Raw genomic sequence first — 125,363 nt, 5'->3', positions numbered from 1 at the left:
TAACGTGATTACGAATTACTGTAATCACATTACATTTTTCAGTGATGCAGTAATGTGTAATGTTACTAAAGAAGTTTCACCCAACACTGCCCATGACCCGGACCATGATAAGCCACAGAAGATGGGTGGATTCATAAAGTTCTGAGGAAAAACCTCAAATGACCAAAAAAGCAGAACAAAATGAAGCAACAGTTTCACATTTTAGGAAACACTTTTTAGCTTCAGCGGAAAACAGGAAGACACTTCATGAAATATTTGATGTGATAGAACTGAAAAACAAAACCTTTTAGTGGAGACTTGACTGCATTTCAGTCAGCGTCAGTAGCATTCACGGATCATCAAGTTACAGACACATGGGCACAGCTGTTTGGTGGAGCCAACTTGTTTTGCTGATGAGGCTTTTTATTCTTTTCGTCACACAGGAACATGTACATACATGTAGATGGAATAGTTTGAAATGGAGAGCAAGATGAAAGTAAACATCACAATACAATTTCATTAAAAGCTCTAAAGTACCTTATATTGAAAATGAGGCAGCCAGAGCTTTTTCATGTAATGATAATACTATACTGTAAGTTTTCACACACACACACACACACACACCTGTTGTCCTCTTCTTCCTCTCTCCTTGATAATCTCCTCCTCTTTTTAATCCTCTCAGTGCCTCATGCCAGCACCACAGTCCTGCTTCCAAATGAAAGTTGAAACAAAAGTAGAGCTCAGGGAGATTTTCTCTCAGGAAAACACTTTTAGGATTTGCCCACAGAAGAGAAAACCTTTTTGTCCTCTTGTTGACAATAATAATGTTAAAACAGAAGTATTGACTGCAATTTATCCTGAATTGGTTGAATAAATATGACAATTTTCAGAACGACAGGGCATCCATCCATTTTATTGATTTTTTTTCTACTAGTTAGCTGACTACTAACCTCATCAGTGTAGAGGAATCAGGAATCATTGAAAACTGTATTCTACAAGTGATATCATTTTATTATTATACATGTGTGCATCTTATATAAAAAATACAATTCTCTTGGATACAATTTAAAAAAAACCAACCATCTCTTAGACTGTATTTGACTCCCTGGGTACGTGGTCCATTATATAAGCCTGGGTCAACAGACGCTAGTAGATAAGCTAATTGTCTTCCATGGGTATCTTAAATAGTTTTTTTCACTTTTCTTTTTTTTTTCTTCCACTATCAGAATCTTAGTGGAATTACCCAGATACTATGTTTAGTTTCTTTTTCCTTTCCCATAGAGGCACCGGAATATAATAGACTTAGCTTGCCCCCCCCCTGCAGGCCATTAAAAAGAATACAGGTTTAAGGTCCTTCCATTCATTTTTCAGACTTTGAAGCTTAAACCATCTTTTAACTACAGTTTATGCATGGGAGTTGTCTCCTATGCCCCTTGAAGGCAGTAAATAGTCCTATTTTCCAGACTTTACTCAGCGCCTCGGGTCACAGGCTTATCAACAAAAGAAATACTAAGTCACAAGCAATGTTCCCTCTAAGCCCCGCGCGTGCGTAATTGGGTCTCTGCACACAAAAAAGATCTAACCTGAATTGAAATTAAAATTAAAACTTTAACAATTCTGTTTTGCAATGTTAGTAAGTGACTGGCTGCTCCCATATGGGATTAGAACGATGCCACCTTATCCCATAGCCCAATGGTATACGCAGCTAATCAACGTTGTTGACAGGCTATGACAGCGTCCTTATGTGCCGACACCAGTGTTTTAGCTAGCAAAGCGGCGTGGCTGATGTGGAGTGAAGCCACGTTAATGACAACGTGTACAACCATTGGAGATGTGAGCAGGACAGACAAACAATTGACGGAAAAAGTGTGGACTTTATACCAGTTTTTAAATTGTGTTGATCGGCCACGTAAAACCAGAGTTATGATAAAAATATATGCAATGTTTGGAAAACGCTGGAAAGCACTCTCCACCTGTGAGCAAAACCAAAAAACCCCACACCTTTTCCTATTGGTCGAAAAATTTAACATGTCGACCAATCAAAAATTATATGGCAACATGGCATTTAGATGTTTATGAAGGGGGGAAGTTTTAGGAGTGACGGCGGTGTTTCGAGATGTGAGAGATTTGAGACGTTTAGCGCAAATCTTGTGTAGTTAGTGTGTAGTGTAGTCAATAGTTTTGTTGTGTGTGTCAGAACAATGAGGCGACTGCTGAGTGTTACATCTCCTGCTGTCAGGCCTGCAGGTATCAGACTTGTGATGTTCTCCTTTATCTCATAGTGGACAGAAATTATGTTTTGCAGTGGCACAAATAATTTGTGTGGCATCAAATTTGATGCAGAAACACCTGATTGTTCTGTAAATAGTTTGAAATGTTTATTTAAAAAGACGCCTTGGCTGCATTTTTAGGTAAACAGCTGCAAAAACTTTGTTTAACTCAGTTACTTTGAAGATGTAACTATATAATTAATTGCCCAACACTGGTCATTATATACTGTATTTTGCAGACAGAGTTACAGGACTCTCTCCCAGACCACAGACTCATAATACAAGTCAGAGCTTTATTTAAAAAAAGAAAGTTGTGTTTTCAAAATTGGAATTAGTTATTTTTTACTTCCAATAGTGTTAACATGCTACACAGATCATGAACAAGATTTTTTATTTTTTTTAAATTGTAAGTGGGCTAAAGCACTTAATTAAAAGTAGTCTAACATAAATGTAAATGCTGTAATTTGATTATTTTAATAAACCAAGTAACTTGGATGGATTCGATGCCAGCGTGACCACAGTGCACACGTCTGCTGTTGCTCACAGTGGGTGTGAGTTTGTGTTCGCTCAGACACATGAAAAATTGGAGGGAACATTGGTCACAAGTGGTAGTTTATTTATAAACCATGTTATCTGAAGTGGTTACATAGTTGTGAGATCATGGAGGCGTAACAAATTAATCAGAAGAGCAGATTTAAACCTTACTCCATCATAAAAATAAAATTTAATAGAGGGATCACATGTTAGTGATTGGGCAGAATCATTCAAGCCCGTCTGGTTATAGACCAGCCCAAGGTCAACCCTATTGATCCAGATTAGGTTTCCAGGAGGTTCGACCCTCCTCCGGCCTCCCCAAACCCACCCCCTCCACTAACATGAATTAGTAATGGAATGGACTGAAAATCCATAGTCAGTGCGGGCGCTGTAAATGATACAATAGCTGGTGAACATATTTGATAGTTATTCTTGCATAGTGTATTCTTTCTGCCTTCCCAGAAGCACAGTCTCGCTTTGGATCCCTAAGGATGATTTTGGGGGGCATTTTAGGAACATCCTTAAGTCTTAAGAAGATGCTCCTGAGCCAGAGTCTTTGTTTTAAAGGAAGGAAATCGTGGGTGGGATGGGATTCAAACTTCCTCCTTTGTCTTTTGTCTCTTCGGAGCAGAAGGAGTCCAAGCGATTGTACTATACATCTGCGATCTGAATTTACGGGAGTGTTTGTGAATGTGGTGGAGGGGGACTGTGGCGGAGAGATACAGAATAATCTGTCAGGGGTTTTGCTCTGCAGTCGTGTTAAATAGGTCTTCAGAGACATTTATAGAGGAGGGGGTTTGGTGGTGGAACAGTGCTTTACAGCTCACACCCTAACATTAAGGTGTCAAAACATCCAACAGCATCTTGTAATTGTACCTGTAATAAATGTCTTTAACAGTGATCACAGCAATACTCAGACTCCATTCTGAAATTCCACAAAGGTTAACCAGTGCGTAGCCTGTGGCTCCATGTTCAATATGTGGGGCCGTTTTACAGGCTTTCAGGCCAATCCGGGACTTAAAGCCAAGATATTGCCATATGTTCTGCTGGGCTCAGCATTTCAAAGGAAAATTGAAAAGCTATAACTGCTAAGAGGATATGGAGTGCTCTTGCCAATAATGGTGCAAAAGCCTGATGAAGTATCATGGCTGCCGGGACTCTGACACTGAGCCAAACCCAGGGGGCCGAAGCTCCCCGGGGAAATTTAGAGAAAAGCCGGGAGGAGGAGGCAGAGGAAAGAAAAACCGGCGCTCAGGAAATAGCAGTCACTTAAATATCATGTTCATTTACTCAACCACTAAATAGCAGAATGTATACAAAAGTGTGTGTGTGTGTGTGTGTGTGTGTGTGTGTGTGTGTGTGTGTGTGTGTGTGTAAGAGAGCAGGCTAATATGCCACTTCATTTGACAAATTGCTGTTTCAGAGCTCTAGTTTAAAACAGCGGTCAGCAGAAGCTCATACATAACTGAAACCTGCGCATCAAACTACATTATATAACCATGGCCTTTACAGGCTCATAAACATACCAAACAAACAATTATGACATTACTTCTTTTTTTTACTTATTTAGCAAAGCTACGTTAGCTATACTGCGCTAACAAGGTAGCAATCATATCCCGGGACAAACATGAAACTTTATGTGCAACAGGACTTCTTGAAGTATTGATCTGTTTAACTCCTAAACCATGAAGGTAGAAGGAAACAGTCACACTTCAGTCATGAACAGAAGCTCAAATCAAACAGTCAATCCCGGCTGTCGAGCACAGGCCACAAGAGAAACATCACAGGCTTCTGCAAGCCTTCAAACTTTAATAACAGAGCAGTCATTTCCAAAATGACTAAACAAAACTCTTCCCAGAGAGCAATTTAACAGCCTTAATCACTTGTTCACAGACACGAGTGACCATTTCGAGAGATCCTGATATTAACGTCACAGACGTCCAGCTGCTGTTAAATTAACAAAACAAAGGCTGATTTAAGCTAGCATTAAACTAACATTAGCTATAATATATATTCATCCATATATTGTTTTTTGCTAGTTCAACTGAGGGTTGCAGCAGGCCACATGCTTTCATTTTTTCCATGTCCTTCTATCAACACTGCCAACACAGCCATACACAAACATGTTTTAGCCCACTGTAGTGATTCCTGCAGGGTTTTTTGTGGGTTCTGTTTAAGCTAAAGTTTTGGCGAGGCCAGCCAAAGTATGAATGGCCTAGATTTTTCCTTTTTTGGGGGGGGGGGGGGGTGCTAACAGAGAGGGACAGGGGGACAGAGAGCTCAGTTTTTTTTGGTTTTGTTCTTTTTTGTCGTTGTTGTTGCATATACCCCATACACTGTGATTACAGGAACACTGACTAGGACCCCAAACTGTCCTCCACTTGTAGATAAGCCATGTTTTTGTGAACTGTTAAACAGCTGCACCCTCAGAAAAGCTGTTACCAGCCTCGAGTCCTACAATGCTGCTTCTAAACTCCTGGGACAGATGTGATCAAGGCACCTCTTACCACCAATCTCATAGCCTCATAACCTAAACCACAGGTTTCAAGTATAGTCTATTGTTTCCTTACTTTTCCCAAAGTCCACTCTGTTTCATTACTTGATAGGTTAGAAATAACACATCAGCTTATTTGTGACTAGCTGAGGCCACATTTTTATGGGAAAGCAATGCAGAAATCCTGGTAATTCCCCCGGTACTTCCACAAAGTTTTCTTTTTCAGCTGCACTTGTGGTTCCTAGTTCTGTTTTATAAAAAGAAACTGTAAGTGTTCTCCGCTCGTCCACATTTATGAGAAACTGTTGCACTGCTGTCTGTATGTCCTAGCAGGACAGGGTTTATCATGAACATAGGAAAGCACATGTCCCGCCCACTGATTTACCATAATAGCTGTATGATAATGTAAGCACATTTTTATAACATAATTATATTGCTGTTATGCATACCAAAAGGTTGTCATATTACATTATTACATAATATAATTCAATTCAGTTTCAATTCAATTTTATTTATACTGCACCAAATCACAACAAGTCGCCTCAAGGCGCTTTATATTGTAAGGTAGACCCTACAATAATACATATAGAGAAAAACCCAACAATCATATGAGCTCCTATGAGCAAGCACTTGGGCGACACTGGAAAGGAAAACCCCCTTTTAACAGGAAGAAACCTCCGGAAGAACCAGGCTCAGGGAGGGGCGGGGTCTTCTGCTGCAACCGGTTGGGGTGAGAGAAGGAAGACAGGATGAAAACCTGCTTGAAAGACTATTTATCAGAAGAAAATTGTAAGTAACACATAAGCTTCATCAGCAATCCATGCTGACACAATGTGTCAAGACAGGAAATACTGTGACATTTGAATACTAATTAAAAAAATGTGCTTAGCTTTACAGTTACAGTCCGGGGGGGGGGGCTTCTGGAGTAAGTAAATGGATATAGAATTGGTTGTTCAATTTCAGCAGTTATGTTTTATTATTATTTTATTTTATTTAAAACAAACAAAAACATCTGACTCAAAATACAGGTGTGTGTGTGTGTGTGTCTCGTCCCTTTGCATTGGTCAAAGGATTGCAGGGTGACGTGTGTGTGTGTGTGTGTGTGTGTGTGTGTGTGTGTGTGTGTGTGTGTGTGTGTGTGTGTGTCAGTCAAATGGTTGATTGGATTGTTCTGTATTTGGCTCAGACTTCGAACATCTCCCTGGTGAATTACCCTTCAGCTACAGTAATATGAAACCAGTCATTAACCATGTTGAGATCCACTGAGGTTTTCGGTGTCCTTGTTTAGGGTGCAGTCGTTATCCTGAAGCCTGGTCACCTTTTACCCATCACCTTAATCACAAATAAAAGCTTTACCCCTCCTTGCCCACCCTACCGACACACACGCACACAGTTTTGCTCCTCTTGCCTTCGAGCTGAATCCTATTACAGTGTTTCTCAGAGATAAGCCCTGGTGAAATCTATCTATAAATGAAATTTATGCATCATCGTTTAAGCTTGTAATTGCTTAGAGGCTCTATTTATTTTATTAGGCAGCATATCTTTTCTATTGGGGAGCTGAAAGCGTGTTAGTAGCTGAGATTTCACTTTCTTTTTGGGTTGCTTTGTATTAAGGACAATGAGATGAAAGCTTCGCATGTCAAATCTCTCTCTCCCTTCCACACGTACATATATTTAGAGTATTAAGGCTCTGGCAGTTTCGTGCTTTCTTTTCAGGGTGAGGTTCAGGGCTGAGTTTCACCACTTCCCCTCCTCGTTACCACATTGGGACTAGAGTTGCGCTAGAAAAACACCAGCGCAACCACAATCACCTCGCAACCTCTGCCTCTACACACACACACACACACACACAGCAGAGCAACCGATATTTGCAGGTAAGGCCGGCCCTCCCACACTGCTGGGACAACATGGAGCAGTTCTCAGTCATGACTAGAATAACAAGGAGCTGCACAGAATTCAATTAAATGGTCTGCTCTTTGAAAAGCTACCACCCACCTGCCTGCATACACACACTCACACTAAGCTCTGTGCTGTAAGTAACGCACCTCCACCCATCTACCCACTCTTGTATGCTTTGGTCTTCCCACACATGCAGGAAAGCATGCATGAACACACACATACACAAGCTAATATCCATTTCTCCTTTCTCAGTCTCTCTGCTGTGTGTGTGTAATCCCATTGTCCCGTCCTCCTCAGAGGAGCACGGACCTTCAAGTGTCGTCTCTAAAGCTGCCACCTAATTGGTTGCTGGTTGCTGGATAAGCCCATAAAAAAGGCGTGACATCTCTTTACAATGCCTTAAAGGTTCACCTTTTTGTCCTTACAGGGGCAAATGCTTCAAGGACTACAGAGCATCTCCCCACATTTCAGCTCTTCAGTTAGTGATGTTTCCTTCCTAGATATCATCTCACAGGAGAGCTTCTTCGGGTACCACGAAAATAAGATTTCACCTGTGTCCTTGTGACCCAAGACGCTAAGAGAGAGAAATAAAATGGAAAGCTCCACATGTTGATTTCCACTGTCACAGACTCCCTTAGATGATGCTTTTACTGTAGATGTCCACTCCTCACCATGAAGCTTTGGTGTAGAAACATCCCGTACGTGCACAGAATGGAAAACTTTTGTTTTATAATTATAACCATGAACATATAAGACATTATATTTACACTGTAAAAAAAAAAAAGATGTTATCTCATTTAAATAGGCGGTTTTTATTTCATTGATACCAGTTTTTAAAGTGTTTTTGATTATTATATTTAGTCTTCTAATTTCTAAGTGGATATTGTATAGATGGTGTATAATTGTGCCTCTTAACCATTTTTTAAAATCTAAATATACATCTAACTGTTAATGTTGAACTAAAATGCCAATTTTAGTAGAGTTGCGATTGTGATTGAAATGACGTTGTGTTTTGACTTTTGATTCGTCTGAATGTTTGATGTGGTTTGTGGTTAAGAGTTAAGAGCAGAAGGTTTCTAGTAAGTGAATAAAGACTCCTAGTTAGTGTTCCTGTAATCACACAGTGTATGGGGTATATGCGACAAAAAAAAAAAAGAACAACAACAACAAAAAACTGAGATCTCTTTATTTATACAGCACCAAATCACAACAACAGTTGCCTCAAGGTGCTTTATATTGTAAGGTAGACCCTACAATAATACATACAGAGAAAAACCCAACCCTATGGGGTGTCACATGCCCCTATGGTGACAGTGGGAAGAAACCTCGGGCAGAACCAGGGCAGCCATTTGCTCCGCCACGTAGCACATCATTATATAGCAGCTAGCCCAACTTCATTAACCCTACAAACGTCACTGCTGTTCAGTTTTCTGTCTTCATTTATGTGATAGCAGTGATAGCAGTTTGAAATCCCTCAGCCACAACATGGTATCATCTTTAGATGGAAATTAGTGAACTAACGCCCTGCTAACTTCAAATGGCCTGTATTTGTATAGCGCTTTACTAGTCCCTAAGGACCCCAAAGCGCTTTACACAACCAGTCATCCACCCATTCACACACACATTCACACACTGGTGATGGCAGCAACATTGTAGCCACAGCCACCCTGGGTCGCACTGACAGAGGCGAGGCTGCCGGACACTGGCGCCACCGGGCCCTCTGACCACCACCAGTAGGCAACGGGTGAAGTGTCTTGCCCAAGGACACAACGACCGAGACTGTCCAAGCCAGGGCTCGAACCGGCAACCTTCTGATTACAAGACGAACTCCCAACTCTTGAGCCACGATCGCCAACTTCAAACTCCGTTAAACTTCATAAATGCTGTTTTCATGGATGCCTGGATGTTAAACTTTAATAAAATGGTCAGCGTGGCTGCTCTCCCAGGTGTAACAATAAAGACAAGTTTGTAGCTCACAGTGATGCCGCAGTGTTCGTTTGACTTTGGGACCTGAAGCAGAGTTTGGACCCGGAAACAGCTAACGACGTCAGACTTAAAGACTGACATTGGCAAAGTGTTAGCAGTGTGCAAGTATGCATATCCAAAGTTTACAATAAATACATTTTTTCACACATTATAGCTTAATAAAAAAAGGGTAATAATTACTTTTATTATTGTAAGAGTATTTATGGACAATAATAATACTGTGTAACACATCACATGTAAACATGCTAGTTACAACACTGCTTTAATATTTAATATTTAAATGAGCATGAGCATAAACTCTCGCTGGAAGTTTTAAACACTGTGGTGGTCTCTGTCATGGTAATGTGTACATCATTTCATTTCATTAGAGACCTTGCAGTAGCATTATGGAATATTAGTTTAAGAGCAGTTAGCGTCTTGTCTAAAGCGTCTTTCTAAAGAACAGAGAGTAAACATCCAGATGTGTTACTGAGCTGTGAGTCACTCAGCAGCCAACAGCTGAGCTCAGATAAACCGACTCTCAGCTCTCTCACGTTTGGGTCACCTCACCAGTGAGGTCTCTTTTGTTAATCCGCTCGTTTCTCCCTCATCTATCGCACTCGTTAAGAATGTGTCCACCATCACCATCCCGCTGCGCTCGACCTTTGGCTGCTCCCAAGGTGTACATGCCTCGGTAGAGATGACCTTTAACCTACACCGTTCTCTTACTCTACTGGGAGATGGCGGTGTGTATGTGCATGTTTCATGGGAGTAGGAACAGAGGTTAACAGAGGGGGATTTCCTGCGCTTTAGCAAGCTTGTTCATCACTACTCCTTTCACCGATACCTGCGCTCCAAAGCACCTTCCAAATCACTCCCTCACAGTCTTCCTCGCCTCCTCCTCAACATACTTTTCACCCCCGGAGCTGTGGTTTTCTTGCTTCTCCTCTGGCTGATCGGGCCCAGAGACTTTGACGGCACCTGTTGTTTTGAATCCAGCGATTATCAACAGTTTTGGTCTTCCTCCCTTGCGCTAACAGCAGAGTCTATCAGCTCCGGCTGAGCCGCTGTTGTGTCTGAAGCCCAGGCTCCAAAGGCTCCACGGCTTTTTGCATAACAGTGTAAAAAGTGCAAGTAATGAAAGGAGCCCGTTTTCTAATTACAGACAAACTAGAACAGAGAGTCTTGTTGGGGATAATTTCATATCATCACCTTTGGATGAATACTTTGTAATAGTAACGTGGGCTTTTAGATTCAATACGAAGCTTTTTTTTTTAATGTGGCTTGCAAAAAGAAGCTCGAATGTGCCTACACAATAGTGAAACCACAGAGAAAAGTGGTGATTTGAGCCCTCATAAACAACACAATTCATTAACCGTGTTTTCTTCACCGTTGGCACGTGACAGCGGTGCAGGAGAACACAGTGTATGAATATGCAGGGTGTGATTTGTGTCTGTTTTTGAAACATGTTTATTCAGGGAGCACAGCGGGTACACGATGAAAGTTTATTTGCTGCCGCTGTCGATGTGAATTTATTATTGTTTTAGAAGCGTTCAACTAAACATGTTTGAAACTTAAACAGAACTACTGCATTATCAAGAGTATTTTTATGTCTTTTAAAAGGACTCATTTGAGGAATATTCTCAGTGTCACCTTTTGTCCTTATTAAGATTTATTAAGCAAACAGGTTAACCTTTGGAGCTGAAAAAATAGGCCAAAACCTGCAGTTCCTCTAGCTGCCACACGAGGCTGACCTCCATCTATACACTACCATATCCAACTTTAACAGAAAGTTACATTAAATAATTTTGTTCACTGTGGATAATTTTGCCCCTCATAACAAATCCAAGTCTGGTTATTTTCTTTTCTATAAATTATCCACCTGGATAAATGAGTTAGTGATGTCCCTGCTTTGACTGACGAGTGTCCCACCACAGGCAGCTTGATGTTGGTGAGTGCTGTGCTGTGCAGGGTCTGTGTAGTTGGTGCTCAGTTTTAATACAACATCTGACTGCTTTGAAATTCTATCATCAGTCCGTTACTTAACACTAATTAGCCAGTATGTCATACAGTTTATGAATGCAGCTCGGCAACCGAGTTACATAGAGTTAGCGGATATAGTTACCATATAGGTAACTTTTAGCTTTAAAAAAAACAAACAAACAAACAAACAAACAAACAAACAAACAACAACAACAACAACAACAACAACAACAACAACAACAACAACAACAACAACAACAACACAGCGTCGGACAAAATGCTAAGTACAAATTTTCAAAAGATTCAAAAAGCAGAGCACAAAACAACAGGTGACGAGCACAGGCAGTGTTAAAGATGGATGTAGCTACCGTAAAATCATCCATTAGTTTTTGAAGTCCTGTTCTGAAGGTTTGAGATGAACGTTTCCATCATATCATATTGGTTGCAAAAAGATTTTACGCTGTGTACAGTGACAAGATGAAGAGAAACAGCAAGCTAATGGGATACACTATAATTAACATCATGAACACATTGCTAGCTAAAAAAAAAAAGTGCTTAGCATGGGCGTTAGGTCTAGTGAGCTTGTAGTATACCATAAAAACATGGCTAACTGTAGGACCTATGCACATGACATTTGGGCTTGTTGATTTGGGCCTGATGATGTAAGGCCCAAGTAAATGATCTGGGTCTTTAGCTGCTCAATATTCCATTAAACTAAATGGCAGCAAAACTTTTTGGCAGACTTTTGAGTTTATGATAGTGGTGAAAGAACCAAAACAATCAGTTCATGGGCCATAGATAACCAAACCAGCAAGCTAATAGGTGCTAAAACTTGCTGTAATACTCTGATCCAGACAAAGTGCTTCACATTTCTTCATTAATATCAAATATTATAGAAGCAACAATTACAGAAAAACAAACATATTCTTTTTCCAAACAACAGTAAATCAGAGTTCATCTACATCTCTGCTCAGACTGCTGGCCCGTGACCTGAACCCAGGTAAGAAGCAGAAAATGGATGGATAGTTTGTGTGAAAGTGTATATTTCCAATAAACATGAAGGTGAACTGTTGCTACGCATTGTTGTGTAGACATTTCAAATCAATTTGTGCTTCAGCTACACTTCCCCCTCATCTTGGGCAACTTGAAAGCGTTTATTCTAGAAATAACCTGGAAATTTCCGAATGTTCCCATCTTTCTTGGAGACACCATTACCTCGCCCCGGGGATGCCAATGTGGCTCCTGTCACCTACGTTCCTTAAACTGAGGTAAAAAAGTGCCCAAATGTGAACGATGGAGTTTCCGCCTGGCAGCATTAGCAGTAGCTTGTGTGTTTTAAAGTCTCTAAAATGACTGAGGCTAATTCACATCATTACTCAAAGCCTCAGCCGTACACTCGCACTTTCATTTGTTCTTCTTATCACAACCTTTAAAAATGACAATAGAAATGAGGCTCCCAGTCAGAGGGTGACAGAGGGAAATGAAGAGGAAAAAGGGGTGGGGGTGTGAGGGGTGGAGTGAGATGATGAGGAGGGATACTAATCAGTGCAGGCAGCATCCATTCTCTCCTTCTGTCTCTGTCTGTCCCCATTTCCTCAAGCTCTTTTCATTAAGACGCTGGTGGCCTCATTTCTGTGCCAGCGTCCAGCAGACCCTCTGACCTTTTGATGCCCTCTGTGCCCCCCCCCCCACCTGGTGCAATTGTTAAGAAATGTTTGGGTGTCCCTTTTTCACCAGCGGCTGACTGCTGCAAGCCCTGCCGTGCCTTCTTTTCTATGCCATTTACTGGGTGTGGCAAGAACGACAGAAGCAATCTTGCTTTGGGTGTAGCTGACCCACAATAACAACACGTTGTCCCCAAACGTTAAAGAAAAAGAAGACAAAGAGATATCATAAAATCCCACAGAGTACATGCAGCATGTGCGTGTAATCCAACCCGCCTCCCCTCTCAGGAAGGAGAACAGGTTGGAGGCCCATCTTTCTGTGCCAGATGGCTCCACATTGACAAATCAATTAAGCTCCACCTCATCACCAGGGGGAACGGCCCCTACCTCCAACACCCTGGGGTTCTCGCTCGACCACTCCTCCGTCTCCCCTCACCTTAATCACCCCCTTGATCCCCAGGAAAGCCTTGGCTGGGTAAAGGGGGCGAGGGAGGCGAGGAAAAAAAAGATAAAACAAAGAGGCTGGCAGCACATGAATCACCTAGCATCAATATGGATGACTTCCATGCTAATGCAGAGGGGACCTGGAGAGGAACAGTAGCAAAAGCTTGATTTTGTCTGAGTGTGTGTGTGTGTGTGTGTGTGTGTGTGTGTGTGTGTGTGTGTGTGTGTGTGTGTGTGTGTGTGTGTGTGTGTGTGTGTGTGTGTGTGTGTGTGTGTGTGTGTGTGTTTTTACAAGCTCAGTCGGAGCAGATTTGCCATGTGCCAAAGATCCAAATGTCTCTAGTTGTTTTTCCTCCTCTATGTGGAGGTGGGAGAAGAGGTGGAAGATGAGGGGAGGGTGGACGTTTGGGGAAGTTAATCCAAGGAGAATAACAGCGCAGCCTGGAGCAGGTATGCATCTGGGTCGCCGGAGCGGAGGGTGAATCCATGTTCTTCACTACAACCTAGTGGGAGAGAAAAGGCACTGCAGAGAGCGAGAAAGAGTCATGTAGACTCGCGGCTCATCGGCAGGAAACTGTGGACTAAAATAACGTGTTGATGATGTATAGAAATCCAGGCAGAGCTGAAGGTCAAAGAGCATTCTTACCCACTGATACCTGAACATGTGCACTGTCTGTGAAATGTGATCCTATTAAACACCACGAAAAAGCTTTGACAGTGAAATTACTGTAATAACAGACAATAATCCCATCCCAACAAGAGTAAAACTCACCACAGCAGGCTTCCAAAAAAGAAGAGTCATCAATTTATGGAAAATATTTTTAAAAAATGACAAAGAGCAAGCCTCGCTATAAAGTTAAAAAGGTATTTACAGACTGAGGAAGTAAAAAAATCCAACTAGTGTCCCAAAATAGGTGCTGGAGTCTACCCCTGCTGACATTAGGCCTGAGGCAGGGTAGACCCCGGCCATGTTGATAGTGTGCCACAGTGCAAACGCAAGCAGAGAGACTACCATCCACACCTACGACAGATTTAGAATCTCCAATTAGCCTAACACGGATGTGTGTGTCCTAATTTTGCCAAGATTGTGATTTTGCCTCAGCTAATCATTGTTTTTGATGTCAGAACAGAGCTCAGCTCGCCAGTCACTATAAAGATAAATAAAAAGGCTACAGGGAAAAGTCACAGAATGAAAGCCTTCAAATGTATCAGTTAGTTACTATTTACTTTTATTAGTTTACAGTCTGCTGCTAAAACTTTCCTTTTTGATTACATTAAAATGCATTTTAATATCATATTTGCTTCTTCGCTTAACATTTTTTCACAATGGAAATAAGGGAATATTTGCTTGCATGGGTTAATTGCTAATAATAGAGGTATAGATTAAGTACGGAGCCCCCCAGGGGACATGGGAGAAAAAAAATTAGGGAGGAAAAAAAAAAAATTAGGGAGGAAAAAAAAATTAAGACGGACTTTTGCGAGCGCTCGCAAAAGTATTGCGAGCGCTCGCAAAAGTATTGCGAGATCTCGCAAAAGTTTTAGCCGCATTCTTCGGAGGCCGCCAGCTCGAAGCCGACCGGGAGGTCGAGGCACGATGTGCCGGGAAAGTGGTGTTCCTCCCGGCTGTAGTAGGTCTCGACTTCCCGTTAGCTTCGAGCTAGTGGCCGCCAGCTCGAAGCCGACCGGGAGGTCGAGGCACGATGTGCCAGGAAAGCGGTGTTCCTCCCGGCTGTAGTAGGTCTCGACCTCCCATTAGCTTCGAGCTAGTGGGTGTCAGATCTCCAAAAACGTCGGAGCTCTTTTGCAAATATGTGATGTCTTGTAAACCGAGCAGGTATCTGACGTTTACACAACTACATTCACGCCTCAAAATATCTTAAAAGTGTATTTTGTGACCCAGAAAGAGTAATATTACAACTAAGTAGCTGCCGCCATTGTTGGAGTTTTGCGAGATCTCGCAATACTTTTGCGAGCGCTCGCAAAAGTATTGCGAGCGCTCGCAATACTTTTGCGAGATCTCGCAAAAGTCCGTCTTAATTTTTTTTTCTCCCTAATTTTTTTTTTCCTCCCTAATTTTTTTTTTTCCTCCCTAATTTTTTTTTCTCCCATGTCCCCTGGGGGGCTCCGTAATTAAGCCCTAATATAAAAGATAATGCTAAGCTAAAAGTTAACCAGTGAAGAGAAGCATGCTAGGACACTGCTAAGTCAATGCGAATGCCCTGAATAGATTGGCAATCAGAGAGACACTCACATTCACACTTAACCTAACATGCTTCAGTCTAAGCTGAAAGACAACAAAATGTTGAGCTGAGGGGAGCTGCACAGTCATTACGAGTACCACCTTTCACACCACCGATTAGTCTGGCTGTAAAGTTTGTTAACTCGTGGCAATGGTGACGACGAAAGTGAGGAGTGTGGGAAGGTATCAAAGCAAAAAAAGGGGGAGAGGCAGATCAAATGTGTCATCTTCATCACAAACACCCCGAGTCGAGGCCTGAGCGGGGAAGGTAGGAGGCAGGTTTGCGCATTAGGAGGGGCGGTGGGGTGATGAGAGATGTGTGGGTGCCCTCCTGGCTTGGCTCAATCCCCCACGTCCCTTTACTCATCCGATCTGGGGGCAGCGACGGGAAAGAAAGAGAGAGCTGATGCTGAGACCCCTGGGGAGAGATTAGCGCTGACAGCACAACAAAGAAGAATTATGCCAGGGGGTCCTCAGCTCTTCGACAAATTCAAATGTAATGTATGGCTTTAACCACGCCAAAGGAGGATCAACATAATATATGATCGACCCACTTTGCGGTGCGCTCCGTTGGCAGTGATGTAAAAGCGATTTATGCCCGTAAAGATGTGCAGGCTAATTAAGTAAGACATTGGCACAGGAGCAAATCCAATGAGCTTATGAGAGAGCTGGCAAACTAGCGCAGCCCTCCCTCTGAAAGGTCTACCTGCGGTGAGAGAAAGAAAACTTCCCCGAGCTCAGACCAGAAGCAGGAACTGTCAAAAGTGGCTTGTCGAACGCGGACGTCCACGTGTGAGGCTGTTGATCTGCTAATTGAATTCTTGTTTGTGATTTGTTTAGGGTCCCTCCTCTCCTCGCCCGACAGCATTGGAGGCCCAGGGCCTCTGTAATTACGCTGGGCCTTTTCCACCAATCAGACAGCTGCGTTGAAAAGGCTGTGGATGAAATGTCCTAATTACAGCCTCGGCGGAGACTGGCCCCACCAGGGGAATACATGCGCTGTTAGCTAACATATTCCAGAGCCAACAGTGTTAATGAGAGAGAGAAAGGAAAAACAGAACCACCCCACCTCCCCCCCAATCCAGCTCCTTTCACATTAATCAGAGCACCTAGTTCTTCCTTTGTCTCACTGTCAGTACTTATCACGGCCAACCTCCACCTCACATCTCCATCCAGGCTTGGAAGATCACTTCACAGCTGCCCTCATTTCCAAACGAGGAGCCTCTCCCTTTGCTGCCGATTGCTTCTGATTCCTGCATCAATTAAAAGCAACACACCGAGTGTAATCATCACTTGATGGCCCCCAAAAGCCATACATGCCACTGGCACATAATCGAAAGGTCTCCGGGGGGGAAGAAAAAAAAAAAGGGAGGGAGAGTGTTGGTGCAGATGAAGGGAGGGGCAGCCAGCTCAGCCCATTTCTCTAATGAGCTGCTGAACAGGCTGTGTCACAGACCTACAGAGGCCAACAAGTACCTACGCCACGTGTTCCTCGTCGTCACAGGAAAGCAGACGCTGTACTTGATATTAATATTGAAGCCTGGAGCATGAGGTTTTAACCACCAGTTGACAAAGCCAGGAAAGAAAGTATTTTTTATGTGTTTTTTTTTAAAGCTTCGAGTTGATTGAAGTCCCGTTCCACCTCTGCATATATACAGCATGCCACTGTTGTCTTTGTGTTCTCGCTCTATCTACAGTTAATTTCCCCAGACCCCCATTGCAGCTGCCGCAGGTAGACCTCAGAGAGGTGTAAGGAGGAGGCCCCGTCTCTCCTATTCACCCTCTTTTCCTAAGAGCTGCCTCATTTCAATTCTCACTGACAACAAGAGAAAATACTGGAGCAGAAGAGGCGGGTTTAGACTACCCGTGTGTGTCTGCTACAACAGCAGCTGTAACTGTCCAAGGGTAAATAAATAGATATTCTGGAGAGAGCCCATTATCTGTCATGGAATGCTGATACAGTCTTGCCTTGTATTTATTGCCTACTTAATGGACTTGATTGTATTACTGAAGGTAAGGAGGAGGGGGGGAAAAAGTCCATTGCCAGCTAGAAGGTGCTTTCAGCATCCTGCAATTACCTTATGTAAATCCTGGCCTGGAATGTTGATCCACCGCTATTTAAAATGCATTGAATTTCCATGGAAAATGATCCACTCCTGCCACCCGAAGCTCATTAATAACAACGACGAGTCGGGCTGACGTTTGGAATACTTACACGCTTACTTAGCATCACCATGCATGCGAGAACACAGCCCAGTCAGCCACGCGCTGCATCTATGACAGCACATTTGGATAAAGGATGGCTTTGAGTTCAAGCGCGCTGGCAAAATGAGTTATTTCTGCAACAGGAACTGGTTCTTCTTCTTGCACATGATGTTAAACTTGTATGCGCTCACACCATCTTTGGTTAGACAGTGTAGGAACGTGCAGACTTCAATGCACCCCCCTTTTTTTGTTGTCTTAAATTTTACCCTCACATTAAAAATGTTACAGTGTGTGGGCCGTGTTAAAGGCCAGCTCTCTCAAATAACTGAAGAAATGCTTTCTCATCTACATTTTTGCTTTTATGTCTCCAGGTTATGTGATCTCTCTCTGAAAAGTGTTTGTCCAAACCCCAGTGCACTTATAGAACCTTGGACATGTTGTGCTCACAGCTCAAATGCGTTTAAAAATCCCTCCAGTTGAGCTCAGAAATAGCAGTTTGTCTGGTTTTTGTCATATGGAAGTGAAACAGCTGCATTTAGGAAGTCTAGAGGAGCTGCCGAAGGTCTGAGGTTGTCGGTAGAGTCACAGGTTAAAAAAAAAAGAAAGAATATAAAACAGCATCATTTTACAAAATGACTGATAGGACACGAGGGGAAAAAGTCCTGCTATAGGTACTTGTAAAGAACTGCGGTGTTATACTAGTGTAAAACAACAGAGTCCAGCATATATGCTGTATACCTGAGAATAGCTACAATAGTGACAACAAACTTGATAATACTGCCTTCTGTCACTCGTTTTATTCAATGTAACCAGAAATGGGTGAGTGCAAATACACCCACTCGGAAAGTGCTTACAGAAGTCAGGGCCACAGGACGTTTTCCCCTGGACAGGAAGTGTTTTTGTAACCACAGGTTTAGTTTAAAGGTCATTACATCTCAAATGAGCAAATTTATTTTTGAATAATTTCACCTCTGATTTAAATAAAACCTTCATGGTCAAAGGTTTGAATATATATGAAATTTTAACTTAATATATGAAATAATTTGTGTTTTCTGAAAATGGTGTGTTGACTATTTCGGGGCTGTTATTCGCTCACTGAAATCTGCAGCAGTGTTTAGCCCTGAATATCTCAACAACAGGATCAAAGTCTGAAAACTTCCCTGCTTTTACTTACTATGAACTATGAGTATTAGCTAGCTGAATACACATGGAATGAAAAAGAATAAAAGCCTGGTCTTTTTTATCATCAGAGAAAAAAAAGACATGAGTTTATTTGCAACGGATACATTAAAAACTGTTTGAGTATTAGCCTGTAAAATCCAATATTTGAGTACATACCAATTAAAAAAATGTGACACTGCAAACATAAACCAGTGATATAGCAGCATATAGTTGACAATCATGCAGACTAAAACCTGTAGAACACTTTATAACTTTGAAATTCTTACACAACCTGATTCACTGTGATGGATTCATTCACACAGTGAATCAGGTCGCCGATGAGCACAGATGCCGGTCCCTTTGTTTGCCCTGACAAATGCTGCTGCCTGAAAGCTTCAATCACTGATAAAACATTCAGTATTTTTAACTATATCATCATAAATATCATTATTGCAAATTTCGATGAAATATCGTGATATAATTTTGAGGCTATACCGCCCACCCCTACATAGGTGACATTATATTAGGTGCATTCATCCTGTATTAACAGCTTCAAAAACATATCGAGTTCATATCAGTGTCAGCAGACGTCTTAAGTTTGTGTTATCAGACATGAAACTGCAGCGCTGAGTGATGTCGCCCTGCTGCTGCCACAGAAATCATTAATGGTGGCGTAGCAGGCTGGTGGATGGATGCAGAGGAGGTGGAGGAACATTAGTTCATCTGTCAAAGAGATGTTTGGACTGGATTGTCAAATGAAACGTCACTTCTAATGCACATTAGGATCTTCAACAAACCCGTTTCACCAGAAACAAAAAAGAAAGAAAGAAAACCTGTGTAGTAAAAAAAATTAAATTAACTGTCAGTCAGAAAACACAACGTTTAAAAGCTCCAACGCTCTAACTGCTGCACAGCTCAACAACCAATCAGCATCATGGAATCTAAAAGTCTCCTCTTGGATGTCTTCATCTTGCAGCACTGAGCTAACAGCACCTCACGCTTGCTCTCTGAGCTATTGGTAAAAGCAGTTGGTAAAAATGTCTTTACCACAGAGTAGAAAAAGAAAAACCTCCCAAACCATTTTGTTCCTCATTCAGCCACTTTGCTGACAGCCCACCTGCAAATGAAGCGGGGGGGGGGGGTAAGATCCATAAATCTTTTATGCTCCATAATGGCTTGTTCACATTACCTGCCCACACCTCGGCCTCCACGGAGCAGATCAGGCCTGAAAACCACTGCAAGCATACGGAGCATTTCAAACACTCAAAGCCTCTCCAGGCCTGCGCTGTGGTCACATCCATGAATTATAGAAATGATCTAATTGTTTTCTCATTTGGAAATACTGAGGGCCCTCCTCCTTGCATCTCAGTTTTAACGGCCTGCGGTTTTCAGCGGGGTGCACGACTCAGTGCTGCCTACCTTTGACACGTTTGTTGAATCCAGGGTGGTCCGTCCTGTCAAAACAGAGCCAGAGCTGAGGTATGAGTTAAACCTGTTGCAATAAATTAACACATAGGCAAAGAGAGCGGAGGTGGTTCAGAGTAGTGGCTTCAATCAGAGGAGGGCATGTGGTGGAAAGAAAAGAGCCTGTAGGCTGGATGAAAAGTTCTGTTTAACTCCCTTAGAGAAAGTACAGAAGATAAATACTGCCAAGAAAGAGGGAAAAGTCACACGAGGTATTCTGCTTACAGTATTAAAAATCTAACATACATGTGACTCACACATGATGTCACACATCGCACAGCTTTTGTCATCTGTGAGATACGGTCAGTCATAGATTCTAAACCCTCACATTAATGTCTGCGGGCTAATGTACAGGCTGAAATGTTAAATCAAACCAGGGAATCCACCAACAGCAAGCATTTGGGAGATCCTGAAAACCAGGTAAGAGTGAGATCGTCTGCTAGGCTGCTGTCTTCAGGTGTTTGACCTGCCCATTGAAGAACTCCTTTCTTTGCTTTGAGGAACTCTTGGGTCGATTTTGCGGTTTGCTTTGGCTTATCCATCTGCAGTGTGAAGCGCCGTCTCATCAGTTTTGCTGCATTCGGCTGAATCTGAGCAGCGGTCCTGTACACTTTAGTTCATCCTGCTACTTTTGTTAGTAGTCACATTATCGGCAAACACAATTTACAGGTTTCTGCTGACAGCCAGGCCTGTGCCATAACATCGCCTTCAGCGTGTTTCACAGATTCTGTGGAAAGCTTTGGATCATTTCTCTTCTCATCATTCTGACAGAAGTTAATCTTTGTTTCATCTGTGAAGACTTTTTCTGTCACATCTGCAGCTGATTGTCACCATGTTGTGTGAGGACACAACATGGGTTCTGTTGTGCTTCTTTATGTGTGTGTGAGCTTTTGCATTCTTTTCTATTCGCTGGTGCTTTTGACCTCTCCAGGCCACCGTACTTTCACGTTTTCTGTCAGTCCAATCTACCCTTGCTGTTTTTAGTATAGGCAAAGGTTTACACCGTGTTGTAAACGCTGTTTACATTCACGACATTAACACTGATTATGATACACCTACCTCCCCAAGAGTTTAGTTGCCTGCTGTGGTCTTTCAGGCCTTTTGGTTTTCTTTGTAGCTAATTTGGCTACTCTTAAAGTTTCTGCTCTGTCCTTCACTCCATTAACATTTCTTTGGACCTCATACTGAGTTTCAGTGAAAAGATACCAAATGTATTGACTTAATTTGTCATTAAATAGCCTCATCGGGCCAAGAAACTACTACTATTATATATATATATATATATATATATATATATGCACAAAAAAATGATATGAAAAAGAGGTTAAAGTTAACAAGGTGAAAACAAGGATATTCTGAAACTATAACAACGGGAGGTGTCTTTAGTTGACGTCTTTGATGTGGCATTCCCCCGACAAATGCCACATTCCAAAAATCAAGGAAAATTAAACACTGGCGCTAATAAAAACTAAATTAGATTAAAGCAAACCCACTCTGGAAACTTCCAGATATGGAGACAACTACAGAAAATATACACACAGGCTCTGTGTGGCTTTCAGCAAAGCAGAGTTTGCTCCACTTCGTGCTTCTTAATCAGAACTGACACTGTGGCAATTACCTAATTAGACATCAATTAATCCACACCCTTCAGGTCTGCAGCCACGTTTGACCTGAGACGTAACGACAAAAACGGCGTTTGAAGAACGGAGAAATCAGATTAATGGAAGTGGAGCGGCAGAGGTTGGGCCGCGTTCAAGAAATCTCCAGAAATACACCAACGTTTCATTTCATAATTAACAGGTAGGAAAATAATTGATTGAGACATGAAAGCTTAATCACTCAATTCAATAAGCAGGATATCAGTGCTGAGTAGATTAATTCAATTATGTAATTAAAGACGAGGGAAAGGGGGGAAGCTTTAGAGCTGATTGAAGGTTAAACAGCCTGCTAACCTTTTCTTCACTTCACATCCACCACAGCACACACCGACGTGGGTTTGTCTTGTTTTTTATTAGACATAGCAATTTCACAAACAGCAGTTAGCCTGAAAAGTACATTCAAATGTATGCCTGACCATGCGCAAACACTCCAGATACACCTGCAAACAAAAGTAACAGTCGGTCACGGGTTTTTTTTTCTTTTTCACAATCTGTCTATTTTTCACGTTTTTGATTCAAACTTCAACAAAGTCAGACTCTTTCACTGGTTCGCCATCAAAAGCACACATACCTCAGTCACTACGACAGTTTAACAGCTACTTTCTTTCCCTGTACATACGCTCCGAAAGGGTTTAAAGGCTCTTCTTTGCGTTCGAACAGCCGGGCGCCATGTTCCCCTGTCTGAACACTTTGTAATATTAGCTTACGTGAGGAGAAGGGTCAGCAAATTCACGTGAAATGGTAACACTGAAGTTCCCAGAAGTCCGCTTTGTTGGTTTCCAGTAACACCAGGACTGAGGTTGGCGACCTTTCTCGCCACTGAAGTTTTAATGAAGTTCACGAAGGACCGCGGCCGGCTTAACGCAAATGTTACCAAAGCACGTTAGACTACACGACACACAGTTTGTTACAAAGTGGCAACACAGGGATGCTTCTGCTCCGATTTGATGCCATTTACCTCACTCGGCACACTCGTGTGTCAAAGGGTTAATGGCCAACACTGGTTGAAAGTGGGGGCGGGGGTGTCACTAATAAGTGGGATAAGTGTAATTCCAGTTCATCCAAGAGCCAAAAGACAGTCTGTTAGCTTAACACTGATTCTTTTTCCACCTCATCCAAATACTCAAAGGGCTCACACGTCACAAACGAAGCTTCACGACACAGAAACCAGAACCACTGCTGGTCGGATTCCACCAAGAGGTGCGAGCAGCTCCACTTTCATTTACTGGCCACAGGGAATCCAGTGTATGTGAAAAACACCTGAATACTCAAATCCACCACATCGTCCACACGTCATCGCAGCACCACTCTGAAAAAAACTCATCTGGCCCCACTACTCGCAGCAGGAATGGCAACTGAACAAGTGGGTGAGATTTATACACTTTGTTTTTTTCTTTTAAATCATCTCCAAAACTTCTTCAAGTGCAACACTTTAGGAATTTTTTTTCTGCTTGGTCCACAGCAATGTTCAGTTCAGTCCAGAAACAAAAGAGAGGAGGGGAAATGGAAAACAAGTCCGTGTTTGAAAAGTGTGGCATCCTCTTCCTAAGTAGGCACCTCTACCTACCAAAAATACTTTCGTACTCGAGCAGTATAAGCTCTACTATCTGGTTCTGGTAGACCATGTGGACCGCGATGTTGCCCGTCTCGGTCTCGGGCCTCAGCAGCGTGGGTCCGAACACGATGGCCACGCTCTGCGTAGTCATGCGGTTGGCCTCTCCGTGGTCCACCACCCTGGAGAGAAGAGGAGAATGGGGAGAAGAGGAGATTTAAAGATTGCACGTTTTATAAACAGCTTCAGATGTTCGCCGGCGTTCCGGTTTCATCTGGAGAAAAGTGCATTACATACATCTTTAAGGCTCGAGCCGGAGCGCAGAAGCAAACTCGGTAACACGACAGAACGCTCCAGGCAAGAGCATAATAGCTTTTTTAAATAGAATCTACATCCTTGCATGCAGATGCACAAAACAATAACATATTCATGGAGCGAAGGAAAAAAGAAGGCAGATTAAATCCCCCTGCTGATATATGTAGACCTCCATATACAGAATGTCACGCTATAAATTTCCTCATGAAACACCACTTCACAGGTACTGAATTACAGCAAACACGGCACCATATAAATGCAAATTGGAAAGCTAGGCAAATGTCATTGTGAACATATGATATTGCCACTGGCTGCAGTGAGCCAAGAATACACAGCTGGCTCAAGTTTGTGTTTGCATGTAGGCTGATCGGAACGAGGGAGAGTAAACAGCTGAACGGGTCCGTTTGAGCCACGCGTGTGAAACTCGTTCAAGTAAAACGTGACCCAATAAATCAAAGAGGACGGGCATTAGAGAATACACACTTGAAGGCGTTTACTTTCTCCGTGTCGGATGTTCCTCATAAACGTTTATCACCAGTTATATTTTTCAAAGTGACTGCTGATGAGTTGGCCAACTAGTTATGATCCTGGGCTTCACACTGGGATGGGCTGGTTACAGTTGTCAGGCTGTACTTTTCCCATGTGTTGATACAGACACAGGTCCGAATATTTGTTTTTATTTGATGGATCTTCAGGGTAAAATGATTTATATCTGGGCTGAAACAATGTTTTGTCATTATACCTTAGTGTATAACAAAATACACAGTAATAAATAACTAACATACAACACAGTGGCTTTAATTCAGAGAATATCCGACTTCAATTGGGAAACCTAGAAGTGAACAAGTCTGACTGATGACTCTCTCACTTCTGAAGACAGTGATGAAATTTCACAGGTTTCAGGATCTGAAGAAGTTATTTATTAAATGGATGAATGGAAAGTGTCCCAGCGCACTGCTTACCTCCTCAGGTGTTTGAAGAGGATTTGCATTGTGTCATGGTTGGGCTTTGGCAACTTCTTGATTAAATCTTTGATTGAATTCACTCGCTGCTTGTAGTCGGAGCACTCTGAAGAGGAGAAGCAGAATCAGCGAAAACACATGGATGCAGTGCCACCTTGTGGTCACACCAGGCAAAGGATTTAACCTAAAGATTGAGAGCGGCACTATTTTAACCGTATAACTCACTGATGGCATTCACAAAGTCATTGAAGGATCCGTATGAGAAAAGAGGCTCTGGAAGCTCCCTGAAAAACATCTTGAGAGCTCCGGTGGTGACGTGGATGTCCTCCCACTTGCTATCATTGAGATCCACCTTCTCATCTGACAGATGACGAGGAGGTAAGGCAGAACACAACTATTACCAGAAAGCTGACCCTTTACATCACATCACATATAGAGATACAGTGTAACTAGATCTTACCATGATTCACAGCAAAGCGAAGCTTCTGGATCACTGCCAGGTTCCCGCTCACTCGATATAAGCCGTCAATATTAAGACCTGTGGGTGTAGTTGAGAGGAAGGGAACACAGACAGGAGCAGGGAGTGTAAACGACAAGGCCGCGTTTATGTTTCCTGACTTTAAAGCAGCAGCACCAACAAAGAGAGACTGATCAAATGCTTTTGTCTTCACTGCCTCGCTTTGTGTTGCTCTGGAACAAACTGCAGGTAGTCTGAATGAAAACAGTTGAGTTGATGCTTGAAAGAGACTAAAATTACGCCTGATACAGAAAGTCGCAGCATCAGAAGCAAAAACAATTTAAAAACAATTGAAATTCCACACAGATGTTTAATATTCTGAACTGGCTGAAGTGGCAGAAAACCTGAGTTTACTTCTGAAAGACTCTGCCTCTCTCCGCCATGACCTGGACACAGGTCATGTTACTGGCCTGTGTCTATGTAACCTCATCGGCTGGAAGATCTATTTATTTTTGTATTTACTGATTTTCAAACATTTTTTCCATTTAAATACTTTTACACAGCCTCTTCCAGTTTACGACTCGGGTAATTGGCTCGTGTACTTTTAACCTCTGGAACTCTGTTGTTTAATGTGTGTGAAAAAATAATGCAACTGTAACAAACGACTGGCTGAACATGAAATAAAACTGAGCCGAAACCATCGCCATGGTGATGCATGATTTATAGCAACATATTCTGGAGTCTTTAGATTAGAATGGGGGAGCTTAATGTCTGCATTTGTGAAGTTGTATATAAAAATCGATAAAAATAATAAGCAGTGTGACATATGCGTATGTATGGGGGGCTCGTACCTGTGTTCTCCACATGGTCGATGCACATTGTGACAAAGTTGGGCACTGATGTGTTCTCCCGCTGACACAGACTGGTCAGACTGCAGCCGAACACCTGATCTGTGAGCACGCACAAACATTTATTTCCATCTTTCACCCGTCTGGTGGAACATCACAGAGCACTCTCGCTGGAGTCACGTGCATAGAGCTGCTGTCCGCTTACCTTTAATGTATCCTTTGTCTCGGACAGCCTGGTATGTGGGTCGACGAGTCAGGAACTTCTTGAGCTTCATCCTGGTTTTCTTCTGGTCTGATGAATCCATGCTCACAGAGTTCTTCATTGCTGTAGGAAGACAGGCTCCATGTGAGTGCATCTCTTTTGCAAACACACTGAATGTCCATTCTGTAGCGCAGGGACACTCGCAGACTTACCTCGGCTCTTCTTAGAGTCCCGGTGCTCCTTCTCCTTGTCCTGTTTCTCAGCTCCCGGAGACTCTGGCATGTCCTCCTCAATGGCTTCATCCGACTCCCACGCCTGGACGGGGAAGACACATACATGCTGTTAGCTTAAGCTGGCTCAGAATGAATTTGCTCTCAGTTTCTATTTATTCTGTCCACTCCTGAATATTTAACCTTTCACTGCAGTTTGTTTAAACAGGTGTAAACTGGGATTTCAGCTCTGGCTGGACTTGCACTGAATTGTGGGAAAAGTATCTAAATTAAAGGTAAAGCTTATGTGTCCTCCACTCACATGTGTGTTGATGGTCTCTGTAAGGGCGCGGTACCAGTCACTGATGACACTGTCGATCTCAGACTGTATCAGGAGCTCTGTTCCCTGACGGGTCTTCAGCTAGAGGAGGAAAGGATAAAAAGCCAAAACAGCTCAGCTTGTTCTGACATGTTTGAACCGAAAATGACTGAAAAAACAAGAGCTGAGAGTTGGGAGCAGGTCCAGTGGGTCCAGCACCTCGATGACGTGCTTCTTGCTTGATTTGTCCTTGGAGGCCCACTCCACTGTCCCCCCGCGCAGATCCACAGTGAACTCAGGCTTAGACTGATTGCTGCCAAACTTCTGGAACAGAGAGACACAGTATGAGAGACAACATCTGACGCACACATAATATAACAGGGATGTCATGCTGTGTCTGTACAAGGATGAAACCAGATATGCAACAAAGGGGTAAAGACTTAACACTGGACTCAGTAAATAACACAACAGTTAATAAAATAGTCGTTAAATCATCTAAGAACCTCAGTTATGTTCATTAATATTGCATTGATGTCAGAGGAATCACTGGTGGAGCAGGAGGTACATATTGGATCTCTTCACACACAAAGATCTTTAGTTTTGTGTTACGAAAAAGCAAAAAGGCTATTAGTTATTTATATTAATGTCATGCATATTAATAAACACGATGTTTGGAGGTTTTAAATCTAACAGCGTTGTAATTCAGTCAGAGCTATTCCTGGAAATATCACCGGAAAGTGATGAACACCGTGAGCCTCCTAAATCTCTCTTCTTGTCAGACATGCGGTCCATATGGCAAATGCCTGAAACTGTGCGAACAGATTCCTGACATCAACGCCTGGTCAGACACCCCAGCAGAAAGCTGCACGTTGGAGCAGTTGATCAACTCCAGCACTGTCCCCAAAGTCTGGCTCTTCATGTGTGGGTAACTTTCTGGAAGGGGATGCCAGGACACGACCCAGCACTGTTATTAATCACTGGAGCTGTGGTGTGACCCGTCATAAAACAAGGTCAATTATAAGTATCTCCACTTGTTGTAAATGACCAAGACAAGATTTTAAATTTGGCACTGGATTGTAGAGTGACTTGCTTTATTTTATTGTGCCTCACTCTGGACAATGTAATATATTTTTGGAATAAGACCAGGGAACCCCTCTGACTCCTTGGGTCCTGGACCTATGCTTGGTAAGCCCTGTTAGCATTCTGTATTTCCTCCCTGTGTCTTTATATGCTGCCATAATATCAACTCTTGCCTCCTCTCTCTCCCAGTATGCACTTTGTGCTTGTCTCTCCGTGCTCTCCTTCTTTTCTCTTACTCTCCACACACAACTACCAGCCAGAGGTTTCTTCCAGCTAAATGAAATATCAGTACTGCTTAAAAAAAAAAAAATCTTTCAGTGACATCACAGAGAAACTGTATGAAACACACTGATGCAGCTGTTGGGTGTGAACCTTTCATGAAGGTTTGATCACACTTTGTTCTTCCTCTCTTTAAATCACTTTTCTATAGTTACTGGAATGCTGATTTTCTTTAAACTCTTTGCATTTTTTCTTTCTTTTCTGCATATTTTTACTCACTTAATATTTAAAGAGCATTCCATTTATCAATAAAGTATTAAACACACTTGCCCCAAGTAAAATATAAGTGGATGTCCTCCTGAGGAGAGACACACTGCATACACTTTTATCCAACAGAATAATTTAAGTCCTCTTTATTAACTATTTTCTGTTTGTCTGTCTGTTTGGGCTCCACTGCTGCTCATTAGTGTATCTATGGCTACGTCCACACTAGCCCGGATAGATTTGAAAACGGTGTTTTCGTCTGAAAACACTCCGCATCCACACACTATCGTCTTCAGTCATTTTCACAGAGTTGTGCGTCCACATTGAAACGGGCGAAGACGCTTACGTTCCAGTACTGCGCATTCATGAAACACAAGACGATTCGACCTGCCTCATTTCTGCCTGCCGTTTATTTACTTTCTGACTCTTTGAAACGTCGCAGCAAAATGTCGAGAAAAAGCACCGAGTTTTTTTTAAAGTGGACTAACAATGAGGTGGAGTTGTTGGAATTTGAAGAAAAGCTATCTGAGGGATGTACAAACTGATATCAAAATTGAGAGCAAACAAAACAACTGCTGTATAATGCCCACCGCTGTTTAATTAGACACTTGATTGCATCACATGACTAAAATGTATCATTGTTTTCAAAAAGTCTCAGTTTTTGCTGTCCACACTGCGACACAAAAGCACCATTTTCAAGTGTATGCGTTTTCCTTCACAGAAAATGCTGTCTGAGTGTGGATGGGAGGCCAAAATGGAGAGAAAACTATGCGTTTTCCAACGAAAACGCATTAGTGTGGACGTAGCCTAAATCCTGGCTGCTCTCCAAGCACCAGGTAAAATGTGCAAGTTTAATGCCACAAAGTGCAACAAAGATCAAAAACGTACGGTAGCTGCTTTCTTGTAAATTTAAGATAAAAGTATAAATATCACACAACCTTTAAACCTGCACTCAATCTACAGCAGGCGGTGCTGGACCAAGGCCAGGAAGATCGTGAAGGACCTCAGCCATCCCAACAACAGACTGTTCTCTCTGTTGAGGTCAGGAAAGCGATTCCGCTCCCTGAAGACCAACACAGAGAGACTGAGGAGGAGCTTCTTCCCGCAGGCGATACGGTCTCTCAATCACACCACCACACAGTACTGACCCACACATATGGTTCTTACACACACTGGACTTTGGTTTTGCACAACACTGGTCACTATATTCTTCATTTCCGGTTAATACTTGTACAGCTGCTGTTATTGTGTATATATTTATTTATATTTAGATTTCTTCATACATTCTTATATAGTTCTATATTGTGTATTGTGTATTTTGTTGTACAGTTATTTTATTTTCAACTTTAATTTATATATTTATCTTATTCTTCCCAGTTAAATTTACCTTTCATTCTAATTTGTGTTGTACAGTTATTTCATTTTTAACCATAATTTATATTTTATTCCTTCCTAGTTAAATTTACCCTTTTTAATTTTTCATATTTATTTCCTATCTTATTCATAGCCTTTTCCTTTTTTGTTCTCTTTAGGTCACGAGCAGTTGTCCAAGCATTTCACTACATATCGTACTGTGTATGACTGTGTACGTGACAAATAAAATTTGAATTTGAATTTGATTTGAAAAGAATCCTTTGATCTCTCTCTAAACCGCTGTTTCTCTAAAGTGAAGTTAAGGTGAGTCAAGCTTGACAAACACACGTCAGTCAGTCTCCTGGTCAGTCACAGCAGGGGTGAATGAACAAATGGGAGAGAGGTGGGAGCGCATGCAGAGAGAGAGGGAACATACAGCGGCAGCCTGACCGGGCCTACAGTTCACATAGGAGACAGCGGGACGGGGCTTGACTGAGTGCTTCCAGCTGCTAAGAAGAGTGAGGAGCAGCTCTGGGATAGAGTCGCTGCGGTAGTAAGACTTCAGAGAGAAGAGGAGAAAACTAATGAACAGAAGTTGACAAACGTCACAACACAGATGGCATGAAGGCCGGTGAATACGCAGGAATATGGAAAAGGAAAATATCAGAGAAACAAATGGAATGATAAAAAAAAAAAAAAAAAAAGCAAAAGAAGAAGTCCGAGGTCACAGGATACATACCCAGCTGGTGCTGCCCCCCTGACCCTTTGCAAAGAGCAGGGATGAGCCCTGCAGCACAGTCCATGAGGAGGTCCAGTTCTTCCTGTTAGTCAGAACAAATGTGTTAATGAGATTCTGTGGATGCAGAGAACACTTTTAGAGAGTAATCACATCTTACCTGACTTTCTTTCCATTCTCTGTGATTTTGGTGACATTGAGAACTCCACACTTCTCTGAAGGCTGAAGAGAGAGACACACAGTGGCAGATAAAAACCTGCTGGAACACATGAATGAAAATACACACACACACACACACACACACACACACACACACACACACACACACACACACACCCTCAACAAGCAAATGGAGCGGAGCAAACAGTCTTAAAGCTGCTGTGTTGCCTTGTGTCATAGCTAAACACCACCAGCAGATGGCACCCTAATGCTGCAGTGTTGAAATAGTAGTTTAGTAGGTAGGTGATAGGTTTGATGCAGGTAAATATGGCATGCAGCAGACGATAGTAAACCAACTGGGTTGTTGAGAAGATTAAAGATGAGAAGTGTTGTCTTTACATGCAGAGACAGCAGGATGATAATATGCAGTGTGCAGTGCAAGCTGGGATACTAACGGTCAAGGGGTGCTTAGGAGATGAGGGGCAGGAGTCAGAGTCTGGAGAGCTCTGCTTGGGCACCGAAGCACACTCCTACCAACAAGAGGCACAGTGTGATAAGTCACTAATAACTATACATGACTACACATGAAGACAGTAGGTCTGAGGTTAGAGAGTGATGGAGAAGAAACCTGGGATGGAATCACAAGAATGAGTTATTGTTAATAGAAGTCATTAAAAGAGAAAGATAAAAAAGACAAGTTAGGGTTTAAACTGCAAACATCTTGGATTTCGGCTTCAGAGATGTTCAATATTTAGTCCAATAAGCTTCTTCTTTTCCTGATCTGCATCAACAACAATGTACACTGAAGAAACTAACAAAACACCAACATATAGGGTGTTGTTTTTAAATCTAGCCACTCTTTAGCCAGTTCTTTTAACTCATGCATATTGTTAGATCCCATATTAGAACCATTTCTTTAATGTGACTTGCTAAACTCTGCATCAGGGAGGGTTAAAAAAAGAAAAGAAAAAAATACGTGCCTAGTTGCATAATAAAAAGTGCAGGGACTAGTTTTTGGAGCTTTGCCCAAACTGAAGGGTAAGGTTGAGGATGTCTAAATCTCTGCAGCGTCTCCTTTCTTTTATCAGTTTGTATTCTGTGAGCTTTCTTTTCAGAAGCCCTGAGCGGAAAGTGAGAAAAGCTTGTGGTGATTCATTTTCTAATCTCTAACACGTTTATTTTCCTCCTGACTTAAAAGGTAAAAATCAATTTCAGACCGTTTTACAATGTTTTACTTTTTCTACCTGTGAAATGGGAAGAAAAAAGTTCTCCAGTTGAAACAGGTGAAAAGAAAATTAGCCAAGTTTGTAAAAAAGTTTCTTAGGTAAAAAAAAAACAAAACAAAACAAAAATGTATTTTCAACCTGTGAAAAAAGTTCCTCGGAGAAGCTTTGACAGGGGGGAAAAGCCCCCCACCCAAAAAACCGTTACAGAAGCAAAAATTTTTGTTCTCACAAGAGACAAAAACAAAAAAGCACTCTCACAAACAAAGACACAAGCGAGACTGATAACTGACCCAGATGGTAACAGATGTTGCATTGTTAAAAGGAATTCAGGGACATTCAAGTGTCAGCGTGTGGGTTTGTGAGCTGTACTTTGTGGCTCTGGCCCGTTTTACATGTCACAAGATTGAATCACACACAACATGACGAGCAGGTGCCCACTGTCCTCACAGAGATATGCTGGCTACACACACCATGAAGTCGTCCCCAGAAAAAGCAAACTTGTTAATCCATTTTTTTGGCCATCATTAATTTTCACAACAACCTGCTCTCTTCTTTTCACACACACAGAATTATTCACCACCTTTCCATATGCTGAACTCAAAGTGCACACAAAACACAGCATGAACAACACAGCAGAGCCTTTTTCCATCAGCCTAACACTGTTTAACTCCACATTAGTGGTGGTCTCTGTCCTACCTTGTCATTGAGGTCTAAGACATAAGTGCTGTGCCTCCACTTAGTGAGGACAATGGGCTCCGGCTGCTTTCTCTCCAGGCTGCGACTCTTAGGAACCTCGCCAGGCTGAGGGGAGATGTTGTACTGCAACGACAGAGACAAGTGGTGATGTTTACAGTCCAGATGTTTTTCTAACAGACCTCACATCCCCTTTCCCTACCTCTCCTTTTACTGTCCACAGGATCATTGGACAGAGGAACTTTCCTTACACAGCAGGCATTGTTTACAGTAAAGTCCACTGACTGTACCTGCGTGTGCACTGGACCACTGTTTACTCACTCTGCAAACGAAGCGGTCTATTCTGATCGCCTCTAAAGCCTCCAGATTAGGTGGTAAAGTGCCACTAATAGCCAGTCACTTAGAGTTCAACGTAAACTTGGCTCTTCCGTGAGCTCTCAGAACTTCATCCACTTACAACAACAGGACTGGTCTCAACACTGCTAGGATGAGGCAAAGTGTGTTACAGTGCAGTGGTGCCAGGTGATGTAATACGACAAGACTTGTCATTGTCACAGGAAGGAACCTGCATTAGGTGGTGGATGTCTGATGTAAAGAGCGAAGACAAAGCACACGGACAACCAAGTTCATCATGTAATCTTACCTTAGGCAATTCCCACTCTGACCTGGAGCCATCAGCGCTGTAGTAGTAGGGTCGGCCTTGTTCGTCCACATGTTTTATCCACTGTAAACATAAACACTGGTCAGCTGCAAATAAAGAAAAAGCATCTGATGGAAGTGCAGTCGCTAAGGGTGACAGGTGAGGTCACCCGAACTCTTTTAAGCACAATCAAAATCAGATTCCACCTTCTCCTGTGTGTATTCAGACACATAGAGGGTGTGTCCATGTTCATCCAGCTCTTCAGACCAGCCTCTAGGGGGTGACCCATACTGGCTGTCAGACTGACTGGAGTGGGTGCTGTGGCAGTTTTCCTCTGAGGACAGTGGCTGTGGAGAAAGAAGGACAGCAAAGAAGACCTTAAAGCAAAGAACTGGCTGAACCAAGGGTCACACGTATGACCACACGTATGACCACATGGCAAGTTTGTTCTAACAGGACACAAAGTTATAGTCAACCAAAGTAAAAACTGGCTGCTGAGTATAAAACTCCAACATGTGAGTTACAGTGGATGTTATGCACTTCAGCAGCATCTCCATGGCTTCATGTTGATATCACTGTAAGGTACAACACCAACATTTAAAAGGTTCTCAAGTAGTTTTCAGCATCAATCATCTTGCCCAACTGTAGGCAAGAATGTAAAACTGTAAACATCATGTAAACATTTTAATGCAAAATGCTGCAGCTACACTACTTATGAGGACCACAAAGAAAGAGCATATTTCGCCAGTATCAGCTTCTCTTCATTAGGTTCCTGTTGAATCCCCCTCCTCACATATAAGGTCTTAAAAAAATCAGGCCCCATCTTACCTTAAAGACCTCATAGTACTGTATGACCCCGATACAACCACTTTGCCTGCAGGCTTACTTTTGGTTTCTAAAATATTTAAAAGTAGAATGGGCGGCAGAGCCATCAGTTTTCAGGCCCCTCTTCTTTGGAACCAGCTTCCAGTTTGGATTCAAGAGACAGACACCATCTCTGCTTTTAAGATTAGAAGTAAAACTTTCCTTTTTGATAAAGCATATAGACAGGGCTGGATCAGGTGACCCTGATCCCTCGCTTAGCTTCCCACAATGCACTGACTGTCTCTTTTTCACTCACCTTTTTTTCCCCACTCTTTGTGTTTAATTCAATTCAATTTTATTTATACATCGCCAAATCACAACAACAGTCTCCTTAAGGCGCTTTATATTGTAAGGTAGACCCTACAATAATACATACAGAGAAAAACACAACCATCATATGATCCCCTATTAGCAACCACTTTGGCGACAGTGGGAAGGAAAAACTCCCTTTTTAAACAGGAAGAAACCTGCAGCAGAACCAGGCTCAGGGAGGGGTGGGGCCATCTGCTGTGACGGTTGGGGAGAGAGAAGGAAGATATTTAATCATTAGTTATTAATCTCTGTCTTTTGTCCTGTCTTCCTCTCCTCACCCCCAACCGGTCGCAGCAGATGGCAGCCCCTCCCTGAGCCTGGTTCTGCTGCAGGTTTCTTCCTGTTTAAAAAGGGAGTTTTTTGTTCCCACTGTCACCAAAGTGGTTGCTCATACAGGGGCCGGGGTCATCTGATTGCTGGGTTCTCTCTGTATGTATTTACCTTAAAATATAAAAGGCCTTGAGGCTGCTGGTGCCAGAAGAGAAAAAGAGTAGAGAAGCGTTCAACCAACTATATTTAGTGAATATAAAAGCTGAACAACCCAAGCATCAAATAACATTTGACGTGTTTCTTTTACTTTATTTATTTATTGTTCTTACTTTATAGCTGACTAATGCTTTTATTTGTGTAAAAATGGTTAACAGTCACAGCTGGAAAATAACATATTGAACAACTTCACACTAGTAGCTGATGGTATTTGCAAATGTCAGTGGCAGATTTATCTGTCGTGTATCGCCACGTTTTTCCTCAGGCTGGTTGGAATTTCATGTTTTAAGTCTTTCAGCCAAGCAGCACAATCAACAACAATAAAACAAAGGTCCTGTGACAAGCTGGAATCAACACGTTTGTTTTTTAGGCTATAATAAGCCACTCCAGTGCTCTATCAGTTATACATCAGTACATTAATGCTTCACAAGGGGGCAGTGTTGGATAGTTAGGATGAAATGACAACCTACTAAGAAACCGAAAACATGGTTTCTCTATATCAAAGGCGCACTTGTCTTCCCACCTTCGTCTAACCACAACATCTTTTAAAAGTGAGGTTGACCACAACTTCAACAGAGCCTGTTTATTTAACGTGAACTGCCAGAGACGCCATTTACAGACCATCATGATCTGATTCCTGTTTCCACATCCACTCACACCTACTAAACCCTTTGGCCCAAACAAAGGATTATTTGTTTGAATGCTTGTTCATGTTTGACATTTATGACTACTTACAGAAACAGATCATTTTTAGTATCTCTCTTCAAATACTCCAGGCACCCCTCACCTCACTCTCCGCTGTGCACTGACTGTCTCCTCGGGCACTGCTGGTGCTGCTGCTAGTATCCCTGGTGCGTGGTGGCTTCCAGGTCCGCTCCCCAGTGGCCCGGTTGTAGTAGAAGTGCCTGCCACTCAGATCTTTGTGGGTCTCCCAGTCACCCAGGATGTGGATTGGGGAGCCTGAGGGCACAGGAGGCAGGCTGGACTGAGAGATCTTCAGCTCCTGGAGGTTGGTATAGACAGGTGAGTCGGACCGGCCCTGACTTGTCGGTGATGTTGTCTGGACGAGACAGATGGAGGAAAAGAGGGGGAAAGATCAGGATTTGTGGTGCATTCATTCACGGGTGGCTGATCATCTTTTTTTCATTTATATTCACTGAGTTGTCCTGGGAATTTACGACTGTCCTCACTTTATTCTGAAAATTCAATGACATTCCAGGAATTCCATGACCACAAGACGCCAGTGTCTGCTGACATCCAAGCTACAAACAGCAGCAGCTGTCACAGCGTGGACCCAACGGTAGAACGTGATCAGCTGAGCTGTTTGCTGCAGCACAGTTAGCATTACAAACATAAACATGGAATTTAGCTGCAAAGAAATATAACTGTTGCACAATAATCTAATTTCTCCATTTAGAAGAAGGAAAGTGAGTGAGTGAGGAGGCAGACAAAGGCTTTGAGCAAGTCTGGCAGTCTGCACGGCAGGATGGAGGCGGCACATGTGGCTTGCAGTCACAGAGGTTGAAATCGCACCATATCAGTGAGACTTGAACCACATGCACTCAACAGAGTTATGTAATCATTTATCTGTCAAATCAGAGGCAAATGCTCTGAGGACAAATGTCTGCTGGTATTTTAATGCAAGAAATACCCATGTGGGATAAAAGATATGAAATGCAAAAGAAATGAAATGGTGAATTTCAGAGATTTTACTTCACGGTTCATGCATGAGGCTGTTTAATAGTTATATTAAACAATATGTAGATTGTTTTGGTATGAGCTGCCCAGTTTTTCAGACAACTTCTGCAGCAAGGCTCCTTGAATGTATTGGAACTGTTTCTACTCCTGTTCACACAGTTATTTATTATCATACAAGCCTAAATCTTAACCTAAAGCTAATGATACCATGCTGTCACACTGGCATTAGCACTGCCAGAGGTACAGGTGTAGTTTCAACTGTTCACTAAAAGGACTGCAGATTTTTCTGAGTAACTGGGTCTTAATTCCTGGAAAGAAATATGGATTTTTGGTGCTTTGAGCACAATTTACTTCATCAAGAGAAGGCAGACATACAGCAAATTTCCCCCTAGCACACAAAAAGAGCTCTACAGGTCAGAGGAAAATACAGAATTTTAAACAGAAAGTTTTCACAAGACTCTGTGCAGGCTTGTGAAGAGCTGTCACTTTAAATGTGGCTTTTTGCCATAACAGACAGCACTGTCACGGCACGGCGACCTAACAGCTAAACATCTCCTTAGCAACCATAAATATTGCTTCAAATTGTGCAACAGCAGGTTAGAAAGATTGAAAAATTTGGGGAAACAAGCATTAGAGAAAAAAAAAAAAAGCACGTTGCACAGCAAAGGCAAGAGGAAGTAGAAGAGATAAGTTACGTGTGTCTTTTGTGCAAATGGCTGGTATAAAGTGCCGATGCGGTATAGAGATAAAAAGGTTTCTATTAACTAAACAGTTTGTCTTCCATTTAGATCTTTACTTACACAATCTAAGAGATGCCGTCTGAATATATTTTCCTGGATTTGGACCTGGCCCTGCAGTGTCAGAGCAGATAAACATCAAAGACAGTTTTTGAGATGGTCTTTTAAAACTTGGCAGCATCCGAAGGTCACTCCACAAAAGGGAAAAAGCTAAGTTACCATGGCTACGGCTCAGAGCGTTTAACGTTCTGTATGCTCTGAAAAAAAAAAATTGGGGGCTTTTGGAGCTGAGCTGAGTCTGACCGGTGCCAGCTTTGGGTGTCTCTAGCGAGCAGGAAAGCATTAGATACAGAACGCTGTGCCAGCACTGCCTCTGTTTGTTACAGGTGAGGAATGTAGGGGTGGAAACACACTTCAGTTACAAGCTTTTGGGCATCTTTCAGGATGCAGATGGAACTTCCTGCCGGTTTTGGAATAACAGGAATATTTTTCACATGAATTATTATTTAATATCCTGCACACGTGCTGGACCGGAGCAAAGGCCTCGTGGCACCCTGCTGGCTTCAGTTAGTTTTACCCGCTGCTTCTCAGTTTCAAGTCCAACACAGAGCGAGCAGCTGAACGAGGCAAAGCGAAGAGACATGACAGTTTGGCTGAACTCGAGTTCAGACTCGTTCGTCGCCACCAGAATGGATCCAGTGTGCTGCAACTTTAACTGCTCTTTTTTTTTTAAAGGAAGTAATACAGCAATGATGGAGTCTCGCGGCTGTGGAGAGCACGGCTGGGGTCAAATCCATTTAGATTCCACTCAGCCCAAACAAACCTGAATGCATCTGGTGGAGAAGTAATTTATATGCTTTAATGTCTGTTTTGACAGAAGGGAAACCAAAACATTTTTTTTGGTTTCTGCATTCAGAGTCATTTCAAAATGATTGTAGTCTGAGTGGAGTGTGCACACACTTTATTACTGGGTAAAGGAACACAGTTCAACTGCTGACCACACATGCTACAATCATTTTATATCATATTCTGCTGCCTGCATAGAGTGTTTGTCTTCTTTAGCTGCACTGGTCATTTTGCACCACCCTAACATGTAACGTTTAAAAGGACGCTCAGCTCTTCGTTGTTGTTATTAGTGTTATTACCAAAGACTGGACGAAGCTCCCTTTGTGTTTCCACAGGCTGAGTAGTGCTCCCCTCAGTGCTGTTAATGTGGAACATAATGAGTAACAAGAAGAGCACAACCAACAGAGTTTATTACCAAACACCCGACTAATGACTACTGTACACTCAAACTTAAGGCAGTGAGCAAATGCAGATCACAGTCACTGCGTGTTAGCATGACAACGTAACCACAAAGCTATAGTGATAAACTCACTATAACCTTCACCAAATTCTGTGTCGTAATTCCCAATGACATGTAGATGTTTTGTCACATGAACGCTCACTTTCTGTGTGAAATCAAGCGCACACCTTAAGGTTTCCAGTACATCAAACTTTATATATTATTTGCTTCCAGAGAAGGTACCATGATGGTGCACACACACGCACAGACTAAATCACAGGATGAAAACAAAACTAGCTTTGCTGGTTAAAAACAAAACAGGAAAAACAAAAAATACAGCCTCTAACACCATGATTCACAGCTCTTTCATCCTCATCAAGCCATTCAGTGAAAGCTCATTACAAATGATGATCCACTGCTTTCCAGGAAGAGACCACTACCATCAAGATAGATATGTTTCATCGCAGCATACAGGTGACGACTCAGGACCATTTCTAGTGTACACACAGAACTGAGATATCACCAGCAGATTCCCTCCTTACTACAAATGGTAAATGGACTGGACACTTAAAGCACTTTAGCACTTTGCCTCATTTAACAGCTGCACTGCAAGCTGGATGCATCAGAAAGCATGGGGTTAGCATCTTGCCCAAGGATATTTGGCTGCAGACTGGAGCAGCCAGGGTTCAAACTACCAACCTTTTGATTAGTGCTCTGACTTCTGACTTGCTCTACCTCCTGAGCTACAGCGACCCCATGCAGGGGTTCAAAGTCTAGCTTTTCCTTTTTTGTTGCTAATCTGTATGACATCTAAACTCGAAAGAGGGAAAAAAGTGGCAACTCCCTCGAAACTAGACAGAAATGAAAATAGCAACATGAAGAGAGGCTGTTCTGTATGAGAAAGAAAAGCTTCATGCAATGTACACCATAGACTAAAACACAACACATATCTGGTATTGCAGGAGACAACAGAGGAACTTTTTTTTTTTACTTCAAAATTAAACTTGACATGAAGAGAAACATCACTGGCAGTCACCATCTGTTCCCTAAATTCAGACTGGCAAACTTTCACTATGCTGTTATTAATAATACCTGGAATCCAATGCAACAGTTTCAGGAGAACAAAGCTGCTGCTTGCTGCCAGTGCTGATGGAAAGGTCTCAAACTATAAATGAACAGTCTGAGGAAGAGCACAGAGGAACTAATTGTTATGGGACATCAAAATCCATCTGTGCTGGCAACGCAGAGGCACTGTGCTATATTAATGCAGAGGGCAGAGATCTAAGCAAGCTGACATGGTGAAAATATCTAGCAGTCTCATTTGTGTCACCTTGTGTCCAGAGCTGCACACAAAGACGTCGTCGTCATCCTCCCCGGCTCTCCTGTAGCCTCTGAACACACTGAATGCACGTCGCATGGTGATGCACGGCGGCCATCAAGTGCAACGGGGCACGCGCTGTGGTTTCAAAGCACCCCTCACCAACACAGACGCAAAGAAATACACCGCTTTCACTCAGTCCTTCTGACTTGTAATGTTCCAGCTGAAGGTAACAGGAAATCTGAGACCTCACTTTGTGTGTGTGTGTGAGGTGGAAGGATTCTGTTCCCCTTTGCACTTGTCAAACACACACACACAGAGCGCGGCAGTGTACACAAACGCAACTGACACAACAGGAAACTGCTGAAATAGTGTGAGCTTCCCCTACGAAGAATGACTTTCTGTGGGTTTCGCTCAGACCAGCCGCTAACAAAACTGCTTCACCAAAGGCCAGACTCTATTTTTACCACAGTGTAGAGACCTGAGTGTGCTGATGAGAGATAACACCCCCGATCACTACTCCTGTGGACTCTTCTTTCACCGGGACAAATGAGTGCCATATGACAGATTAGGCAAAGTATATTTAAAGGAGGTTTGACAGGCAATAAAAGTGATTAGGAGAAGAGGAAGGTGTTATTTAAGTTTTAACACCAACGGCAACAATTCTCTAAAGATTTTTGCAATTCCATGTGGCAACATGCTGAAGCTCTTTCACCATTACAACACTTAGTTTTGATCACCGATTTCACTTTGTATTGTTTCTAGATGATACCTGGCACACGACAGAGTGTTAAAAATTACACTGGTAATCTTTTAACATGTTTTAGGTGCCGTATTTAATGTACTTGAGAAACAGTTGAAAAATACATCTGAGAATGTTACACTACAGCAGGAAAAGCCATAGTTAATCTTCAGGTATGACAAGCTGCAGCCGACTAAATTTAAAGCACACACACATGGCATCAGTTATCTATGTGTATTATGTGAAAGGGGTCACATGTCATGATGCATGTGCAGAAAATTATTCCCAGTATTGTCATATCTCATAAGAGCTGCAGGGACCAAATCACAATAAGAGAGATACCAGGGTCAAATAAGGAGTGGATGTAATGACTGCACCTCCTCTGATAGCAATTACCCAAGGTAGGCTATTAATGCTATATTAAATATGACTTGAAACTATCAATGAACACCAAAAAGTAATCAGTAAAATGGTAAATTAGGTCATAAATCAAGTGAGAAGTGGGGCAATTTCCTCATTAACTTAAAAAGTGCAAGCTTTAGTTGACAGTCACCTCTTTTTGCAAACACTTTATTTCAACTAATTATATTTATTTAATGCTAAATCACAACAGTCGCTGCGTTATATTGTAAGGTAAAGACCTAATCGGACGAACCTCTGTGTACAAGCACTTGGTGACAGTAGGAAGGAAAAACTATCTTTGATTAAGGAGAAAACTTCAGCAGAACCAGTTCAGGGACGGGCGTCCATCTGGGGGTGAGGGGAGGGAAACTTGACAAAACACAACGATCAATAACAACCGGGAGGCTTCCCCTGCTGGTCAACAGGAAGACTGCAAGTATAAGGCACTTCCTTACCTGTAAGGTAAGTAAGATACGATTGTGCTTATGATGATGATGATTATTTTGATGATAATGTGCCAATTTTAAAAATAATAAGCATTATTTAACCAAAACGTATGACACATTAATTTAAATAATTCACTCAATTAAATAACACACTTTTTAAAACACTCTTTTTCAACAGTACCAGAAAATACAGGCACACCTGCTAAAATCTTCCCTGTGGTATTACACAGTAAAATACAGCAGGCAACTTCAGCATGACGTCCTCCCACAGTATACTCCCAGTACCCTCACTGTAAATCGCTGTATTCTCAACAGGCAGATTCCTGGCTCAAGTGAATGAGATGTGGCAGAGAGCGGGGAAGGAGGGATCAGGACCCAGGGTCTCTGACAGGTAATTAAAAATAGAGAGGATCTAGGGGATGGGTGGAGGGAGCGAGAGAAAGAGAGCAGGTGATGAGGAGAGAGGGAGAGAGGTGCTGTTGAATACAGAACAGTCTTCTTCACAGCAGAGCAGCCTGTCTGTTGGCAGAGCCGTGATAAATGAGTTTCAGACTACAGGCCAGTACAGTATAGGATCTCCACAAACTGCATTAAGAATGCATTACGCAGGCTGAGTGTGTAGGCCCGTGTGGTTTCATGTCGTTAATTCAACTCAGAGGTCTAATGGAGAAATTGAAGGAAGCTGGGAACGGACGTGCACAGCAGAAAACAAAACAACTGATTAGAGAGAGGTTTACTAATAGATCCCGATGAGCTTAGGCTCTGTTGCAGTTTGCTATCGCCCTTGTATTTATCGCCATATTGAGAAAAGCACACTATAAATCGCCTCCCTTCAGTCAGCCTCCTGTCCCACAGAGCTTGTACAATCGCTGGAGAAGGACTGCACCCAGCAGTGCGCTGTAAATTAAACCATAAATAATTCTCTGTGTAAAGAAGTACAGGTCAGGGTGAGGGCAGCAGGGAAGCACAGGCTGCAGTTAAACTGCAGGTCCAGTAGGTGTCTCCCTTGGGTTACGACAGTAGGCACAGGGGTGGGAGGGGGGAGAGTTTCCATCACAAATATCTGGCCATGAGGAGAGTACCGTGAGGGGGAGGGGTTTCTAGCACATGGCAACCCACTCTGCAGCATCTCCATCAATGGTAGCTGTGCAGCAGTTTGCAGTCCAAACAGCACACAAAGGCAGATCAAACACTGCATTTTCTCATTTCAATCACCGATTCAGGATGCTGCTACTGCTGTCAGGATCCTGACAGACTAAAAAAGCCGAACACATTACATAATGTTTACAGATCTCACTTCCCTCCTTTGTAACACAGAATCTACGTTTCTGAATAGACACAGATATTTAAAAATGAACAGAAACAAAACGTCTTTTATGTCTTTTAAATGTCTTTAAATTGTGGGTCTGAAATGACACAGCCCCTTAAGACATCCATGCTGTTGCACTTGGTTTTGCAAATGAAAAGAAAGGGAAGTAGTTCCGCAAAGATGAAAGCACACAGCATGAAACAGAAGTTCAAACTTCCTTAACACGGCTCCACCTGTACTGCAGGCCAGAGCCTGGATAATACAGACCTACTGTGCAGTGTTTTGGGTCTGATCACTAATAGTGAACACCAGCACATAACTCCTTACTGGTAAATGTGATGTTATTTATTTGCTGGTAGGCAAATATTCTTTCCCACAAAGTCAATCTTAGGAGGTCTGCATTGAAAATTAAAGGCAGCAGAGAGATTCAACAACAAGCTCCACTCTCTGTAATAACTGTTGTTAAAATAATAATTCTGTATTCCTCCCTCTCATCACCGACAGCACACGGGTCAATCTCACCTCTGAGCGTGGCTCTATTCCCCCGGTAACCACCTTACATAATGCGACTGAGTAATTGAATTAGATGAAAGCAGGTTAAAGGAAGTACGGTGTGGTGGTGAGAATAGACGGCATGGTGACTGAGACCACGGAGACATCCAGCCAATAAGGTGGTCACCACGAGAACCGTTTGAAGCTAGGTCATGAGGGTTGGAGAGAGGGAGGGCAGGGGAGAGCATGCAGCATCGCTGAAACGCTGCCTCAATCTGCTCCCATTCCCTCTGTTCTTTTGTCCTCAGCTCTCTCATCTTTCTCTGCTGACCTCTTCCCATCGCCGCCTTCCTCTCTCGCTTCTGTTTCCCCTCTCAAGCCACGTTTCTCTGCAGACACACACACACACCAAACAACCCTTTCATCTGCTGCATCTTTTGATAATCATGCACCAAAACCTCTTTGGCCATTCTTTCCCTCTTTATCCTGTGCCACCTTTCAGTCAGCCAACGCCCTACTGCTACCCCTCCTTCTCACATTCATCATACTTTCTCTCCCTCTGCTCCAGGAGATATGATGCCGATGACGATGGCCACATCCATATGATCAGATTAACCTACATTTCCGCGTTGCTAGTCATCGCTCCGAACACATTCGCCCACTCTCTCATCATAATATTTCTGGCAAAGCCCTCCCTGTCTATTTTCCATGAACATGAGAAAAGACGCATGCACACACGCGCACCACTCCTCACCTCCCTTAGCAACCAGTTTAAGAAAAAGAAAAAAAAGAAAAAAACGTCTAAATAGTTTGTGCAGGGAAAAAAATGTTAATGAAACATATATATGCAACCTGCACAGGTAGACAGGTCAGCACTTGACAACCAGGGTTAGGCACAAAAAAACAAACAAAAAGAAAAAAAAAAAAGAAAAAACCAAGAGATTAAAATCGAGTCAGCATCTTTTCAGCGGTCGGCATGACGACAGCTCCTTTCATTTCACGGATCAGAAGGTTTGGTGAGGCTCATGCGCTGATAGAGATGCGAACAATTAACCTTTCGGTGTGGAGCTGATAAGGCTCAGCTAAAATGTCAGTTTGTTGTGATAAACCTCCAGATAGCTTGTTGGAGAATAACAAGTCTAATAGACACAAACTGTTGCTGCCTGGATACAGCAGACAAAAGAAGGCTCCAAGTGCTAAAACAAGCTGCAGTGGACAAATGAATTTTTGAGTTTTTGTTCCAAAATCATCTGTTTTACATGATTTAAGGCTTCTTCTTTTTTTTTTTGTTCAAACAACATCTCTGCAAAGAACAGAGGGAGTTTCACTGCCACACACTGCCTCTCCAATCAGGTTTCCTTCTTGAAATATTAATTGAGTGAGGGGTGGATTTTGAGGACAGGGGAAGCCTGCAGCCATGTTCAGTCTCCTGTGCATAAAGGGGAGACTGTCGTAGAGCCAAGAATGAGTGTGCGGCACTGTGCTCTGCCTATCTGCAACAACGCAACTGAGAATAACTAGAATGAGCCAATCAAAAGCTTCAGTTGTAAAGGACCCAAGGACCTGGTTACTTTACAGGTAAACATCAGATCACAGGGGTCGGATTCTATTTGGGCCTCAACACGAATCAAAGTGTGAATGCGAACACAGACGCAGAGAGAAACTTTTTTTAGTTTTGATCTTTTCTTTAAAGCACATGGAGACATTCCCAGACTATTTAAGAATGTGTGTGTATGTGTATGTCAAATATCACCAGGTCAGTGCATGCAGCTGCTCACACTAGCAGGAGAGACGGATCAGAAACATGTTTGTTGCATGTGCTGCTACTGTCAGTGTATGATGTGATTTGTGTAACAAGCCGTTTCAGGTGGGTACCACATGTACCTTTGCTTCACCTGGCTGTGCTCAGTCTCAGTGGTCAGTGCCTCACTGCAAACGGTGTGGTTCTTCTAGAACAGGGGTGTCAAACTCCAGGCCTCGAGGGCGGGTGTCCTGCAGGTTTTAGATCTCACCCTGGGTCAACACACCTGTTTCAAATGATTAGTTCATTACCAGCCCTCTGGAGAACTTCAAGACATGTTGAGGGGGCAGTTTAGCCATTGGAATCAGTTGTGTTGGATCAAGGACACATCTAAAACCTGCAGGACACCCGCCCTCGAGGCCTGGAGTTCGACACCCCTTTTCTAGAAGCTCCGTGCAGTCTCTATACTCACAAGCGTAAATGATTAAGTGCATACTTGACAGATCTGTGGACCTATTACACTCCAGTCTTACGTCTTGACTCCAACAGACTTCCATTGAATAGATTATTCATATTTCATTAACCAGTTACGACAGAGAAACATATCTGCCTGTAGCAATCAATTCCACAGCAGTGCATGCAACATAATGAATTTTGCTGGAATTTTTTCTAGAGTGGAGCAAAGTTGCTACTGTTATCATGCACAGTGCTATACAAATGAGCTGATGCAACAAAGTGGATGAATTCGAAGATCTGGACCTAGGCATATTAACTGCTCCTGTAGCTGAAAGACAACCATAATGTTATTAGCAGGTTGGACTAGTCACAGCATACATCAGCACTTCAGTTTTCGCTCCACTCCATCTTTATGCATCAGCATGTATGTAACCACCTAACATGTTCTCACTGGTTCTTTTGGATGCCCAGAGGTTAGTTTATGGTGGTTATGGACACCCCTGGCGCTCCATTGGCTAATAAAGTTAGAGTCATTTAATATTGTTTTAAATTAACAAACTTCTGTGGGTTTAATTCACTGCAAAGTTTCACTGTTTAAAGTGCTGGTATAACTATGCCTTTTCTCTAAGAAATACTCAGTGCAAAGGATTGTCTAACAGAGTAACAGATTGCAACAAAGAATCTGACTGCGCCTGCTGGGGGAAGTTAAAGGCCACCGATCTGCACAGGAGGACAGACTCCCAGACCCCCCAGGAATGTGTCCAGTCTGGGTCATACCCCCCCTACTGTTCAACTCCTTTTGCTTTTCATTTTCTGCCAAACTTGGAGTCAAACTTTCACTAAAAGCTGCGAGCCAGCGTGTGTGCTCTCCGATCAAAGTGTGAGACACGCAGCCAGACTTGTGGGAAAGGACGACAGAGCCGTGCTGCAATCTGTTACCCACACAGCCGTCCAATAAAAAAGGAAGAACAGGATGTGATGGATTTTGCGTACGCTCCTGAGAGAGAACTGGAAGGGGTCTGATAAATGAATTCAGGCTGCACCAGTCAAACGACCTGCCAGCACCCTGACAGCATCAATTTGTTCTGTTTAGTTGCAGTGGGGTTATGGGGGTTGGGGGTTAGGGTATCGATGACGCGCTGAAGGAAAATTCAATTTCTTTAATGGAACTGGCGTTGGCAAATCTCACTCTTATTTCTCATTTCAAGTGGCCCTCATAGTACAAAGAGTCTCTGTGTTCAAACTCGCTGCCATCAGGTTTTCTCTGACTGCAGAGCCAAAGCTAACAGAGGGTCTGTTCTGTGGTGACACCACTAAACATTACACATTACATTCTGACACTTCAGACTATGAAAACTTGCTTAATTAACACAGACAGTGTGCCTGTTTTCAGGTCCTCCTGTATCCAGGCTCACAGACTGCATTACTGCACCAACATCTGTTGGACATTAAAAGAGCAGCACCGGGCTACATATGCAACGGAGATATTTACAGCTGGTGTCTGATCCATCCACCCGTGGCTACGGCTATTAACAGAGCAGAGCGGCAGACAGCGCCACTGTATTTTAAGAACTATTTCGCAGGCGTAATTTTTGTTTTCTTGCCATGTCTTGGTGGCACGGGGCTGAAGCAGAGGCTTAGCAGCATTCCTCTGTGGCTGACAGCTGACAGCTAAGCCCCCAGTTAATGACTAATCCTGCCCTAATGCCTTCAGTGTGATTGGTTCAAGCTAATTACACCGACTCCCTTCCCTGGGTGCAGAATGGCTGGTCGGGTGGGATGGAGAAGAGGTCAAAAGGTGTGTGGACTTGTGCAGCAGAGATCTTGGTGAAAGATGAACAGTCAGAAAACTAACAAGGACCGATTCTAATCAGCTGATTAAGTTGATTGATTTAAGCAAAGCTTTAAAGCAGATTTGTCAAAGTTTTGATAGTTCTAGCTTTTCAAATCTCAAAGCAGCTTCTTTTCACTTGTTGCAACTAAAAGCAGCCACTCCAAAAGTCAAGAGTGCTGAGGCCCACGTAGAAAGCAGAAAACCCCACAGGTCTCCCCCAGTTTTAATCTTCACTCTACTCAAAATACAAGACAAGGTATTGTATTTCTTTGAAATATTTGATTTAAAAAAAAACATAAACAACACAGCCTGTTATGTAAAAATTGCTGCTGCTTGTTGAAGTTAAGGGCGATATGTGACAAGCCTTCCACTAGGACCCAAACTCCAATGCGAGCATATATCCAGCTCGCCATTGAGTTCCTGATGAAGGCTCTTAGGGTCCTGTTGATCTTGTATCCAGCTGTGGGGCATTGAGTCATAGGCCTTCTTGTAATCAATCCAGGCAGTGCACAGGTTGGTCAGCCTGGTCTTGTAGTCTCGGCTGACTGGTCTGTCTACCAGTAGCTGGTGTTTTACGCCTCTGGTATTCTTGCCAATCCCTTTCTTTGCCCCATGTATTGACCCGGGTGTCTCTCGTCAACTAGCAGCTGGTTCATTTCTGCTGCCAGACGCTCGTGGAGTGCAGTCAGCTTCTTTAGCCAGTAGGCGTGAACCATGTCGGGGCCTGGTGCTGTCCAACTCTTCATACTAGAGACCCTTGCTTGGATGTCTGCCACCGTGATGGTTACTGGACCCTGTTCAGGGAGGTCGCTGTGGTCTGCCCTCAGATCCACTAGCCACTGAGCATTGCAGTTATGGGTTGCGTCCTTCTCCCATATGCTCTTCCAGTATTGTGCCGTCTCCAGCCTTGGTGGTGCTGTTCTCTTATTGTTCCCTTGCCACTGAGAGTACACCTTTGCTGGTTCTGTGGAGAACAGCTGGTTTATTCTCCTGCCTTCTATCTCTCTGGTGTACCTCCTCAAGCGGCTGGCCAAGGCTGTGAGTCTTTGCTTGGCAGTTTCCAAGGCCTCAGGTATGGACAGCTTGCTGTACTTTTTATGCACTTTCTTTGTCGCACCTTTCTGCAACTCCTTTAGTTGGCTAACCTCCCTCCGTGCTACTTTGATCTTGCCCTCTAGCCTCCTTCTCCATGGAGGGTACTGCCCCTTGTGGCTGTTCAACTTATAGCCAAGTATCTCACTGATCACTGCTGCCGTATTATAGATCAGCTTGTTAGTCTCGGTAAGCGTGGTTGTAGGTATCGTCCGTAGTGCTGCATTATCATCATCTAGCAGACCTTCTGAGGGTACTTCACGTAATATTTTTTATATTGTACCTCGTCAATCTCTAGCTGTGTGAGCAGTCCCTTCTTTCGAATGTTGGAACACTGAGCTACTAGTTGTTTCGCCGTCATTGTGGATGTTGGGTATCGAAGAATCCATAGGTCCTTCATCCTATTCATGTAACCCCTTCCGCCAGGGTTACTTGCGTAGTAGCATTCCAACAACGCCCTGTTTTCGTGTCTTGCCCACCGATGCCTGTCTCGCTCATGTCTGCGGTAACATCATGACCCACCAGGGGGCCCCACTCCCATTTTGGCCATGACGCACAAAAGAACCATTTTGGATTTAGCTTTAAAGGTTTCCTTGGCCCCGCCTCTCGCCCTGTGGTAGCTGGGATAGCCTGATAGTTCAGCGTTGCTTCTAACCTGCTTAAATCACCACAAACACTTCTGCAGAACACACAACCTGCAAGAAAGATGGTTATGATCAGCTTCGAATGGATGAAAATAAGTTTTGAATATGCAATCTGTTGAGCCGTACATTGGTAAGACCACGGTTACCATGGGAACCTGCAAGCATTCAGATAATCCATAAGAGGCATGAGTTTGTTTTTTGACGTTATCACTATTTTTCATGCCCGGACTTTATCTGCCGACAAACACTGCAGCACTGCTAATGCTGCAGCTAACAGAACACAGAAAAGAGAACTGATTGGTTTGTTGTACTAATTTTTTTTAAGTCTTAATTTTGGTAAACAAAGCTTTTATCAATTAGACCTCAATTACACTCTTATACTTCTTGGAAGTCCACCACCTGGGACACACACATAGTTGGTGCCTTATAATTAAAATTCTCAGCAGACGAGTCTGTTACGTCACAAAAACCATTCAGATACACGTCCACACAGACCTGTGTCACATTGATCCGGGAGGACCCCAAATAGTTGCCTTTCCTTTCTGTTATTTATTGACCGGGCTAACTCAAAGAAAACTTGACTTGATCCACTATCCAGTGCATTACTCCGCAAATGCAGCAGCACAGGATCTGTGTTAACCCAGCTGCTTAAACAAAGCCATTATCCTTCCACTTGATGGTCTCATACTGAGCATAGCAGGCAGGAAAACCTCGGCTTTCATCACACACAGAGCAGAGCTGTTATTGGAGAAGTCTATCCAAATGCGGCATTCTGACGAGCCGTGTTTGTTTCTAGTGAAATACAGATCTATTTTTATTGTACAACATTGCTTTACAGTAGATACAACACACTTTACTAAAGCACAAACTACATCATAAAAACACATATTCAATCTGTAACAGCTCATTAGACAGAAAAACAAGGTCAGCAGAGAGCTGAAGGATTTCATTACAGAAACCAGGCTGTTATAGCATTAATCTACTGCCACAGCAGCCTTTACTTTTATGATTTTAGGATTTTTAAGAAATGCTGGAACCAGGCTGCAGGGATCTGCTCCCATTTAGCCCCAGGCATATTTGTGAGTTCGGCCACTGATGCTACCTGATAAGGCCAGGCTTCGACCACAACACTGATTGATTACAATGTTTTAAAATTTGTGTCTGAAAAAGGTAACTACATGACTCATGGTGCACCTTGTTAGCTGACAGTTGTGTTCGGGTGGTAGTTGAATAACAGGTACTGGTAAGTATAAAATTCAATCTTGACTTAAAAAGCTGGAACGGGTATCATGACAGTTTATGGGGTTTGATTTATTCAGCTCAGCTCTGTGTAGTTTGATTTTCAAAGTTTTCCCATGGTCAACCTTACATCACCCGACTTCTAGGGATGGGTATCGAAACCCGGTTCTTGTTGAGAACCGGTTCCCACTGTTTCAATTCCTTGAAATCGTTTGCCATTTTTGCAAACGATTCCCTTATCAATTCCAGTCGCCCCAAATGACGTCACCATGTTGCAGAGCGTCGCTTACCTGGCAGGAAACACGGTGCCTAAGCGGCTCAAACGCTCAAAAGCTTGGTTATACTTTACGAGAACGGATGACAACAGGGCAACTTGCAATACTTGCAAAGTAGATATTTCATTTAAGGGAGGAAACACTACGAATATGCAAAAGCATTTGCTCACAAAACACGCGATCGTGTTTTTAAATCCGCTCCGGACTCGTGAATCTCAACCCAGCAGCAGCGGTAACGTTTACACGTCCTCTCCCGTTAATGCGGCAGGTAAATAATCAACTAACAGTGCATATTATGTTAGCGCGATCTGCCTTATTACAAAACCTGCTATTACTGTGCATTTAGGTGACCATGATGAGACAGACAGAGTCTGGCTGGCTCAGATGCTGGCAGTTCTCACTGCAGTCTACTGGTAGCGTCTCCTTTCAGGCCAGGATAGACGAATGTCACCGAGCAGTGACTAAGTTTGTGGTAAAAGGCTTGAACCCATTTGCCACAGCAGATGCCCCCGATTTCACTTTGGTAAGTGAATGTGTTTAATTGTAGGCAGGGACATTACTGGATATTCTTGTGTAATTGCTACAGAATAATTTATGTTATACTTTGTTATTGCTACAGAAGAATATTTATTTTATTATTTTACATTTACAATTTTTTTTCCTGGGGACCCTGTGACACCCCATTGAAGAGCCGTAGGCTGGATCTCTCAAGATCTCACTGTTGGGTTTGTAAGGCCATGTTACTCCTAAATTTCTATCTTGTTCAAAGAGAAGATATAAAACAAAGTTCTAAGCTAATCGACCTTAGTGTTCTCCTTTTTTAAAAATAAGAATCGATAAAGAATCGAATCGTTAAACAGAATCGAAAATGGAATCGGAATCGTGAAAATCTTATCAATACCCATCCCTACAGACTTCATACAAGGTTTTAGACGGAGCTAATGTCTCTGGGGTTTGTTCTTCAGGAGCAAGCGGGGGAAAATATTTTCCTCGTGAACATCAAACGTCAAGGCGTTTCCTTGGTTGGCACAAAAGCTCTGTCCCAAACCCTAACAACCCCCAGTCCCATTATGACAGCATGTGATGGTACTGTGCCCACTAAATCAGCCAATACAACATGGCAACCAACACAAGCAGAATGTATCATTAACATGCCCGTTTCAGACTGCATTTCATTTTGCCAATAAGAGTATGTTTAACTGCGCAGGTCTTCATGTGCGTCAGCACCTGGTTTTTATTTTAATGAATCTGACTGGAGCCTGAACCAGAGGTCACTTCCACTCTGCAGCAGAACAAAGCTGGAACATTGGCTCCACACATCAAAGATGGAACGAGGCTTTGTTGTTGTGAGAGACGAGGAGAATGTGTGCACGTGCACATATCCTTTTAATACATGTGCAAGGGCTCATACGCACACGCACACACACACACGCACGTTTCAACTTTTTATAAAAGAAGCGTTTTACACACAAAGGCTTCAACATATAAAGAAAAACGTGTCAGTCTGCAGAAAGCACTCCCTCAGTGCTCCCTGTTTTAGTAGATTAGGTTTCAGAAATCACAAACTGTATGCAGCAGTGGAGGTACATAATGACCTCATTGATGAGTTCTGGAAACATGTTGATGTATATTAACATCTGTATTCTTGGTTTGTCAGCATTTGCAGGCACTTGGCTCAAATTAATCAAATCCTGATGAGTCCTGAGCAGGTGAGAAGAAAACAGCAGGATGTGTCATGCAGTGAAGGCGTGATTAGACCGTTTCTCAGCTGAACTAAAACCAGTGATTCATTTCACGCCGATAACACCGAAACAGTTACATAAATAATGATGAAATAAATCCTAGCCGACTCCTGGAAGAGAAGGAATGGTGCACTCCCGTCCTTCACTGTCATCTCAGCATCCAAAAAAATGTTCCTGCTGCAGACAGATGAGCACTTGAAGCAGGGACTGGGACAAAAACAGATCGAGTTACTGTCTTCACAGTACAGACGCCAAATATATTGCGAGTCAGCTGCCATCAGAGCTGAGATATCAACCTGTTAGATAATTGGGACTTTTTTAGTGATGACAGCTTTTACAGATTACTAAAATCTACACATTTGCTGATAACACGCTGATGGCGTGTTCATTTTGCAAACTTAAACAAACAGTAGAGGATTAGGATAATCTTATTGATCTATGCTGCAGAAAAATTTCTTGTCATCCTCTTCAGGGATTCCAGAGGTCAGGGGTGGCTACTAAATGCTGGAACAAGCTAGCATGCTTTAGTTAAAGCCTTTCATACAAAGCACTGCTTCTCCCTAGTCAATCATCAGCTGTTTTCACACATCAGGATGTTCATTAGAGTTAGGTCACTTGTCATAGCTTAATTCAGATATTCCCACACTGGTGGAACAAGTCACAGTACACAGATATTATATCTAATAAACTGTATAAACAGAAGTGAAGTATTATTTTTACGCTAGCTGACAAACTGCCTCATTGTCTGGAATAATTTATCTTAAGACATTAATAAAGTAATGATTGCAGCTGATCGGTGTAGCTACTGTAAGTTGGCATAAGCACAGAATGACACAGTTTTTGCTATTTTGGTTTTGAAAGCCAAATAGTGCAGTTTTTTGTTTTGTTTTGTTTTTTTGTGGAGCCTTCCAAGGATCATCATCGTTTACTTTTACAAAATAACAGGATTTTAGTTCAAGTGCATGTCGGTGCTAGTCCATCCAATCCTCACCGAACTTGGAAAAAAAACGACTCAACTGCTTCAACCTTTTACACACCTGGAAACTGAATTTTGTGTCCACTTGCGTCCTTTGTGTTACTTTTAACTGTGTATCTTTTACTATTAGTATAATTTTAAATACTCTACATCATTGTCAACAACAGCTAGCCTTCAATAACATGTAATATGTTTGACATTATAGGTGACCCAGTGCTGTTCTGGGATATTTAGACTTTTGTCTTATATTAATTTTTTAACATCTGTGATTTCCCACAAGGTAGTGTAGATTATTCCCGTGCATGAAGAACAAACTGGTCAGATGCCAACAGATTAGTCAAAACGAGTGCATGTCTAAAAAAAGTTATACTGCTGCGAGAAAAACTGACAACCTTAGGTTCAAGATGTCACATTTTATAAACACCAGCCCTGTGTTTGCATCCTGTGAAGCTGATTATGTAATACCTACAGTAGCCTGCTAAAAACGGTCAGCCTCGATTTAAGTCACTGGACTGTAGTAAGTCCTGCTACAGAGGCAGCAGTGGAAGAACACTAGTTTTAGACACAGAGAGGTGTGTGTGTGTGTACAAGTTTAGAAATCTTTGTCTAAACAAATTGGCATTAGGTCAATTAGATTTGTCCTCACTAAGATATGAAAACAAATGTGTGTCTGTTTTTATTGAAGAAGATTCACCTGCAATAACAGAAATATGTCGGAATAAGTCTCCCTGCTTTATGTTTTGTATGTGACAAAAACATTTTTTAAGGTCTGTTACCTAAAATTATATATAAACAGCCCTCTTATCTAGACAACTCACTGGGGCTGCTGCTAACTGAGGTCTAATTAATTCACCGTAATTACAAACATTAACTTCAGTGAGTGATTGTTGTCAATATGCACAAGCCCTGAGGGGCAAATGAAAACCGAAGAGAACGGTGGTGCGTTACGGCTGCAAGCCTTCCAAGCAGACCGCAGGTTTGAAGGTGTCTGACACCTTTTCATGGCAGCAAATAAACCCGAGTGCAACCAATGACATTTCCAACATAAAGGCTCTATTATAGTTATGTGTTCCAGTTCCAGGTGCTATAATCCTATATCTAATTAACATCCCATGCATGAAAAAGGTTTATGGTTAAAGCAGACATTTGGAATTGTCACAATACAAAGAGCACTAATAACATTAATTACAGCGTTGCTCCATCCAGGTAACTGCAACAACGTCGTTGTTATATGAGCCGACACAATGAAAAGAACTGCAGGAATTAGTGATTCACCGTTATGCAACAGTCAGACATGGTACGGGTCTTTCTGATCGATACTGACCTACGGACTGAGATGAGAACTTTATGCATGGCTGTGGCCGTTTATCTATTATGTCACATCAGTTTTGTGAGCCATTTGAAAGGTAATCATTTTAAAATATTTGTGGTGCACATACAAAGGTGTCACTGAATAATTAAAAAAAAGCATAAATTAAACACAAAAAAGTACAGATACTGGAGAATTTGTTGATTGAAAAACTGATTGCTGAAACTTGAAATAGTTCTTTAAGGAAAAACACCTTATGAAAAAGTGCTTGCCCTACTGTATCAAGTCAACATGCTTCATGATAACAAATGCTAGAAGAAACAGTCATCACTGCTTTATACCAGCGTTCACTGAACAGTCAACCAGTGCTGCAGTATTAAATGATTATGTATCATATGAGAGGGCTGGATTAAATGTGACAACTCTTCGTTGTCCAAGCTTACATCTGCATGCTCCTTGTTTACTGGCTGCAGTCTTCCATAAAACAGTTAACGGGCAGAAATAGACGGTTTCACAGTTCACATAAGAAGAATTTTGAAATTGTTCTGGTACATGTGAGGTATTCCGCTATCCTCCCCTTCACTGTCCTGTACATTGTGAGGAGGGCTGATGGAAAATACAGGCCCTGAAAGCCTGGTAGCAGTAGGTCTGAGGTCTATTGATGCTGTGAGCGATGAAGTGCAGAGACGGCACACAATACAAGGGTTCTTGGTACAGAGGATAACAATGACCAGTCAGCCTTCAGTCACTGCAGCTGAGCAGCTGACTATGACGGGGGAAATGGAAGAAATGGGGGGGGGGGTTTAAAAAGAGGTGTGAAGTGTCACAAGGGTTACTTGGTAGGAGGGAGGGAGCGGGCAGAAACATTGTGACATAGGCAGACACTAACAATAGAGAACAACAGAGGTTGCTGTGGAGAGGTGGTGGGTGGAAGGGGTTAAGCCAACCTGCCAGTTATTATTAGAGAATAAAAGAACTGTCTGTACATGGTGTATTTCAGTCTTTTCTTCCTTCACACTGGAAGGCAGGTGTGTGGGTAACAGAGGGGGGGGGGGGGGGGGGGGTGCTTCAACTCATCAACCCATGTTGAGGAAAAACTTTAATTGTGAAGACAATCACCTCAGAGCACGCAGGCGAGGCACTGTCACATCTCACAATATCAGCTATGTTCACTGACACAGTCTGTTCTCGTTACAGGCCCGTTCAGGCTGAACTGCATTTGCCCCGTGGTTAAGTGAAGGTCAGATCCTCTTTATACTCACTCGCTCCGACTCCCTTTTGATGCTGGAGGAAGAATGTGAAAACAAGCATCAGCCTCTTCTCTCTCATGTAACCCGAAACAGACAGACAGCCAAGGTTTAGAAATACTCCTGAGGATGCTTTAGTCTTACCAGGGCTGCCCCCTTCAAAGTCACTGTTTCAAAGCAACAGTTAAGGATCCCTGATTCAACTCAAAAGATTAATTTATCAAGATGATAACATGCGTTGTGCTCGTGGCTATCAGAAGAGAGAAGGCGAAACCTTAGGTAAAGTAATTCCCTGCTAGCTGAGCCCCTCTCTAAAAAAAACGCGGTCATGTGGGTGACCTCCTGTGTGTGATGCAGGCCCGGTGTTGATCTCTCTCTGTTGGTGTTTTTCCTGGATCGTCATAATTGATGTTGGTCCAAGTACCACATCGCAAGTCAACAATCACATTACTGTGACGTCATGGTTTCCTGCAATCCTACACACATAACCTTAGCCGCTGTAACTTTATCACTAACCACGATAACGCTCCCAGCCCTGACCCTAGCTTCCCATTTTCTGAGTTTTTTTGTCCTGAGTGGACATCAGTAGGGTTTTTTTCTGCATTGTAAAACTATGACATCATAACAATGTGATTGGTTACTTGTAGTGCTAAACCTTAACCAATATTCATTATGAAGATTCAAGGAACAACACCAATGCAGAGATATCAGTACACACTGAGATGTAACCCTTAACAACACACAGCTGCTGTAGTTATTCAGCCAACCAAGAAATGCCTTTGAGTTGAAATAGTGTTTTCCCCCTCCAATAGCATGTTATTATGTCAAAATAAAGGAATTGGTATTTGAATCACTGTAGTGAACTGCAGAATCAGAGTCAACTGAACGGGGAGGTCCTAATTGTCAACCTTCTATAAGTAAGGCCCAGTTGAACTTGCCATTCGTGTGTTAAATGTTACTTTGACACATAACGCCCACGTAAAGGTTGTTGAAGATGCATGTTCCCCATGGCAACCGGTTGCCTAATTCAGCAGGATAATGCACTCCACCGAACTTGTCCCAGATCTCAATCCCAGGCTGAACATTTATGGGACATTTCAGTAAATCCCCATGAGACAACACACAAGACCCACAGGAGCAGCTACCAATGACATGCCTCGACTTTTCTGTTTTTATGTCACGGGGTTGAACGGTGTTAACCAGGTGGTTTTAATAATTGCGTATATCCTTTGGATGTTAGGTCTAACGTTTCCACAGAAGTGGATCTTGAGTGCTCATATTGTAGAAACCTACCGATCAACAGTTAAACCACCCTAAAGAACGCCTTGCTAAACTATATGGACAAAGGTATTGGGCCAACCTCCTAATGTGATTTCAGCCCCACAGTGTATAAAATAAAATACATTGTTGAAAAAAATAGGTAATTCTAAAGAGCTCACTGAATTTAACATGGTGATGTAAGAATTCAGTCAGTTCATGAATTTTCTCCTCTCCTCGATATTTTACAGTCGACTGGAACTTATGCCCCCTGCTGGAGTGTGTGTATAAGGCATTTCTGCATTGGCTTCCATTGTTTAAACTTATGAGCTGTGGAATGTTTTAGTGTTACTGTTTTGGTGACTGTCTGGTAAACAGATGATGGATGCTATGATGGATGCTTTGATTATAGATTTCATATTATCATATAGATTGCTATATTGCTATTTACCAGTGTAGTTTGGATTACTGTCATCTTTTTTAGTTTTAATTCTCTGGAACTTCACTCGTCATGGTGACTACTGGGAGCCAACAGGTACAGCATGAGGTACAAAAGCAGTTTTACTACGAAGCTGCTCTGCTGCTATTCTAATTAAATGATCAACTCGCACATTCAATTTTTAACGAGAAACGTAAAGTAGCACCTCTAGCTCTATATTTAGTATGCACTTAGGTGAAACAACTATGCTACAGCATAGAGGTACTTGTTTATTCCTATTATTTAAAAACGAAATATACAGAAGTCGGATATCTAATAGTATTAGTCTTTTTTATGGAATTATTCTATCAATAACACATGCTTTTTACACAAGGAAATTACAACAGCAGCAGGGCTCGCAAAATTGCTAGCCCGACGTCCCGGGGCTAGCGATTTTTCTGGTCGGGCTACCAAAATCCATCTCAGCCCTGCCCGTCAGGCTGTCATAGGAAGAAAAAATATGTCAATGCTTTTGCATTCTTTGGCAAACGTAGCTGTCAGTATGTGACATATTGAAATCGCGTTTGAATTTCCGCTTGTTTTTTGCTTCACTTTCACTTTGCGATCGCGCGAACTGTGAATAGAGAGCGGCAGCTACTGACTGGTGAGTGACAGATTAATTGCGCACTAATTCCTCTGACATCGTCTTATCACTCATTAGCTTACTATTCAAACGTGACAAGTGAAATCTCCCGCAGCAAGCTTAAACATGTGATACAGGTTGATTGCGCAGAGAATCGCTGATCATTATGCAAGTGCCTGTGTAAAAGCAGATGGATTTACGCAGGTATTTTAGTTCTGCAGAGCCAAATAAGACAGGTCAGGGTGAAGAAGGGACAGCCAAAGAAAAGCCGATCACAAAACGGAAAAGATATGACAAATCAGGCTATGAGGCAAAAGGAAAGCGCAGCTTTTTTTGGTTTCATGGACAAAAGATAAAAATAAAAATAAACCCAGCACAACAAGAAGTCCAGAAGAAACGCAGAAGAAAAAGCTGTTTAGAACAGCGTGATGTTGCAAAGAGTGAACTACCTTTGGCAAAATTTTGCAGTCTTTGCAAACAAAGCAAATGGCCTAGATCTTGGTTCCACTTACCTCTTACCCGTGACTTCAGTGGAAATGTCAGATTCAGGATCTGACACAGACTGATTCATGTTCTACACAGTTCTTACAAGTTCATAGAAGTTTCTGTTCAATTAGAACCAAATATTTGAGTTGATGATTGTATTTTTTTTTTTGTTACAGTTGTTGTAATTTGTGTTTTAACAATTTTTTAAGTCAATCAAAGAAAAATTGTCCTCTTTTTTTTCATGCTACTTAAATTTATTTTGGGCTACCATAAACTGAAGAGTGTCTGCCCGAAGGGCTACCAGAGATTTTGAAATTATACGAGCCCTGAGCAGTCTGCTGGTACAGCATGGTAGTGATTATCAGAGACCATGACAAGATCCCAGACTCACCAACACCTGCTCCACTTTTCCCCTCAGCCAAGTAGCCTAAGCCTTGACACATCCAGTCCCATTCACTAAGCCTTCTCTTACACAGTGCACAATGGCAGCTACTCACAATGTAATGAGGGGTCCTCAGGTATGAAAACATGGTCCGAAAGAAGAGAGACGAGTCCGGTCAGGGCTGGGGTGGTCCTGAGCAGGTATGTCGATGTGGCAAGTAGTAGCTACTGTAACAACCTGACTACATCCACACAGTCGTCACGGAGAACAGAAGAGGCCTCAGCGGCCGATTAAAGGATCTTAAGAGATCTATTTAGGGCTCTGGTGCTAGCCTTAAATAGGAGGACTCATTAGCTGAATGACCTGATCCTCTCAGAGACACAGGGAGGGAGAGAGGGAGATGGATGTAAGGAGGGAGAGAGAAAGAAAATACAGAGCAAGATGAAGGCAATGGCAGAAAGAATCAGAAGGGACTGCTTGAGAAGTGGCCGTACCATGGACAAAGGCTATAAAAAGGTCAGAGTTCACAACCTTGGGGTCATAAAATCTGGTTCACACGCTCCATTTAGAGTGACAGACGCTCCAGTGAATTCTGCACTGAAAACTGTTGTGAATCTACTCACGACAAAAGCCAAAAACTAATCTCAGCACTTTCCGAGACACAACAAGAGCTCAACAAAAGCCATCGGAAAGCCAATCGCAAACAGGAAATAACATCCAACAAGCCGCAATGATCAAATTGCCAAAACCCACCGCCATCGAGATTAGATTTTTGGCATTGTTGTAAGTCTGCCACCAGCTGTGTGTGAAAACAAAACAAAGTGATCACAGCTGATCCCAGTGCCCCCCTTTTTGTGTGTGGTTTCAGTCTGTGAATGGAAAGGTCAGCCAAAACAGACGAGGATGATGACAGATTAGAGTCACTACCTCGTTAGCGGCACATCACGGTTTTGTTTTGACGAGCCAGGTGACAGAAGGCATCAGTGCAAGTGTTTGGTGTGGGTGGAAATCCGAGAAAGGTGTCAAACTCATACCCTGCCTCTGCTGCAGTGCACAGGTGCGCACACACACGTTCATAGACTCACCAAACACACAAATCTTTGTACTATAAAGGAGAAGATGGCGTTTACAAACTGGCCTGAAATGTACCTGAAATACAACATGATAATACTTTCTTCCTTATTTGATGTCACCTATTTATGTGAAGTAAACATCAAGTACTGATGCAGTTAAATGGCTTTTTTCCTCTGCTTCTGGTAGCACTAAGCCCGTCCATTACAGAGCATGTAGCAGAGGAACTTCATAGGCCACGGGCGACGTTTGGGTCCCAGCTTACTTTGGCTGACAGCATTAATGCTCATTAAACAGTAATACAGTCAGCATAAACAAGCAGTACATCAAAACATCCAAGGTTTCCCAACCAGCTCCTTCTCAGTGACATCTTTTCCGCTTCACACACCCATGTGAAGAGTTCTGCTTGTAGCAGAGTGCAATGAACAAGTTAAAAACAAACAAAGTAGAGGGGCACTTGGAGAAAGCAATGTTAAAGCCTTAATGTGGATACAAGAAATACGAGTGTGTGCGTGCGTGCGTTAGGGGTAGGATCTCTCTGTCTTTATAGCAAAGCCAGGTTTACTTGAATACATATACTACTTAATACTTGAACAGCATTGTTTCTCAACTTGACTCCCGCTATATTAATGGTCACCCAAGTGCATTTTGTAACTCATTTTACCATTTAATATTTTCCATCCTCAGATTATCTCCACGCTCTTATTTTGAAACTTCAGCTGCTTCTTACCAGCCAAGCTTTTGACTTTACATGTCACATTCTCTACACGGGAGTTTGATTCTGTGCTGACCCTTCATGTCACACAGCTGCTTCTCCACACAGTCTCTCGTGGACTCCAGCTCCAAAGCCGTGGATCGCGGCTAACAACAGTACTTATTACCCAGAGCACTGCTCTGCCTTATTTGATCCTGCAGTTCAGGTGGAAATGACAGGAAAGGTAGTCTGTTACAGATGTGGTATTTATTGTTCAAAAGTAATTGTTTTGTCATTTTTTGGGATTCAGTAAAGTGCATGTGCCGCTCTTTTTCCATGTGTGGGCCCGCTCATGAACTCATTACCTGCAGCTGTACAGGAAAACTTATTCCTGTCCTTTCACACGTTGAAAACTCCAAAAGTGCTTTACTTCCAATCGAGACTGCTCTGATTAAACTTTTCATCATGTTGTTTGTATTTCTTCGCTAGCCTGATATATCATACTTGAGTTTTTATTCTGACCAAAGATTAACCTGGAAGCACAGCTTACCAAATACAAAGTTCAACTTGAGATGTTATTTTTATGTTTCTATGTTAGTTGCTTTATTTCTCTTTTAGAGAAGGCTCGTGGCAGAGACAAAGGGAAGCTTGTCTATCTGTGCTCAGACACAAGATGACTCATTAGTGGAAAGAACAGAGTGGGAGCGCCTTGGAGCCGCCGAGCACGCAGGTTGCGGTGCATCAGGGTACTAACCCCAGTGAATCAGGTTAATTGAAAATCAAACGTACAGCGAGGAGTGCTTTTATCTCACAACAGCATTACAGGCAAAATATGAAATGGGATGGCAAGCTGCGTGAGTTGTGAGTCAGTGTGTATCTCCATCTCAGTGTGGGGGATTGTGTTTGCACCATGCATATGCATTAGTGTTTTCATGTAGCTGATTTCTAATGCTCCAGATTTAATGATCCTCCTCTCCAGAATGTGACCCAGATAAACGCCACCCTGCCGCCCTCGAGGTTCAAATAGAATAATTCCACACATCTCCCTCTCTCTCTCCTTCTGTGTATCACCCTGTAGCCGTCTTTGGAGTGCTATAGGGTGTGAGGGGTGCGAGAATGTGCGTGCGTGCATTTCATCATGTGAACTGAATTATTAAGGCCCCTGGTTGCGATCACACTCTGCAGAAAGCTGACACAAACCGTGGTGAAGCTGAGTGCCAAGTGGTACCACTTCACCAGACAACAGCCAACCGCAAGGGAAATGGAAACTTCCTCCAAGAAAACAACCTCAAACCAGCAATCTGTAGTAAATCCAACTCACGCACAAACACAGGCAGGCAAACAGGAAGTGCAGGTTGTGCTTCGACAGCTTTCCTTAAATTTAGGCTGAAGGTTCTGAATATTTAATGAGAGTTTGAACAAGCTACACCACACAGGCTCTGATATATATCAACATAATGAAAATGTCTTGTTGCCATGTTGGGTTTTGTTGTAGCTGCTGAGTAAAAAAAAACCTGAAAGGCAACCCAGGATGTGCAGGATATTCAGGTGTACCTGATACTCTCATAGGACAAGCAATGCAAATTATCATGGCATGACAGATACAGCAGCAGCAACATCTATAGAGCAGTGAGGGCGAGCGCTAAAAGAGGAGGGACAAAAGGTGAAAAAAAGAGCTAGGACGGAGGGATGAGGTGGTTTGGGACCGGCAGACAGTAACGGCACATCTGGGCTGGGAGAGGCTGACGGCAGGGACCCCCCACAGAGCTGAGTGCTGCACTCGCAGCTCATCTACAATAAGGAAATGGAATTACCTTAGCAGAGCGAGAAAAAGAGCCCAGAGCACAGCAGGTGGTTTGGACAACTCATTCTGCTTAAGGCAGAGAATAGGAGGGGAGAAAAAACAGTTACTACATTTACAACTCTGATTTTTATTCGTTTAGTCCTCATAAACAATCATCTAAAAATATGCAAAGAGTTCACAAATGAATCTTGCTGAATTAAAAAGGGAAAGGGAATACGATAATGATCAATACTATAGCGATACATGCACAAATACTTCTGTGTATTTTCATTACAGAAGTGTTGATTTTCTTCAATCTGAAAATGTCTCCTATAGATATTTTAATCCACTAAAGGGTCACAAAATATCTGAAGTCTGAAAATTATGTCTTCACTTTGCATTGTTTCTTTATGTGATCAAAGGTTTGGGCGACTGGAGAAAGATGTTAGCCATCACTGAGTCAATTAGCGATTAGCTTTTTATTCCTTCATTTTAGTGATTTTGTAACAGTTGTATGAAAATCCTCAAATGTCTCCACAATGTGAACTTATGATGAGCTTCGAAATCTGGCCAATGGGTTATCATTCTTTAAGAAACGATGGTATTCTGGATTATAGTAGCAAATTATTATTTTCAGTAATCCTAATCTAGATTATCAGCACCATAGTTCATCAACTTAAACACCATGCCTTTAAATGTCCTGTCATTATTTCTATGAAACAAATAAAAACAAAGACTTTGACGTGGTGGACATGGCTAACTGGTGGTTGGGTAGGCCCAGTAAGGCTAGCAGAGGCAGGTGCCGGACAGCCATCCAATACGAAAGCAGTCCAGCTTTACTGATCCTTGGAGAGCCACAGACTAAGACAGCTACAGGCAACATTTGATGAGCCTTCTATAGTTTGACCTGTGGGGGGCCTTATATGATTTAATTTCCAGATAGATCCTCTAATTTATGAGCTTATGAACCAGTTCATGCTGTACAAACGACAGTTCGAACAAATTTGGGGAGAAAAGAGACAATTACTTTATTTATTTACAAATATATTTCTAATATTTACCTTGAGTCATGTGGAAATTCACATTAAAAAAACCCACTGATGTCTTTCCACTGGACAGAAAACCCATTGATAACTAATCATTTCCGCTGTATAGACGTTATCTACAGATTTGCTGTGTAAATAAATTCTTCAAAATGTTCATTTTCAAAGCCACATTGTTCTTGTCAAGCTATCAGCGTCACCAGAGATTAATTGTTCAATCTGTGACCTTAGTAGCAGTGAAACAGTGGTTCGATGTATTGATTGGTCATTTGGAAGAAGCTGAGCTGATGATGTTTTATCACACAAGAATGTCACACATTTGATTACAGCTACTCGAAAGTGAGGACAGGGTTGTTTTTGCTCTTCCACCAACCTCAGCTGAATCCCACTGGTTTCTTGACATAAGTAGAAGACTTTGCTTTGGGCTCTGGTGAAAGGGCAGCGTCACTGTAGATTAGTTAATAATGATTTACCACAGCCTTTAGTGACAGGGCCAAGGAAAGTGGGCTACTAGACTATACATACAATTAAAAGGGCACATTTAAATCTCCAGCCTCTTCACCCCACTCTACCCACTGGCCTACATAAAATGACTCAGGGTGTTCAGCTGTGTGTGTGTGTGTGTGTGTGTGTGTGTGTGTGTGTGTGTGTGTGTGTGTGTGACAGAAAGATGCATTGTGTCACAGGTTATGGGTCAGGCAGCCCACAATCTGGACTCTGCCAAGCAGCCGGCCCTCCCCTCTTTGTGCCCCCGTCCCGGGGTATATCCAGCCAGAGAAAAGTTCCAGCACGGGAGCAGCCACTGTAAAAGCCATTGTTGCGTACAGTCTCTGCCAGAGAGAGGGCTGCCTTGTCATCTATACTGCCTGGTCACATGTTTGGGGTCTTTAGAAAAGTGACTTGCATCATCAGCTAGCCACTGGTCTGCATGTGACACAGAAAACATGACTACACACTGAACTGTGCACTGCTTGCCACCTCCTGAGTTACACGTCAACATATTCTTGGCAGTGTGGTGCTCACATGCTGTTAGACTTGTATTCCTCTCATATTTGACAGAATCCCACTACCCATATTTAGGTTAGAAAATAAGAATGTATTAAATAAACAAAGAAATCTGGTTTAAAGTGGTGGATTTTCATTATTCTAGGTAGGAAAAAATGATATAAAATACAGAATATAATCATGCTACACTAAAGCACAAGGGAAAAACCAACTATCACATGTACACGCATTCATGGGCTCCAATATCTTTTAACAGATAAGCTTGTTCTCCTTTGTCCTCTGGTTGACCCACATAAAGGTCTTGGTTGGGTAATTGACTGTCACAGAGCTGCTTCTGTAGAAAGCAATTCAATTTCCACTGGGCGAGTTTGACCACATTATCGAGAATGCCGCCATTGTTTTTGTCAAGCCAGCAATGGCACGTAAAGGCAGCTCAGACCAGTGGGCCTTGAACAGAACGTGTACCGGGCAGCGCAGAAACTGGGGCAGTCGGTAACCCTGAGCCATGAGGTGGTCCCCTCCTGCTGAGTGGTGCTGACAGCAATCTGGAACGTGGCTGTCACTAGGTTGGATGGCATTTACGATCAGGGTCAGTGGGTTTGCTTCAAAGGAACAAAGGGGCATTGGAAATGGGACCAGATGAACCAATGGGATGGTTCAGAACGGAGAGGCATTAACACTGCCTGTTAAGAACAAGAATGGATCAGTTGCCCAAAATGTAATCTTGATCCGTCAGCTATTTATTGGGGTTTTTACATGTATTTATAGTCACACTTGGACTGTAAACTATGACTGGTGCGTAGAACTGAAAATATTAACCTGTATATGCATTGGTCATTATCCAGACATCTGCTGGTTACATTGGAAGCCCCAGAACATTGGTCTTTGCCCCCATAACGGTATCATCTGATACCTTTGTAGACCTTTTAATCAAAAATAAATGTATTAAGGAGTCCTGACAGTAAAGGTTGTTTGCTCAGCATGATGGTTTGGATCAGTTTTAGCTGAATAAAAAATACCAACAATCTGCAACAAATGCTGTAGCCTTGGTTCCTTTTTGTTGTCCTCCATCCAAACTATGGGATGCATCAGGATTCTCACAATTCTAAAAGGTGAACTGAACATGTAATTAAACTAACATATTTAAAGCAAACTGGTGTTTCTGTGATTGGCTTTCCAACACCCTCATCCTTAAACAGTGTCTCATACACAGCATGCTTAACATATCTAAAGCGCTGCAACCTAGTAACCAGTGGAGTGGGTGCTATCTGCCCAGAATATGTCACCATGGTTGCAAACGCCCACTCATTTTAGATCAATAGATGCTCAAGAGCCTGGGGACTGGCTGGCAGATCAACAACAAACATTTTTACTGACCACCAGGAGGGGGTCCTGGCCCGGGCCACCGAGCACTCACATAAACCCCGACTCTAAGAAAGGCAGATTACTTGCCTGTCAGTTACCACTGAGGGTTTTTTAGTGACACCCCAAAAATAAGGAGAGTGAATTTGTAAATTAAGCGACAAAAAAAGACATGGAAGCAAACAGCAAGCACTCTCGCATCTACCTAGGCCATCAGTATGGCACACTTGGCATTTGGATAAGGTGGGGTTTTGTGATTTGCCACGCCACAGTGAGGGTCAAGATAAGCACATTGTTCAACAACATGTTGGTGTGGGATGAACAGGAGTTTGGAGGGAGGGGTTTAACCCAGGAATGTACCGTGCACAACCCCCTTAATCCAGATATGTAAGAAGATTGCATTCTAGTATGTGTATGTGTGTAGAGCAGTGTGCCTAGGCTGACCAGTAAAGCCCCTCTGTCTCACAGTTGCCAGTGCAGGAAGCTTAGCCATTGAAGCCTATAACAGTTTTCAGACGATTATGGCACTCCAGCACGGTCCATCTCTAGGTTAATCCACTCAAAACAATGTTCCAGTAGTAGCACTTTTCAGAGAAAACAAAAACTACACTCAGGCTTTAGTGTGCCATATATGTTGAATTATACACAAGCTGATTCCCTGATGCACACAAACATGAGACTGTAATACAGAAAGTACACCAGAGGGAAGTGAATCACTGGACTCAGACAACTGACCTTTGTCATGGGGCTGCTTTCAGGATTTTATTTGTTTACTTAGTCAAGACTTAGTTTTTCCAATTTAATCTAGAAAATGAAAGATGAAACAAATTCAAAAATAAAATATTAGTCCTGATCTGTCTAGACACTTCCAGACCTTCAAAACACCTAAAAAGCTATCAGAGATAGACATAAAAAAAAAAGAAGCAAAGAAGATAAATACAGCAAATATATCTAACCACCACCCTGTGCTAAAGTGCCAAGAACTGCCGCTCCTCTAAATGCCAGCATTAAACAACTTAATTACAGCCAAAACACAAAAGTGGTCCTGGCCAGTATGGATAATTTCTTACAATAAAATGATTGCACCTCAGGTAATTGATTTTAACGCATCTGCTTGAACTATGAGAATATTGCAGTTTAGGGGCTGCTTCGATTAACCGTGTGTTGTAGCAGGCAGCTGCTGATTTGGTTCATTTGAAGCGCTGAACTGGAAAACTGTGTTTAATGAGATCATTTAGCAAATAATATGGCCTCCTGTATGGTACAGAGCATCCAAGAAGTTTGTGATTCAGGTTTGGTGAGTGGAATTCTAGTGTTTAAGAGCCTGTTGTTCTGTACTGATCAGCAGGTATGCGTCTCTGGGCATTACTAGCTCCATAAATGCTTATGCTGAGGTTAATGGGTGACACCCTGTGGCTAATGTTTATATCTTATGATCAGCATATGCCAAAAGGAACTGCTGGCTGACGGCCTTTCACTGTGGAAACAAGAAGAATTTAACCTCTATTAGTGGTTTCGGTCACATCCCACAGCCAGGGATCAGCAATACAGAAAGAGAAAAATAAATCATATCATGCCAAAATTTCAGATCAAAAATTAGATCAAATCATCTTTCTATCAAGCTTAAAAGTTTGAAAGTATTGGGAAAGAATCCCACAAAAACAAACAAAAAACCTTCTCTATACATCAAACAAGTTCGAGAAGTTTTGTACACAAAGAAGAACATTAACTGACATATTAACTCAGTTGTGGTACCCTTATGCTCCAAAAAAGGTAAATCAAATACATTTTTTTTTAGAAAGCACATGAAGTGCAATACTGTCTCTGAGTGAATCTCATCTATGGATGTACAACCACAAACCTGATATATATGACACATATAGGGCCAAGTACTTTAAACAGATGCTTAAATCCAATATATTCAACTATGCTAACTGGCACCATGTCTTTTACAGTAAAGTTACCTGTTGCATTTGTGATATTACTGTGTCTCTTCATTTTCTGTTGTATGGTATGCTGCAAGAACAGTCGTTACGTTGTGTGTGCATTGGGTTGTGCAGGCCACCCAAAGCAGTGTCTACTTCTCTGTCTGTCCTTCTCTTTTGAGGCTTGGGTTGTTTCCTTTCCCTGTGTCAACCTAATTCTCAACTATTCTCATCGTCACTGGCCGTTAGGATGAGTTCTATCGACTGTATATTGACCGTGTCTCATGTATGCATCGATGAAAAGTTTATTTTATTTTATTTTTCCCCCATTTTATCGACCGGCCATAACCACAGCCAGTGTGAGAAACAACATTAAAGAAAAACAGCAGGAGAAGGGAAAGAAGAGATGTTTGATCAGATAACTAAATGTGTTGTTACGGAGAAACTGACATAAAGAGGTGCAGAAAAGTATTCCTGATTTCTTTGTTCTGTTTTTGTATATTTCTCACACTTAAACGTTTCCGGTCATCAAACTAATTTTAATGCTAGACAAAGATAAACCAACTAAATACAAAATGCAGTTTTTAAAATTTGTTTTTTTTAAGGGGGTAGGGGGAAAAAAGCAAGGCCCTGTGTGAAAAAGTAATCGCCCTCTAAATCTAATAACTGGTTGTATCACCCTTGGCACCAAAAACTGCAATCAAGCATTTGAGCAATGAGTGCTTCACATCACTCTGCTTTAGTCTACCCTTCTTTGCTGTATTGCTTTAACTGAGCCACACCAGAGGCTTTTCGAGCGTCCAGTATAAAGTCATGTCAAAGCATCTCAATCAGATTTAAGCCCAGACTTTGATTTGGCCGACCCCAGGAAGGTTCAGCACTGTTGCAAGTTTTTCTCCATTTGGGGATAATGGCTGTCAAACCCTTAGAAATGGCACTGTAACCTTTTCCAGACTGACAGATGGCATGACTTTGTTTCTCAGCTGTTTCTTTAGATGGTGGCATGATGTGCAGCGTTTCGCGTCCTTTTAGCTTGCTACTTTGTCAGACTTCCTGTTTTAGTGATTTCTTGATTCAGCAGGTCTGATCGTAGCTAACAAAACAAACTGAGCTTTCGAAAAGGTGTGGTTAATCACAGATAATTTATGATTTAACAAGGTGTGTGTCTTTTCCTTTAACAATTAAAATCACCACTTTGAAAGATTAGTCAAATCTCGAGTAAATACAAACTAATCTTAGACTAATACTATTTTCTGATGCTGTGTATGTTTATAGTTTTTCACAACACTAGCTCTGAGCCCAGTGAGAAAGACTTTGCCTTTAATGCTCCTTCATAAAAGCATTTGCCACAAGCTGTTTTGCATCGTGTAGAGTTAATCTGAATTAATTTAAAGAAGTTTTTTAAAAAGTTTTAAAAGGGGTGTGCAAGGCAGGGGTAATGCACTATGTCACTGGTTCCAACAATCCCCAACACTTGGCTGTTTTGCTCCCATTCAGCTAATGCTTACCTGACCAAGGTCCATCACCAAGGTCATGCTTCAAACAGCAAAGGAGGGGAGCAGAAAATAAGGGAAAGAAGGTGATCATCATTCTAAAGGTTCCACAGACCCTTTTCTTTAATGTTGCAAAGCTTCTCAGATGAACTATGAACAGGATTTTGTCTCCACTCCTACACTTTAAACACGAGCCAGTCTATACGTTTATGACGGAAACTCTAATCTCTCCCTGACAGAATAACCAACGAGCTGTCAATCAGTTATAAACAGGGGTGCACATAAGTGGTCCGGTGCGCATTCGCTGTCAAAATAAAACATGCGCACCAGATAAGAAGTTGCAACGTGCATTTGCGTACATATAAAGGCACTGTTTTTGGGATTTTCATGGCATATTCTGCACCACATCTCTGTGCGTTCATCATTTGTTTGAAGCCAGCTCACCTTCTGCAACCACTTTTCCAAGAATACGCGCTTCTTTTGCGGTTTGGACTCCTTCTGACATTTCTTTGGAGGTGGAGGAACACCTGATTAAAGGAGATTGCTTCTTGACATCTTTAAGAGTTCTAAACAAATGTCTGTCCTCCTCCAGAAAATCTTATGTACGCAAACGCGCGTTGCAACTTCTTATCTGGTGCGCGTCTTTTTATTTTGACAGTGAATGCGCACCGGACCACTTATGTGCACCCCTGTTTATAAAAAGAGCTGATCAGCCCAGCCAACAGCACTGCAGAGCCAGCAGAGCATAGAGGGAGCACTGAGACATCCGTTACTGCAGACATATCCATTTCATTAATGGACACCGGGAGTGCCTCTCTGCCAATCAAATGCAAGGGCACTGAAAGGCTCCTGGCCTTGGAAGGTTCTTCCATGTGTTAAAGAGAACTCTGATCACCATCCTAACGCCTATATTTTATCAGTAAGCTATTTCTGGTCAGCTTTGAGGGAACGTACAGACACACATACTGTATCCCCTTAAGGCAGGGTTTGGTTGGAGGATTCCCCACTGAGCTGAAAGCCCATCTGAGAGCAATTATAGGACTTGTGCTGAGGCTGTGTTAAAATTGGATTTGCTGTTTGGTTACAGAGCTGTAAAGCTGGCAGAAGGATCCAGACTGATCCACAGCGGTATAGTGTGTCCACTCCCTGTGTATCCCCTTTGTTTTTCCCTCTGTAGCATCTCTGTTCGGTGACAGCTGCTCGTGGAAAGTTCTGGGGACAAAAACAGTTTCTGGAAAGTTGGTTCAGGGGTAAACGACTATCTGGGCCACGCATGCTCGACCGCGAGCCTAAAAATGACCTACACGAACAGAAAGGATTACACACCCACTGCAGAGCTGGTTCAACTAATGCCTATAACCTCAGTGCCAAAAAAAATCAACACTGTAGCACTTCTTTGTGCTACTGAGTTTTATTTATTTTTTAAGTAGGTCAACTAGTGCTAGGCTTCATGCCCAATAATTTGACTAATAATATTCTAGCAGTCTGACAGAATGTGAAACATAAAGAAAATATAATTACACATATAATAGATTATTTTTGATCAGTTTGTAAGCTTCTGATGTATCTCTTTAAATGTGACAAACGGTGTTTTCATCCCAATGAAACACCAATAAAAGACATTTAGATTATTTCTTGCATACTTTGTCTCCACAAAATGATTCTGCTTTGTATTTTTAGGTACTCCTGCAGCACTTTGTAGTGCGTTAGGTCAAACAGCAACTGTACCAGCCCACAGCAACAACTCTACACCTTTCCATGCGCCTGTACACTCCACCAGATGATGTGACAGACCAATTCCATTCTCCTTTTAACAGTAAATGACCTCTGGCAAGACAGCCGCCAGCAGAACAATTTCGGCGTTGATCGATTCACTGCTCATACTTTGTCTCTTTGGCAGCTGCATTAAGTAATTAATGATAGCAGCAGCATATGACGAAGACAATACGTGCCCCTCGATGCCTCGAGACTCCTACGCTCTGATGCTTTCACCAGTCCTCCCACTCGCTGGCAACCAGCTCCCAGCTGCAGGTCTCCTGAGGAAAACACTGAGAGCAGAGAGACACAGCAGATGGCTCTCAAATATTGTCTTTGATCTGCAGGAAATTGCTGCAGTGTTGCGCTAAATCGCTGAGAAATACAAGCTGTTACACTCAAAGACAGAGTGCAACAAGTCAAAGAGCAGCCAGAACCCAGGGAAGAGGGCGAGAGGGCCGCAAGAGTTTTTTATAACACACTGATTAGTCCAAACTCTGACTTTACATGCAACGCCATTACCTGCCAAGTTGTGCATTTTGGATAGAAAAGCTGTTAAAGAAACAGTTTTTGAATTGTAAACATTAGAAGCATGGTGACGTGATTTCAAAATTCAGTCTTTATGCAGGCGAAACTAGCGTGGGCGAAGAAAAACAAACAAAATGCCAAGAACAGTGGGATACTGATGGTGCTTCACTTCAGCGCTGCGCTGACTGTGATCCCTCAAGGTGCAAGTACAAACCTCAAACACAGATGCAAAACACTGCAAATTCTAGCACTCTATTAGTCTGTTACTTAACACTAATTAGCAGATAAATGTGCCTGTGCACTGCTCCGGCACGGTTTATTAATGTAGCCTGCTAACCTTGGGTGATAACAGATGCAGCAGTTTTGAGCACGCTGGTCACTTAACAGCATATGTTATTTATTTAGAGACTGAAATATTCAGTATACTTAACAATGGTTTTATTTAGGTCCTAGTTGATTTGTCCACTTTAAAACAAAAATAAAACCAATTAGGTAATTTAGCCTCCTTTTCTGCAACAAGCAACTGTGTGCTGCCAGATACAGTTTTTATCATCAACACAGAAAGTGCAGTATTTGTGAGATTCTTAAGAATAGCTTGACCTGACCACTCATCCACACCAAGAGGCGGCTGGAGGGTGTAAAGGACTAGCAGCTGTTCAAAAGGCTCTGGACACAGCGAGAATCAGTTATGTAACTACGCACTGAGAGCCCAGTGCCCCGAGCATCATCACTTGTGTGCAAACAGACCTCTGTGGAAAACACAGCAGAGGGGGAGCTGGCAAAGTTACTTTCTAAATAAATCCTACACTAGAACACCCACACGTGCCCAGCACCATATCAAACACATAAGCGTACACACAGCAGTTGGTGCTGTCGGTCTGAGTGTTTCCAGGTGAAATGCCACAGGCAGAAGGGAATGAGGTTTCCACATTGATTACAAACAACAGTGAAGGGGAAGGAGAAAGCATGGACAGGGAACGATCCAGAGGGGGAGAGAAGACCAGAGGAAGGCAGCTTGAGAAAAATAATGTAGCCGAGTTATGAAAAGCAGCCCAGATAGGTGTTCTTCTTACCTTTTCTGGGTACATACTGTCCCAGTGCATCAAGCTACAGCAGTGAGCCAGGCTCAGAGAGAGAGAGAGACACGTTGAGCGACAGGCGAGGGACTAGCTAAACAACAGAGAGCTGCGGAGCAAGGACGAGCAGAGCGAGATAGCCGGAGTGAGCAAATTAAACAGGTGATGTACCCCCGTCATCCACTACATGAATAGGCAGCACGCTGCCTCACAGGCTGACAGGCAGAGCAGCTTTAGGGATGCTGGATACGAAGAACTGCAACTAAAAAGGGAGACAGAAGAGAGGCCAAGGCTTCGGTCTCTCCTGTGTCAGCTCTGTTCTTCAGTGACATGCGGCTCACTTACATGTCAAGTTTACACTCATTACCTCATCTTGGAAGAACACAAGGTAATGAAGACAAGTAACAACCGATGGATTTTAAACACTAACCAACCTGTCACTCTCACTTGAAGGAGAAGTTGCCGTCTAACCAATGCAAAACCAATGTTAAATGATTATAAACTACATAACCTGCTTTTTCCCAATAACTGAGCAGTAACTGAGCAGATGTAGAATATTATGGTTTTCTAGGAAATCACTACAGGACAGCAACCCTATTAGCTTGTGACACAATAACATGTTCTCTTGCAGAGCACTTCTTTGTTACTGAAATGCCTAAGGTCACATGGAGTATGTATGCATTTCAGTAACAAAGAAGTTGTTACTTCTGGTTGTGCCCGGTTTTGTTTATGCCAACTGCAAATGAGGAAACAAGCATTGACAGAACTTCTGCAGGTTAATATAAAGGGATTTGTGCATACACTGCAGCCTTCACCTGCTCTACGCCATAACTGATAGATGGGCATCTGAGAGCAAACATGCAATGTAGTCAAAGAAGATATCAAATGATCTCCAACCTAGTACATGGTCTGTGTGTTGTCTGATTGTGCCCTCAATCTTTAGCTGGCTAATAGGAGTGATTATTGGAAGTACGAGCTCAACATCGGGGAAAAAAAGCCTCTAAGAGTATGCACTTCTCGAGTGAGTAGTTACCCTTAGGGTATCCCCAGAACTGTTTGGGCTGAAAACTCCTGATGTCCTGACATGTCCGTGTCAGTTCTCAGTTATCCAGGTCTTGGGGGAAAAACAGGCATCTGGACTTTTTGTGGAGATATTTCAACTCTAATCCAACGGCTTCCTCCATTCGAAAGAAAAGGTGGAGAGGGCCAGGTATTTAACCCCTAGTGGGGGTTGTCTCTTGGCCTCTTAGACGAGAGGAGGAACCTCTTCACAGGTTCAGCTGCCTTCTTTTTTCAGGCTCTTAAGATTAACGTCTGAACCTGTTTTTAGGAGTGCATGTGCGAGCAGCTTACGCCCTCCAATGCCATCGTTCCTCTGTTCTGAAGTGAGCGGTTTCCGTCATATTCCTTCCTGTTTTCTGAACAAAATGACTGGGTGTGCATCATAAGTTAGTACGGATAATGTCTGCCTATGTAGCTATGTGCTAACCTTGAAAAAGCTGGGAACCTTATCTTGTGGTCAACAAACCACATCTTTATCGATATATATGGAGGTGTCAAAACTCGTCATTAAGGGTACTAGGTGAGGTCATCAAATGACGTCTTTATTGGGGAAGAAGAAGAATTAAACTGGTGTGACACTTTATGACAGATTGGTCTCTCTGGCTCCTTTCATGTGAACGCACACTGTGACTTGATATGAAATCTTCTTATATCAAAACATTAATAAAGGAAAAATGGAAAGCAAGCAATCCCCCATAACAGCAAGCCTTAATATCAGCTATTGTGGGTTTCTTAAAGCCTTGTTGCTTGGGGCTTGTGGATATAATCCTCATGCGCATGCGTCACAGAGGCATGCATCGGGATGGATGTGGAGGAAGAAATAAATAGAAACATCAGAAACATCAATAGAAAAATCTCATATCCCGATATAAGGCATTTATCGTCCCGACAACGATATATAATAACAAAAATTTTACATTTTCTGTAAATTCTGTTAATCTCGGGCAACTTGACTTGCGTGAAGTGTTTTCAGCTGGGCGTTGTGTACCTGGAGTCGAGTGTTACGTATTTATTACACGGCGTGCTGCGGGGGAAAGCCTGTTCTAAGCTTTTTCTTTTTTTTTTAGCACCTGACAGCTCTTTTTAGCTTCTCATGCGTAAACACTCTGCATTCTATTTCACTTGATTCAGTTTATTTTGAAAAATCTCAACAGGCTCTTCAGCTTTATTGTGAAAGGTTTATGTGGAAAATAAACATGCGGACGGCGGAGCCACGCGGTGGTTTTACCGTCGTTGTTGCTAACGACAATGCATAAAAACAATCACTTGTCCGTCTGTAGTGTGGCTATATTAAATATAAGAGAAAGAGAGAACTTCAGGAAATTATACAGTGACCATCAAAACAATGAAAAAAATATTGCCGTAAACAGATGATTTTGCGACACCACGAAACAAACGATAACATAATATGAAACAGACGTTTTCACATCGTCATCCGATATATATCGTTATATCGAACAGCCCTAGTCACAGGTTGGAAAGTGGACCAAGAGGAGCCATTCACTAAACTCCAGAGACAGGTGTGCAGACTGACTTAGCAGAGGGAGCAGCAGAGAGACAGAGCGAGGCAGAAAAGTAGAAGAGAAACCTCAATGCCCAGACAGAAGAGAGAAAAAGAAGAACTAGGAAGAATGCATGCAGCCAGATGCACGCACTTGCAGAGACAGACGCTCACATGAGCACAGCAGATGCACTGTTTGCTCAAGTTTATTATTAGATTACCAAAAGGTCTAGTGCTGCACTTCTGAGGGAAAAGCAAGCCTTCATTGATTTTACTCGCTTGTTGCCTCACCGTGAGTGAGTGTGCGTTTGTAGGCACTGATGCAGGAATGTCAAGCACGCGCTGGAAAACAAGCAGGGGCCTCCTTTTCAGCCGGACCGGTAGCAAGTCTCGGCACAGGAGATGGTTACAGCACTGCTTGCGCTCATATCTAGTGGAATTTACTGTCTTTGTGTAATAAGAGTGTATGCTTTCTTCAAAAGCTTTCAGCTTATTTGGAAATTGGCTGTAAAGAGTCCCTGCACATAATTTTAGGCTGCACGCACAAAGGGCCCATTTAGCAAAACATGCAATTAGCAGGTTATTGTGGTGCTGTGTGTTTAAGAGCAGGTTGTTTCTGTACAGTAAACTCAAGAGCTTCCCAGGACACTCAAGTGGGACAGAAAGGCTTTCTCACTATCCACCTCACTGTCCTTTCTAAGAACAATACACACATTCTGCTTCACGTGGGAGAAAACGCACGTCACTGAACTTTAATGAGCCGATTCAGCACAACCAAAATAACAGCGGTAAATTCATCAAACCTTTCAGCGAGCGACTGCAGTTTCAAAGTGCATTTAGGAGTCTCAAGCAACCGCACGTAGCGGTATATTTCATTACACTGCTAAACCCTTGATGCACATTCCCAAACTTTGCTCTGTTGCGCAAGTCAGCAAACATACAATGCAGGAGGACGGGGCCAACGTGTGCACGTGCTTCCCTCTGCGTTTCATACACAGGAAGAAGGAAACAGCAATGAGCAGGCCCTCGACATCCCAGCATATGCTCACACATTCACAACACCCGCTTTTAATGCTCTCCTCCATCTTTAATGGTGACCTTGTAGTGTCGCTATTCTGGATCACTCAGCTCACCGTGGCAGCTGCTTAGAGGTTCACAGCTCACGTGCTACAACTAATCTCCTCATTAACCAAAAATATGACAATGTACCTGTCTGGGATGCCTTTGCCATCCCATAACCGGGTACGAGCAGCAAAGTCAGGGTCCAGGGCCTCCAAGCCTTCCCCCCGTCTATCTCTCCTCCTCCAGGCACGACTAGCAAGCAAAAAGACCACAAAGCAGGCTGAAGGCAGGCAAACGCTGGCCTCAAAACAGCAGCATACTTTCATTTTTAACCCCTCTAAGAATCCATCTGGATGCATACAAGCTTGTTATGTCACTGTGGCTACACAGCAGCCCTTCAATTAGATTTCTCTGAGAGGAGAAAAAAAAATAAAAACAACAACACAATACTAGAAGACAGCTTATTTAATGGGAGTGACTGATCCATCTTGTAATCTCAGGGAATTACCAGTTTCATCACAGACACAGAGAGTGCAGCCTGTGAGGATTTACTTAACAGCCAAATGTGTTGGAATTATGAAAGAAAGGGAGGGTCCAGCAGTGTTTAGACACTGATTGTGTCAAATGGTATAAATCCTGGCGTGAGGGTGGGGGCTTTAAGGCCTTTCTACCTGTGAGTGCCTGCAGGGCAGCTGGCCGACTCCATGGCATAAAAACACAGACCCAAACACTTCCAGGGCCACCACATCTGTGTGACACATCCACTGAGAGAGAAAACAACCATCCGACCTCTCCAAAAATCCCACAGAGTGGCATTCATCTGCTCATTAAGTCACAGTGCTTTGGAACAAAGAAAACTGCTTCCAGTCAAAAAAGAAGAGAAGCTGAGTAAAAAGCACTCCTGAGGAACCTGACTCAAAATAACTTTCTTTGTGGGGATACACACACTGTGTGGTCAGACAAACAGACAAAACAACAGATAAAAGCAGAGTAAGCGTAGAGAAAACCAAGATGTTTATGTGGAAAAAAGGGCTTTAAATCACATGTTTGCTAAATTCAAAAAAGAAAACACACAACAGATCCTACTGCGAGGTCCCCGAGAAGTGAGGAAAAGAGGCTTATTTTGCCCGTCCAATAAGAACGTAGTAGCTGTGCTGTCTAGACGAGAGAGGAGGGGGAGGGTTGGTTAATAAAAGGGAGTTGGTTTGGATGGGGCTGTGTGACCACCGGCCCAAGCAACCTCCAGTGGTGCAGAGGAGGCGTGGAGTGAACCATCAGTCTCTGCCAGAGCCGGCGAGATAAGCAAATTACACGAGGAAAGCATGAAGAGACACGGAGGCGTTAATCGCCACCCGCACATCAAATCAAATCAATTAAGAGGGGGCCAGCTGGCACTTGAATCCTCCCATCCAGTCTCCATTCATTCAAAGGCTCCTGAGTCGATGTGCTCAGGAGAGGAAATGTGTTTGTGGATGGGTACCGTTACTGCAGCTTTAGCCTCTTCTAATAACCTGATTTGTGGACAAGGTTTGTCCTCCTTGGGTGGCTTTAAGTTGTAAGTGGGTTAAAATTAGTCTTATTAGATGATACTGCCACTCCAGACAGCCTGACAGCAAGTGTATTAGTGCCTGGCAGTCTGCATTTTCACTGCACTGGCATGCTGGGACACTGGACATGCTCGTTGCCATAGAGATACATCATGACATCATGGTTTTGCACCTTCAGTGAGGATCTGAGATGACTGTGACGTTTACTGCAGCTTCAACAGTGTTTGCTACCTCACGTTTAGACCAGCTTCAGCAGCTTAACAGAGAAGCTCCTGTATGTCAATGAGCTACTCAGCCTTCAGTGTTGATAAGATAAGATAACCTTTATTAGTCCCACACGTGGGAAATTTGTTGATGGGCTATATGCTAATATATCGGCCACTGTTTTCCCCTTTCAGAACATGAAACAATCAGATTTCCCTAAAATTTGTTATGTTATGGGGAAGAGAGAGATGAGGAACATTGAAAGTGCTGCGAGGTTACGCAAATAAAAGTTATCATCTTGTTAAAATGGAGTGTTCACAAGCTTGGATTCTAGTATTTATGTGGATGCTAATTTGAAATGCACCACCTACCTAATCTGTTCCAGATTAAGCACACTCTTCATGGCACTTGGCAGCTGACACCTCCCAGCAGGATACTATGCACTGCCACACCACAAAAACTTAAGGTAGTCACACCAGATCGCAATATGCAGAGCGGGGCTGATCCAGCACGTGATTCATGCTGGACCAGCTCCGCTCTGCAACCCAGTGGACACAAAAGCTCTAATGCCTACATGCCATGTTGCACACCACAGCACTGCCATATCTATGCCACAAAGGTCAGAGGTGTCATAGTGGTGCGATGGTGGCCCACCTTGGGTCAATCAGATAATTTTATGTATATTTTAGCAAGTCTCAATCACAATACAGTGGAACCCCGACTTACGAATACCCCATTTAACAAAAAATTCAACTTACGAAGGCACTTAACGGCAATATTTCTGCCCGTGTTACGTCAAAATGCCCGCTTAACAAAATCTGCTGGCTCTGATTGGCTGAGCCCAGAATGCCTACAATGCCCACAATTGGCTTTTGTACTTGCGCTTCGCTGTTCCACTTGAATGACGTATTAGTGTTGCAGTTAGCAATTAGCCTATAGCCTATCGTTCACTCAAAAGGCGCAATGGGTGCTTCGACTTACGAAAATTTTCGACGAATGAAAGACCCTCAGGAACGAATTAATTTCGTAAGTCGGGGTTTCACTGTATTAAGTAAACACAAAGGATACAATTAACTATTTTTTTTCAAATCGCATAAAAGTGAGTTTTACCACTCTGGCACTAACAAGTGTCTAAAACCAACTTCTAAAATACAATATTGCCTCAGCAGGAACCTCCCTCTGCCTCTCTCTCTTCAGGGGGCAGTTTGCTTGTACCCGTGCAATGGCAGGAAGCAGTGGAAGGAGAGGAGCTGAAAGAATTGGGCTTTCTGCAGGGTCATTCACTTGCCTGGCAACAGGCCAAACAGGACAAGCTAACACAACAAGGTACAAAGAGAGAGGGAGTGGGTTCCACCTGCCCCGGCGACTACAGACACCGCAGAGCTTGACGGGGAGCTCTGGCTAAATCCTGTCTGCTGTCTGTTACTTATGCGCCCCGCCAGCTCTACTGCAGCCTGACAAAAACCACCCCAAAGAGCTGCCCATGCAAATGTAAATGCCTGAGAGTGAAATGTGTTTATTTTGGCCAAGCATATAATTAACTCCAAAAGTTTAGTGAAGACAGGCAGTAACACAGAAAGCAACCCTTTTCTTTCTTCTTTTTTTTGTTTGGGGGGGGGGGGGGGGGGGGGTTATGTCAATAGCGACCCACCAACCCGTTGGCCATCCAACAGTACATCTGTGGCTCTGAAGCCATAAACTGTGTTGGTGTGCTGCCATTCTCACTTTCCTTCACATGGCGCATCACACATGGCATTCGCACTCACACATGTTCTCGCTCACACAACGGTCCCCGCAGCGGGGCGATCGGGGGCTACAGACTGATCCACGGCAGATATGACCTAGTTTCTATTCAGGCCCGTCTCTTTGTTCACTCAACAGTGGAGGAGGCTGCTGCAGCCCATGGAACAAAGAACACAAGCAGCACTTGGAACCTTGGAACCAGCTGACCCTGCCTGGATACGGCCGGCCCAAAAATGGCTCGTGAAGGCAGAGCCACATGGCCTCCCACTGTCTTCAAATCTCCTCCTTTTTCCTACTTTGATCTACCAGCGCTCCAGACAAGGGAGGATAAGCCCCAGTTCCTGCAGTCTCCCACAGTCCCCCTGTCTGAGAGTGATGAGACATATCTCGTGGCCTGAGTTATCAGTCTGTGGGACGGGAAAGAAAGGAGAGGGAGGAAATAAATTTTATGATTTCAAAGTGTGTGTGTGTGTTGGGGGGGAGGTCAGGAAGTCTAGATCTCTGCAGATACCAAAACCTTTGCAGAGATAATCTGTCTCAAAGCATTAGCCTAGCTATAATGATACCTTTACACACCTTCCTGTGGTACAGCAACATAAAAGTGTTTGAAAAGCTAAAGTGACAACAAAGCTGCACAGCCTTATATTCAATCTACCTGAAGACTCAGTTATAGAAGCCTGCATTTAACAAGCAAAACCATTTAGTCGTTAATGGCCCAACTACAACGCAACCCCCTCACCCCACTCCGTCTGTACAAACCAGACAAATTCTGCTTCAAAGGCAACAGCAGATTTTAATAAGCACGTGCAACTGTTGATGCGTTTACTCAGAACTGGCAAATGATGCACAGCTGATGAACGATTGCAGCTAAGCAAGATGATGAATGAAGAAGCTGGAACTTCTCTCTACGCAATGACAGAATGTGACTGGGACGAGGGCAGCTATTTGCAGATGGCCCAGAGGAAATGTGAGCAAAGAGTGTGAAATAAACCAGGGAGAGAGGAAGACGTGAACAGAAAAGGGAAAAAAAAAACATAGCTGAGAGAACAAAGAAACAGAAAATGAATGGCGATCATAAGAGTGAGTCACTTTTGCTGGGAGGGGAGCAGTTACAGAACCAAAGGTGTCACCCTGTGTGGTATTTGGTGCACCTGCAAAGCAATGCACAAATGCGCAAAGCAAGGCTTACTAATAGAAATTAAGCAGCAGCTTACCTGCATGTGTTCTGTTGAGCTGCTGCTCAGCTCGTCTCCAGACTCCGAGTCGTTGCGGAGCTTGTTTAGCTCCTCTCCAGGCAACTCGCTCAGAGGGGACGTCTTGCTGCCATCCGGGCTTTTGTGGTTGTTCCCCGATTTTGGTGTTGGTGAATCAGCCCGCGTCCGTGGCAATGTGGAATTGTTGGGGTGGTGGTGGTTGTTGTTATTGTGGAGAAGTACCAACTCAGCCACCAGCTTGCAGTGGTGGGGACTCCCCACGTTCTGGTTAGCATCCTTGGGCAGTGCAGGCGGAGTGACGCGATCAGAAGATGGAGAGGGGGTGGAAGAAGGCGACGGGCGTCCGAAGCTGGACATTTCTGGCTGAGGTCTGTTGAGGTTCTCATTGGAGGCCCGGCAGATGTCCAAAACGGCGGGCTTGGCCCTCAAGGTGGGTTTCTGGGGGGGCATGAGCGCCCTGCGCACTTCCCTGACGTACTGTGCTGGCACATAAAATGCCTTTGCGCCTTCGTCCTTTCTCACCTGCCACCAGTCCTCGTTGGTCTTCTTCACCAGCATATAGCACTCTCCCTGCCGGATAGCCACCATCTTGTCTTTGGCCTTGTACTCGTAGTCATATTCCACCTCAATGTAGACCTGTCCCGGAGCGATGGGCAGCCCCTCTCTGTCAGCCATGTCTGTGGGAACAAGTGCTTGCCTCAGCTGATCAGCAATCTGGGCCTGCAGGGTTCCTCATATCTCACTGAGGAAGACAAGACAGAGGAGAACCATAAGTTGTTAATTTTTATTTTTTTTAAAGACTACAAAACTTTGAGCAAAGTTGAACACACACATCCAGTAAACAACACAAACCCTCTGCTATTTATATGGCCTGGGTATCCACACCCCACTTTATTACTCACCTTATAACCACAACCACAAAGCGCTACTGCTGAAACACGCTCACATTATGACACAATGTTCCCCCAGTCAGACGTGCTCGGATGGTGAGTCAACCACAAGCAGGCAGTCAACACTGACTGGCCCTGATAACGGATACGACCACTAAGGATATCCAGCCTGGTAATCCGATCGTCCTCTGCTGAGCTAAAGGTGATGGCAACATGACCCCACACACTAATCTTAATGACTATAACGACACTGTGGAGGCCACGTTCTTTCAGTGGCTGCACTTAAAAATAAAGTCGGCATCATTTTATTAGCTTCTTGTCATGCACTGTATAAAACCACTACCAGCCCGTGGTAGCCTTTGTGTAGCTCTCAGGCACACAAGCAAGGCCGCACTTCAGTAAATGTGCTTCATGGATGTAGCTCCCCCGTCTAAAAAGTAAAGCCCAAGTGCAAGTGTCTTCAACATGGAGTGTTTTTAATGGCCATTAACATGCAGTTTCTCAGGGTGTAAAGAGAAGTCCAATTGGGAGGAAGTCTATGGGAAAATCCACTTCCTTCTTCCTTGATCTATGGCCTCAATAAAACCTTTCCTCACGAGTTCATAGTTTCAGTCGATAATGTGAAATATTACGAAATAGATTGTTACGTTTACTGTGTAAATTTTGGTCCCAATTAGTCTCCAGAAAGACAACAAATAATGTATAAAATAATTTTAGCTCAATTTCACATATAAATAATAATAATAATAATAATAATAATGGATTGGATTTATATAGCGCTTTTCAAGGCACCCAAAGCGCTTTACAATACCACTATTCATTCACTCTCACATTCATACACTGGTGGAGGCAGCTACAGTTGTAGCCACAGTTGCCCTGGGGCAGACTGACAGAAGCGAGGCTGCCATATCGCGCCATCGGCCCCTCTGGCCAACACCAGTAGGCAAGTAGGGTGAAGTGTCTTGCCCAAGGACACAACGACCAGGACAGAGAGCCCAGGGATCGAACCGGCGACCTTCCGGTTACAGATGCGATTCCCAACCCCCTGAGCCAAGGTCGCCCACAAAAGAGCCATTCGTTTAGAAAACAGAAGCTATACAGCTTGAGATGTGCAATTTCAACATCCCTAAGTTCTTCCAAACTCATCGAGAGTGTCATTACATGGATATTACAATTTACAGATCACACTGGATCTAGAAAGTCATAAAACCTTCATTTAGAGAGTTGTAAGGAAAATAACAGTTTTCTGTTTTTCATGATCCAAACCATTGTTTAGATTTTAAAAAATAATAATTTAAATCGACGTGCATTTTTAATCCGATGTGTTGTAATGCTGGCATCATCGCACCAGGAATATCTCAGTATTTTATTTAAAAACTGTATCCTCTTGCAGGCTGGTTCTGGACCACATGACTGGAATCCCTGATATAAAGTCTATGAGTCCTGCTCTGCAGCTTTGGCATCATTACTCATTAATGCAGCTACAAGACACTGTGTGAAACCTCTTAAAAGCTTGAGGCGATCTCTTTGCTATATCATGTACACTCAGTGTGTGAGTCAGAAGACAGCTGGGCCCCACGCCATTCCTGTGCAGTTTGTTTTGGGACGAGACCTGTCATTGAGCCATCAGATAGTATCCTTTCATCAGTTAACCTAATATCTCCTCATATTGAATTCTTCTTCTTCTTCTCCTGCCCCTGAAATACCAGCCGCCACAGACTGAAGTCTAGGCGGCAAAAGCAGCTGCTATTAGTGAGGCGTGAGAACATGCCGCCAAATCTACAAAGGGCCCCATCCTTACGTAAAGAAATAGACAGCTACACCCAGAATAGATTTACAGTGGTAAGAGCCGTCTGGGCCAGAGTGGGAACCCATGAAAGATGTCCATAATGAGCTTTAATAGTGTCTGTTTCATCTGTTTCAACACTATGAAGTGTTACAGTTGCATCAAGCCACAGCTTTCTGGGTGTGTGTCTCTGAAAGCAGCCCGGTCCAGGCTTGTCCCAGCACAACCTCCAACTGTAATGTCAAATTACACATGCATCAGCCTTTATGAATGACCGTCTCTTCAGGAACATGCAAGGGCAAGAATGCACCACTCAGACACAATCTACAGTTGACACCATGAGCAAAGCTGCCAAAGATGTAGTCACGTGCCTGTTAGGGCTTCCACGTGATAACACCATTATCACCATAGTTTGCATGGCAGTCACTGTCCTGACTTCATCACAGGAAGCTAACACAGAGAGCAGTGAGTTTAAGCTCTTCGGTCCCTGATCGCGTACGTAGTAGTATGCAAGGTTGTAACAGATAACTACTAGCATGTGAAGCTGAGGCACCTATCTGAAAGGCTCCCAAATATACCCAAGGAAAACCATTTCCCACACTGACCACAAATGACCACAAAACCAAACGATTAAATCTGCTCTAATGGGAGCATAAACCGAGAGAAACTGGCTGGAGATCAAGCATGACATCACTAGCCTCGGAAGGGGCCCCCAGCTCCACTAGTCACTACTGTTAATTATTAAAAGCAACTTCTCAGCAAGAATGCAGCTGAAATATGGAGCTCCTCGTCTCTCCTTTCAACTGCTGTGGTTCTGGCAGAGGACTCGAGAGTAAATCTTGTTGGAAATAAATCCCCAGCACTGCACAGCAGGGTGTCACAGCACTGTGCAGCTTTACAGGAGCGCACTGGCCAACTTGTTGCTCAGCAGACTCTTACAAAAAAAAAAAAAAAAAGGGATGTTGTGCAAATACTGCCTGTCCCTGTCGATATGGACCTTGATAACCATAAACTTACTGTGTTTCTTTTGTGGAGTTTTAAAAGAGGAGCCAGGTGGTTCGAAATCCTCAACCAGTGACAACAATCCGGTGACAGAAATAGGTCTCTGGAAAAACATTTTTAAAGATTCTTAACGAACATGTTTATGACTTGCACTGCTGCACACCGTTAACATGTTAAATCAGTGTCTCTCAGCTGGGTGGGTGTAGATGGAAGAATATTAAGTAAGGAGATCACGACCAGAGCGTTTACCTGCATACATCTGCAGACAAGCCACTGTAGCAGCAGAAACACCCTGAGACCTGCACTGCCTTTGTCCCTATGCTTCACCCAAAGCAGATGTGTGGATGAGCAGCATCCACTCCAACATGTGCTCCTGCTGCTGCTGCATTGCAATCCCATCTATGCGGGTTATTTGCTGCATATGATGAGCATCAATGGGAAATAAACGCTGCTTCTCCCTGACACAGCACTGGAAAAGCCCCCTCTAAAGGCAAGCAGTCTATAAATTGTAGGGGGGGCTCAGAGCATGCCTGAGGGGGCAGGCGATGGTGAGGGGCGGTATAGGTGGGGGGTAGGGTCCCTTCCACACACACACACACACACACACACACACACACACACACACACACACACACTGCAGTAACGCAACACAAAGGAGTTTAATCCATGTGAATTCATGACAAAGGGTCTCCGAATCGACATCACCAAGGATTCCCAGGAGCGAGGGGAGAGGAGGGCATGCCTGCCAAAGAAAGCCCCCTCCTCCTATTTATGTCGCCTCCCGGACCGGGACAAATAACCAAAAACACCGAGAGGAAATTAGCCCATCAACACGGAGTGATGCTATCACGTGGAACCTTTAATTACCCTCTCAGTAGAATATCAACAACGTTTCTTTAGTTTATTTTCCCACTAGCAGACATTTTCGGGGTATTTTCGAGAAGCTTCATGCGTGGACAAAAGCACTGCAGGTTCACTCGAGTACGAACCACCGCGCGCTCTGCAACAGCGTGCCATAGCAACAAAGTAATTCCGACAGAAGCCAATAGCCTCGCGCTGACCATCGCGCCCCGCCAGGATAAAATCACTCACCTCGAGAAAAAAGAAACTCCCGCTTCGTCTCTCCGTGCTTCGTGCCGACCGCAGAGGTACTCCGAGGGAACTTTTTTCTAACCTATTTCAGTCTCGCCTGCTCCGACTGAGTCCGCAGAAGACCTCAAGTCCTTCAGCCAGCTTGTTCGCAATCCGCCGCCTCTCCACAGGCTGTCAAGTTCCGAGCGGAAACAGCGCACATCCGGTCATAATTGCCAAAATAAATCTGCCTCCGTCAAATTCTCGATAATCACGATAACGCTATCACCATAAGAGCCATATTTATATAATCATAACAAAAATAATAATATTATTAGTAACAGACAACCTTGCCTTTGCACTTTTCTATTTCTTGGAAAATGAATTACGCTTGATGCAGTCACACAGCTGTGGGGCACTGACAGACTCTGTACCCACAAATGTACAAAACAATGGAAAAGAGTTTTATTTAAAAAATATCAAATGTGCATTATTTACACATTTTGGAGGTTATTTAAAAAAACAAAAAACACGGTTATCAAATCAGCAACAGATAATTATATTTCTTGGTTATTTTATTGTTTTATTCGTCTTATGCTACGGGAACTTTACAGGGAACTTTTGTTTTGAAGTTAATTTGCATCGTAAAGAACACATTTTATTATATCTATATTTTTGCTCACTAAAATTTATATCACAATACTCCGCAATACTAATTTGTCCAAGCATAACAATCTCCTCGCTGAACGGAGTTGTAGTCCTTGGACTGTGCTACTATATTATCATATTATACACATTTCATCTCAGAGGAAATCCTCACACATAAACACACATTTGTTTTGTTTTTTTAGGAAGAAAATTTTACTGTGTAAAAAAAACAAATCCTTGAAGGCTTGGGGAGTTAATTAACTTGCGTTTATAATCCTACATGATGTGATAAAGTAATCAGCAAAATTTTCAGTTGAATAGTTTTTAGATTTTTGATGGACCTTTAGTTTCATGAACAAACAAACTTGTTTCCGGTTTGAGTTCGCGTACTTTATTGCACCCTGTGGCAGTTGGGGCATTTAACACAGCAGTCGTCTGTCACTCCCACTCCGCCCGTCTGTCAACGCTGATAGACGGGTTTCAGAGCCTCGAGGTCTCCCTGGCCTCTCCCGGCCGAACACCCTGGGGGTCTTTGACTTTGATCTGGTAAACTTGGAATAGTTGTAAATTTCCTCAAGGTAAAGGTCATGACAGTAAGATGAAATTATTTCCCTTCAGAACCAGGCTTTTAATTCTCACAGTCTTTAAATCGTGTAACATCACCAAACATACATAGGCTACTGAGCTGAAATTTCTTTTGGTGATCAAAGAAGAGTGTTTTACCATCCAAGCAGGAACATGAATGATTTAGTGCCAGGAAGCAGGGAGGCTTCAGTGGAGTCACTCACCCAGACTTAGCCTCTGGCAAAAACACTACAACCATAGTATCTTAGAAAAATGTATGAATGTGTCATAAACAACTCTGTGTTAAAACACAACATGTTGTTGTAAAGAGGAAATGACAGTTCCGAGCACTGATTTCAGTACACATCAGTCTTGTTTAGAGAGGTTTTTTGGCTGTTTTGCTCTTTTTTTAACGTTTTGCTAGTGTGCTAGCAACTTGCTAACTTGCTTTCAGTTTTTTCAGAAAATGTTAATTCAGACTTTTATCACTGAGGGCAACATTGCACTTTTCCATGCGTATTGCTGTTCCTTTCGCTTTTGCTGTTTCTTTGGAATTTTGGAATGCCAACTCAACTTGGATTTCCTACTCAGAGAGTCAGAGCAGCCCCGCCAACCACAAGTTAGCAATCCAAGATGGCGGCCTTCAATATAAACAGTAGAAAACGAATCCCGTTTTTTCTCACTTTCCTGACTTTAAAGCTGGAACAGGCTAACTCGGGAGTGTCTGGAAAACAGCATAGGAATGCTTTCAGTGACTTGCCTTGGTTGAGTTAGGACACCATCCTGTGGTACAAGTTGGTATGACGCAAAAGAACAGCCAGGACCTTTTTCAGCTCCCGTTGATGTTGTCTCAGTCTTGTCAAAGTTTAGATCTCACTCAGATGTTAAACTGTTCAATGGTGCCTGAGTTGTGTCTCCCGCGCTAAACTGAAAGTAAAAAAAAAACTTCCCAAAATACAGGAAACCAAGTGTCTGATGCTCAGAATTTTCTGAGGCAGGATTCCCCACCTAATGTGTTAGGTAGGGAATTTGTTTTTCTTGTATTTATTTTCCTACTCGTCTTCTGGCTGCTCTTTTTAAGGATTGCCACAGTGGATCATTTGCCTTCATGTCACCCTATCCCAAGCATCCTTCTCTGTCAAACCTGTGTTTGGCCCATGACATCCATCAATCTTTTCTGTGGTCTTCTTTTCCTCCTGTTTGGTTGTTTATTTTCATACCCTCTCATATTTTCTACATTAATCAGCTCATCAAAGTCCTCCTTTCACCTTTTCAACACTCGTCATATGTTAGCACATTTCCATCTCTATTCTTAATCATGCTGCACATACTCAATCTCTGTCTGCAGCCAATCACCACAAGTCCCTTTCTCCTTCCTCAGCGTCCAGTCTCACATACAACTCAGTATAAGCTTTTTCCTTTGCTACCGCTCACTTTAATAGGTGCCCCCCCCCCCCCCCCCATATACTCCTGTGTAGTTTATTCATCTCCTCAACTGTGTGTTATACTTGTATAACTATGCATGTGACAAATAAAGAACCTTGAACTTGAACTAACCCCCCCTCCATTGAGTTATCCCGATGGTACAGGAAATAAAGTCACCAAGCAAGCTTTCAAATTAAAGTTTATTAATAATTATTAATATATACATTTGAAAACTGCAGTGGAAGCTGAACCCAGCACTGTAGTAACAGATTCATTTAATAAAATGTTAAATGTTTAAGGGACAAAAAACTGCTGCTTCAGCATCATCGTTATTAGCTTGTTAAGCTATCACACCAAAATATGACAGCAGTTCCAGATTGATTTTATTGAGGTATCTTTACAATAATAACAATTACACATAGGCAGATCATTCTCTGTTCTATAATGCTAGACACGGTCATGCTTTATGCTTATGCCATTCCTGCCCTCTGCTGTCTCCAGCAAAAGGTGCTGCAATGCAGCAGTGCAACTTCAGTGACATAAACTAAGACACAGTCGTGAAAAAGAAAGTTTTCACAGTAGTCTGTGCAGTCCAGTGAAAAACTCAGTACACCCCACAATTCAGTAGCTCGTATAACCTCCTTAAGCAGCATTAACTTGCAGTAATTGTTTTCTGTATAACTTTACATCATGTGAGAATTTTGGCCAACACAACTTTACATTGCTTCAGTTTGTTGAGTTTTGAACTGAATTTATGCATAAGGACATTTCAATCAGGTTGAGGTCTGGACTGTCACTGAGCCAAAACAACACCTTTTCTTTTTTTCAGCCATTGTCCTGTTGCATGACCCAATTTCAGCCAAGCTTAAGCTGTTGGACAGATGGTCTCACACTTGGCCTCATCTACCCAGAGAAGTCATGCAGTTCCTTCAGATACAACTTTGCAAACCTAAATCATGCTGCCATCTTCCTTTCCAATAGATGAGACTTTCTCCTGGCAACCTTTCCAAACAAGTCATACTTGTGCAGTCATTTCCTAATCATCCTGTCATGAACGTTAGCATTTAGCATGCTAAGAGACGTAGCTCTTGGCAGGGTTTTTTTTGTTTTTCAGATTTTCCAAAAACTCCACAATCTGACCTTGGGGTGAATTTCTGGTGATTTTCCCCTGGGAAAACTGTGGAACATTATTAAAACACATCCGAATGTTCCAGACTAGCAAACTGGCAAAACATCTGTTTCATAGAGGCGCTCACACTCGCTGATGATCTGTTAATCAAGTGCATTTGATTAGCAGCACCTGGCTACTATGTGCCCTCGTAAATCCTATGGGAACAGTAAGAGTGGACTGCACAGAGTCCTGTCAAAACTTCCTTTTTCCTATGAGTACAACTAAAGTGGGGGGTTTTTTGCCTTCAAAAGTTTTTGTGACATCTGTGAATTGCACATGTCACATTTTAACCAATCAATAAGTCAACAAACAGACGAAAGAATCAAGGCCTTCGTTCAGCCTTGTTTTCATCTCTGCTCTCATGCTGAGGTGGCCATCAAGGTCTGATACTGTATGTACATGCATGTTGGCACAATGTAAAATATTATCTGTGCCTGGGAAAAGGAAACACACCAGCCTGTCATAATAAAAGTGGATTTTGCAGGACACTATTACACGTTATGAGTGCTTACAGAGCTTAAAAGAGCAGCTTTGCAGCTTATGCTGCGCTTATGTACAGTAAATAAATACACATTTAGACATTGGAAGAATAGTGCAACGATTCAGCTGATGGATGTCCACGTCAGTCTGCTTCTTTGGTTTTGTATTTGAGTGAGTATTAGTACCATCAGGGACTGTGAGGGGGAGAAATTTTGACAACAATTAATAATGAAATCCATAAACTTGTGGATAGATGCAAAAGAATGAATGAGAAAAGAAACATGAATCATCTTAGAGTTGATAAGTTGGTCATCACTGGCTTGTCACGTTTTTGTGTCCCCCTTTCTACAAGACTGAATTAATCAATTTTCAATATGATTAATTTATCTCTATCAACAGGATACGTATCAGAGGCTTTTAAGGCAGCTGTAATTGAGCCATTATTCAAAAAGCCTTTACTTGGCCCATCTGTCTTAGCTAATTATAAACTGGGAGGCCATCTTCAGACAGAGGTTACTCAAAGTATTAGGATTAAGCAAACATGAACGCTAATTCATAAACCTGGGACTGCAGGGAAACAGGGTGCATGTTTTTCTTGCCTGTTATTGCCTCCTCCTCCCTTAATGCCGGTAGGGTGGTTGTTCTGGATGAGGTTGGACCTGTTGACACTGAAGTTTATGGGAGCCCCTGGCAGCTGACCAGGTCTGATAGGCTTGGCTGGATTGGACACAGCGAAACAATAACAATCATTTACAGAGGGAAGGTTAATGGCCCACTGATATTTTTAAAAAACCCAAACACTAATTTCTTTCTGTTTGAGAATCAGATGAGAACATTAATAAAATACTGACGTATATGCATCATTTTAGTGATAAAGCTAGGCGGCTGTTAGCCTAGCTTTATCACTTTAGTGCTAAAGCTAGCTGGCTGTTAGCCTAGGTTAGCATAAAAATAAAAAACACTGATCAATGATTAGCCTGATCCTGTCCAAAACAACAAAAAAACTACAAAACGTACAAAACCTACTATAATAATCATAGTGTTATATATATGTTCCCTGGTCCCAAACTCCGCCTAGATTTGTTAGTCAATCTGGATGAAATTTATTATATAATCTGCCCAGGGTACCAGGATTATCAACATCTATATAGCTTTTGAGAATTATTTTTATAATGTGTCATACCTGATCTCAAAACAAACAGCAAGATTACATCAAGCTTAGCTAACTGCTACCTTTTAGTCTGGTAAAAGACGTCGCTTTTTAAAACAGTGGTGCCACCTACCTATCTGTGCTGACCCTCTCCTGCCCATGTTTTTAGGCTTGGCGGCATCCTTAATGCGCTCCACCTCCTGTTGGTAGCGTTTACGGTCATGGGCTGCATTCTCTTTGGCTTCCTTTAGGGCGGTCTCCAGGGCTTTGACCCGTTCAGCGGTGGCCCGCAGGCGCTTCTCCATCTTTGGGATTTCGCTGCGTAGGTCATTGTTGTCCCGTACCAGCTGTGGAATTTAAAACAGAAGAGAAAAAATAGAGCTTTTAACCTTGAGATGCCAGTTTGAGTGGGAGACACTCGTCTCACTTTGCTTGCATCTATTTCTACCTGCTTGTGAACTCTGGTTAGCTGCTCCAGGTTGTTCTCCAGGAAGCTGATCTTTTGCTTCTGGGCAGCGCTGCTCTCTGTGTCCTCTGAGTCCATCTGAGCATTCTGTCCAAGCACAGCAAACAACTTTGTTATCTATGTAATTTATTTTGTTGCTTTCAGTTTTTCAAATCCGTGTCAAAGTGAAAAATAATTCTGTAACCAAAGAGCCCTGCTCCAGATAATCCCATCTGTGCCTTAATGTGGTGATAAGTAGCAGTTTTTGGATGAGTACAGCAGCATAATATATTCTCTGTGTGCTCCAGGAAAGCCTGCTCTGCCTTTGTCTCATCAAGCTTCCGCTGGAAGGCAGGAGATGAGCAGCACTGAGGGCCCAGGTCCCTAAATTACAGCTGCTACCTTTGAAGAATCAGATGGCCTACTTATTGCAGACACTTTCTGTTGTGTTCCCTGGATTCATTAAAATTTCATTAAGGATGCAGATTTAATGGGAGTGTTGCCGGTGCATGAGCGAAATATGGAGCTGTTTGACTCACTCCAGGTAAACGTCGTGGTCGAGGCAAGAAGAGCTCATGTGATATTGTGTAAGACAGGAGTCTTAACAGATGACAAATCAGATCACAAGATGGCAATTACTGTGATGATCCACCATGGCAACATTCAGGGAATGGGAGGTTACATATCTGCTCCGAGAGCTGAAATGTGTTCCATCATAGAAACACTTTGAGGACTTGTACCTTTTTTAATCTTGTGGATAAGTCTTGGACAAAGAGCCTTCTCAGGTTGTGAAGTGTCTGCAGCTCCCGTGCCTAACACAAGACAAGAAAGACAGGTTTGCAAAGAATAACGGTGACAAGAAATCGCCCTCCAAACTCATGTCACAATGTATCATTTGCTGCTGGCAACAAATCTGGGTTATATCTGTGCTAGTGAGCCATAAAAATAATAGTGAGGCTGTACTGAGATGTCACATCATGTCAGTTCATACCTAATTATTGCTCCCAAAAATTACATCTTTGAGCACCACTACTCTTTGTGCAAAAATACATGAATGTGGCAAGAGGTCACATGATTAAAGCTGATTAAAGGAAACTAATTACACCAATTTCACTAGAAAGGCTTTCCATAATCCATCAAATCCATCCATCTATCCATTCATCCACCCACCCATAGACACCCATTCATACTCACAGTCACACCAGAAGTGACCATATTTGCTAATGCTAGCTGAATGTTAAAAATGTTACTGTTTTTCCTCTTACCTCTGTTGTATTGGTGGAGATCGAAATCTCCATAGCAAATGGCCTGGTAAATGGCCTGTATTTGTATAGCGCTTTACTAGTCCCTAAGGACCCCAAAGTGCTTTACACATTCAGTCATCCACCCATACACACACTGGTGATGGCAGGTCCATTGTAGCCACAGCCACCCTGGGGCGCACTGACAGAGGGGAGGCTGCCGGACGCTGGCGCCACCGGGCCCTCTGACCACCACCAGTAGGCAACGGGTGAAGTGTCTTGCCCAAGGACACAACGACTGTCCGAGCCGGGGCTCAAACCGGCAACCTTCCGATTACAAGGTGAACTCCAAACTCTTGAGCCACAATCGCCCAGCAACATACTACTGCTAACAGCTACTTACATAAGAGGTTTGTTGTGTAGTGGGTGAACTCATTTTCTAAGCAAATACAGATTTCAAAACTTGTGGCAATAACTGACCACAGTTTCCTCCAGTCCCTTCAGGTCCTGTCTGGCCTGCTCCCTCCTGTCCTGCTGCACCCTGCAGCACATGAAACAAGCATTAATAAGACTGGAAAACAGTTCTGCTAAACAAGTGTGCATTTTCCTGTTAAATAAACGCGAGAGATGTTACGTGAGCTCTTCCAGCTGGCGGCTCTTTTCCTGGTCAGCAGCCTTGAGCTTCTCATGCTCCACTCTGAGCCTCTCCTGCTCCAGCATGATCTGCTGGTTCAGACTGCACAGAGGTCAGGGATAAAATCAGCCGAGTCATGTAAGTTTCGCTCAAAGAGACAAGCGTTAGGTGATGTGGTGTCTTACTCCTGCAGCTCAGTGATAAGCTTCTCCTTGGCGTCAAGCTCATCTCTCAGGCTGCTGATCTGCCTTTGATGGGCCTCTCTGTGAGTCTGGATCTGCTTCTCCACAGCTTCCTGAAGACACGGAAAAAAACAGCTAGTCACTGCATGAGATGAGGTGGGCAATCACACTTTGTACGTGTTACAGTACCTTGACTTCATTTGCAGACTGGATCTCGTTCTCTTTCTCCATGGCATTAACCTTCTCTGGAAGGAGAAGAAATGATCCATGTTATTGGGAACAACTGGGATATAACAATGGATCTTCTTTAGTTTCTTATGGCACAAACAAGTACAAACAGTATTTTTCTTAAGCTTGCCACGTCATGTAAACCCTTTTCATAGTTTACTGGAAACAAGATTTAAAGGAGAAACAGGTATTACTTGACATGACTTTCAGGGAAATCCATAAACACAGATACTTCTTTGAACGTTCAATGCTAATAATCAATACTTATGACTTATTCAAGTTTAGTTTTACAAATTCAGGTTTAAAACAATAAAAATGTCATGGTCCCTGGATCTTGGACCCAGGATTTTAAGTTTCTTTATGGTTTTAAGGATACCTTTAAGTTTGCCCTTTATTATATTCTCAGTTTGTAGGATTCTAGTTCACCTTCTTGCTTATTAAATCTATATCTTTTGTGATCCCTTTGTTCCCCCAGTGACGTTCCCGTGTCTGTCTAGTCTTTCTGTGTTCTGTCTCTGTGTTTAATCTTCTATCCCTGTGTTAGTTTGGCATGTCATAGTCTGGGTCTCAGTGTGTATGCTTGTTCCTGTTTTATTGTGATAGTCTTGTGTCAAGTTTAACTTCCCTTGTCTTGTTATTCCTGATTTGTTCCCACTTTGTTTCCCATCTGTTTCCTCTCCCTTCATTACCTGCTGTGTATCAATTGTCTGAGTTTCCCCCTTGCTCTTTGTCACATTGTCCCTCTTGCCGTGGGTCCCTGTGAGTTCCATGTTTCCAAAGAGATTTTCCTAGTTAATAAGTTCTATTATTATTCTGCACCTTGGTTCCTATGAAGCCACCAGTAAAACTACCGTTAAGGTTGAGTTCTGTTCTCTGTGTCCTGTATTTGGGACCTGCCTGCTGCACCGCGATGCACAACAAAAAATGTATCCAAATATTTTTCACATGTGAGTTGTCACAAAGAATTAAGACAGCTGTGAAGACAAAAGGGGTCAAGGTGCACCTAATGAAGTGGCCGGTACATATAATAAATACATTTTTAAAGAAATGTGGATTTTACCCTATCTGACTGGTCAATAGCCCTAAAACACCAGAGAAGATTAAATCCTTTTATTCAGGGTTGTTTCCAAGACTTTATTTTTTAAAATCAGTGTGTGAGACTTTGTTTTAAGGTCACCATTGCACCACTGTACCCACTTGCTTTAGCTTTTATGTCCTAAAACATTTGAGTCACTATACAGCAGGGGTGGGCAATCTCAGTCCACGAGGGTCGGTGTCCCTGCAGGTTTTAGATCTCACCTTGGGTCAACACACCTGAATCACATGATTAGTTCGTTACCAGGCCTCTGGAGAACTTCAGGACATGTCGAGGAGCTAATTTAGCCATTTAAATCAGCTGTGTTGGTTCGAGGACACATCTAAAACCTGCAGGGACACCGGCCCTCGTGGACTGAGATTGCCCACCCCTGCTATACAGACAACTATTAGTTAGTTTAAGGACCTCTTACAGCAGTTTCACTGCCTTCTCCACAACAAACCTTTAGCCAAACAGGGCTCCTTGTGCAAAAACAGAATGGAGAGCAGAGAGTGTGTTGCTCACCCTGGGCCCTGGTCCTGACTATTTCCTCACTGAGAGAGTCCACATTCTCTTCCAGCTGTCTTTTCTTCTGCTCCACATTCTGGAGGGACTCCGTCAGGGACTTGATTTTGGCTTCTTGCTAAACAACGACCGGCCAACGAAAGACATGAAAAGGACTCATACAAATTAAATGACAGTTCTTTTAGGCCAGACCCAATTGTTAGGCCCCATTGTTATTGATATAGAACCACATAATCTGACATCTTAACTATATGTCACTATGGCGACAGCATCTGAGATGGCAGCAGTTGTTAAGCAGCTGTTACCTGGGAGATGCGGAGCTGACAGGCAGTCAGCTCGCTCTCAGTCTCGTCCAGCTTCTGGGTGGTCTCGGTCTGTGTGCTCTCCAGCAGCTTGCTGCGCTTCACCATGGTCTTCACCTCTGACTTCATCTTGCTGATGTAAAGACGGGCCACAGTGAACTCTTCGTCAATGAGACCACTGCTCTCCTGTTGCTGAGGACGTGAGAGAACATTACGTAGGTCAAAGACATTCCTCAGACTCAGTCCCACTCAGACCATCCATGGAGTTTAAAATAGATTAGGAGTTTATCAAAATTTCTTGAAGAGCATGCAGTTGGAGATACACTGGAAACCAGTGGAAACAAACCAAGATGCTCACAATTCCTATTAAAACTAGACAACAAACTGATTGACTGTCGTCTGATCATAAAATATGCAGAACATTAGTCTGCTGAAGCGTTTTCTGTGAGCATATTTGTGCTTTTACCAGTTTTACATTTGAATCAATCAATTTCACACTGTTGGTTCAACCAAATCTGTTTTACCAATTTTTTAAGGACTATTGAAAGTCATTATCTGCAGAAATTCAACACTCATAGTTTAGTTTCTGTTTCTTATTTTTCAAGATTGGGTGCTTTTCTTTTTTTGTGATAATAAAGGTTGATTTGAAGTTCTACTTTGGCAGAAACTTTATCAAGGTTCATGTTCTACATTTTCTGACTGAATCCACTAAATAAATTGAATGAGAGATACATCCACAGTGGAATTAAGTGCTTGCAACCAGCCTATGCAAAACCATCCTCATTTTCAGCAAGGATCACCTGAATACCTGATGATGTTGATAGTTCTTAGACCACAAGTTGTTAGCTTGTGGTCTAAAGCACTGTTATTTCATAGTTTTAACCCAAATGTCACTTTTCTGAATATGAAACAGTGTATCAGAGCCAAACTGGGAACCTTGATGTCATTGCTTCCCACAGCGATGCCTATTTCAGCCAGGTCTTTGAGTAATGATGACATCATCTCAGTGACCCTCTTTTTCTGGTGGTTGGTCATCTCCTTCAATTTCTGAAGCTCTGAGTCAATGGAGGCCAAGGAGCTCTAGTGGTGGACGATAACACACATCACAAAGCATCTAGGATTAGGATTAGTGTTTTTACTTCCAGCAAATTCCCCCAAAGCTTCAAGCTGCTCACCGATTTCTCGTTCAGCTCCTCACTGAGAGCCTCAAACTCTTTGGTTTTGTTTTCAACTTCCTGACTCTTCTGGTCGTAGTTGACAGCCAGCTCCTCCAGGGCCTGCAGCACTTCCTTCACTTCCTCCTTGGAGGCTTCATTCTCCGCCAGCAGCCGGTTCAGCTCCGTCTGCAACGTGTGGTGGTCACGGCGAGAGGATGCTAATAGCTAGGAGAGGTAAATGATGCTCAGTGATGCTCTCCTATGGTCAGGTTTGAAAGTATGTTAAAAAATGTATCAACAGCAGGGACCACAAAACAGATTTGTGAACAGTGAAGAAAAATGTGCTCAATCTGGTGAGGCTCCTGTGCTTGCTAAGGGTGAGTTACAGTTTGACCTCTCCTGCAGGGCTACTAATGGTCTGCAATCAGCTGTCACACCAGGTTTATGCTAACAGGAGTGCCTAGGGGGATTTGGAACAGCGGGAAGGCACAGGGGAAGGAAGAAAGGAAAGAAAGGAAGGCAAGGCGGATGCAGTGTCACCTCCTCCTGATCCAACATCTGCTGCTTCAGCGTCTCCACCAACTGAGACTGCTGGTTGATCTCATCGTCCTACAGGAAAGGCAGAGGAAAAGAGAAATCCAGTAATGTTTCATTCACATAATTCTCCTGCCAAAGAGCAATACTGAACAGCAACCAGTTGCACCACCTGCTGGTCAAAAGAAATAAGTTCACCACAATTAATTAGAAGACGAATGCTGGTTTTCACATAAATATATTCTCTTTATTCCAATATCAAGAATGAATTTACATTATTAAAACAAAAGAGAAAGATGAAGTGAAGATATTGTGAAATTTCATGTGACAGGAATTGTGAAACCTTTCATAGTTTTCATCCTGCTCTCACAAAGTCAAAGTACTACCGAAATAGATTCAGTGTTCTAGTTTTTACTGTCATCCTGCTGGAGATTAATAGCATGTCTTGCCTGAGGTAATGTCTATTTAAATATGTTAAAAAATCTGTCAGTTGCTACTGCATTGCACTTTATCTGCATGTTCTAATATATACATATATATACACATTCATATATATATACATACATATATACACATACATATACATACATACATACATACATACATACATACATATATACACATACATATATATACACATACATACATACATACATACATACATACATGTATATATACACGTACACACACACACACACACACATACATACGTTGTTTCGTTACCTTGTCGTCCAGCTCTTTGTAGAGCTTGGCCATTTCCGCCTCGTACTTCTCTTTCTCTGCATCTGTGAGTTTGACTCCTGGCAGGGAGCTCAGGGCAGGTTTGGGTGGCGTCTTGTCATTGTGGTGGGTGCTCTCCAGGGCCTGGACTTCTTCTTTGGCCTTTTCTTTGTCAAACTGCTCATCCGCTGGCACACTCTCTCCTGCAGGGAGCAGCAGAAAGATGATATAAGAAGGTCTGTTTCCACCCTAAATAGCTCCCCATCAGAGAAAATATTATGACTGCACACACAGGAATCCTTTTTTTAACAGGTTCTTAATACAAAAAAAAGAAAGGAAAACTAGTCAAAATTAACGAGCCTTCATGTGTAGCATTAGTGCAGGACAGGCATGGTCTTGCATATTTTTCCGGGGGACTGTTTGTCGTTATTAAATATAGAAACAAGGAGCTCTTTCTTTAAAAGCCTCCTGTTAGGATCCATGTGCAGCTCAACTCTAATTGCTAAACACAAGGACACAAGATTTAACCTTGTTATGAACATATCCATACTAACATTAAACACATAAAAACAATGATCATATGTCTGCAAACTCCTCTGCCTCTGCTTTAATGACCCACACATAACCCACACATAATACAGCCTGTGGCCCTCACCGCTCCTCCAGCGGGTCAGCTCATTCTCAAGCCAGGTGACTGTGTTTCTCAGTGTCTTGTTCTTCTCCTTCTCTTTCTCCCATTTGCTCTTCCACTGCTCTGCTGTCAGTTCCACATTCATAGTCACTTGGTTCTTGATGGTCTTTGCTCTGGTGAGACACAGAGGTGAGAAAGTGGTAGCGGTCTGTTTTGAATACTAACAGCACACAGTTGAGCCTGGTTTCACCGCAGAGCCAGCTCAGAGGTCGGTGTTTCTGAGCTTAAGTCGGTGCCCTGTCTTTATGAAGCGCCTTGAGGCGACTTTTGTTGTGATTTGGCGCTATATAAATAAAATTGAATTGAATTGAATTGAATTGAATTATGGAGTCAGACACCAAACCTATGGATCATTCATATTTATGACTCTAGACCACAGTCTTCTTTGCCTCTAATCTTTTAATATTAAAACGTAGCTATTTGTGGAACACCTTTCAGTTCAGTAACATCATTTGTACAGATGTGATGACAGGTTTGTGTCTACGTACCTCTGTCCAAAAAGCAATGTAGTCCTGGTCTCTGCATCATTGTAAGCCGAAGGTGAGCAGCAAATGACCATAGTTGTCCGACAGTTCCCTCCCAGGGAATCCTGCAGGATTCTGGTCATCTTACTGTCTCTGTATGGTATGTAGGACTAGGCGGATTGAGAGGGACCATATGTCGCATTATATGATAATTCTGCATGTCACAAACAGCATTTACAACAGTGAAGGCTGTTGTGATGAAATGTAACTGAGCAATTTAAATTAAGGACTGCAGTCCACTATCATGCACTTACAAAATATAATATACTCAATTTGTAACATTTTAGCAATATAAAAACCCTCTATGGAGGCTCCTGAGCAGTAGGCCGATGGTTCATCTCAGGGTTCCTAGAGCTTTGAAATAGGTGCAACTCCTGGGATATTCAGGGTGGCTTAGATCAGGTCTTATGATAAATCTATGGTATGTAAAATGTATTCAGGTTCTATAATGCCGTCCTACAATAAAAAGAAACAGTAAATATTTAAAAAATGTCTCCAGCTGCAGGCTGATGTTCCTATTTTTGCACACAAGATTGTTCCACAGTATTGCAAGTCCTTTAACCTAAACAGCTACACAGGTGGTTTGCACTCTGATGATTTCACAACTTTTCATAAATATACACCTTTGCCTTCACATTTTAGCATGCTGTGCTCATCTTTAGCATAATTTTTTGAGGTCCAATCTGGTCTGATAGTCCCCCCAGAACTGGAAATAGTCATAGTAATAACCAAGAAAATGGAGATATGATGTGATCAGTAGATCAACATCTATCTTGCACACATTACATGGTGATATGCACATTTATCCAGTGTGTTAAGTGTTTAAGGCGCAGACATCAGCAGAAACAGTACAACAAATTCTTCGAATTCAGCGATCTGCCTTCATCTCACCCTGTCCCTGTCATCCTCTTCTGTCACACCAACTCTCTGCATGTCATACAACACTACATCCATGAATCTTCTTTGTTGTCCTCATTTTTTCCTCCTGCCTTGCAGCTCAATATTCAACATCCTTCATATCCACTCTCCCTTCTCTGAACATATCAAAACCACCTCACCCTTGCCTCTATAACTGTCTCCAAACCGCTCATTTTTACTGTCTCCGATGAACTCATTTCTAATCTGGTCCAGTCTGGTCACTGCCAGTGGAAGTCTTAGCATCTTCAGCTCTACCTCTCCTGTTTTTTTTTTGTTAGCCACCGTCTTTAAACCATACATAATGGCAGGTCTAACTTTCATCTTGTAATTTTTCCCTTTCACTCTTGCTGCCGTCCTTCTGTCAAATCATCCCAACGCTCATCTCCACCCACTCCACCCTGCTTACACTCTCTTCTTCACCTCTCTTGTGCACTGTCTGTTGCTTTGGATGGTTTAAGGTATTTAAACTACCTCTGCTCCACCTTCTTATTCACACACATGCATTCTGTCATGCTTTTACTGGATTTCTTTATGCATGCTCAATCATTTAGGTAAGTAAATCCCAGAAGGTTGATTCTGTTCATCTGGACGGAGCGTTTCCAGTGGGAGAAACGTTTCATCGCTCATCCAAGTGACTTCCTCAGTCTCAGCTGACTGCAGGTTTCCCCAACCTTATAAAGAGCACATTGCACAATGACTGAAACTAGCACCACTGGATGAACAACGCTACGTCCAGATGAACAGAATCAACATTTTGGGATTTACTGGATTTCATTCCTCTTCTCTCCAGAGCATACCTCCACCTCTCCAGGCTCTCATCCACCTGCTCTCTTTTGTCACCACAAATCCAAATGTCCTGTGTAAACATAATGGTTCACAGAGACACCTGCCTGGCCTCTTCTGTCAGCCTGTCCATGACCACCGCAAACAAGAAGCCGTTAAGAGCTAATGTAATCCCACCCCACTTCACAGCTCTGTCACCATGCTCATGCAAATATAACTTATGGGATCAAAATATCTAATGAACGAATCAGCACATTTGTGATAATAAACTCACTTCAGCCTCTCCTTTTTACGAATTTCATTTATAAACTTTGAATCACATTTTGGAGTGGCAGTAATTCTAACGCTTCACCAAGCAGAGTCGCAAACTGTCTCACCGAGCCTTCTGCCAGAGCTGAGATGACAATTCCCAGTGCAGACAGGGACTTGTTAATCATCTTGGCTTCATCCAGCACTGTACCCTCTGCTCCAGTTTTACCCACCTTTGAAACAAAAAAACAGCACAATTGTCATAGTGAAGCTGAAAACTGTGTCACATAACAGATGCTCAGAACCTTTTTCTTTTAACAAGATCAGCTTAGTAAAAGAAAGTTGACAAAGCATGTCAATGGCTTTCCCGGGGTTTAGCGCTATGACTGGTCTGTTAACATTTTACACTTTACTGATGGAAGATTGCTCTAGTTTCCCCCCTGAACTGAAGTGGCAGCACGATAGCATCATTAAACTTTTATCATACCGATCCATTTAATACAGACACACTTTGCCACTAGGGAAAAGGTAAATGAGAGTAAAAGAGCTGTTTCCACCCTGAGTTTTAAATCAGGCCTGGTTTCTACTCTATTAATAAACAACTACTTAAAAGCTACTCTTTAGCTGGTTCAAGTCAGAGGCGGGCTCTTGAAATTGGGAAAAAACACATTTGCAGAGGTTATGAAGATGAGAGAGGTCAGAGAGGAGGAGGAGGAGGAGTACTGAGGATCATACTTTTTCACTCCCAGCCAGATCGACGAGGTACAGCTTGCCGGTTAATTTCTGTTCAGTCTTACTGTTTTCCTGCTTGATGTTGATGAGGAAGATGCTGTGACTCCTGGAGCTGTGCTCATTCATGTCTGAATGTACATGTGGGCACACAAACAAAAAAACAGTTATTACTGATTATATTATTCTAGGTTTGCACGCTATAAAAATAATGGCCCATTGAAGTGTTTTTTCTGAGGGATTACCAAGGTAAAAGAATGAGACTTAACCAGACTAGAATACATAAAAACTCCAGCTGCGACTAACACAGGTAGCTGTAGCTGACTGGTATCTAAAAGGCCTCACATCTTCTAACACCTCTTGACTGTCCATATGCTGTTCTTGCCTTTTTAATGGAATTATTGAACATAGAATATGTCCTGCTGAGTGGAAAGATAAATGGAAATGGACTGGTATTTTTAAACCTGCAGGCACAGGGAGGATATGCAAACTCCAAAGTCCAAAACCAATCCTTGACATCTGGAATGGTGGTATAGTGGTGAGCACAGCTGCCTTCCCAGCAGATCAGCATCTCCTTTAATCTTCATGTCACAGCGTTAAATTAGGAAATCACACAGGACCTTCCGACTGTGTTATCCTGCTGATCTCAGGTAGAGCAAAAACGTTTGTTGTGGTGGCTGCAGATCAGGAGGCAGAGCAGGTCATCGACTAATCAGAAGACTGGTGGTTGCTCCAGTCTGCATGTCAAAGTATCATTGAGCAAGATACTGAAGTTGCTCACTGGTGCTTCCATTGGAGTATGAATGTTACATAGAAAGCAGAAACAAGTGCTGGTGTGAACTGTTGTAGAAATGCATTATGTAAGAACCAGTCTGTTACCATCACAGTGGCTCTATGCATGGACCTGCATGCAACCAAAGTCTGACTAGATACAAACAGTCAGCTTCCAGCTTCCAGGACCAAAAATGTTGTCCCATGCTTACAGATTCTGTATGTGTCAAGAATCGCTGTGTGGCGGGCAGGAGTTGGACCCAAAATGCAGGCTCTCAGACACGAGGGGTGAATGCAAAATCACAGCGACATGGAACAGAGGGAGATTCCAACATAAATACACAGAAGGTAATGAGTGAGGTGGGAACACACGGGGAGCACAGCTGAGGACAATTATGCATAACAAGACAGGGAGGGCACAGAGCTGAAAATACTAACCCAAGATGCGGACCTTAAACGTAACACAGGAAGAACAGAGACACAGACAGGAGGGGAGAGAGAGCATGGGGAGAGCACATGAAGAAATACACGAAGGGAAGAGGAAAACACGGAACACAAGGAGTGGGAGCAAAACACAATAACTCACATCACTATATAAGACAGTCACACAGAGGGAGACACAGAAGGCAACAACACAGGGGGAACACATGGGCAGAGAAGACTAAACAGAACAGAGGGCACAGAGAAACATGAGGGGCAGGGGATCAAAACCTAGGAACCATAGAATAAATCACAAATGAACTTGACATAATACAGAAACACAGGAAAACTAAGAACGCTGGGTCAAATGACCCAGGATCCTGACAGTATGTTCATATGCAGATGTCTGTTTACAGAAATTATAATTTTCCAACAAACTTAACTGATGCCATAATGGGATCCATTTAATTCAGAAAATAAGTGCATAATTAAGTCAGCTCAGCTTCAGTTTAAATCGTGTACCCATGGTTAGAAAGAACCTGACTTTAATGTGTTTTTCACAGATGTCTTCTTGGCTCAGCTTTTGGGAGTGTGGCAACAGTCAGGAGACTCAGTGAGGATGAACCCATGAGAGGCCGCAATGTACGAACTCACTTGTGACAGCCACGCTTCGGTTATTTTTGCCTTCGTCTATGGCTTCCATGACCTCGTCAGGAGTGCAGACAAAACGCTCGGTACAGCCCTGGGGACACATGAACATCACAAGGAAATATTATTCTCAGTAGCCCCACAGCAGGACTGGTTTATAGAGACACATTTATTAGCTGAAGGGACCGTGACACGCTAACAGTCTCCACTGGATATTTATGAAAGGAGAGCTAGTGCTTCATGGTCTCAGTAGCTTTTGTATCTCCTTGGATTTCTTCATGCAGTCATGGTCTATGCGACTTATAGCTGAATGCCAAATGAAATACAATGATCTGTAAAGCCTTCTTACCCTTTATACATAAAACCCTGTAGGTAAGCTATCACATTAGCATCATTGTTTTGCTCTGTTGTTCATAACTAATGCATTAGAACCAGCAGGGAGAAGTTTGTGACTGTATGACTGCAGACTTTGAGTTTAATCAGAAACAATGTTGTGCCTTGAAAATGAAGCACTCAGTCTGTCTTACCTTGACATATGGGACCCTGTTCTTGTCCTCATGTACAGGAAGGTTGGTCTTTGACACTGTGGAGGAAAATGAAAGCAAAGAATGAATCATGGTCTCTGTAACAGGGTCTGACTGATGATGAGCCCCGTACATACCATCCAACAAGTCCCTAATTTTGTCCAAATAGATTTCAAAATATGAAACCTGCAAAACAAAAGCGCACAGTGAGACTTTATCAGATCTTTTCATGTGCGCCTGCCTCGTTGCTCAGCTACATACTTTGATGTGGAACTCCAGGTTCTCATCCATGGAATAAATGTAGTTAAAGATGTCTTGCACAATTCGAGGAATGATTCCCATCATTTCAGGGTCATGAAGCTTCCCCTTCAGGACATGATGATAAAAGTAAGACAGCACAGAATCTCAGGCTTTTCCTGGCTATTTTTAATATGTTTGACCAGTAGCAAAAAAAAGCAACAGCTGATACTTCATAGTACCTCCATTGTGTGTGTTTTGCCTGAAGATGTCTGCCCATAAGCAAAGATGGTCCCGTTGTATCCCTCCAAAACATCTGTACAAAGAAGTAACACATTTAGGATTGGGGTTTGGCTTTGTATTTCATGAACAGATTCCAATGCACAGCTTACCTTTGACTATCTTCTGAGCCACAGCATTATAAAACTCCTCCTGAGTTGTCTTGGACTGGAACACACGGTCAAAGTAGTATGGTTTGCCCTTTAAACAAGAGGTGGAAGCAGTGAGAAATAGTAAAGTATACCATCAAGAATTTAGAGTTTGCTGCACAACAGCAGCCCTACTTTTTCATGCTCACTGCACAATCTTTTTTCCCACTGTTTTCTACTTTTAGTTTGTGTTTGTAATATTTTATCCACTGTTCTTAGGGTCTCTCTTTTAGTCTTGTTTTACTTTGAAGGTCAGCTCTTTGGGGGGTATTGCTTTGCTTTGATTTCCTGTCTTTATTTATTTCCCACCCATGCATTTACATAAGCCTGTATTACTGTTTTCTCCTCATGCCATCTTTGAGTCATCTGCTTCTAGATCAGTGTCCCCCCCTGGGTTTTCTGGTTTGAGATTTTAATTTTTCTTTCTTTGAAATTTTCTTTGTTGAACATGTTTGTTATATTTAGCAAATTATTTATATTTAATATATGCTTTGTTACTTCCTCCTCTGCCTTCAGGGTGTCCTCAGCTGAGGCACTTTAAGAGCATCAGATTAAAAACATAAGATACTTGATGTGACACAGCTCAAGTGTGTTCGCAAGTTACTAAACAAGTGGGATATGTTTCTAAACTATTTTACTACAGTGAGGAACATTTTGGGGGATGGCTGTGGTTTGGCAGGTTGAGCAGGTCATTTACTAATTGGAAGGTTGGTGGGGTACGAATGTTAAAAAGCGCTTAGACATTAAAGAAAGTGAATGTTCATGTTCAACTGCTCCGAAGCAGTCACATCAGCCAGTCACACTGCAGCAACTCAGTGCAGGCATGGTGAAGATGACCTGTTCAAGTTGATTTAAGTGGCTTGCATTAGCCTTAATTAGCCACTGTTAGTGCCTCCAAAATCAGCATTTCCAACCCAAAATATAGAACGATGTAAAAAAAACAACAATTTCAGTTAATAAAATGTGAAAAGGTCTGCTTACTGTTTCGCACACTCACCATCAGCACACAGTCGTCCCCCTTAAACTTGGGTATGTACTGGTCTCCGCGGGCCACCTCAGCGCTGTTCAGCGGCCTGAAACGGCACACCACCTTGATGGTGCACTCCGCCGCCGCGTCCCCCATCCTCGCCGCAGTGGATGAATGGATGGATGAAGCGCTCAGAGAACAAAAATGTGGTGCTGCTGAAGTTGTCTGTCGCTCGGCTCAGAGACTTTCCCCGCAAAAAGAAGTCAAAAGTAAAAACTGTAAAACATACATTCATTTGTGTTTCTATTCAACACTTTTCAGCGAAAGCTGACAATAAAAGTCGGCTAGAAGAAACCTAACAGCATGCTCGCTTCGGGCGCAGCATTGATGAAAAAGCCTCTTTGCAGAGCAGGGCTGAACTAAAAAACGATTAGAGCACATGACACATGAACAGAAGCGTCACATTGCTGCTCATGATCTGCGACGCTGTTGACCACCCGACGGTCAGAAGTCACGTTTAAGTACTGAGTAGCTTCAGGTATTTTAAAAGAAAGAAGGTACATTTATACTGTAGGGAATTTGAAGTAGGAACTCTGGGTATTTTACAAGAATATATATCTCACAAGAAAGAAAGACAAGTGACAGTGTGCACTTTTTTATATAAGTGCTGTGGATATAAAAAGTAAACACACCCGTGTTACAATGCCAGATTTTTGTGCTGTTAAAAAATTAGACCACAATAAAAAGAGAGCGCGATGAGGAAGATGATCCCATTGCTGATGAGGACTGAGATGAATGTATCAGTGAGAATTGTGAGTATGATACCATGAATGAGGACGAATTGGAGAAGTTGTTGAAGATGAGACTGAAGACATCAGACTTCATTCCCCTCTTATAGAGCAGTTACCTAGAAGACACTCTGCAAGAATATTAACAGGCTTGGTACTTAAACCTCTGAGACAGATGTTACAGGAAGCTGCTCTGTCAAGTTTACCAAAGAGAAGCTTGGAAGTGAGACTGCTCTGAGACTGCTCTGTGCAAAAAAAAAAAAAAGAAGAAGCAGAGAGGACGCTGTGAGCAAATTCCAAGGATACTAAATCCTCAGCTTTTTAGCCCTTTAAGAGGCAGTGAAACAGACACAAACTACAGAGAGTGTGCACCGTTAAACTCAGCCCTCAGCTCCTCCTCAAACAATAGATTCTGAGAGAGACCTTTTAAGTGCCTAATGTGAGTTATTAACAGCTACTCAGTTAAACAGTCTTGTTTGCAGGAATGGAAAACTGTGATTCCCTTACATGGTTGGCAGGCTATATTCTTGTGCCAGGGCCTGTTTTTACATATATAAACATGCACTTTAAAATACTGACAGCTGTTCTTTGCTTCTCTACTGGACTACATTTGCTTTTTCTGCATCTGTCTCAGTAGGTACTGATGTAAATAAGCAGGGTTTTAAAGGCAAGTGTATCATATTTGATACATGAGTTTTTGAGACCATCCAAAAAAGACTAAATTAATAGCACAATATATTTTTAAGGAATAAAATGCAATGTCCCAAATATGATACAAAATGAAACTCATATGTGCAAATTAACTCTTTTTTTTTTTAAATTGTCAGAATGTTCACAGAATTTTAACAGGCAGTTATTTCATGGTTCAGGCTTTGAAGGGTTAAAAAAATCAGCAGCTTTATGCTGATGCTACTTTTATATCGTTATTATTTGCCTCTCATGCTCAACACTGCCCTAAACTTTGGTTACAATGTGAGGTTCACTGTGTGGCCCAAGACAAGTCAAAATGTTGACCATGATTATGATCTAGTAGATCAGGGCTGCCCAATCCCAGTCCTCAAGAGCTACTATCCTGCAGCTTTTAGATGCATCCCTACTCCAACACAGCTGAATCAAATGGTTTGATTACCTCTTCAGCATGCCATCATGTTTGGCAAAGGCCTGATAACAAGCCATTCATTTGATTCGGGTGTGTGGGAACAAGGATGCATCTAAAAGCTGCAGGACGGTAGCTCTCGAGGACCGGGATTGGGCACCCCTGTAGTAGATGATCTATAAAGACAGCACAGTGTACTATCAGTGTAGAGGACAGATATTAGCCAAGATAGCTTGCAAAACATCTCCTTACACAATACAGTTGTGTAAATCCACAAAGAACAGTAAACCTCAGAGCAACAGCAGCAGCACACATCACAGCCTGTACTTTAAAAACACTATTGACTAGTCTGCATTTGAAACACATACAAAGGCACAAGAAGAAGAAACCAAGAAAGTCAAGGTTGCAGAAAGATGAATCATCAGGTTTAAAATGAGAAGAGGGGAATATGTTCTCTTTACTGCATGCAAACAGAACACGGCTCCCTCGTGTATGAGGTCGTCTGATTAAATGTAAACTCTTCATGGTATTTTTTTTAAAGCATCCCTGCTTTACTTGTGGTGCCTGGATGTTGGCAAAACAGCTTTCCTCTGAAGTAACTAGCAAATCACAAGCATTCTGATTAATTTTGAGCTTCAATCTGCCTTCACTGTTTCCTGAGGGATCACCAACTGCTAACTTAAGGTGCTTAAATATTTTTTGCACAACTTATTAAAAAAATAATGTTAAAATCTTTTAAATTGAAGTATTTTCATTTTGGAAGTTTGGAAGTATTGCATATCAAGGTTTTTCTTCTGCAAGAGTTGAAGAAAAACCTTGATGGTTTGCAGAGTGTTGATTTGGTTGCTTTTATTGCAAAAATCATACTTGAATGGAAAAAAAAAACACAGGTCTTCTTGCAGAGCTTACCTTCTTCTTGTCACACTCAGAGTTAATAATGGATAAGAAAACATATTCTGCACCCCTGTGGTAGGAAAAAGGTCAGGAGGCTGTACAGTATCCTGAGGTGGTTGTGCATTTTAAATGATGATGAATCACTTGTGTACAAAAACCTGCTTGATTTACCGGACTAGTGATGTCACATAATGAAAATGTACCTTATACATTTTACCTTTGTACACATATCATTTTGTATTGTAATTTCTGCCCATGATGTTTTGGATTTGTAGTTATGAAAATGATATTGAGAAACCGGATGGGAATGAGACAGAACTGTGGAGTTGTCTAAAACACATGAAATTTATATCCACCTGCAGCTCAGAGCAACTTTCAAAGCACGTATCTTTTCCAAGACTGTAGTGGAGGGTTTGTTTGTTTTTTTAAAATGCAGTAGCTCCCTCTGCTGGACTCCAGGCTTTCCCGATGCCATTCTGGGGGAAATATCTTATTAAATTGAATAATGTCTGCAAAACGTCTTGATTCATTGCCTTCCACTTATCCTGTTCAGGGTTGCCTGTCTTAGGTTGAGAGGCAGGGTACACCCTAGACAGGTCGCCAGTCTGCCGCAGGGCTAACACATAGACAAAGACAACCAACTGCATTCACATTCACACCTATGGGCAATTTAGTATTTCAAATTAACCTAACCCCACTAATTAACTAAGTGTGGGAGGAAGCCGGAGCCCCTGGAGAGAACCCTAGCAAACACGGGGAGAACATGCAAACTCCACACAGAAAGACCCTGGCCTGATGTGAGGCAACAATGCTAACCACCGTGCTACCGTGCTCATAGACTGTACAACCAAATCAAGTTTGAATAAAAACGCTGTCAGCTGTTATAGCTAAAGAAATCAATTTTAAAATTCTCTCCCTTCACTCCTCTGTGACCGTATGTCTGAGTGCAAAGATCTCACACTTTCAAAAGCCACCCACAAAGCTTATAAGGAGGGTGCTTGTCACATAAATGTCACACAAATCACTGTAATGATCTCACTGATGGAAAATAGCTGAAAAAAAAAGACCCCGAAAAGTAAACAGCTAATGTTGCTAGGCAAAAGACTTCAGAAGAAAGAAACACAACTGCCCTGGCTGGCTACCATACATTCATCTCTTGGTGAAAAGGTCCATATGAACAAGGAGACTTCAACATTGGGACTTCATCTTCTCTTCAGGGGCGGATCTACAGGGGTGGTATGGGGTGGCATGTGCCACCCTAAAATAATCTCTTGCCACCCCTAGTGCCACCCTTGCTTTTTGCATATGACAATGTTGTTTATTAAGATAAGCTAGCATTAACCCTTTGAGCCAAGCTACAATTAATGTTGAATATAAATTCTAAAACTGGATATATTGCATAGTGTTACCCTCCCTCCCCACTGCTAAAAAATGGTTCAGCCCTGCAGACAGGCTTTATTTCTTGTTGTCAGTAGCAACCAATGCCTATGATTGTGCTGAACACATTTTGAATCTAGAGTTCATCAATGAGGTCGATGCGGGGATGGCCCCACTGCTCATACTGTTAGTTCAGAGTGCTCACGATGGTCTCGGCTTGTCTTACGACAAAAATAAAAAGTAAAAACGGACAAAGTGATAACATGCTCCGTGAAAAGCAGACTGTGGGTTGGAAGAGAAAGAAACAGAGATCTGTTTAGTTTCACTTACAGAATGTATCTTAACACTTTCCGTGAGAATATTTAAAGTAATAAGTAATATATGATATGGTTTCTTTTTGTTTCCATTTCAGTGCCACGGTGAACTGAGGACTCAAACACGGGACTCCGATGGTTGGAAAGAACACAGTTTTATTTGACACTCCACCAGGTATATGTTCAATATTGCAGGAAAAGTTCCTATATACAATAGTGCCAGGGTAAGGGCTCCGGGAGATCAAGTTAATATGGATATATACAAGTTAACACGAAGGCACAGAATCAACAAGAGCTATGAACTAATCTTAAAGATGGGGCTACACTGGTGCGAGTCATACAACGATCCAGCGATGAGTAGCGTCCTTTCCTCAGCTTAAGTAGTGGCAAGGATAATGAGGCGCAGGTGTTCACTCTCCACAGGTGTGTTGGGCGAGGGCAGGAACCCACAATGAGTTCCACTCCGGCGAGAGAGAGAAAAACAATGACACTGTTGATCATCTTCATGCTGGTCCACCGGGCCGTGACGTTAAGTAACATGAATATGGAAGTGTAAAGAGGCACACAAGATCTCAGTTATTGAAGCACTACAGGTTAAACCATGGCCACCTTTGCTGCAGAAACGCTTATCCATGCACATATTTAAATTGTCTGTGCACTCCGAAGTCACCTATGTAGATCACATGATCAGACATTGCAGAGATCAGTAGATTGCTGGTGAGGTGATTGAAGCAAGCTATTCATTGATGATTTCAAAAGAGGGTGACCAGCTCTCTTGAGGTCAGCAAATATTATTGTTATTATTATTATGAAATATTTGTTCCACAAAACTAAAGTGTTGTAATTTGAATTTACTTATGTACACTGTGTGGAAATTGTTGACATATCCTGGTTTAGTAAATCAACTTAAAACCTCTACGGTTATACCAGTTAAAACAAGTTAAGTGAAATAAAATCCAGGTATTGCCACACACACTGATTTAAGTCAGTTAAGTTGGAGCTGCAAAGTATTTTTTTATTGGATTTACTAAATACAGTTAACCTACTTATGTAAATAGAACTTAATTCAGTATAATGACATATTTTCATGTCTGCATTAATCAACAAATTTAAGCATTTTTTGGGGTCACTTTAATTAGGTGAACACAGACCTATTACTTAAATCAAAGCTGACCAGATGAGTTTGGAATTACCTGATTTGCTTATGTTAGTTAGCTGGTAAGTACAAAACACAGTGACAACGTGCGTATTAGATACCCTCACTCCAAAAGCATAAATATTTAAAAAAATGAATCTCCAAGAATATCATCCTAAAAAATGGCACTGAGAGAGGGTGTTACAGTGAAAAAAAGCAGTCAAATTTTCATCAGAAAATGCTGAATTTTAGTAAAAACAATGCTCTGCAGTTTGATACTGTCGTTACAGACAAAGCGGATGTTTAAAGGACGCGCATTTGAAATGCCATAAGTCTCCTTATCAACTGGAAATATTAAAGCCATAAAATGACTTTTGAGAGTGGATAAAAACTATTGAACAACAGCAATGTTGAGCCTGTTCCAAAATTTGAATGTACATGTGTTGAAGGTGTGGCTCTTGTTGAATTATTAAACATATTTTTCTTCAATCTTTCGAGCCATAAAAAAACAAAACAACTTTTAATTTTCTTCTGCTTGAGTCTTGGCCTCGGGTAGCTCTACTTATCATTGATGAGTTAGTTGTCTGTTTGTGCTACTTTTTTCAAGGAACAGTCGATTATTGGTAAGGGTGACTTCATGTGTTTGGTTACTTAAGTGGATGTACTGTGGAAAGTTTAACCTTACATACATAGATCTGACAGTACAGGTTCTGAGGTTGTTAGGAGTTGGTGTTTCTCTGGTGTGGTGTCACGGGGTCTGCTTCTGTTTTCAGCACAGGTAAGCGGGGTGGTGTGTCACGGGATGCTGACACACCGGCGGTGCATCAGACGTCATTTGATGGAGCGTTACTTAGGAGCAGCGCGACTGACGTCTGGCAGGGACGTGCAGAGGGGGGGGGCTAGAGGGGCTTGAGCACCCGCCCCTTTCCTGATGAGTGCCCAAAGTGCCCTTTTGTTGAGGCAACTTTTAAATTGTTTTTATTTATTTATTTATTTATTTTATGTGTGTGTGCGTGCGGAGTCCTGTCTGTGCCCCTCAACAATAATATTTAACTATTAATCATAGTTTTGCTAAATAAAAGGATCTGGCTTGCATCAGTCACATGATCACATTTAACCAATGATCGCCCTCGACGGCAGAACGCGCTGGTTACGAGCCGGGAACGAGCTCACAAAGAGCACGCGCATTTTTAGCGGTCCGGAGCTGTAGGAGAAACACAAGTTAACTCAGAGACACAGACTGATGCGACAAAACCAGTAAGTAGGTGTACAGCGTACACTGTAGTGTGTAGCACACAGGAGTATTAGCTTATTACGTACACGTTGGTAAGCTGTCTTGTTGCAACTGACGAACTGAAACAAACGAGCGTGCTGTGTGTGCAACAGCGCGACAAACATTACCTGTCCTTTTATTAACTGCACAAGTAGTGCTGGTCATAGCTGCTGGCTACCTGTGTAAGGCTGTCATGGGTCTGTAGCTCTGTCACCGTTTTAGGGAACATATTTAGTTTTAAAGCAAGTTACAGAGCATTTCCTGCCTTTCTGGAGGGATTATATTTCACTAAAAAACGATCTAATATGCATGTCCACATAATAATTATTATAATTATAATATATTAAAAAACACACGCTGTATTTTAAAGAACATACATTAAGAAGCAGATTATATTAGATTTATATTTTAAATAAGACAAAAGTTGGATTTTACAGCAGTAAAAATACAGTTTAAACATGTAATAAGCTTTGCCCTGCACAGAGTGGATAGTGAAACAAATGGAATCATCATAAATACATTATTTCATATTTATTACTCCCCCCTCCTCATTGCTTTATTATTGTAGCTCTAGTAATAAATAATAATGTAAGGATGCCCATAGTATATACAGTATTCTGAAGAAGGTCTAAAATGTCACTGTGTGTGCATGTGTGTGTTTTATTTAGCTGGATTTAAAAAAATATTACTCATGATATAACATTGTGCAGACATGGCTGGTAAGGACATGAGGAGGAAACAGTAGGAGCTGTATGAGGCTACTAAAGGCAGTGCTATAACATTTTTCTGTCATCATTTTATTATAGATTAAGTGCAAGAGTTGTTAGGTGTGGATAATTAGATTATAGTTTATTGCAATAGCAAGTTGTGCCTTGTTCTCAGATAGACAGCAAGTGGAGAGTGATATATGAAATGATGGGAAGGAAGGAAGAAGAGAAGCAAAGAGTGATTCACAGGCAGAGCCGAGTTTATGTCACAGTTTTTCGTTGCCTTATGGTTCCAAGCGCTGTCACCAATCTTTGCATTTTGTTATTATCTCATGACACTTGTTTAATCAGCTACCATCTCTCCTGTGGACTTTTTAATGTCTACAGTCTCAGATCAACACAGCCCTGCCCTTCCCATATTAGATTCTTGATGAATGTGTGTTGTTGTTATTCAGCATGGTTCAATGTGCCCCTTTTTAACTTTGAGCACCCGCCCCTTTAAACCTCTCTGCACGTCCCTGACGTCTGGTGTCGGAGTATTGCTACCTCCTCGAGTGGTAACGTGTTAATTCTCCGCGGTGTGCATTACGGCCAACCTATGTCTTGGATTTTGTTTGCTTACCTGTTGTCCTGTATCCTCAGCCGGATCCATCACCCGCTTACCTGTCAGCTGTTTGTGAAGCCGCATTTCCGGGATCACTACGGAGATCAATTACAGCGTTTCTCCCACATCCCGAGAATCCTCGCCCGAGCCTGTACAGCCAGTGTGACAAGTGAGCTCTCCAACTCTCCCTATGTTTATTGCTGTTTCTTACCGGTGGTTTGGCATCTCCCCCTAAAGTTTCGTTTTTCTTTTTCTCATAGATCCACCCTGCGTGCGCGGGTAACCCCTTTCCCTCCGAATGCGTGTCAGCATCCTCCCCTGGTTTCCTTCTGTTTATTCATCAGTATTATCTCATCCCATGTAAATAAGTTTGACACAGCAAATAAAGAGCACTCCCTGCGCTTCTGTGTATTCTGCCATAGAGTCCGTTCACTCAGCATAACAGAGGTAACTGTTTACAAAATGTATCCTATCCAAAAGTCCTTTGCAATGTTACATTGAGAAACATTATTGTTAACATATTTGACCCGCATAAAGTACTATGGCCATCACGCTGTCATTTAGAATTGTTTAAATAACTCGTGTCTTAAGTCATCCCATCATACAGAAAATAAAATAGCCGTGTGGTTCACTTTTACATCACAAAATGTTAGAAATATAAGCCATTCATAACAACCTGAAAGGTTGGGAGTTTAAGAGTTTAAGACTATAATGTCACAGAGCACATGGTGTCTCTTATTGTGAAGACATTTATAAATAATAGCTTAATAAAGACACTTCATTTCTTAAGAAATATGCAGGTGGAGTGGTCTTTATCAAAAGTAGAAGTCACATCTGTGGCTATACCATTGTACACCATTGTGTGAGGCTGTGCAAATAAAGGGTGACTTGCCCTTCTTGAACCTGCTGTTGTGTTGCTTTTTGAGTGTTTGAACCCAGCGTGTGACAAACCATCTGTTGGGGGTTGTGGATTTGACACCTTAGCATTGTGAAAGTGGGGCAACGCGCTTCAGGCTGAGCATAAAATTTCTGCTTACAACGTAGAATCTCAGTTCTAAATGAAATTCAAAATGTTTTTGTAAGTGTGGCTAATGCATACTTTGACTTCTACAGCATACACACACACACACACACATACACAAGAACAACAACACAGAGAAGAAGAAGAGGGGGTACTATGCATCATAAAAACGCAATCATTCATCTTCCAACTGCTAGCTGTGTTGTCCAGCAATAAACTTGGTTGGATTAAGAGTAGGAAACACTAGTATAAGGTGTCTATGGAACAAATCTCCTTCAACATTCACAATGACCAAAGTGGATGACTACAGGCATTTCTCTCAGTTAACTGATTGTGTTTAGGGAAAAAGCACCTAAATACACTGAGACTGCTCCACATTGTTAGTGAGCTGTGGGTTTTGTCAAACTTGGAGCGAACAAAAGCAGAAAAACAGTAAAAGATTCGGACATTGAAATTCTGGTTTATTTCATGAATACAATGAAACATTTTAGTCCACAGAGCAAAGTAGCATACATGATAAATCGATACACATAACACGGACAGTGAGAAGTAAAACTCATTGTCATACCAGATGTTATATTCTGTAAACTTAAAATAATTAGAGTTTAGTGTTTTAAGTCTTCTATTAAAAAACATGAGTCAACACTTCTTTCTCCCGGCAGCACTGCTGAAGTGACACTTTAACGACGTTTAAATTCTCAGTCGTTATGATGATAAAACATGTTCTCTCATTAGCAGATGTCTGCACTGTCACTTGTCATGAAAATCTCCAGAGCCAGGGTTCAAGCTTCCTCTTCAATCACCATTGATCATTATTAGGGCCCACAAAGGATTTGTCACATTATCCCCATAAACAACATGCTTTTATAGAAATCATTGTTTCACAAAGATTTAGATTCTTGTTTCACAATGTGATGGCTGCACTTACAGCCACACAGTGGTAATACCCAACATGTTAGTGTAGAGGCTTATATAAGTAACATTGCATTCACATTTGTCTTTCTTTAAATATAGGAATTAATTTACAGGACAATAAATAACTGGTTTTGGTTTAGAGTTAATTCACATATCCACATAACACTGCATTCTAAAATAAGTGCGCACATTTTAGTTTACACTGTTATGTATGATTAACCTTTTGTTTTCTGAGTTACCTTAGTTACAGCTGTTCCAGTCCCTTGATTAAGGAGTGTTTGTATCTTTTTTTCCTTTTTTAGGTATAAAGACGTCCTTGATAGTGACACACAACACCACTCTTTTTTCCCACTTTTTAAAGCAGAAAGACATGCTCAAAACCTGAATTTTTGGCTTGAGTTTGTTCAATGCTCAAAAATGAAAAAGAGAAGAAACAGGGCGCCACCTGGTGGACTAATAAAAAAATCACAACTCTAAGGCCCGGACTCCAAAGTGTCACCCTGACTTGGAGGATGGCACTACATTTGGTTATAATGATCCTGCAATGAAAAATAGCGTTTATAATGGGTTTCAATGGGGCGTTTTTTGGCTCTAGGACCTTGAGTGGATGGCGGTTTCATCCACCTTTTGTCCTAGAGCAAAAGGTGGATGGCGGTTTGTAGCTTAGCCACTTTAAGCTAATTTAATGAACTCAGACCGCAATTCTAAAATTAAAAAAAAAAAATGTTTGGCAAATTTGGCTATATTCTATTCAACACAGTGGAAATGGCTTGAAATTAAAAAACACAGTGGATGAAAAATGGCTCCAGGACATTCCAAGAGTTAAAAAACTAAAACGGGTTGGCATAGTAATAACGAAAAAAAACCCCCACATAAACACCAGTTTATCGCGGTTTCATAGAAACACAAATTAACAGAGAAACATTAAACGCACCTCATTGCCTCCTGTAGCCAAACGGGAGACAGTACGTTCTTTGGATCTGTACTTCATCTCAGAGGTAGGTTAATAAATTGGATTTAACTTAACCACAATACTTTGACATGGGTTCTTTATAAACTTGAGTACAACTTGAAGGTGGTAGCAAGATGCGTTGCATGGATGTTTCGGGGGGAGTTCTCTGCCGAGTGCTGTGTGAGCCTGCGCACAAACGGTGGACGGAGGCAAAGAGGAGTGAGACGTGATACCTGTCATTTATCTTGTGCCTTTGAATTGCCGTAATATGAAGCGATATACTTTTTCATATCGTCATCCGATATGTGCCCTATTTTGAACTCTCCTCGTCCTTTGAGTGCGCAGTCACCTTTGTTATATAGCAAGGTATTTAAAATGAATAAATAAATATCCTGTTCATTTCAATACGCATGATCTGAGCATGCGCGGAATGACACGGAGGTATTCTTTGATCCTTTGATCTTCTCAAAGGGGAGACTGTGACCGTCACGAGACAGTCTCCCGTGACGGTCGACCGTCACCAGCTCTACCACATGAGTCCTTAAATAGAGGTGCTTTAACACAGTTTACCTTGGTGCGTCTTCAGTAACAGCGAGTTGTTTTTGCAAAGCAGGGATCTTTGACAAAGGTAATACCTTTACATAGTGATGGCCAAATGAAGCTTTCCGAAGCACTGAAGCTTGTATTGAAAAGCGGTTCATTACTCGAAGCTTTTCAACACAGTCCTCTCCGGTGACATCTGGTGGTGAAAATGTTGAAGAGCAGCTTGAATCTGCAAAATAAAACGGACTGCTCAATTATCAGTGCTCACTCAAGAGTGGAGTTCTCTCTGATATTGGGCCACCGTTCCGTTGCTTTGAACATGTAATTGGTTTTGTTTTCTCGATTGGGGGGCTGAAAAAAATGTAATGCGTATTTGCGTAATACATTTTGATCAATAAACTTTCCCTATTTAAACATGCACTATGGTGTGGCCTTTCTTTGCTCATAACTCCTTGATGTTGGTAAATACAATAAGTGAGCAATATATATAATATACATATGAGAATGCACAGCACATTATGGAGTATGCCCCTGCTGTGAAGTCCTGCCTCCATCTACTTGTCGTTTAATCACTGGACAGCTGGACAGGTTCATACAAAATATTAGATTAGGCCAATTCCTATACATATTTTTGACTTAGGGGTGGGATTGATTGTGAACTGGAAAGGGAAAATGCTTAGGAAGCTGAGTACGGCTGCATCGTCACTGATTTGTAGAATCATTTTGATTCGATACAGGATCCGATTCAATTTGATTGGAATCTGGAAAGTTTTGCCTCAGTCAGAAATATTACAATTCTGGTCATGTATCAGTATATATCCATAATTTCGTATCTATTAAAAGAAAGCTGACACATGTGAGACTTAATTAGAGATGTAAACAGAGAGTTATGAAACCTGCAGCTGCAGAAGCCAGCGAAAAAAAAAAGAGGCAAACACAGCGCGGACCCGCCGACACATCAAAATCTGACTCTGACGCGTCGGGTCCGCGCTCTGTGTTTACGTTTGTATGCAGAATCCGTAAACCTGCTCCCAGTTACTGTGTTAGCTGTATGGTGTTTGACGACATGTTGTGAGGTTTAACCTGAGATGCTGGCGTTTCAGGCATAATAACGTTAATTTACAAATCGACACGGGATTTTAATGAATCAATATCACTTTATTCAATTTAGCATGGATTGTAATCAGAAAAGCGATAATCAAAACCCACCCCTAATCAAGAACTTGCAAAGTAAAAACATGATCAATGTAAGGTAGCCCTTTTGTTATTTACATTTAAAAAGGGGATTAGTGTTACTGTGCGCTGGCTGAGTCTGTTTCTTTTCTTAGAAATAGTTTCTCCTGCCCTGGAGAAAATCCACTTGCATGGAACAGAAGAGGCTGTGGAGTGCAGGAACTACACTGCAAGCTGGTAGATATGCAGGTATTCCTGGGTCCTGCAGACTATCACCTAAAAACAATAAACAAAATGATTTTCTATACTGTAGCAATGTCATGTACGTATAGTGTCAAATACATTTTTGTAGTCTTCATTAGCTTTAATTCACATGGAAGTGTTCCTAAAGTCATATGCTGTAATGATATTTACATTATGAAAACATGATTTTGGACATTTCAGGTTTTTCACTTCGGCAGATAAAATGAATTGAGCAAAATCAACTCAAAATATTCCAAAATATTCCACGCCAGAACGTCCTCTCTTCCTCGCTGGCTCCATATCTGTCAGTGGAATGATCACCTCGTCGCTATCTGTCACCATCAACACACTCCACGAATCCCGTGGATGATTCACTTCCTTATATCCGTTTGAATCAGGTACCGAAGCAGTTACGTGCGTAATGAAGCTTCGGACGTCACTGGTCACGTGACTTTTGCCAAACGAAGCAAGCCTCGACACAGTGCTTCTGAACCAGTGTGTTGTTTTTTTCGACACACGCTCCGGAGCGTCAGCTTCAAGCGGGCCATCACTACCTTTACATTTAAATAATTCAGGGAACATTTTTTTTCTTTTGACACACAATGGAGACAATAGATCAGCGTTTAGAGTTTATCATAGAGCAAAACAGAATGCTTAATACTAGGATGGACAACTTTGAAAGGGAGTTGAATGAACTAAAGGAAGAGACTGAGAAAATGAGGCGTGAAATCCAAGAGGAAGTACCACAGAGTGCTTTTGCCAACTTCGCATGTAACGTACCTACGTTACATGCTTTCGAAATGATGACATTTAACACCTGTACAAGTCTCACCTGTACGTTACAAGGGAAAGGATCAAAGAGCGAGCGAGTGAATTCGACAAAGTCGAAAGCTGACGGCAGCTCGCGGCCCTTGCTGTCGAGGTAGGGCTTCATGTGTGACAGACCTATAGCGCCCCCTATAGGTCTTGCCATAGCGGGCGCTATTTTCGGTGGAGTTTACCTGGCCACCTTCACATATTTGGAATTGTACGGCCTACCTGATTGGCTTATTATAACACAATAACTATACTGTGCTCTCATTTATGTTAAATTTTATTTTGCCCTCACCTCCCAACCAGTCATGACAGAAGACTGCCCGTCCCTGAGCCTGGTTCTGTCACAGGTTTCTTCCTGTTAAAAGGGAGTTTTTCCTGTCCACGGTTGCTCATAGGGAATCACTTGATTGTTGGGGTTGAATTTTTGATTTGAATTTAATTGCCTTAAACTGAAAATTAAAAATTCAAGTGAGGGGTTGACCAGGGCTCGTTAGCTGGGTTGTTTTTTTTTTATTTGTAATTTGCTAATCAAAAATAAAGAAAAATTATATTAAAAAAAATCCACTACTGCTCTGTGTGCTTACTTCAATGAAGACTTGTATTTTTTGTGATAGAAAAATATCAACACCATTAGTGATATTGTTGCTCCTGCTCCACCTGCTGTCCCAATTTCATCAAATGAAGATTGTGAAAAATTTCTTTCTTTCTTCGTTGAAAAAGTCAGTGACGTGAGGAACAATATCTCTCCTGTGTCTCTCTTGTCTGCTCCAACTCAAGCTAGGCCTGTAATTTTAGAAAGATTTTTACCTGCGTCCTTACCTGAGCTGGTCAAGTTAGTTAATTCGATGAAAGCGTCCTCCGGCTCTCTTGATATTTTACCTGGATCTTTGTTTAAAAATGTCTTTCAGTCTATTGGTCCCTGTGTGCTCACAATTATCAATACCTCACTGGTTTCTGGTCAGGTCCCTGTTTATTGTAAGAATGCTGTTATTCACCCACTGTTAAAAAAAACCTAAGCTTGATGGTTCTCTTCTTAGTAGCTACAGACCGATTTCAAAATTACCGTTCATTGCTAAGATTTTCAAAAGGTTGTGGCTAAGCAGCTTATAGCTGTTCTAGATGAATACAGCATTCTGGATAAATTCCAATCTGGCTTTCGTAGAACTCACTCTACTGAAACTACACTTCTTATAGTCTCCAACGACATTTTGATGAGATGTGATGCAGGAGAATGCTCCGTTCTGTTGATGTTGGACCTGACCTCCGCCTTTGATACTGTGGACCATCATATTCTGCTAGACAGGCTGAGACACTGGGTGGGTATATGAGGGGCTGCTTTGGACTGGTTTGAATCCTCTTTGCATGAACGATCCTTTCCTGTGGCTACCTCTAAGTACAGTTCCTCTTCTACTTTTCTTGCCTATGGTGTGCCACAAGGTTCAGTTTTGGGGCCTTTATTGTTCTTGCTGTATTTACTTCCTCTTCAACACTTATTGAGCACCTTTAAGGACATTTCGTATCACTGCTATGCAGATGATATTCAGTTATACATCTCCTTTAAGCCGCATGATGTTTCCAAGCTACAGATTTTGCATAAGTGCATAGACTCCATTAGAGGTTGGATGGCTGGAAACTTTCTTCAACTAAATGAGGAGAATACTGAAGTGTCATGGTCCGGGTGTGTGCCAGGGTGTCTCCCTCCAAGTTGGCATCTCCACCCCTGGGAGGGGCCTCAGTGTTCTGCTGATTGCTCACACCTGTGGGTAATTAAGCCGGGGACTCATAAGGCCAGCGCACTCAACCTCTCTTCGCCAGATTCTCAGCTAACCTTAGTTGGTGCAGGCCACCACTGTGATTTTGCACACGCTTTGTAAACTACCTTGTCTCATTGTGTGTTTCTCTCACAGCCACGCACCAAGTTGCCAGACACAAATCTCCGCCGAAGAGCTCCAATCCGGACGCTGGACCACCTGACAGTCCCACGGTCTGTTCACCCGACTCACCTGCCTGCCTCCTGCCTCAATGCCAGGAATTTCGGACCACTCACCCGGACCACCCACCCCTCCACGCCACTACAGACCACCCGCAGCAAGTACGCAGTGCTAAGGAAAATTCAGAATGAACAGCTTGCCGATATTCCTCCTGAACCATACCTGAACGTCTGTACTCTATTTACAGGAACTGCTGTTTCCACTGACCAACACCAGATTGCTTACTTAGCCCAGGCTGCTTAAAACCCTTTTGGTTTAGTTGTGGCATTTTGCACTTGTTAAACGCACATTCCAGTTTCCTGTTTATGAACACTAACTGAGAAAATAAACGTTGTCTCTAAAACTACTTCCAGCATTTGAGTCCTTTCTCTTTTGAGGTGGCCTCGGCCGTGACATGAAGTCCTTGTTTGTGCTCCTAAAAATTTTGTACCTAGTGTTATGGAAAACTTGGGTCCACTTGCTACATTTGCCAAACTGTCTATCAGGAACCTTGGTGTTACTACAGGGAGTGCAGAATTATTAGGCAAGTTGTATTTTTGAGGAATAATTTTATTATTGAACAACAACCATGTTCTCAATGAACCCAAAAAACTCATTAATATCAAAGCTGAATGTTTTTGGAAGTAGTTTTTAGTTTGTTTTTAGTTTTAGCTATTTTAGGGGGATATCTGTGTGTGCAGGTGACTATTACTGTGCATAATTATTAGGCAACTTAACAAAAAACAAATATATACCCATTTCAATTATTTATTTTTACCAGTGAAACCAATATAACATCTCCACATTCACAAATATACATTTCTGACATTCAAAAACAAAACAAAAACAAATCAGCGACCAATATAGCCACCTTTCTTTGCAAGGACACTCAAAAGCCTGCCATCCATGGATTCTGTCAGTGTTTTGATCTGTTCACCATCAACATTGTGTGCAGCAGCAACCACAGCCTCCCAGACACTGTTCAGAGAGGTGTACTGTTTTCCCTCCTTGTAAATCTCACATTTGATGATGGACCACAGGTTCTCAATGGGGTTCAGATCAGGTGAACAAGGTGGCCATGTCATTAGTTTTTCTTCTTTTAAACCCTTTCTTGCCAGCCACGCTGTGGAGTACTTGGACGCGTGTGATGGAGCATTGTCCTGCATGAAAATCATGTTTTTCTTGAAGGATGCAGACTTCTTCCTGTACCACTGCTTGAAGAAGGTGTCTTCCAGAAACTGGCAGTAGGACTGGGAGTTGAGCTTGACTCCATCCTCAACCCGAAAAGGCCCCACAAGCTCATCTTTGATGATACCAGCCCAAACCAGTACTCCACCTCCACCTTGCTGGCGTCTGAGTCGGACTGGAGCTCTCTGCCCTTTACCAATCCAGCCACGGGCCCATCCATCTGGCCCATCAAGACTCCCTCTCATTTCATCGGTCCATAAAACCTTAGAAAAACCAGTCTTGAGATATTTCTTGGCCCAGTCTTGACGTTTCAGCTTGTGTGTCTTGTTCAGTGGTGGTCGTCTTTCAGCCTTTCTTACCTTGGCCATGTCTCTGAGTATTGCACACCTTGTGCTTTTGGGCACTCCAGTGATGTTGCAGCTCTGAAATATGGCCAAACTGGTGGCAAGTGGCATCTTGGCAGCTGCACGCTTGACTTTTCTCAGTTCATGGGCAGTTATTTTGCGCCTTGGTTTTTCCACACGCTTCTTGCGACCCTGTTGACTATTTTGAATGAAACGCTTGATTGTTCGATGATCATGCTTCAGAAGCTTTGCAATTTTGAGACTGCTGCATCCCTCTGCAAGATATCTCACTATTTTTGACTTTTCTGAGCTGTCAAGTCCTTCTTTTGACCCATTTTGCCAAAGGAAAGGACGTTGCCTAATAATTATGCACACCTGATATAGGGTGTTGATGTCATTAGACCACACCCCTTCTCATTACAGAGATGCACATCACCTAATATGCTTAATTGGTAGTAGGCTTTCGAGCCTATACAGCTTGGAGTAAGACAACATGCATGAAGAGGATGATGTGGACAAAATACTCATTTGCCTAATAATTCTGCACTCCCTGTATACTGCTTGATCATTCCAGATACAGGCCCTTAGAATCTGTACTCACTCACATTTATCTTCACATCTACACAACTCAAAGGTTGTTCTTTTGTTTCTCACTTTATTTTTGGTATGTTAAGTATGTCTCAATCATATTGGAGTTACCTTGAACACATTTATGATCTGAGATAATGATGAAGTTGTTCCTTACTTGCTGTGAAGCAAACATGTCTCAGGTTGGGTCCTTGTTACCCTGACTCCTTCCTAATCATGCCTCTCACCTCTATTCACATTGCTGGTGGAGGGACTAAGTTGTGAGGAGAGGAAGCTAGGAAAGGAATCGCAGAATGCCCAATCAGAGAAATTAGAAACTTCAAATACACTTCCCTTATAGATGTAAACTGTTCATGACATTAGGTAAAGCTGCAGCTTTCTCCTACCTGCTCTGTCACACTAGGCTGTTATTGCATTTTATTATGGAAATGATACAAGGTTACAGTAAGACTCATATGATATTCATATGAGTCTTACTGATATGAAACTGTGAAGGTTTTGAGCAACCCTTCATTTCTTTACATTTAGCTGGTAGAAATAGGAGTGATGTAAACATACACAGTAATACAGTATAAAAGGTAAAAGTCAGTATTTGGTACGACCACCTTTATTCAACACAGCCTGAACTCTCTCGGTCTGCTTTCTTATCATGTGTTGAAGCACTTTTCAGGACTCGTTCTCTATTTTTCTTGAATCATGTGGCAGCTCCAGCCGAGACTTTTCAGTGTTAAGATTTAGTTTAGCTGATCATCTTTCATACAGACAAAATTAAAATAACACGACACACAGTTTTGATTTGATATTTCCTTCATTTAAGACAGCTGTTTTCTAATACGTCTGCACGCAGTTAGTAATGAGTCTTCTGTTATTAAAAAAAAAAGCAGGAAATGGAAGAATGCAATATTGGTTTAAAGCAGGAAGAGTGGTATTGGAAAACTTGTAAAAGAACCTATTTTAGAAACGTGATTATATACAAGTTTAATCTTGGGTTTTGGCAGCAAAGTAGTTGGTATTGTTTCCTTTGAGCAAGAAGGTCTTGGGTTCCTGTGTCTGAGCAACACCATGTGCAGCATCCACTATAGCCAGCAGAGGTCAGCAAAGACTTTCAAAAAATGCTCAGTAACACAAGCTGGATTTATCATAATACACATTTTCTAACCTTTCTTCATATTAAACACATAAGAGTGACAAATGAAAGCAAAAACAGGAA

At 42.4% G+C, this 125,363-nt stretch overlaps 2 protein-coding genes across 7 annotated transcripts; both read right to left on the bottom strand.

Annotated features, from left to right (window-relative positions):
• Window positions 1-22,292: 22,292 nt before the first annotated feature.
• Window positions 22,293-86,078, bottom strand: arhgap12b (Rho GTPase activating protein 12b). 6 transcript variants are annotated; one of them, XM_026179146.1, is made up of 19 exons: window positions 85,864-86,078; window positions 81,094-81,835; window positions 35,643-35,915; window positions 33,400-33,540; window positions 33,197-33,277; window positions 32,557-32,679; window positions 31,090-31,164; window positions 30,636-30,697; window positions 30,479-30,560; window positions 30,176-30,298; window positions 27,043-27,147; window positions 26,827-26,925; window positions 26,508-26,610; window positions 26,299-26,418; window positions 26,097-26,195; window positions 25,249-25,326; window positions 25,014-25,148; window positions 24,789-24,894; window positions 22,293-23,693 (listed from the first exon to the last, which is right to left on the bottom strand). In XM_026179146.1, exons 2-19 carry the CDS (start codon window positions 81,766-81,768, stop codon window positions 23,519-23,521), a joined length of 2,655 nt encoding a protein of 884 aa, XP_026034931.1. In that variant the 5' UTR covers window positions 81,769-81,835; window positions 85,864-86,078; the 3' UTR covers window positions 22,293-23,518. The 6 variants fall into 6 exon arrangements, with proteins under 6 accessions (XP_026034931.1, XP_026034933.1, XP_026034934.1 ...); XM_026179148.1 differs by lacking the exon at window positions 30,176-30,298; XM_026179149.1 differs by lacking the exon at window positions 30,176-30,298 and having other exon boundaries at window positions 27,043-27,144.
• Window positions 86,079-89,313: 3,235 nt separating this feature from the next.
• On the bottom strand, window positions 89,314-106,764 carry LOC113029553 (kinesin-1 heavy chain-like). The gene is made up of 26 exons (XM_026180447.1): window positions 106,243-106,764; window positions 105,210-105,297; window positions 105,060-105,133; window positions 104,842-104,946; window positions 104,718-104,766; window positions 104,584-104,639; window positions 104,063-104,150; window positions 102,224-102,348; window positions 101,617-101,721; window positions 99,503-99,648; window positions 98,979-99,127; window positions 98,327-98,526; window positions 97,610-97,678; window positions 97,088-97,294; window positions 96,849-96,992; window positions 95,916-96,104; window positions 95,611-95,728; window positions 93,972-94,027; window positions 93,786-93,895; window positions 93,601-93,702; window positions 93,447-93,507; window positions 92,466-92,537; window positions 91,729-91,833; window positions 91,414-91,627; window positions 90,730-90,847; window positions 89,314-90,324 (listed from the first exon to the last, which is right to left on the bottom strand). The coding sequence occupies exons 1-26, from the start codon at window positions 106,366-106,368 to the stop codon at window positions 90,318-90,320; spliced, it is 2,883 nt and encodes a 960-aa protein (XP_026036232.1). The 5' UTR covers window positions 106,369-106,764; the 3' UTR covers window positions 89,314-90,317.
• Window positions 106,765-125,363: the final 18,599 nt, after the last annotated feature.

The sequence above is a fragment of the Astatotilapia calliptera genome, chromosome 9 (assembly GCF_900246225.1).
Source record: "Astatotilapia calliptera chromosome 9, fAstCal1.2, whole genome shotgun sequence".
In the NCBI taxonomy this organism is placed as follows: Eukaryota; Metazoa; Chordata; class Actinopteri; order Cichliformes; family Cichlidae; genus Astatotilapia; species Astatotilapia calliptera.
This window is presented reverse-complemented; position numbering and strand designations above follow the sequence as displayed.

Bases quoted from the DNA above. Each gene is read 5' to 3' on its own strand.
- LOC113029553 (XM_026180447.1), bottom strand. From the start codon at position 106,368: ATGGGGGACGCGGCGGCGGAGTGCACCATCAAGGTGGTGTGCCGTTTC. The intron at 97,295-97,609 runs GTGACACTGCAT...TACCTCTCCTAG, and splicing joins AGATGTTGGATCAGGAGGAG to CTATTAGCATCCTCTCGCCG. The intron at 93,703-93,785 runs GTAAGACACCAC...ACCTCTGTGCAG, and splicing joins CTTATCACTGAGCTGCAGGA to TCTGAACCAGCAGATCATGC.
- arhgap12b (XM_026179146.1), bottom strand. From the start codon at position 81,768: ATGGCTGACAGAGAGGGGCTGCCCATCGCTCCGGGACAGGTCTACATT. The intron at 30,299-30,478 runs GTATGTATCCTG...TTCTCTCTGAAG, and splicing joins AGGGGGGCAGCACCAGCTGG to TCTTACTACCGCAGCGACTC. The intron at 25,327-26,096 runs GTACGAGCCCCC...CTACACCCACAG, and splicing joins CGACCATGTGGAGAACACAG to GTCTTAATATTGACGGCTTA.